The sequence below is a fragment of the Cygnus atratus genome, chromosome 1 (assembly GCF_013377495.2).
Source record: "Cygnus atratus isolate AKBS03 ecotype Queensland, Australia chromosome 1, CAtr_DNAZoo_HiC_assembly, whole genome shotgun sequence".
Lineage (NCBI taxonomy): Eukaryota > Metazoa > Chordata > Aves > Anseriformes > Anatidae > Cygnus > Cygnus atratus.
Window position 1 is genome coordinate 49,501,769 of NC_066362.1, and position 144,179 is coordinate 49,645,947.

The window sequence follows — 144,179 nt, forward strand, 5'->3', positions numbered from 1 at the left end:
GTAAAAGATGGAGATTCTCCTCTTACCGTTAATATATTTGTAAAAACATTTTTAATATTCTTAACTATAGTGGCCAGATTGAGCTCGTGCTGTGCTTTAACCTTCCCGATATTTTCTCTGCATATGCTGGCAAATTCCTTGTACTCTCCCCAAGTTGCCTTCTACCGGACATAGACTCTCTTTTTTCTCCCAGATACTCAGCAAAACATTTTCAGATGTTCAATTGTATTGGGTTTACATGGCAAGTGTTTGGCAGCCGGGGGGCAGCAGGGGTGGCCTCTGTGAGCAGAGCCCAGCAGTTGCCCCATGTCAGATCAGAGCCAGCTCCAAATGGCCTCAAAAGGGACCTGCTGCTGGCCAGAGCTGAACAAGGGAGCAACATAGTTGGGTCTGTGTGAGAAAAGATTTAAGAAAGAGGAGAAAAAAATGCTATGCAATAGCAGCTGGGAGAGTGAGGAGTGAGAAATGTGAGAGAACCAGCCCTGCAGGCCCCACAGTCAATGCAGAAGAGGGGCAGGAGGTGCTCCAGACGCTGTAGCAGAAGTTCCCCTATGGCCTGTGGAGAGGCCCCTAGTGGCACAGGCTGTCCCCCTGCAGCCCATGTGTCCCACATGGAGCAGATCTCCACGCTGCAGCCCATGGAGGAGCCCCGGTGGAGCAGGTGGATGTGGCCTGGAGGAGGCTGCGGCCCATGGAGAGCCCCCTGCAGGAGCAGGCCCCAGGCCGGAGCTGCAGCCTGTGGAGAGGAGCCCACGCAGGAGCAGGGGGTCTGGGGGGAGCTGCTGCCCATGGGGGACCCATGCTGGAGCAGTTTGCTCCTGGGGGATGGACCTCATGGTACGGAGCCATGTTGGAGCAGTTCTTGAAGAGCTGCTGCCTGTGGGAAGCCCATGCAGGATCAGATCGGGAAGGACGGCGGGGACCCCACGTGGAGCAGGGGCAGAGAGTGACCATGAAGGAGACGCAGAGATGAAGCATTAGGGACTGACTGTAGCCTCAGTTCCCCATTCCCCTGCGCCGCTAGTGGGAAGGAGGTAGAAGAGGGTGGATGGAGGGGAAGGTGTTTTTAGTTTGCATTTATTTTCTCACTGTTCTAGTAGGCAAAAAATTATATTAATCTCCCTATGCTGAGTCTGTTTTGCCCGTGATGATAATTACTGAGTGATCTCCCTGTCCTCATCTCAACCCTTAATCCACTGCGTCGTACTTTCTCCCCCTTTTTCTTCGAGGACAGGGAGTGAGGGAGTAGCTGTGGTGGAGGTTGGCTACCCAGCAGGGTAAAACGACTGAAGCTTTAAACTCCAAATTTCTAATTTTTTGTTCACAATAGTAACTGAAGATGAGACCCACACAGCCTAACTTTGGCAACATAAGATTTAGTTGCCTGGGCTACAGTAACTATGCAGGCTCTCTTTCTGGGCAATGGAGACAAATTGACACCTCCTTCCTAACAGTGGTACAAAAACAGATGAGATGTTCTTTTCACTCTCTCTCAGCTGTACTTAGATGAATAGTGCAGATGGGTTGCACTAACTACTTTAGCGAGATGTTGCAGAACACAGCTGATGGCTCTCACCGCAAAAGCTGGTGTCTCTTCACTGGAGCTGCCGTTTTTATCTCAAGAGTGAATCTTCAAACTACATTGAAATCTCAACTGGATAACTCAAAAGTTGAGTGAACATGCCAGTAAAATGGACAGGCTCATGGTAGCTTCACCTATCAGAATTCAAGCACGATAAATGCATTTCTGTTGCTGTATGATATGTCAGTTCTGTAACTAGGTAAAAGATTTGAGTTGTCAAGACTGTTTATTGAGATGAATGAAATATTTCTGTCTTATAACGTCAGTACTGAAGAAGATAATATATTTCAGAAATAGGGAGCTTTAAAAAGGTATTTACAAGTATTGGTCATACAGATGGAATCATGTCACTGGTCAGGTTGGAAAGGACCTCAGGAGTTCTCCATAATATCCTGCTCAAAGTACTAGGTTTAAAAGAGAAAACACAAAGCAAGAGAGAATTTAAATGTTTCTGGAGATAAACCAATATCTGGAAAATATGAGCTAAAAAAAAAAAAAAGTCTCTCCATGGTCAGATAATTCTACAACTACTTTTTCGAGAACATCCATAAATATGGATAAAAACAAACAAATAAACAAAAAAGTCCCCATGGTTTGCACACAAAACTATTTGGAATGCTTTGCAGCTTTGGTATACAAATGGATGCATGTTTATTGAAGACAACATTGTTTAATTGGTTTGAATTTTTAATTTTTAATTGTCTCAGAAATTCTTTTAGTTTAGGGAGTTGCCAAAGAACACTTCAAGCATTTTTTTTTTTTTAAAAAAAAAAAAAGGTTAGTTATTTTTCATACAAAAAGGTTAAAAATCTGAAAACCAAACACAGCATTTGATTTTGCACAGTCTGAAATATTTCAAGAAAAATAAAATTTAATTATACTTGTTTATTCTTCTTCATTGCTTCTTTGTTCTACTTTGACTTTAGATGGCCTGAGTTTTTAACCCTTTATCTTTTTGTGACTCAAGCATGAACCATAACTTCATCGAGTAGTCAGATCTAACTAGTGGTACCAGCTACTGTTGGACAACAATGAGATTAGTGCATAAATCAGGGTTCCAGTCCAAGTGGTGTCAGCTCATCATCAAATTTCACACTTCCAAAAACACTTGTTGACTGCTGGCATTTCTTTACTGGCTCCAGGATTTTTAGGAGAATTCACTTAGTCAAAGTCAATGATAAAGGAGCATTTTCCAGCAGAACACCCTTTTTCTTGAAAGAAGGAATTTCCTGCTCATAATGAGTAGTTATATTAAGTCAAATGAGAATCAACGTTTGTAGGTGTTTTTGCTTTTGTTTTGGTTGGTTGGTGTTTTTTGTTTGTTTGGTTTTGTTGTTGTTGTTTGTTTGCTTGCCAGAAATCGGCTGGATACATCCAAATCTTTATAATCATGTTCCAATACCGAGAATTGCCTATGCATTTAACAAGTTCATTAAAACAAGTCCAGCTATGTCTGCATCATCAGTTCAGTTTTCAGTTCTTTATTGCACAAGGTTATAGTAAACTGTTTCTATATAATTATACTTCTAAATTGTGTATATATATGCATATATATATATGCATAAAAAATATACATACATATTTTACATTTAAGCTGTTTTGTTTTGAACTGAAGACAGGCCTTTATGCTAACAGCATTAGCATGGTACTGCCTATCTGACTCATGCCCAGCAAAATTGGCACCTGTTAGTGGCACAATGCAACTTCTACCTTATAAGGTCAAGTAGCTACTAGGAGGAAAAGAACTTCTATTACATGGGAAGCATGTTGAACAAGTTCTGTTTTCACTGATGTGAATGTAAATTTAACATCTCTGAATAAGAATTACTCTCATTTTATGTTGCTTTGCGTAAGAATTGGATTTTCTTTGTTACTATTAATGCTATAGCACATCTTGTCATGATAGCATTGTGTATATTCTTTCAGAAAAACAAAACTACTAATGCAGTAGTCATCACAAGTAAAAGAAAACAGCAAAATCTTCCTGTCTTTCATCTTGCTTACCAAAAATGAAGTGGGAGAAAGTCATAACTACATTTACTTACAGAAAATAGGAATGTAAGTCATGATTACTCTGAGTAAACAGAAGTCATATACTAGATTAAGTTTCTGAGGATATTTTTTTCTTGGTTTGTATAACTTGGATGATATGCTAGATGGATTTTGTACTACAAAAGAGAAAATATGATTCCTTTCTTTTTAATCCTTCAGACCCGCAAAATGTTGATATAAATTTTCCAAGTTTCTAATTGCAATTTTGCTATTTTCAATAACTGGAAGGAGTCTAGAGAGATAAAATTTTGCTAGGGAAAAAAATATTTCATTTTTAAATTGCTTTTATTATTTTTTTGCTTTGTTTTTGTAATAGGTTCAAAATGAATGGAAAGGGACTTCCCATCTTTATATTAACAGATGTGCAACTTGCAGACTTGAAAGTGAAACACTAAGTCCTGTACATAGGACTGTTCCAACATTGTTTCATTCAATGGACTTCATCCAGGATGATGTTGCAGGTGACTAATTTTATAAATAGCAACAAAATGACTGACTCCTTGATTTACACCAATAGGACCTCCTTGGTTGAAGTGAAACAGATTGTACTGTGCTCCATAGAGATTAATGGGGGCCTATTATGTTATCCAAGTAATTGATTTCAAGAGCAGAAGAAAAAATATCCAATAGGAATCAAATCATCAGAAAAATGTCTCAGCTGAATTGTATTCTATCTGCAATCAGAAAAAAAAAAAAAAAAGGCAGAAGTATTCTAAGGTAAATGTGATTAATTTAAAAAACTACAAGGTCTACAACATTTTCTCATTAGTTATTCCACCATTAATAAAACTCGTAAGTATCTGCCAGCACCCAATTTGAGACAGTAGCTATCATGAGCAGTCCAAAGCTTGATAATAAAGCAGTTCTATCAAAGGCTAGAAAAAAGAGTCCATTTTGAGGTAACAGGGAAATCCATTAATTTCAAAATCTAATTACTTCCCATTGTTGTGAACTGTGTGTTGTTGACTCAGCAGAGAAAATTACTTATAAGTGAACATTTCCCACAGCTCCAAGGATGACCCAACATCACTTCAGAATTTCCCTTACAAAAAGAGAAGGGGTTGGTCACACTAGGTAGATGATCCAAGTACATCAACGTCCCACCACAGGAGAGAAAGGCTGTGCCACTGGTACACCATCCCTTCCTGTTCTGCAGGCTCCATGAGAACATGAGGCCTCAGAAATTTTTAACAGGACCTTTTAAAAGAAGGATTTTTGATCAATTACAGATTTGGGTGAGTTAACTTTCAGAGAGACAAAAAATAAAATAGGAAAATCTTTATACTTTATGGGAAAGTAATCAAAACTCATAACAACCCAAAGCAAAAATAGATAAAAAGCTGAGAATATCAGTTATTTTTTTCTTTCTGTTATCTATCAGCTCTTATTCCTCATCTTGCTATCACGAATCAGAATAGAGGTTAGATTTATTATGATAGCACAAACAGGCAGAAAAGTATCAATACAGTGGCTGAAATAATGTAAATGTAAGATATTTTGAAGCTGTCCACCACATTTCAGCTACATCTCTTACAAGTTTAAGTCTTCTACCTGCTAGATCTGATTACAGTACTTTAACCTCGTTATCTATATAGAAAATTTGATTTATCCCTATAAACCTATCTAAAAAATATCTTTTTAAGGACTTTATTGTTAAACATTAAGTCTTCCATGGGGATCTTTTGTGGGGTCTGGAATGTTAATGTTTTAATCATATCAAATTCAGCTGAACCCTGGAAAAGAATGAGAAACAAGAAGTAGACAAATCCCACAGAATTGGTTAAGAAAAATTGTACATATTCTGGGATAATGTCTTGCTCTTTCTGTGACATCTGAGTTCATCTGCAGGCTATGGAGAAAAGAAGACCACAGTTCATGCTTTTAGACCTTCACTGAAGAAATATTCATAGCTAGTGTTTCACATTGAGTGTATGGGGAAGTATGTATTGAAGTTCCCAATAGACTTTAATGCACTAGCTTAAAAGAGAAGGGGAAGTAGTGGATAACCAGATATACACTCTAGAGATATATCTGAGCAAAGCAGAGCACATCTGCTTTGCCAGCACAGCATTTGGAGGGATCACCATGTCATAATACAAAACACAAGCTGTACATAAGAAAAGTTAGAAAAAAAAAAAGTCTTCATGCACTAGAGAGGGACAAGTTCATAAACTTGTTCAAACTCCACAAATCCTGTGAGCCCAGACGTTGGTTCTCAAGGCTTGCAATACTTTAAATTGCAGGAAATCCATCTGTTCCAACTGATAATAGGAATTCAACAAGTCCATATCTTTTTAACAAGTAGGTTACAGCTCTGATAAAACTGTTAATCCTTTATGGTCTTCACATAACCTTAGGAACACACCAGATACTGCTGTATATATTTCCTTTGACAGATACATATTTTTCCACCCTTTCAGCTTGCTCTCTTTAGAGGTGGGATAGTTCAAAATAGGTGGGATAGATAGTCAATGGCTCAGAGATCATCCTTGGAACATATCTGAATCCACATTAAGTCAGCAGTGATTATAAAATATTATAATTGCTGTTTTAAGTGACCATGAACTCTTCTGAGATAGCTAAACTTGCAAGACTAGCCTCTCAGACTATATTGATTAGCAAAATATCACAGAACAATTATACATTGTGAAGGGTGTTTTGCTTTTGGCATTTGAACTACTTTATCCTTAGGATTTAGACTGAAGTTATTTTTAATTTGCCATCATGATAATAAAGTGAGTTATAATATTTTTTTGAGCTTCTTCATTATTAGGATTTACTGGAATTTCCAACACCAGAGAAAACAAAAGTTTTCAGACTAAAAAGCCAAACATCATTCCAATATTCAGGTAATAGAAATATGTTCACAATGTTACAGAATGCTTATTCTGCTTAATCTTCCAAAGATATTAACCACTCTATGCTACTGTTTTCATGTTACAAGTATAGATTTAAAACTATATGCTGCCGCAATTTAATGTTTTTGAGTATTCTTAAGATATTTTCTTACATTAAAATGTGTTTGTTTTCTTTTGTTGTTTGTTTGCTTGTTTGTTTTATTTTAAATGGACACTAGAAAACCTAATGTATAAAATGACATGACTATGCTGCGACTGTTAAAGTATTTATCAGATCTAAATACATCTAAAATATTTTGTTTCACCTAAAAGTTTTAGATTATCATGTCAATACTGCAGTCATGCTAGAGTATGAGACTAGCTGACACAAAATTCTGAAATATTGCTAAATACAGATGAAGCAAAGAAGGATTAAAGCCAAATACAAGCAGATGTGTCAGGAATGAGTGTTGATTGCTAAGGAATGTCATGCTAGATGGCATTTTATTGAGCCTGAAAAGAAAGGCTGATACATGTGATACATATAGAGCAGGAGAAACAGACACAGAACTACATGGTCTTTTCATTTGTTGTTTAGTCTCTGAAAATGTGTCAGTGGGCAAACAAACTGAAACTGCATCACAGTGTCTTCCTCTCTCATGCAGACATGTTAAAGCTCTCTAACACATATCTAAGCACTGAGGGCCAAAAAGGAATTTAACTTATGCAACAGCTTGCAGGTCTGACACAACAGTAAATGATATGTCATTCTAGTGATGCTTCTAGATGATTTCCAAAAATGTCAGAAAGGCATTGTTTTACTGAAACATCTGAACATGATAAAAGAGAACAATATTTAACTTTTGAGTGAGATTTGATGTGTTGCTTTCATTCTGACCATGATGTTCTGTTTAGCAAAAGCAAAATAAATAAATAAATAAATAAAAGCACTGCATTTCAGAGCTGGTGGATGCATGAGCCTGAAAAAAGCTGGGGATATAACAGTATATCGTGGGTATAAGTATACATGCAAACAGGTGGAGAGAATGACATGGGTCTCCAGTTATGTTTTACTCGTTACTATCTCCAGGCGTGTTGCTCCAACATGAACTTGGCTATCAACCACTCAGTGTGGCAAGGTTATCACAGGATTGTACAGCAGTCAGGGTGGTAAATTGGAGGACAATCTTCACAATCACTTCAATGACCAATAACTAATGTATTAGTCCCCTCAATGAATAAAATGCCTACAGCACCTTGCATGCCACAGCTAGGTTGTCTTGCCCTGGTACATGCAGTGCTCCAGGGCCTGCAGCACTCTCCATAGTCAGGACAAGAACTTGGCACCTCCATACTCCTGAGGGTCCAACATGTTTAAGAAATTTGCTCCAATCAGCAAGAAAAAACATGGATACCTGTAGATGATGATCAGAATGAGATTTCATACCTTGCAAAATGACAAGTCCAGATACATTGGAAAGAAAATCCTACTCTTTTGCAGTTCCAGCCCACAGTGGTATAAATATATACTGGTAAGTGTACATTATATACAATGCATATAAATGCAATTCATATACATGCAAAAAATCTCACGCTATCTAGATAAGATGTTCCTTTTCAAAGGTAACCTGAAGACTAGATTGTGTCTTGTAGGCATGGACCTTCAATGGGGCAGCAGGCACCTTGCCAGCCAAGGAAGAACTTCCAATTTCTGTTAGTACAGGGGGAGCACAAGCCCTGGGTTGAAATGGTGCAGTACATTTCCCTTTTTACAGGCTGCCAATAAAATCTGGGGCTGAGGCCTCATCCTGCTGCTCTCCATTCTCCTCTGCCCCTTTTGAGGTAATAGATGGAGAACAATTCCTGTTCCACTTTTAGCTCAGAGCCTGCAATTCTGCCTGTCCTTCACACAAACCTGGCAAAATGATAAAGCATATAGGACCCCTTGTTCTTGTCTCATTGCTAGAAAGACTCAGTCCACAAAGTAATTTCCTTTTGCCTATCTACAGAGCTTACATTAAAAAGCTTCTATAACACACATCAGAAACAGCTCTACTGTGTATTTACATTAGAACAGATGAGATCTAGAAAAGATATATGCATTTTCAAAAGCAAATGGTGTGGATGCTCTTTAATTCTCAGAAAAAAAAAAATCATTCTAGGATCACTTGAGGTTTTGGGGTCGTGGCAGAGCATGAAACTGAATCCAGATTTTCTGCAATAGATGAGGAATATAATCAATGGCACTTTTCCCTCCATTGCCTGCTTTCAGAAGAATGAAACAAGTTTTCCAAGCCTCCCCTGAAAATCAGCATGTAATTTGCACAGAGGGCAAATTAAGCCTCCATCTTTCCTGTTTCTGCTAATGATTTTTTTTTCATTGTATAAATGGACAGAACATGAATATAAGTTAGTTCTCTAAGCTTTCAAATATAAAGCATGTCACTTTGGTTACCCACGGGGTGTTGGCACAGATATAGAACAAAGTTCTTCAGTAGCCCATCAGTTAGTTGTGGAAACTGATTCTTTTTCTCTTGTTAATGTGATATTGTGGCAGCAAAATACCAACGGTATCATCCCCCAGAGTAATACTAGCAAAAAGAGGAGGACTTGCTGAGGTTTTCTCAGGGTGTCTCTAATTGTGAAAGTTAATACCCCATGTATGCAGAACTTCCAGCAAAGGAACAAGGGAAAAATTGCCTTCAACACAATGGTATCACAGTGTTTGTTTGTGATGTAATGCTGGTACAGTTGAACTTCCGATTGTTATTTAATATAATAAAATGAGGCTCTGGAAAGTAGAAGTTTGAATTACAATTGTTTTATTTAATTACCAGAAAAAGAAATCGAAGAGTATTAAAGGTATTTTACCATAAATGAGGGTGTGCACAGTTACGCCAGCTGAGGATCTCACTTGCATGAAACTTGGAATCACAATGGATTTTGTCGGGTTTTTATATATATATATATATTTTTTTTATATAGCCTTTATATGGACATCCACTACCTCATACAGACAAATCATAGTGCTGTAAGAAGGTTTCATTTGCAAAAATCCCTCCTGCCTAAAGCAAACTTAGGCCACAAATATAACTGCTGAAATTCTCCCTTTGTTTTCTACCGTGTGTGTATCCATTTCATAAATTTATTGCAGTCTGCTACAAAAGCAGCAGCCTTCCTTAGAAGGGAAAAATACCAAAAGTCCCACAGAGAGCTGAGAACAAGAAAATTAAGTGATCAAATTTATGTTTTGTGCAGCAAAACTATGTCTAAAAGTTTACAGATATAACCTAAAAGAGCCACAATTTCACATTTACTGAGTTTCAAATCCATATCTAAAGTATAAAAAAATTAGAATGTTTCAATGGCCTAATTAAATTGTAATACAGCTAATTTTATATGCTTAAGGCAAATCTCTCATTAAAAGTGTTAAAATGCTTCAGCTGTCCAGAATTTGCTATAAAAGTCTTTCTAAACTACACACATTTTTTTCTAATAGAATAAATAGAAACACAGTAATAAATGACCAGACTCTTACATTGGGGAAAGTGATAAATCTGGAGTCTTTTAAGTCAGATTACTTATATTCAGGTTTCACTCCTGTTTATCTTCCAAACAGAATCAAGAGAAGTTATCAAGGCCCTGCAAGCTATGATCTGACATGAGGAAAGGTCCACACAAACAAGAGTTGTGACAATATTTAGCCTATGTTTGAAAATAAGATCTTTTCACAGAAGATTTTCTTAGACGAAAAAAAAAAAAAAAACTGTGGGGAGGAAACCCTGGTCACAAAGATGGGTGCTGTGATGTCATTTCATTCTTTGTTGGTCTGAACATACAGTGGTGGTGAATGAGATACACTGGATAAGAAAAACATCATTCCTCAGGAATCCATTTTTCAAAACACATTACCCCATATCTTGGAACCACTGATGCTCACTGTCTGCATTGACTCAAGATTCTGAACAGGAAACAACTCTTAAAAACAAATTCTACATCATCCTTAAGAAAAAAAGTGCTTCCTTGCTCATCAGTCATATTGCCATAGCTCATCTCTTCATTTTAGCCTGCAATTAGAACTTTGCAGGGTTCAGGCCACAGAAATGAAGGTCAAGAAAGTGCAGAAAAGAAAGTGAATGAACTGACAGAGGAAAGATGATGTTTCTGGAGAAAAGAAGCATTTGCAGTTAGCAGAGGTAATGTTCCTTTCTCTTTTGGGAAGATTATTACTGTTCTCTGTTAGGTGACTTAAAATCTGGAAAATGTCTTCATTTTATTTATTTTATTATTTTTTTTCCTGTTAACAGCTTCTGAAGTACAGGAATGTTTTTTTCATTCATGTGAAATGCACTAGGAGAGAGTGCAAATTTTCCACCCCAGTAAGGATTTCACAATAATTTTCCATGGTTAAACAGTTGTTTTTCAGGGGGAGAAGGAGAAGAGTTGTTTCCCTTCAGCTTGAAATGTAGTATTGTACTTTACAAGCAGGAGGTCTGGAAAGGTTGTTCAGGAAGTGCAAAATATAATACCTTTTTCCTCAATAAGAGGTGGACCTCTACAGCTGCAATCCCTACATTGTGCTTATCACATGCAGAGCTCACTGTCTGATGCCAATGAGGGCAACCACATTTTGGGATCTGCCTCCCCTGAAATCAGTCTCTCCCAACAAATCAGACTGGCAGCTGAGTCAAGCTAGATCAGATCTAAGAAGCCAGCCACAGTGTTCCTTTCTGAAACCTACTTTCTGCTGTTATCAGACAGAGTCACAGTGTCTTGAATGCCAGGATCAAGGCACATACTTTATCCAGTTCTTCTGACTGGGGAGAAGGACATGCACGGTGATCATGCTTTTCTCCTGGGGGATGGGTTAGGAGTTATTTTCAGATCCGGCTTTTCTCAAGTTGTCCTTTTATAACTTGAAACCACCCATGTCCAAAAATGATAAGAAGTGAATGATAAAGAGAAAAGAAAAGAAAAAGGTAAGGCGGGAAGGGAAGGGAAGGGAAGGGAAGGGAAGGGAAGGGAAGGGAAGGGAAGGGAAGGGAAGGGAAGGGAAGGGAAGGGAAGGGAAGGGAAGGGAAGGGAAGGGAAGGGAAGGGAAGGGAAGGGAAGGGAAGGGAAGGGAAGGGAAGGGAAGGGAAGGGAAGGGAAGGGAAGGGAAGGGAAGGGAAGGGGAGGGGAGGGGAGGGGAGGGGAGGGGAGGGGAGGGGAGGGGAAGGGAGGGGAGGGGAGGGGAGGGGAGGGGAGGGGAGGGAGGGGAAGGAGGGGAGGGGAGGGGAGGGAGGGGAGGGGAGGGGAGGGGAGGGGAGGGAAGGGAAGGGAAGGGAAGGGAAGGGAAGGGAAGGGAAGGGAAGGGAAGGGAAGGGAAGGGAAGGGAAGGGAAGGGAAGGGAAGGGAAGGGAAGGAAGGGAAGGGAAGGGAAGGGAAGGGAAGGGAAGGGAAGGGAAGGGAAGGGAAGGGAAGGGAAGGGAAGGGAAGGGAAGGGAAGGGAAGGGAAGGGAAGGGAAGGGAAGGGAAGGGAAGGGAAGGGAAGGGAAGGGAAGGGAAGGGAAGGGAAGGGAAGGGAAGGGAAGGGAAGGGAAGGGAAGGGAAGGGAAGGGAAGGGAAGGGGAAGGGGAGGGGAGGGGAGGGAGGGGAGGGAGGGGAGGGGAGGGGAGGGGAGGGGAGGGGAGGGGAGGGGAGAGGAGAGGAGAGGAGAGGAGAGGAGAGGAGAGGAGAGGAGAGGAGAGGAGAGGAGAGGAGAGGAGAGGAGAGGAGAGGAGAGGAGAGGAGAGGAGAGGAGAGGAGAGGAGAGGAGAGGAGAGGAGAGGAGAGGAGAGGAGAGGAAAGGAAAAAAGAAAAGAAAAGAAAGGAAAAGAAAAAAGAAAAGAAAAGAAAAGAAAAGAAAAGAAAAGAAAAGAAAAGAAAAGAAAAGAAAAGAAAAAAGAAAAGAAAAGAAAAGAAAAGAAAAGAAAAGAAAAGAAAAGAAAAGAAAAGAAAAGAAAAAAGAAAAGAAAAGAAAAGAAAAGAAAAGAAAAGAAAAGAAAAGAAAAGAAAAGAAAAGAAAAGAAAAGAAAAGAAAAGAAAAGAAAAGAAGAAGAAAAAGAAGTAGATAGTAAATTTTGAACACTTGTTATTGGTCCAGTGAACTGAAGAATGAAATGTTAAAGAGAAAGCCTTCTGGGCTATTTCTATGTGTCCTGTCTTCAATGGTTATATCTGCCTTGGTAATGCACTGAAAGTTTTCCAACACTGTTTTTTTTAAGGGACACTGTGTGGTATGTAGGTCAGCCTCTCCAGTGACTTTTTTCTGTGACTTTCTCAGGAGATGATGGATGAAATGTAGTTTTGTTTTGTTTTGTTTTTTTTTCCTTTCACTTTATATCTAAGAGCATGACGTTCTACAGATTCATATTCTGAAAGATGTAGTGATTCACAAATAAACCAACAAAAATGAGAGTTAAAAAAAAATGGTCTCTGAGTTTCAGATATAAAAGCAAGAGAAAAAGCTGGCTTGTCTTTGTTTTAGCAGCACACTGACTACTGTAATAAAAAGAAAAGAAATAATAGTGTCAGGAGGATAAAGAGGCTTTTATGGGACTTCAGGAAAATTAATTGTATCAATTTAGCAATGCTGAATACCTAATAATGGTGAGCAGCTGAGAGTGACTCAGTATCGCATCAAGTATGCCCATTCTCTCAGGAAGTGTTTCAATTCAACATGAGAACCAGACTGTAACTTTTTTTGTGATTGACAATGACTAAGACATGTAAGATGCTAGGGGATTGAGTCATTCTTCTTGTTTTTTCTCAAAGCGATAGAAGAAGAAATAATTCAAGAAAATAACCTACCCAGATTCTCAAACTGAACCCAATCATGCTTAAGACTTCAGGTGGTTTTCTAAGATACTACGCCCCTTTTGCTGCCCTTATAATCTCCAGAAGGCAATTAGGTGTTGCTGGCATCCATCTCCGGAGCTCATTCCACAGATCTGCAAGCTGTTGTTGGCTCCATTGCCTTCAGGAGAATTTGGCCTGGCACACTGTTTCTGTGCACAAGGTGGCCACGATTCCTTGAACTCTGCTAATTCCCAAGGGTTTGTGTTTGTCCTGACAGCTAATATAACCTCTGTGAAAAAGAAGGATGATTTTTTGACCATTTTGAAGCCTCTGCTGTAGCCAGGTGCTGCAGTCTTCCATTTACCAGGAATTGCTCTTGTCTACCGGTGAAACATTCAACAAAAGGAATGAAAAAGAAACAACATCCTGACTCGAAAATCATTGTCATCATCATCAGAAACCATGTTACAAGAAGAGAACAACTTCTGCTTCTCTACAAGCCTGCTCTGCCTGCTGAGTGAAAATCCTCCTGGCATAGTTGGTGGGACATTTCCACTCGAGGAAACTCAGCAATAATTTTTTTTAAAATCACAATTATCTGAGGAAATATTTACATGTACATGGCTCACAAAGAGAAATTGGGAGGGACACACCATTCCCTGCAATTTAATCTGTACCAATGCAGCTCTTGTCTGAAAAGGTTGTCTCAATATCAAACATGTTGATAGGAGTTCTGAGAGCTGTATCCTCATGCAAAAATTAGGAGTGAACAACTGAATGCAACACACCTTATATTCTGCTTTCCAAAAAGAGCATCAATTAGTTATTGAAGTAAATTTAAGGGAAGAAATACATACCCACATACACAATTACTAGATCCAATACAGTCTTGTAACCATTTGAAGGATGGCACTGTATCATGGAGGAAAATTCATAAATGGGAGTCATTTGATTTAAAGTGATGACACAAATACTGCTGCCAACACTTTCAGGCAGATTATAACTTAGAAGATATGTCGACACAAAACCACATAGAACTTAAAACTATTACTACTTATTTGTGTTATCTGTATTGAGCCTTGCAACTACTTTCTTCAAGCCAGATTTAGTAAGCATTTATCACTCTTTTAACCCCCTAGGAATACACATGCTCATCCATTTATATAGCACTCCTAAACAGTGTACAAGCTCAATCCTTAAATTCAGCGTCAAAGTCACCATTCAAATTTGCATCTGTATTATTAGGGTCACGGGTCTCTGGTTTGCAGAGTCCAGCCTATCCTCTGGGTACACAGAGACTGCAGTGAGTTGAGGTTCAGGTGGCAACTCCTTCTCTGCTGCAAATTGCTCTGTTACAACCAATGCAACAAAACATATTAGGATATGTAGAACTTACCAAAATATTTCTAGATTTTCTTCCATGTCCCTCCAACCACTGAGATTTCTTTTTATTGGCCCTTCTCACTTCTAGGGAATTTTCATACTAGGTTTTGATACTCTGCAAAAGAGCAGTCTGTGTTTTTCTGTACCAATAAACTTTTAGATCCATAACAACCACGTTAGATATGTAAAAGAACATTAAAATGAGTATTTTATGATGTTTTTTCCTCTGCTTTTCTCTGTCTGTTTAGCCATATCTATTCTATATCCTGAATGTTCACATCATTATTATCTTTTCAGTATCGATACATTCTTTTTGTCAGAGATGTCCTGACTGTACTTTATCTGCTCTCCCACCTTCTGAAATACTAACTGCCACAGCACTAAGCTACAGAGATCTGGTTAGAAGGAAACGTAGATTCTTGGAGTCCTAAAATAATCCAGTGAAGAAAAACAAAAAGGATGGCAGAAGGCCAACAAGGACTATGTAATGTAACTCTGAGTGTCAGGGTTTTTTTAAGTATGTGTGGCTGCTGTATCTCATACTTGGAGAAGTTGTCACATGCTGTCAGCACCGGCTGATCTCCAGTTGGTGTTTCCAAGAGCAGCCCTTTCAAGTCAGTCCCAAAGAACTCAGAGACATTTTCTGTAGTGGAGCTGCACACTCCTTTGTCATATGTTTCTTTCTGAAGAGGTAAACCAAGTAAAAACTGGTATCCTATACTTAACACCTTCAGACCCACTGAATCCAAAAAGTCTCTTGAAGCACGAGTCACTGCCTAACAATGAAAGTGCTCTGCTACTGCTGCCTGTAAGCTCATTGACAAACAATTCTGATCCTCTTCTATGACGAACTGTTAGTCAGATCACGAATAATAATTCCTGAGCTGCGCTGAACCATATGAGTCATACCTCTGTCAGCAGGGCTACCCTCTAGCAGAGATTGGTGGCCATTCCTGATGCTGTGACTATCCATATTACAGTTGTTTTTCACAACTTTCTCCTGCACGCCTTAGATTTCATAAACCAAATGTCCAGTTTGGTGTTCCATTGGTGCAGCTCCAAGCTGTGACTCATAACGACTGTAGAAGGGCACTGTTCTATATGTACGCCTGTTTGTAGTCAGCAAACACAGGCAACAGGCTCTGTAGCCAGATATCCAGTTCTTTTATCAAATAATTGGTTTAATCTAAATTTGTCATCTTCAAAAACCTTAACCTTTGTTAACCTATTTCTTCAGTTTTTCAGACTCCTGAGAGCATATAGTATGGATTCATCCAATCTCAATTTCCCTGTCATTTATGGTGATCAGTAAATATTGGGCAGCAATTATTTTATTGCACTGTTTACCTCTCAGCACTAGTCTTCACAGTAAAAAAAAAAAAAAAAAAAAAAAAAAAAAAAATTGTATCCTGAAGTTAATTGTGTTGCGATTTTCTAGCCCTCGGTGTCTGCGGATGTGGAGGACATCTCTCTGAAGCACTTCACAGGAATCCAAGATATATTGAGAGTGTCTCATTGCATCAGAAGCTTCCTATTTCCCTGCCACTGGGTCTGCAAATGATCTGATGTTTGTAATAACCATTTCCTCACTTTTGCTCATTTTGCTCATGTGTAACATTAGAATAAAACTGGACCTCTGCCACTCTGTTAGCCATTTCATTAATAATTCTTTCTTGAAGTGGAGCATCTCACATAAAGGAGTCACTCTCAGACTGGACAAAAATAGTGTATATCTTTGAAGGAGCACCACATTTCTACTTCCCTTTTTAACCCTACATAAAAACTGATCCAATTTAGTCTGACCTTTTCCTACATCTGTAGGTTTTGAACCTTCTCCATTCAACTACTTGCCAGTTCATTTCTGGTTTCCTAGAGCAGTCACCTGTTTCTAGATTCAGCATGGCAGGATCTGTTAAAGTCAAGGCATATTTTGGGCCTATCAATAAACATTTGTATCAAAAGTTCTCTTGGTACATACAGAGGGCTGTACAGCAATTCTTCTTTGTACTAATGTTTTGCACCAAGAGGTGCCAGTCTGTTACAATCCTAGTAAGAAAGGCACTCAGACTCTCTAGAGTGTCATGCAAAATTCTCATTATAGCTAACACTATAAGGAAAGAATAGTATAGACAATCTTACAACCCTTTAGATGGTGGGAGCCCCAGATGATGCAGCACAAAACAGACTCTAGTCCATCCATGGTGACACAGGACAGAACCTACCCATAGGACAGATTCCATCCTTTAGTCATTCGAGCTATTACAGGCTTTTCCTACAAGAAAACATCCCTATTCATCATTTTTACTGTCAAACAGAAACAATGGTCTCATGAGAACTTCTTGCAGCACTGTCAGATAAAGGCAAGGCCATGCAAGAGGCATAATCACCAGCACTGAGTGGGAGCTGCCTGCAGCTCCTCCATGACAAGAAGCCATCTGAACTTGCCCTGCAGCCACTAGATTTGTGTAGCACAACACTGGCCTGAAGGCCATACTGTGTGTGCAGCACAGGACAGGTCTGTGCCTACTCAGGAAGACTGTGTTGTGGATCAATCACGCCTTGACGTACAACGGCTTCCCTGTCGGAATCACTGCAGCTACCTTACCAGCATTACCTTTCATTTAGGATTTCAAAAGGGCAAGTTCCTTCTCACAGTAAGCCATATATATGGTTGTATGACTATGACTATATATGGTTGTACAACTGTGCGCAAGAGATAAAAGGTACTCTGAAGATGCACAGATAAAAACTATCTAAAAAGACTGTTAGGTGATATTGGTTCTTTTTTCCCATGTACTCAACTGGAAATATTTGAATTATCCATATGTCCCAGTTTCTGCTGCTTGATCACTAAATTTCTTTCAGAAGAAAAATAAATTATTTTTTTAAAAGTGATTTTAAAACTTATGCAATAATGGCTAAAAAAAAAATCAACTATTTTATTAAGTCTTTGGAAATAACTACTTCCAAAGACAGAAAGAACTTAATTTTCTTCTCCCTGCATCAAAGACAGTAATGTAATGAAGGATTTAACAATTAGGCAAGTTTACAATCTGTAATATCACATTTCACAAAGGTGTCACTCTTCATAGGCTCCAAATTAATTACAAGGCATAGGCAATTTGCTAGCAAACTAGAGAAGATATCTGCTGGTGGTGGTTGCAAGCACAAGCAAAGCCACTCACATGGTCCTCACCCCAAACATGATGTTCTAAAGGCCAGCTGAAGGATTTGTATAACATATGGGCTAGAGTGAATCGGTAGAGGTTGAGATTAGTCAGATAAGTAATCACAGAAAACACATAGCTGAGTCTGGTGTTATGCAGTTGAAAGAGAAAAGAGAAACACATTTTAGAAACAAATTATGTCATTTGAGCAATGACAACACTCATACACAGTGGGAAACGCATACACGTGAGAAAATGTTCAGAAAGAGTTTAATCCAAGTCATTAAAGCCATAAGTAAACTTGAGTCAGCAGCAGCAGGAAGGCGCTGTGTAGTGCAGGGGTGAAATCAGTCACATTGCTGAGCAGCATCTGTAACATCATGTAAGAACAGGCACACTAGCAGAAAATGGCACCCACAGACTACTTGCAGAAAAATAATGAAATGTCCCACACAGTTTTTTCCATACCTACTAAAGATTGGGCAATATCATGGATTAACATCTACCCCCTTTGCTGTAAAAAATAAAATATTTAAATAAAATAAAATAAAATAATAAAATAAGATAAAATAAAATAAAATAAAATAAAATAAAATAATAAATGAAATAATGCATTCACATTCCAAGTAGCAGTTAAAAAAAAAATGCTAATTTCTGTTCACTGATGGATTTGTCAGTGCAAATGACGTTGGAAACCTGAAAAAAAAAAATCATGACTACATGACACCCCTGTGACCCTTGGAGAAGCTCTGCAAAGAACTCAGTCAAGGCATACAAGAAGCACTCACCACAAGCTGACAGAAAGTCATTTGCATGAACAAAATAAGCAGTTATGCCAAGGGCCTTCCCAGAGGCAATGAAACTGCCATAATTGGTAAGAAGAATGAGAAACAATTGAAATATAGTAATGTCTTTTTGATCGGAGATATTAGTAATTCACCCTTCTGTCCTGCCTCCCTATCTTTTTCAGAGAATGTCCCAAGCCACAGCACATCACGCTTTTCTTCTTCACCCATATCTCCCATGTTTTCTCATACTGACCTCACACCTTTCATTCTGACAGAGATACTTTTTGTCCTGCACTCAGTTAATGTACACAAACGAAGCTCAGAGGTCGAAGGCTGTTCTAATGGAAGACTTGCTGGTGCCTCTCCCTAGGCATACCCCCACAGAAAGCAGGTGGATTGTTTAGTCTGACTTTAAAAATTACTTAAAAGCAATTTTGTTTTTCCACTCTCCTCAAATTCAAGGAAAGGAAAGGAAAGAGGAAAGGAAAGGAAAGGAAAGGAAAGGAAAGGAAAGGAAAGGAAAGGAAAGGAAAGGAAAGGAAAGGAAAGGAAAGGAAAGGAAAGGAAAGGAAAGGAAAGGAAAGGAAAGGAAAGGAAAGGAAAGGAAAGGAAAGGAAAGGAAAGGAAAGGAAAGGAAAGGAAAGGAAAGGAAAGGAAAGGAAAAGAGAAGGAAGGAAGGAAGGAAGGAAGGAAGGAAGGGAGGGAGAAAGGGAGAAAGAAAGAAAGGGAGAAAAAAAGAAAGACAGGGAGAAAGAAAGAAAGACAGGGAGAAAGAAAGAAAGAAAGAAAGAAAGAAAGAAAGAAAGAAAGAAAGAAAGAAAGAGAGAAAGGGAGAAAGAAAGAAAGAAAGAAAGAAAGAAAGGGAGAAAGAAAGAAAGAAAGGGGAAAAAAAAGAAAGGGAGAAAGAAAGAAAGAAAGGGAGAAAGAAAGAAAGGGAGAAAGAAATCAGAATCATTCTTGTTCCAGACTTTCCAAATAAAATTACATTTGGAGAGAAACCATGTCTAGAACAGAGAAAAAAAAATCTGAATGTTATTAGCCATTAAAAGCAGGATATTAGAATATAAACATGATGTAACCTCAGCACTGTGACCATAATAAATTATTCTGGCACCCAGAGCAAGATGGCATCAACCTTTTGCATCTTTAAATGTGTGTGCACATATATATACGTGCTTCTCTGTCTTGGCCCACTCTGTCCAGAGTTTTGAGAGATCAGCACTAATCTACCAGTTGCTGTGTATACAATATGTAAGCAAGTACCATGGCAATTTGTTCATCAGACACACACAGGATGATGTATCCCATCTAATTGCCCATGTTTGTCTGTGGCGAAAGGTCTCCCCGGAGATGGGATGGGTGCAGCAAGACATTCATTGTGGGCAAGCTGGGGGAGCATCTGGCAGGACGACTCTGCCTTCACATCCTGGCAGTAGCCTCTTCTTCCTTCCCTCATCCCCTCCTTCCTGCAGGCTGAGGAATAAGAAATGCCTTCCTGTGGTGTTAGACAGCTGGCAAGGCAAAGCCGGCTGCAGGGGAGAAGAGAGAGACTGGCGATATATATCCATGTGTGCGCATCTGCTCTCTGCTTGGGGTCACTGCTGGTAGGCAGCAGACCGTGGAGATCAGAGGGCACTGCAAGATTTATCTTCCCTTTTTGCCATTTTGTGCTACCTTTTCCACTCTTGTCCCTGCAAACTATGAATCTTTCCACCAAAACTGAACTGCAGCTTCTTCTGTGGTAAAGCATGGATGTAGGATAACAGTGGGCAGCAACTAATGTACAGAAAAATCTGAAGAGGCATGAAGAGAATATAATGATGAGCTCTGCAATGGGGGTGGTTCAGTAAAGCTGAGAGCACTTTCTCATGCCTATGTTTTTCATTAGCAATGATATCATCAGATTTGCATTCATTTTTTGGACTTGTGAGAGGGGAGATCTCAAAGGAACTTTTCCAATTCATATTCTTTCTTCTGTCTTCTCAAACAAAATTAAATTTTCACACAGTTGCCACCTTCCTTTTTTTCCCCCCTTTTCTTTTCTTTCTTTTTCCACAGTACAGAATGAATCAATAATGGCATTCAACTCAGTAAAAACACCTTTAAGAGGCCTGCTGAAGAACACTTTCACCAGTTGTGTGTTTTGGCTCCCAAGATAGTTATGCCCTGACTCACTCTTATTCTGAGAACAAACCAGAGAGTTAAATTTCTTATGCAACTCCTTTCTTCTTATACGAGTAATTCTTAAAGGCTTTAATAACAAGCAGTTACGGATCATTTCCCCCTGAATAACTTGTTTTCTTTATCCTTGATAAACCTGTATTTTTTTCACTGCACCAGCTGATTGTGCCTCCTGTTATAATGAGTCACGATGAAGCCTTGTCAGCCCAGCCACATCCTGGCGCACCGTGTGGTGTCACCCAGGAGAGCTGAAGAAGATCAGTTCGTGTGCGGCTTTCCAGTATGTCCGTATGGAAAATGTGCTAACCCATTGTTTTCTGTGCCTCGAGGGTGGTGGCTTGTGTAGAATCAGGAGGTGAGAATAGACAGGGGAAGCCAAAACATCCACTGGAAAACTAAGAGAGAATTATTTCCGATATACTTAAAGATATTTTTAATTGTCCCTATCACCAAAATATAACTAAAATACAATTGAAATTTCAGACTTTCCATGTCAATAATAGGAAGAGCAGCCAGAATTTTAAATAGGCCCTGTGCTCCATTTTTCTGTACAACTTCTTTTCACATGGTATGTAAAACAGAGATTTAAATCAAGGAAATTCTATTAAAGAAAGACTCCTTTTGTTCAACAAACAAAGAAACAAACAAAAACTAGTTACCCTAATGCCAATTGGCTTTCTTGCCGTCTAATGTCCTAATTTTCAATGCATTCATTGTAGGTCTTCTACATATTACAAATTATTGTCACAAAATTTATCTTCTGAAAATCAAAATCACTGGATAAGGGAGAAGTTTATTTGTGAAATACTTACTATTTGGAAGACAAGAAACATAATAAACCTATGTATTTCCCCTGCATCATTATTGATTAGGCTTATGATGACTGATACTCCCAGGGTATTTTTTCAGTGACTGTTTTTTTCAGTCATTCTATTGTAGCCGTAGAGGGAATAGAGGGAATAGAGGGAATCTCAACATCTTAAAAGATAATTTTCTACTACTTTTGTGAAGAAGATGGCTGGCATTTTACATGCAGTTCTAAGTATAGTAGAAGGCAGTGTCAAGAATTTCTGGCTGTACTTTGTTTGACTGTCCTCCACAGACAAGGAGACTCTTAATTCTTAGTAGGCCCGGATGGAGCAGCTGATGGAGCATAGAGTGCTGCAGATAAAGGGAGGATTGCTGGTGGATGAAACACAGAGTCAAGGTGAAATAGAATCTCTTTCTCCTTGCCATCCCAGACATTTGTGATCTGGCTGGCTGCAGCTTCTGTTATGAAATGCTAGAAAGTACCTTGTCTGCCTTTTTTTTTTTTTCCTCTCCTCCCTACCTCTTTAATAAAGGGCTTGCTGAAAACTGTAAAGACAAAGAGAGGCTCCATTTCAGGGTTGGGGGTGGAATCTCCAGGGTTTCTTTCTTTTGCATGTGAGTATGACAGATGGAAAATGTTTCCGAGGGAAGTCTGCACAAGTGGCAGCCAAGAACTCCATGTGTAAATGCACTTGGCAAATGCAAGAGAAAAAAACACCTCTGCCTCCTGCTTAAGACCTGCCTTATTCCATACCTCTCTGAGCACATGACATGTCTTTTTATTTTGACAATGTCTTGTGGCAAGCTCAGGTCTGGCAATTCAATCAGCAGAGGGTACACCTGAGCCCCAGGTGTAGCTCAATGCACACCTCACCTGACTACAAGATTTGATTCCATGCTTCCACCAGCCTAGGAGATGCATTGAAGTATAATAAAGTCATAATTTTTTATTTCATTATTCAGTATTATACCAAGGAAGCGGGATGAGGACCTGAATATATATATGCTGGCATTTTCCAAAGAGTTCAAAACATTTTGTGGAAGTTCTAGTGCCTCAAGTTTTCCTTAATTAAAACATATAATCAAAAGCAGGTCTATCTTCATGATTTTTAAGTTACTGATAAGCACAAAATTGCATTCACCACTGATCAGTCAAGCTTCGGCATAGAGAAGTCATTGTTTTTTTGTTTAAAGGCACCTCATTGATTAGTGTTACAAAGCAAACGTGCCATGTTATGAGACTCATAAGTGATTTTGATGTCTGAATTACTAAAGCATGTGGCCATTCTTTCTCTGGGATATCAGTCACAGAGTAATTAGTGTTTCTCATCTCATAATGGCCATTATGATGGCCAAGCAACGTCATCTTTTTCACCCTTTATTTCCTGTCTTCTTTTTCCTCCTAGACATTGGTTAATGAAAGGAACCTTATCCTTTTCATTCTTGTCTCAGGTATAAAGAAATAAAGAGATCAGATAGATTTCATCTCAGAGTTCCCATTCTGCAACTGGCATCAGAGTTAGAGGTTTCATGTCTTCTAATCTTTCCTCCTTCAGTTTTACCAAGGAAAAATATATATTCATCTCAAATTCACACTTAGAGGCAGTACAGATGTAGTTGTGGGCAATCAAGGATAAAGCCAAAATCAGCCATTACTGGTTGTGGTCATGGAATAATCACACAAAAAGTTGTAGAAAAATCCCAAATTTCTTGTTTTTCATTGTGTACAGAGGTAATTCTTGTATCTGGCTCTAAGCCACAGGTCAGAAATCCAGATTTATTTCAGCAAACTAACTTTTCTTCAAAAAAGTATCTTTTAACTGTTATCTGTGGGATAGGCACACAGAAGTGCTAATAGCTATATCTCACCTCTCTCGTGAATCTTCCACTCAAAATAATTGTATTGGCACCTAACATATCCAAGAGGATATTCTGAAGAATTTGGATGGAACATGAGAAATTAGTATCCTACATCTAATTACCCATAATAGCTCCAAGGGCAGGCAAAGGAGTCATTTAAAAAAAAAAAAAAATGCCATAACTTGCAGAAAGTGCAAGCCATCTTGATAAGAGATGCTCATTTTGGTAATATAAAAGAACAGAAATATTTCAATGGAAAAAAAAATATTTCCCCTATAACATTTCTTCAAGAGAATATAACCTACTTGAACATTCAGAATTTTTTGAAAACCAAGTTTGTTTCTTTGATTTGTTATGATATCCTGATGATGGGACATTTATTTTCAGCTGTTATGTTATCTTACATAGGAACCTATGTATGGTCATTGTGGATAAAACCAAAGATGTATATAGCTCCAGATCTTGTCTTGACAATTGTCAACAGCAGATTTTGAGGAAAGAGTTTAAGAACAGCAAGCAATCAAGGATATGTCTCAAGAATATTCTCCCAATTTTAAACAGTTTGTAACTCAGGGATATCCTGAACTAAAAGTTACGTTTTTGTGTTTAAGACTCCTTTAGGTATTTTTATCCCATGTGTGCATCCAGTTGCTTTTGAAATCCAGCAGGTGATTTTTGAACCCAAGGTTATATCAATGCAGACATAGGAGGAGTGTCAAAACTAACCTATTTGTATAAATGTAACTAAAAAGAGAGTCAAAGAAAGTAAAACATATGAACTACTTCTACAAATTATGTGCATAAACTGAAATTAAAATGCAAAAATGAGTATCTGAGCTGCTGGAACTAAAAATTATACAGGGCAGCCAATGCTAATTATCAGTATAATAGTTCCTTATCCAACCCTGGATACCACTAGCAGACCATGTTCTCTAACAGAGAGACTCTTTTGTAATGTGAAATTGCATGAGAGATGTGTTTTTAATTACCAGGAGACAAAAGGACCTCAGTTTTACATCTTGTCTGAAAAACAGCACACATAATTATGCTGAGATAATTATTCATTATGGACTCAGCGATCTGACACCTACTGATTCACCCACATCATTTTCTTGTAGTGCCCACATTTTCCTTTGAGGTGCCAATCTACAAGCTTGATTTCAACTTCATTAAGGCGATGGGAATGTTTAAGATAACTTTAACGGGAGATACAGCAGGACTAGCATTTTAATCAAGCTCACGGTTTAGTCAGAAACATTCCCAAAATAAGTAAGGATCGGAATTAAGCACTACCTCACTGGAAACACCCATATCTCTGTCTTATTCCACTGTACATAGTTAAAACAAGATACCAAGGTGCAAGAAGATTAACAAGTTTTTTGTGGTCTCCTTCTGAAGCTTTACTTCATTCTGTGTAACTGGTTAGCTTGTTCACATCCTCTGTCCTGCTTATTTGAAAGACATGTCAAGACCAAAGCCCCAGGGGACATGGCTGCAGATCTGGCAATGACCTCTGGAATGACCGCTGGTGCACAAAGGAATGAAAGCAGTGACTGGCCAGGAAATTAGAGTTGTTTTTATTACCACTTTATTCACTCCAATCCACCAAGCTGTTCTTCTCATATTGAATTAATTACAAACTCAAAAGCAGTTGGGGAAAATGTTAGACTTTGTTTCTTTAATTTATACCTGGGAAACAACCAGATACTTCTGAAAAGTTATTTATTATTGGTACTGAGTGTTAGCAGAGTTTTGTCCACATCACCAAAACACCAGATGTGTATAATATTTAAGCAAACAACCTATATGCACATTAGTACACAAGCTTACAGTTCACCTTCTGCAAGCATATTTGGAATTTAACCTCAGCAAATGAAATGTTCATGGAAAACTTATCCTGACATTTAGTAAGCAGATGAACTGCCAGCCACATTTTAAATTAGAATTAGTATTACTGAATTATGTTTGTTTGTACAACTTAGCCAGAAGTTTACCAGGCTCTCTCAGCAGAATAAACAGGGGGCAGAAAAACATAGTGTATTTCTATTCATACTAGGATAGAGATGTATACTAAAAGACATTAAGCCAGATAATCTTTATATATGTTACCTCCACTGGTGACCAAAGTATAAATTGAAGTCATCTTCCTGTAAGTACCAGTATTGAATAGTGTTTTCTATTTCACAGGCAATTCTGTACATTTAAAAAAAAAAAAAAAGTTATTATTAACTCAGCTTTTGTTTTAAATAGCTTTGATACAAAACAACTTTTCTAATTCACACAGATTTCATTATGCTTCTTTTGCAGATCCAGCAATAGACAATACATATTTTTAAAGGCCAGGAATGTTTTCCTTCCACGATCACTGAAATAAAACAACATATTACTGACCTTGTAGAGTATTGCATTCAAGGAAATCTTCATGTCTCCGTTGAAGAGGAAGAAAAAAAATCCGAGATAACCCTGGAATTTAACCATATTACTAGATAAAGAGTGCAATGACTCACAGACCAATACTAGGAAAGCACAAACATCCCTGTATAGATACGAGTGAGCGCTAAACTTAATTTATTGTATCTCAGCTACTCCATTTCCAAAATACATTTCCTTTCACTGAGATAAGAAGAACTTTGCTTTCATCTCTCATTCTCTAATGGTAATGTTTGTCAATACACTGTGCCCTTGTGATTATTCATTATAAGACAAAAAAAAATGGCATGTGTTGGAATGAGAAAATATAGCTTAGTGAAACATTTTCAAGATTAATTTATTATGAAATACAGATACTCCACAAAGCATATGCACATTTGTTCCTGTCATTATGATTGCAAATTAATTTTTACAGTGCATCTCAATTAGCAATTGTTCACACATAAAATGTTTAGGCACAAGCTAATGTCCAAGCTGCAGTAACCCCCATGTGCCGGTATCAGATTTGGCAAGCATAACATCTCATGTCCAGTGACATGGCTGTGGCCACATAGCTACTCAGCCCTCTCCAGAGAAGGCTTAGGTCCATCCATACTCTTTGATTTGCAGAAAAGTTAAAAAATGATATATGAAACTTTTTTCACGTTTGGCAGGTGAATTTGGACACTTGAAACTAGTTAATGCTTTTAGATCTTATGAATAAGATGGAGCTAGAGATAAGGATGGCCTAATTTAACACCTGTTTCTAATTAGATTCTTTCTTCTAGATCAGCGTATGAAATACTAAACAGATATTTTATACAGAAGAAAGTGAGATGTAAATTTAGCACTCATTAATAATAATTATGAGGTCAGTTTTCTAACAGTCACATCCTGAGCAATTCTAAAGTTTTTTGTTGTTGTTGTTTGTTGGTGGTGGGTTTTTTTTGTTTGTTTTTGTATTATTTTCTTGGCTCGATAGAAACACGAAAAACATGAAAAAGAACACTTAGCAGAGATTTCTTCTTTGCTTTTGGTCTCTCTAAACATTTTGACTGTCTTCCTAAATAATTTAATTTCAAAATGCTTATGAAGCCTGTATTCATTGGTTAAAACTTTAGGAACTTATTTCTAATCTACATTGTTTTACTGCCACATTATGATCAGAGTCATAATGGTAGTAAATACTAACTTTGTGAAAAACAACCCCATTCTAGCAATGTCTTATTAAGATTTTTGAAACTAAAATTTCTCTACTATCTAGTATAAACATCTAGTTAAACATTTTAATTGTGACATTTCATGTCCCTGACTTTACATGTCCATAATGTAGAAGCATCTGTCTAAACACATCTTCCTGGGCTCTCCTCAATAGATTAAGGCACTTTTAAGCTGATTCAGGCCATATTATCTAAAGTAAACCCTGTGAATTGTGCTCTAGAAATGTCTGTTTCTCCCAATGAAAATAAAGAAAACTGAGAGTAACCAGCTCACCTGCAAACATTGCAGCACAGACGTCCAAGTGAAATGATCCCACCACAAATCTCTTAATGCAGCCAGGACTGAGTCAGGGCAAGTTGTGAACCCTGTCTGATCCTGTGTCTCTTTTAATCATGACCTTATGACTGTGAGACAACAGAGATGCCACCATTCAGCACATTTGCTCCCTCTTGCCAGGGAAGTGCACCACATAGCCCAAACTCAGAGTGCTGCAAGGCAATGTGATCATTGCTTTGCTAGCTTGGCTAAAATGGTGGTGGCTGAGGTGGCTGAAGGAGGCTGCGGCCTAAAGCATTCCTTGCACAGTACCTTTAAAAACACAACAGCTATGTGAAATCTTGACAAAAATAAAGGCAGAGATACGTGTGTGCTTCACATAGACGATGTGCTTGGTGGTTTTGTTGTTGTTGTTTAGTTTTGTTTTTTAATTTTTGTACCTATGTGTGTAGACAACAGTAAGGAATCTCACTGACAGAAACTTCATATAGCATCAAAGACCTCTCTCCCCTCCCCTCCCCTTCTTTCTGGCTCACTCAGCTGTTGATGAGACAATCCTCAAATGCAAATGGTGTAGAAATACCACTCAGCTTTCCCTCAAGAAATTCTTTCTGTCTAAAGGAGGTATTATAAAGAGGTTCTATATGGATGCCACAACAGATGTGTGGAAGAGGACTGTGCTGGACAGGGGAAAAGGAGCAAAACTTCATTAATCCCCATATAGTGGATGACCATGTAACAGTCTGTTAACACCTGCATTAATATGGGACCAGAGGACTGAGAAACTGTTACGAGAGTCACAGCAGCCTCTTGTTTAGTAAACCAATAAGAAACTCAGGACACCAAAGAAGCCAGCCCATATATCATCCCTATATACAAAACATACGTTTGAGTTTAGTGCTGATGAAAACAAGAATGTGTTTTTAACATGGGTCGCTGTACATCGGATATTTTACAGTACTATAAGTTAATTATGGGGACCTTTCTTGCCTACAGAATTAGTTAAACATCCATAATTACTTTTTAACCAAATAATTGGTCTTAACCAAATAATTGGTCTTATTAACATAAATAGATTTTTTTTATTCTTCATTAACCTTATATTAGTTGTTGGGGTTGCTTGCATTACGTGCTACTAGCTTTTATACGAGGTTTTGCTTAATCTGATGTTTTTAATAGCACTAAATTATGTAACATGCCAGCAAGAGAAGCACCAAAAAATTCAAACCATATTGGAAAGCATTTACCCTAACTTCAGATTCAGCTTTTGCAAAACATCCAGTTCTCAAATAATTGGAGAGAGGGTATAATATTTAACTATATACAAAAATCTTCCAATCTCATCCCTTTTCTGGAAATATCCCAGATGAACACAGAAAAACAAAATCTCCCCAGCAACTCAGGAAGAAATAAAAGATAATAAAATAATAATAATAATAATAATAATAATAATAATAATAATAATAATAATTAATAATAATAATAAAGCAAACAAGTCAATACATACAGGTTATTTTCCTTGCATATTGTGCTGTACTTTATAACTACAGAGAATTGCATTCAATATCCAATAAGCATGTCAAATATTTACCATAACCAGTTCCTAAGAAGTTTGTTTGGGATTCACCATATCTGGCTGTGGGCAGCTTCCTTCAAATTAGATTAGTCCAACCTAATTTTCTATTCATGTCATGTACAGTTAGTTGATGTGGAAGGCTATCATCTCAGGGCAGGAGAACAAGACTCAGAGCTTCAGTCCTCTTGAAGAGCATGTGTAAATTATGTCCTTCCCTGCCCCTCTTCTGCCCCTCCCCCCCCCCTCCCCCCACCCAGCATATAAATATCACTCTGAGTGACGTTAATGAATGTGTAAATGTGCAGTAAGTTTGGGGATATTAAAGCAGCCCCAGCCTACCATACCAGGGAAGTCTGTGCGTCTGTGACTAAATGGGTATTTATCATTTCCTGAGCTCCATGCTGGCAGCCAGCCAGCAGAGTGTGTACATTGAAATTAAAATAGATTGGGAGGCCGGACTTTGTTCCAAATTGATCTGGATGACGATAGCAATTCTGAAAGCAACTCCACTTTTTAAAAGGCTCATTGTGCATTTCTAAAAAGGAGGGGGGAGAAACATTTAGGAAAATAACAGGAAGGAAATCTAAGTCTGGGATATATTCTCTCTCTTTAAAAATAATAATAATAATAATAATTCTCTTACAGCATTGTTTTGTTATCAACAACATAAGAGATAGTGCTTCCTCATGTCAAATTCAGAAATGCATGCAGTAGGAATGAAGGAAATGTATTTCTAGTCATCTACATATTAGTGAGTGATTTTTGCTAGTGCATGTGATTGCACTTTAAAGACCAAAAGTTTTTTTTCAAATCATGTCACTTTTGGCAAGGACAAATATATATATATATATATATATATATATATGAATTACTCTTATTAGGAGCAATCCAGTTTTGTCACGTGGTTGATAGGTTGAGTAAACTTGGTTTTACTCTACCTTAACAAATGTTAAGTGAATATACAGCCACAGCTTGGCTGATTTTATCTGTAAAATTCAGTATCTACAGTACATATCAGGATATTTTAGTAAATGAATACGCTATTTTTTGTTGTTTGCACTCTTCTGTAAAATGATTTTTGAAGTGATAAGTTAAAAACAATAAAGATGTCAAGCACCAGCACTATCATTAGTTTACCAGAAGCAGGCACAGAGTTCACCAGGCATCAGAATATTCATTGTGTAACTGCTTTAAAAAAAAGACCTGATACAATGGAAAAAAGCATAACTCCTGAGACGACAGACTGTTAAGTAATTACGACAGGAATTGGCCTTGTGGCAGTATTTTTTTATTCCTTATGATTCAGTATAGAAGATGCATTAAAATTAACCAGGGTAATTCTATTTTCAGCAAGTGCCAAAACTGTGTTTTTACCATCCTCAGTGTTATTTCCTAACTGTTGTCTTTCCACTCCCTGGGCAATCATCTACCCTGCCCCATGCTGTACGAGATACAATGGCAAAAGGAGGGCTTTTAATCTGAATGTTGAATACAGAGTTACACCCCAGATTTAACCACCAATAAGAATACAGCTAGTAGTATATCAGAACTATTTCCCAAGGACGTCTTGAGAAATAGATTGCCACATATGACCAACTATTTGAACATATTCTTACCAAAAGCAACATACTCAGTTCACTTAGTGACAACTTTGGTGATCCTTCGATATGACTCATGTTGAGTTATATCTTTCTTCAAACATAAGTTACTACCGTAGGCCTGGATTCTTATTTTGGAGTGCATGTTAAGTGTTTTTATTGTAGAGCTTGCAGCCGTGCAATTTACATGCTTTCAGAGAAAAAGAAAAATTGGGGAGAGCTCTATTCTCTTTACATCAATAAAGTTCCTGTTTGATGCCAGAGTAAGCAGCTATTTCCATAATCTTTTGCTGTCATCAGTGAGCACTGAAAAATTTCTCGGGCAAAAGAATTGGGTACTTCACTTCCTTCTCCTTCAGAGCACCTCAGATAAGGGCTTTCACATTTAAAGCCACACTAGACATCCTCTAAAGCTTTGGAACAACAACATTAGGACTTAAGTAATTCAAATAAATAGTTTCCTCAAAACTGGAATCCTCTTTAGCATGGACAGCTGCCTCTCCGTGGAGCATGGTTTTCCATCCTCTCTGCAGCATGCAAATGTTCATTGCCTTTGATCTGGCTTCCCTTGCAGCTGCTCAGCAGCACATCTAGTAGCTTCATAAGGATGTGATACAGCTCTGAGCTGTATTAATGCCTAGCCTGACTTGTCCCAGTTTCCAGGAGTGATCTGGCTAGTCTGAAAGCAATAGTGCAGCAGAGCATAATATCCCCTTTTTTTTCCATCCTTTCTATGTCCATACTAAGCCATAAATCTCAACGGAGCTCTGACTCAACTGAGATCCTCAGAAGCAGAATTTCTCATGATCCAGAAAGAAACAAAAAATGGTGCTGAGGAGACATCACAGTCTCTCCTGAGAGTAGGTGGAGGCTGTACACCATAAAGCTCAAGAGAGCAGTGTAGTGAACAGATGCTTCTTGCAGATTCCCGTGGAGTCAAGAAAGGTAAAATCAAACTGCCTGGCATCTGATGTTCTCTAAAGCTATGCAGTGTTATAGTTGGGACATTTTAAAATAGAGATCTATAGGTAGGGAACTAACTGCATGTTACCAAGTGCCAGCTAGGCTGTTAAAACACCCTCTTCTCACAGATACACAGTTTGCTGCACACTGCAAATGAAGTCCCTTTTCTTCTCCTGTTCCATGACCTTAGGCCAAATTGGTGTAATATCATGCAAAGAGAAGGGGAGAGGAAAAGAGACTTCAGATAGTAAAATGTTTCCTCATGAGCCAGAGTTCTCTTTCCATCCAAATAGCTGAATGGAATATACACAGTATCAGTAATCCATCACTTTTTTTTTTTTTTAAAGAAGTTTTTGTGAGCTTGGTCAACATGAGTAGGGTCAAAACATTCTTTGCACTCAGGAAGATCTTAGCGGGCACCACATTACATTCCTGATGGTGAATAATGAATTATCATACCAAAATGGCAGACCTGTGCTTCCCTGCCTTCTTTGCTAACAAGACAAAAGTATTAACATTAGTCTCTTTAAATTAAAATTACACATTTAGTGCTGATAAAGGAAATATGCAAAAGGCATAACACAACATATAAGCAGTATACTACTGTTCAGTCAGAGCTGAATTAGTCATACTGTCAGTACCCAGCCTAGCAGTCTTCTTTGGTGTTCTGCTCTGGCTTCCTTCTATTCTCTCTGAAGTAAATAGCATCAAGCATATTTCCAGCTTTCTTGAAAATAAAATTTGCATTGCAGTAGCTGCTACACTTTCACTAAGTGTGCTTAAGAACGTCATGGCTGATTTTTAGGAGTGGTCACTGAAGTTTGAAGGACATGATTCTGTTGCAGATAAAAGGAAGAAACCTAGCAAGGGAATTCTTCTGAAGTATATCTTGTTTGGTGGCTGTTATCTCAATGATGGGAAAAAAAATAAAATAAAATAAAAATAAAAATAAAAGAGAAAAAATAGGAAAAAAAAAAAAGAAGAAGATTATACGAAATCAATATTTATTTGTTAGTTCCTTTAATAACTTCTGAACATACTGCTGATTTTTTACCATCTATGGTGGATGGGCTATCCATATCTTGCATTTATTAAATTTCCAGAAAGTTAGTGAAGAGAAAGTTAAAATGAGACTCATACCTCATTTCTCTTCATGGATACTATATATGAGCTCAAATTTACCACACAAATCTGTTGGAAACCAGCTTTGAGCAAGTGCTGCTGCTGCTCACCAGCTTAACTCCAAATGTATAAGAGAAATCTGTATTTTCATGTTCCAAGTAACATCTATAGAAAGGGAAGGATTCTCTCTCACAGCTCTGCATAAGCATTATGCATTTGTCCAAATTTAACAGAACAGCAGGATACAAACTGTGTTATGTAGCTTCTGCATGACTTCAGTTTTCATTAAGAAAATTTAAGCAACCATAAAATAAATTTAAGCCATGTGATTTCTGAGTACCTACATGTATCTTAAGTTGCTGTTCATGACTTTCAATAAAAAATCTATATATAAGTAGTGAAAGAAAGACAAAAATGAAAAATAAAAGATGGCAAATGATTAAACTTGGCAAACAACCCTTTATAAATGATACCTTAAATGAATGTTACCTCTTTTTTATATACTCAGACTCTCCATGGGCACACTGCAGTCTTCATTTACTATTCAAAATTATTTTGTTTATATTTTTCAAATAATATGTGGTATACAATTGTTTGTGAGGTTAAGTGGGTTACATCGTTGGGTAACCGGTTCTCTGGAGAACAACCTCACTACAATCATCACCACAGAACCTCCTGAGTGGATATATGCATTTCTGAAGAAATTTTAAGAATTTTAGGAACTTTTCTAGATCAAGTATCAATATCAAGTATTAATTTAAAAATTGACAATTGAAAGTATCTCTCAACATTTGTTTGAAAGCAACTATGTCCAAGAACTTTCACGAATATTGGTGTGAAGCAAATCTCATACAATGTGCAAGCACAATACAATAATGGAAACTATCACTTTAATGATATATGAATATTTATGTTTTTATGGTAACTATGTCACATGACATGTCTAAACAGTTTCTTAAGGCTGTTCTTCATCTATAACAGTTTAATATGGGGAAACAAAATTTATTCTATCCCTTATTCTTTTTATTTAATCATTGATCTTTTTGATACCTCACTTTTTCTCACTCCCTCCATAGCTTGTGCTGCTGTCCTTGCCAATGGCTTCCCTCAAGTAATAACCCAATTATCCTTTGATCCAAGGTTACACAATGGCAGGAGACACAAAATCTGAAGAGTTATGTGAAGATGTATATTAGTTTTTCATTATAAAGTTTCCTCCCTTTGAAGTTCTAAGGAAACTACAATTTCCTTTCTCCTGCTGTAAGATATATATTCCCTCACAGTTAAATACATCTCCTGTAACAATTCATTTCCCAGGCTTCACCAGAGTACAGTTCAAACAGCATCTTTGATCTGCACAAAGTTCCTCAAAAAAAAAAATCTTTATCCTTCCATTCAGGTGACGAGGAATCCTGTCAGGAAACAGCTTCTTGCATCTAACTAAATGAGCCCACATAATATTTTAAGCACTACCATATTAACATGCATATGGAAAGTTCACATCAGTCATTTATTTGCACAATGAAGAACACTGTGCTTGCTTAGACCAGTAGAGAAAGAAGTATTAAAATCATGAATTCACTCACAATAGTGCACATCAATTAAACCCTTGTTTGCCATTCTGTATCAGATTGTACTCCATAACAGTAGTGACTGCTCTTGGGAGCTAGGTATTTATCATGTTAAAAACAAAGATTTTCAAGGCTAATGTTCTACAGTAGCTCTACATAAAAAGTAGTTGTATTTTTATGCATTTGCTACATTTTTTAGCTAAGTGGCTCACCTCGTAAGCACTACACTATGTAAACCATGCAGAGTGAGTATTTATGCAAAGCATCCTACCGACTTTGGTGAGGCTCTTCGTGTACGCTCTCAAAAGTGCAAGTGCAGTTCATACAGCATAGCCTTCGGCATGTGTCTGAAACTGCACAGAGCTCAAAAAAATGATGGCCCTGCAATTTGCTGGCTGAAGCTTGCGGGGGAGACAAGCAGAGAGCAGTAAATTAGAACTGCAACTCAGAGCTGTGCCATCATCACTTACAAGTACTTATAAGTTGTTTATCCTCCCCCTTCATGTTGTAGCTATAAGCTTTCATGTTCCTGAATCTGCTAAATATGACTGCTGCACTTATTTACCTGTCTCCCAGAAAGGTAGGAAGGCTTCTTGACAGCCTACATTGCATGCTAAGGGGCAAAGCACCAGCTCTGTAGTGAGCATTGTCATCTATCTTAATTTTGATTGATTTTGTTCTGCCTCTATTTGATAAGATTACAGGCAGATATTGGTTAAAAGTAACAGCTAGCATGCTGAGGCTGAATTTTGCTTTTTCTGTGAATGTGGGTCTAAAAAAAAAAGAAAGAGCACACTAGCAGCACAATCCAGTATTAAGTGGCTTGGTTTTCATTTGCATACCTCCTTTGGCTCCTCATCACAGCACACTTCTTTGGCTTGCCACAAGTCACCCCTTTCTGGAAGCAACTACACAGAGCAAGGGCAGATGAGAGCAGGTCCTTGCCATTCACCAAGATACTAGTCAGCTGAAAGGATGTGCTTGGTTTTGTACACCAACCTAATACTTGTTCTGTTTCAATGAATCTTCCTCAGTCACTGTCACCGCAATAACTGGCAGTAACTACTACCCAGGGCAATTCCAGTGTCCCTTCCTCCATGGGAGGTGTGAGCTCCACTGGGGCTCAGACCAATTATGACTGGCAAAATTCTACTACCTGATTAACAGGGGAACAAAAGAAAATAAAAACTTGTACATACAGACTCCCTTTCATCTCATGAGTGCAACACGCTTTGCTGTGCTAGATATCCTCAGCATCTGAATGACAATTTTATCATCTAAGATATGGGCAGAATTGGTTTGTCAGTCCAGCTAAAGGTCTTATGGCAGAATTGAGATCTAAATATCTTCACTCACAGCCCTCTGCTTTAACTACTAAATGATATTGATGAATTGATTCTTTGAAGTATATGAAAGCTTGCTCATACACCTTGGTTTCCAGGCAATAACAGAGAGATATCTTCTTTCTTTAAAATTGACTGTGATTGAAATACTACAATAAACTCCATTTAATATATTACCAATCTGATGTATAGCTTCAAATTCAGGGAGTGAATTCTCTTCTTTTTAAGTACAGAAACTCTTCAGTCACTGAGAAAGACCTGAAAAGCTCCCACAGTCTCAAAGGGAGTATTAACCTCTGATGGGGATCTGTCTTAGGACACCGGAGAACAAGGGTCAATGTACTCACTCAAGAAGCATTGGAGATTAGCAAAAGAAAAAAGCCTTCTAATAGTCTAGTGTATAAACATGATTATAAGGGAAATTTATAATTCCCTAGCAAATTTCAAGTAAACCAGCCAAGCTGCATTAGGATTTTAATGACATTTCTCTTACAACCAAGGACTCTGTGCCAGAAGCCCTCAGGGCTGCCTGCAGTCATATTACTATACTTGCAAAGCATACTGACCCCAAAGACAGTGCAATCTATTTCTGTCACAGATTAAGTGACCTCTGAGCTTTTTGCATCTAGCTGTGGAGAAATCTGCAGGTAGAGGTATGTTCATCCCTCGGTTAAGCTAAACCTTTGTTTTCTGTGTTCTCATGAATAACTTATAGGGCCTTGGCATCATGAACAGTAGCTCTGACACAGTTGACATGACAGCACTATAGACTGAATCCCGATCTGCCCTCCAAGGATAAGATGGGATGTTTGCTCGGTTCACATTTCACCAAGTCGGGCTGTTCAACTATTTATAAGATGAATAGAAATTTCCACTACTTCAGCTGACACACCTGCTTTTACCTAGCAACTGCTCGGAGGGAGCCAGCTGAGACAGAGGAGGCTTTGAGAGGCGCCACTGGCAGGGAGGCTGCTGCCACCAGTCCTGCCACATCTCTTCATACAAGTTGTGTCCTCTCGGCATCATGGTGGCCCCTTCCATTCTCCTCAGCAAGAGCTATTTATAGCCAGCACAGCCCAGGAGAGGAAAGACCTCTCTGCATCACTTGTCCCAGGTGGTGTGAGAGCAGCATGGAGCACTGGAGCCACCTCAGGTCACATGGGGCATGGCATGGGGAGATCGCCCCGTGTCGTTGAGTGACCACCATGATGGCATGGAGTGACCATCATGATGGCATGGGGCTACTGCCCTGGGGGCATCCTGCTGCATCACAGCCCCACATGTTCCCCATGCCCAGGGGTTCCCTCGTGGTGCCTGGGGGTCCCTGCCAGGCACCAAGCCATGCAAAGAGCCAACCCAGCACAGGCACAGGCCATTTTCACCCATATCCAGGAACATGGGAACACACCAGTCACCCATTGGTCTTCAGCTTTTCTTGACAGGAGCAAGGGAGGGTGAGGAGCACCACCCAACTGGAGGGTCTTGACCTGAACTCATTTTCTTGCTGAATTATGACCTGGCACACACATAGTGCCTGCAGACACTGAGATTTCACATTTGTCTCACATATCTGTCAGGTCTGTCAGGCAGCCTATTGCCACCAGGCTCCCACATGCAGAAAAGATGGGGCCCCAAGGCACAAATACATTTTTGTGCAGCATGTCCACTTCCGTGTGATCTTCCAGAGCAGTTTTCTAGGTGGAAAAAGCCATTTTAAAGATGATTAAAATATAGATGAAGTAGTACAATCAGGGAAGAATGCATGAAAAATGACAGTTTCCTACCTTCGTTTTGTAACTGTCAAGAGGGCCTGGCAAAAGTCAATGGTAATAGGTAGAGAGCTGAAGACCTGCTTTTACAGTCATACTGGATCAAATACTAATCAGGACTGAAGTCCCATAGTCCTGGGGGCTCTGGACACACAAACAAACAAAAAAAAAATCATAAAAAAAAAGGGGAGAGAGTCCCTGCACAGGACTCCCTGCTGCAGTCTGATTTAAGGCAGGATTTGACAAGTACATTTAACAGACAAAGAGGGGGTGGCAATGAGAGGAACATGTGCTAGCACAGATTCATCATGTATGCGTTTGCCAAGCTAGTCAAAAAATAATATATTTTTTAAAAGATATCCCAAACCAAATCTGTCTTCATTTACTAGGTGTCCCACCCTTGCCCATTCTCTGCCACAGAAGCAGGGGTCTGGGAGCGGGCCACAGGCTGCAGCAGTGCCCAGGACAGGCTGGGAGCACAGGCCCACGCACCCAGCAGCTGGGGTCTCCCTCAGCAGGAAAGGGGACTCTGGAAAGAGGCCATCTTCTTTACTCTGGTACCATAAATGTTCATCTTGTGGAAGTGTCTGATGTTTCTGTAGAGGAAGGACTGTAAATAAATGTGAGGTACTCTTCTTGTTCATATTATCATACCAGTATAGCACTTCTACAAAATGGATGATATCTCACTGAACAATTTCAGTGGTGAGGATGAAAAGACCATAATTGCTGCAGCACTGTGAATTATGTTTGTAAAGGAAGTGTTACTAAACAGCAGCCAGGGAAGAACATAAAGCAAGGTAGGTTTTACAGTTAAAATTAGATTGACCTGAGTTCAGATTACAAATGTTGGGAATAAAAATATATATATATATATATATATATATATATATAAAGTAAAACTGGTTTGGAAAGGGGATGGAAAAGGTGTTTCCAGGAGACATGTTTCAGTCTCAAAATGTCTTGTATTTTTCACAAAGAAAGAGTCTGTGCCCAAAATATTCAGTTGCTTTTCTCCCTTGTGCTTGACACTCTTAAGTATAGAGCTGAGATCAGAAGTGAGGGAGGGCAGGGGAGAAGGTTCCCAGCAGCAAGTGAAGCTGAATCAACAGAGTCATCCTTCTGTATTTCAGTAAACTCAGCCAGGGACTGATGATAATCTGCAGGCTATTTCTTCCATCCCTCTCTTCTCCCTCCTTCACATTCCCCTCCTCCCAGTTCTAGCACTGCTGTTCAACTTGCTAGTGAGCTGTTCGAGCTGTTTGCTGGAGCTCTGGGTGCTCTCTTTAAAGCTGAAAATCATCCTGCCATCATCCACCTTGCTTTAACACCCACCCACTTAGGAAATCTGAAAGCTGTATATCTCCTCTGAGGCTGCTAATGCTATTAATTCTCCTACCTTAACAGTCTATCCAAACTGTGAAAGCAGGTTTTCTGCAGATTCCTCAGCTATAGCACATTCTGTTGCACTTCCCATACACATTTCAGTGTCTGCTTCCCATGGTTAAAAATAAAAAAGACTGATTCAACACTGACTTCATTTTTACATGACTGAAATACCATTGTTTTTCACCTGCATAGCACAAACTGGCACCACCTAAACCTTATTGTGATTCTTTCCCTGTTTCTTGGCAAACTAAATTACCCGCTCTAACCACAACCAGACCATTTCCCAGACTCAGGCTAGCTGATTTAAAGATGTCTTGCATCTCTTTAGACTACAGTGTAGACATAACTGTGAGGGGCACAGCCACAGTTAAGTGCACCATCCAGTTGCCATGAGTCTCACACAACTGCCTACCTAAGAACTGTTAATGATTTACCTATCAAATGAAGGTAATTGCTGATTGATCAGATGCTTTAATCGCCCACCAGATTTTAACTCATTACTAGACTAGGAAAATGTTCCTAAGGAGCCAGTCCACCACCCCCTCCCCCCCCAGTTATATCAGCGGGAAAATACACGAACACCTACCCCTGCTCCTAGAAGGTTTTGAAGGTTTTCTCTCACAGCTAGATATTTCCTTCCATATACCCTGTCAGCCCAAGGAGATAAAAAAAAAAAAAAAAAAAAAAAAAGCATGTACTAAGGGTGATTTTCCATTATTCAGGAGTCCTGCTATTGAACCCTGGTTTCAAAAGGGAATATTTAAGCTAGGAAAAAGGTGCACATGATTTCTACAAAAGCACTTTCAGCCCTCCTGCATCCTGTACAAGAGCCTTGGATAAGTTTATTTCCCTGTGTAGAGGAATGTGAGAGATCCAAGATGGAACCAGAAAGAGGATGCAGGCAAAGAGCAGGAAGAGTTTTCTCTGCTGGTGACTCTCTACTTCTCTGGAGTGATGGTAACAGTTCAAGCAGACTGTGTTTCAACACAGAGAAACTCAGAATGCTATAGGAACAGATGAAGTAGGCAGACCTTGGCACTGCTTCAAAAAGGCCTTAAAATGCCCTTACAAACCCTGCCTAGCCTATGTCTCTTCCCTGTCCATTCTTGACTCAAAGCAGAATCTTACCTGAGAACCAGAGCATGGGGCCAATATTCAAATGCAGAGACAATGCATTTGTCATGATCAAGGTGCATGATCAAGGTTTCCACCATGTTTATTCTATAGAAAGAGATGAAAATTTTGCAAGGACTTTTTTGAAACACCTTTAGCGGCCCTTATATTATAAATATCCTCAGTCCTAGGAAAACGCTACATTTAATAGTAAGGTAGTGAGACTGCATTGGCAGCCACATGTGTGCTGCTCATGATGTGACCGCTGACCTTACTGAGGTGAGGAATAAGAGAGGAATTTGATTAGGTGAACTGTCTTCATGACTGTTCTGATCCAGGGAGAGAGCTAACAATATTGATCAAAGTTGGTAAAACATAAAATGCTAACAAACAATAAAGTGACCAGATGAAACACAATAGCATGGGAATGGCTTAATCTTTCCAAACGGTTTAGTTAATTCAAAAGGTAACTAAGACTCAAGCGTCCCTTGGGAGCAAACACTGTAATACTCCATTCCACACACTATGACTGAGACAAGATCTAAGGAGGTCATGAGCAGCATAATAGGAAAGATCTTATTTTAAACCTCAGTCACTGGTGAAAATAAAACTCATTCTTCTTTGGGGGAATGTTAAAAAGTAGGTTAGAGATTTGTTTGCAATGAGGGCTTTTTTTGTTTGTTTGTTTTACCCGATTTCCAGTAATATCTCCTTGTTCCATGTTATAATTGCATGGACCATTCTTTCCTTCTGTGGTGACTTCACTTAAACAGCATTATTCTGTTCAGAGTACCATTATGACTATCTTTGATGTGGTAGATCTTCTTTTTCTATACATTAAAAAAGAGGAAGCTGCTGAGTTTACAGACATGGAAACTATACCAGGCCGCAGAGGATCAGCACCGTTCCATGAAGGTGGAAGGAAGCAGAAGGAATATGGGTAGATAGCAAGGCAATGAGTCCCATTTCATTGTTTCTGTCATGCTTAATATGCTGCAGCACACACAAATTCACAGCAGTCCCAGCACTATAATGGGTTCTCAGGAGCAGATATAAATGGTCATGTAAATGAGAGCTAAGGCCCATATTTTCTGACAGTCAGATCAGAGTCCTCCTTCACTTTGTACAGCTAACTTGAGAGGAGCTCTTTCAAAGTTAATAGTGTAAATGAAGCAAAACATAGGCTAAAAGGAAATAAAATAAAATAAAATAAAATAAAATAAAATAAAAGATAAAATAAATAAATAAAAAAGCTTCCTATAAATGCAGGTTTCAAAACCATCCATAAAATCATTGTGAGCTGAAATGCAGCATTTGGAGTATCAGCTGAAGACACACATGAATGAGGAACATAGATTGAATAGCTTACCTTATAGTCTGTATAACATAGGAGTGAGATTTGATAAACTAAGCTAGCAGTGGGGTGACAGCCAAGCTGTATCTGTAACAGTCGTGGTACCCAGCCCTGACTCCAAGGGAACTCCACAGCCACAGAAAATGTGACAGCAACACATCATGTAGCATAGCATAAAGCAACGTTACCTGGAGGGGGAAACTCACTCCTCCTACTTCCCACCTTTAGTTGCCATCTGTGCTTGAATTAGCTGGAAGCAAGATGGTCTCAGGAGGATATTGCCTGTCTTCAGCCTCAAACCAGTTGCTGCTGACTGCGCCATACTGTGTGTGCAGTAGCCAGATTCTGTCTTCAGTCAGGGGGGGTCTCCTTGCTCCATACTTGTAAGTACACCCTACTTACCCTTTACCTTGCACCATCCCTTTAATGCCAATGGAACTACACTCTTAACCTAAGGGCTGAACACAGTGGTCGTGAAAGAATAAGTAATTCCAAATCTGCAGTCAGGTCTAAAGATGTTAAAATAAAAAATCTCTCCAAGATAAATTCTCTGCTTTGCTTTCAGGGTTGCACACTCTCTGCTGAGTGCTGAGGAACAGCACAAGAACTGAGAGGAGATACCTTTAAATGCCATTATAAGAGTCCTAAATGCTGACAAATCAGAAATCCACATAATTATCATTTAAATATTTGATCACTGGCAGAAGAAAACATGCATCCTGGCAAACACTAGTCTGTTGTACAAACAGTCGCTTTAGGTAAGCCCCCCTTATGCACCACGTCCTTATCTACTTTAATAGAGTGCTTAGGAGTGCCGCAGACTCTCCATGCACCAATCCGGAGCCAGGCTGCTGAACCACAATGGTCAATGTACCCATTTTTCTCAATTAAAAGACCTCTAATCATCATCATCATTATCATTGTACTTAGTTTCTGCCTACTCCACAAGGAGGCGATCATTCCACTTTCCCTGTGGGATAGAAGTTGGTTTTCTTTTCCTCCAAGGATTCAACAAATAAACCCACTCAAATGATATGCTGTTATCTCCCCAGAGAAAGCCTATCCATTTTTTTCTTTCTTTTCTGGAGAGCATCCCGTGGTCGTCCAGGTTATCCCCTCCTTACCCTACCCCATTTTACAAATATTTCACCGTTTGTTTTGCCTCCATGCATTTACCTGTAGTGCTCTCCAAGGACAAAAGGATGGCAGCTACTTGAGCATAAAGGTAGTTTAACACTACATGCAAGGGCAAAAATGGAGACGGAAATGAGATCAGTGAAAGCACTGCAGGTCTGTTTCCCTAATGAAGCAGAACTCTCACACCGAGCGGGGCTTACATGCTGTAATCAAGTACACTTCTCACAATGCTGGGGTTATGGAGAGCCCTGCACAGAGCAAGGTAATTATCAGCTGCCATGGCTCAGAAGGGCTCTGCTCCCCTCTACGTATTGCTCAGTTGTCAGCTTGTAATCAGGAAGAAAATAAAGAAATCCTGCCTTTGTGGAAGAGTCTGTAGAAGGAAAAAAGGTGTTCGATGTATATGACCCCCCTCCTTCCCTCACCCCCACCCAAAAAAAAAAAAAAGTGTGTGGGGGGAGGGGGATCAGAATAGGCATTATTGTTGCTCTAGTCACTTTTGTGAAAGATTTTTTTGTAATAACAAGCTAAGCCTAGCTGTCAGTCCCATTTCTGAAGGACTGCATTGTGGAAATGACTTTTTAAGTGATCAATAGCACTGAGTAACTTCAAGTGCTTGAGAATGATTTTCCCAGCACTGACAAGCAGGAGCTGATGGACAGCCAAGAGGAGGATGAAACTGATCAGAAGATAAAGTGCAACAGAGTAAGGTAAAACCATGGACCCCCAGAAGGCTTTGGAAATTTTGCCATTCACCTCACCGTGTTTTTTTCATGTTCTTTAGGAAATCTGTATTTCCACTGATTTTGTTAAGATGTAAAGAAAGACAGCTACGAAGCTCAGCAAAAACCTAGTGAGTCACTTATCCAGTTTAGGGTGAAATTTGTGATGAAAGAAGCAGCTACAACTGCTGCATTCTTCCCTCCTTCAAAGGAGGATCTGAGATTCTCAGTCACCTGCCTAAAAGCTCTTTCTTGTAGGGAGTAAACATTGCTAGAAATACAGGGGTGTGGTTCAGATAACATTTAGGTAGTGCTGGTAATACAGAGGTATTTTTTTCTATCCAAAAGAGCAGAAAGTGCTCCATTAAAAGTTTGTTTGGAAACTGCTGTGGAATTTTAGGACTTGGGACAAAGTAATGCTTTGATATCTGTGGGTATACAACTTTCCAGGCACCACATGCCATAACACCTAACAAGACAACATATACAAGCGAAAGGAAATGTCAGTGAGAAGCAAAGTCAGAAAATTACACTGAGCAATTTTTTTTTCTATAATAATGAGATATATACAGCCCAAGAAAGCACCAGAAAATTTGATCAAAAATATATATTTTTTTATTTAAGAGCATAAGCAGATATGAAAGAAAATCACTAGGCAAACTATTCTTTAGATATAAAGTGTGGCAAAAGAAGACTTGTTCAAAATCACATTGATGTAAGTACCACATGTGAAGTACACACAAATGCTGTTGATATGAAGTGTCTCAAAATAGTATATGATGAGGGTGTGCAAAATGAGAAAAGAATTAGGACCTTATGGGAGTATGGGGAGTATTTCAGAATGGTTGAGATTGGCAGGGATATCTGGAGATGATCTACTCCAAACCTTCCACTCAAGACAGTACCAGCTAAGGCAGGTTGCTCATGGCTACATCCAGCTGGATTTTGAATATCTTCAAGGATGAAGACTCCACAAACTCTTGGAGCAACTTGGTCCAGTGTTCAACCACCCTCAGAGTAAAAAAGTGTTTTCTTATGTTTACACGTTTGTGACCACTGTCCCTTTTCTATTCATTGGATACACATTGAGAAGATCCCACTGAGTCTTCAATTTTCCCAGCCCTCTCAGACTCTCTTCATATGAAAGATGTTTCAGTCCCTTAATAATCTTTGTGGTCTTTTGTTGGACTTAGTCCAGGATGTCCACATCTCTCTTGTACTAGAGAACCCATATCTGGACCCAGCTGTCCCACTGTGGTCTCACTAGGGCTGAGTAGGTGTAGTGGAGGAGCAAGTGTAGTGACTCAAAGGAAAGAAATTATTGACAAACTTTATAACTATGTGATATTAGTGACAAACTAAAAAATATCTGACAGCAGAGTGCTTAGAAAAAAAAAATTGCCCCAAAGACACTGAATCTGGGTGGTGCTTAAACGATTCCAACTATACATCAGTGAGACCAAGAGAAAAACTCAATATCTTTTGCTTATATTTCAAGAAATCAATGAAAAAAAATGAACAGCTCCTGAACATTGTGAATGTGGATGGCTAAAAAAAAAAAAAAAAAAAGTAGAAGAGTATGGAGACACTACAAAGTCAAGATTTTCCCCCTTATAATCAGGTAAAACTTGTCAATGAACAACTCTTCTGGGGCAAGTTGCAAGCCAGAATGTACATGCATATGCAAACATAAGCAAAATATACAAAAACACAGAACAATTTAAATAAAGTAACTCACTACCCAAGCTTCTTAGTGACCTGGAAAGAACATTCTCAAGAAACACTTTGCCTGATGAGAGCATTGCTGTCAGCGTTTACTTCCTCTTTGCCAAAGCAGGATGGGAGACTGAGATTTTTGTTCCACTGAACCATGATACACCTCATGATCAAAGAATTGCTTTCACAACCATATCAGCATGCCTCTCCAAATCCATTCCCACCAGAGTATACAGACAATGTTATGACTTTAGAGTATCTTAAGATTTTAACAAAATATGCAATTAGCTCCATGTGGAAATTCAAACATCTCCATCAAGAATGCAATTGTTAGTCATGGTCCAGATGATATGACATAATTTTTCATATCTGAAAACTGAGCAAAAATGAAAGGACAAAAGGAGAATGGAGGTTGTTTACCTCAGGCTTCCTCTCTTAAGAGGGTAGCTGGAGCTCTGAAATTATAGTGCAGTTCTGTATTACACTCATTACTCTGCAATATGTATATTCACAGTCTGAAACTTTGCCATATATTCTTAGGGCATCCATGCGCTTCTGACCTCCCATGTACTCTCACAGTAGGCTAATTCTACAGGTATTTCATAGAAACATTCTTCCCTTGGCAATTAAGGTAGCTCAGTTTTAGCTCTGAAAAGGAATGTTTCAGTGTTTGGATGGGGGGGGGGGGGGGGGTGGAACCTGGAGAATCTAAACCACTTGACAGGAATGAGAATTTGGTGATGAATGGAGGAAATGAGCAGAGGACTGTGCACACAGGATGCTGGAAGCTTGAGGAAGGAATACTACAGGGAACTGTTTCACCACGCTTTGTTTTGCCAGTCGAAAACAGTTCCAGATCTGAATCATAATTGGAGTCCTGCTGAAAGTTTAACTCTCAGTTTCTGAGTTAGGCAATGAACAAAACCAAATATAAATAATGATTCCTCAATGCATCACTCACCAAAAGCAGTACCAGGTAACCAGTAATACTGAAGGCACAAACATTTAAGTGGGCTCAAATAAGTAACATCAGAATGTGACCTATCAAACCTAGGCTGGTAGCAGCAAGGCCATATCACCCTATAATTTCTTTGATCATCTTGGAAGAATTTATTCTCCAGATGTATATATTCCTCAGGAAAACTATGAGTATTCTATTTTTGTAGAAACAGTTTATGGCAGAAGTCCAACAATATGAATATAAATCTGGGTATCTGCCAAAGAGTGGTTTGGTAAACATTCACTCTTTGTTTCAAGTTTCCAAGAAGCTGTTATATATAATTCAGCAGTTCCCACTAATGATACATCCCAACAAGAAAATTCAGACTTAGCACGGAGTCGGGAGAAGACAAAACTAAGAAACTCTACTTGAGGATCTGAGTCGGTGTAAGTGGGCTGAGAAGGAGCTAGCAGCAGCCCAGGAGAATGGCAGAAGACAGCAAGAAGGTGGGAAGCAAGGAGCCAGAGGCACATTGCTTGGGGGCAGTAGAAACTGGAATCAAAAGGAGAAGAAAGCAGAAAAGAGATGAAGGGGGAAGAAAAGTGACGAGATGAGGAGACAGAAGGTCAAAGGATGGTGGTACACAAAGGAAGAGGAAAAAGCAATGGCAATGACACCCAGCTATAAAAAGACATGGAGTCAATCATATAAGGAACACTGAAAAGAATGGAATGTTGATTTTAAAGCTTTAGAGATTAGAAAATAATAATAATTTTAGCTAAAATAAAACTCTTCAAAACCTCTCCTAAATCTTTAAACTGTGTGAAACCCAAAAGGTGAGCACACTGTTAAATGAATGAAGAATTGCAACAGCAATGGTATTGAAAGTGAATACCAGTTCAGTAAAATGTAACAAGTGGTTATTAAGAGCAGTTGGGGAATGTTTTTGAAATGAAAGGTAAATGCACTTAACATTTTTTCCTGATGAACCATTAATTCTATCCAATCAGGACCTCAAACAACTTTCTTTTTTTTCTTTTTTTTTTTTTAATTTATTTCCTCATAACCACCAGCGGGATGCATTATTTCCAACATGTACGTTATGATATTGAAGGATATGGAATCAGACCTCTGTGGGTTGGGAGAAGTGGTATTTTACTACGATAATAACACCATTTCTGCATAACTAGCCACTGACCTTTGTTCTCCTCATCAGCAAATAGACCATCTTTGTAACAAAAGTAAAGCTGAGGGATTTGAAAATGTCAAAATAGCAGAGCAACAAAGAGCCCTTGGCCCATATAAATATTTACATTTGAAATATCCATTTGCTGAACTGAATATTTCAGCTGTTGAGGGCAGCCTGAATCTCATTACATCAGCTCCACAGGCCTATCGGTTCTCTTACTTTGAACACAGATGAGAGCAGCACTTTCATTGTGTGATAGGCATATTCCAAGCACCCAGCACACTTATAAAGTGGATTGTATTCCAGAAATGCCATGTCTCTACTATTCAGTTTTTCTGATAGCATCCAGACTCCACAGCTGTGTAGCTTTGTAATATTGAATACAGATCCTTCACAAGACAGCTGTCTCATTTTTTGATTTTTTTTTGTTTTATTTTATTTTATTAACAAGGAGGAAAAAAAAATCATCCTAAAACTAGCCTCAGCAACATGTTGCCTAGTGGAAAATCCATTTTAATTCACAAATTATTCTCCTCTAGAGCTGCAGTGAGTAAAATACTGTCCAATCCTTTCAGTTCAGGAAGATTAGCTATGCAGACCTTCATCTAGATCCAGGCAGCTCAGCCCCCCTCGACCCAGCCTTCCTCATACTCGACACATAGAGAGAAGTCTCTGTGTACAGACCTGGTCCTCTGTCTTACCAGAAAAACTTCTGCCCCTGTACCCTTGTGAGGCACCAGGTCTTTGGGATAAGGCTAGAGGAGAAGAGGAAAGAAGGAATATGGAGGTATGTCCTCCCTTTTGACCTTGCCTTGCAAAGAAAAGCCATATAAAAGGCATCCCAGCTCCTTACCAGGAATTTCAATACAAGTGGACTGCAGGGACATCTGCCAGGTTAATAGTCCTTGCAACTACAATTCCATTTAATAGCTGCCTCCAAGAGAAAGACTGTGGGCAATAAGCCACAGGTGAACACTGGGGTCACGAGGTCTCCAGCAGAGTCGTCCTGGCCCCCCATATGTATTGCCACTCTTGCCCCTTCCACTGGAGGCAGTCTGTCCCAGAAAATAAAACAGGAGAAGCCCAGGAGGAAAATGAAGGTTCATTTTTCTCCTTTTTGTGTGTTTACTAGATAGAGAGAGATCCAAACTGGCATTTTTAATGTAATACAGTGGTTGCTCTATAGTTTTTCCAACTTTAGCGTGTAATATGCTTTGAATAAGCCCATCGATATATATATTTACTGATGTAGCTCATTTGGAAGTGTTTCGTATAGGCTGCTCTGTTACTTCTGTAGATCTCAATTGCCAAATAAATAAATTAAGATGCTGCTGTGGACCCCTTTTTAGTATCTGCCTGTCCGTTTCCGTGCACATGTTAAATTTCTTCACTGTCATGCCTTCACTCCAGGAAAGGGTCTAAATCAGGCACTAGTGATTTGAGAAATTTGATTCCTCAAAAGTCCTGCACTTTCACCTAATTCTAGTGAAAAAAAAAATAGATTTTACTCAACACTTCCTGAATATCCTAGTAAAAGGTGGACCTAGAAATGTTTTCAAGTCTTCAAATTTATATACCAGTTTGTTTCTATTTCATCTTACTTTCCAATACTTCTATGACAAATAAATTCTACTACTCTTGTTAATATTTTATAAACCAACAAACAGCTGTAAAATGAATCAAACTCAAGTTTAGTGAGTCTATAAATGGTGAATTGACAATATATGTAAAAGTTGGCATAATAGGGATATTTCCATCTTTTTCTAAAGCTCTTTATAACCAACATTATCACTGAATGCATCTTAAGGGAACTCTGTGATAACATAATGATCCTCAGAGACTTTTGGCTGTGCTGCTGTGCCAGAACATGGAGTACATTAATGGTAAAAGCATCATCCTGGCTTGGAGAATACAACTATTAATGCATTGCTAGTATGCTTTGGTTGGGATGTAATGGAAATAATTGCCTGTAGTGTGCTTCAGTTTTGTCCAGGTTCTGTGAAAACACTATCTTCCTTTAAGTGAACTGTTTTTTTCTCATTACTTTTTTTTTTTTTCTCTATCCACTACCTAACTGATTGAAAGGAAAAATAAACTTTCATATGGAAAAATTGATGGCTGTGATTAAGACTGAAAAGCAATCTAGAGCTCACTTTAGTCACCAATAAATGACATTCATAAGGTTTATCACTATTTCCAAGCATTCTTCTATGAAATCGTTATGTTATTGTCTACATACAAAAATACACAGTTATACAATGGAAAATCTTTCAGTATCGAAGTTCAAGCATAAAAAGTCACCTTTATTGGGGCAATGAAGTAGTTTTTATTACTCATATTAAGTGTATGGAGTGTGAAAGCTAAAGAAGAGCTGGTCATAATAAAAATGTACAGAAGACCGTTGGTGAATGTTATAAATCACTTTTAGCCAAATAAAGGAGCAAGCACCTAAACACACACACACATGGTAGCACACATGGGACTGCTTATGTGCTTTAACACAAAGGACAATTTTGCAATTCAAAGCCTAACATTCATGCATCTACATGCAACTATTTGAAAGGTGTGTCATGTCTGTAAAACTTAGCAGCTGCTTACAGTTCACACCTTTGCAAAGCCAGAGCACAGAGGTGTGCACACCTATTTATGTGCACTTTTACAGTCCTGTACATGGAGGCCTGGCACAGGCCAAGGTGAATTTGCAGGTTCTAATGTGCATCCTAGTCACTACCATAGATTCATGACCCAGAAGCCACAGCTTTTATAGCTCATTGCCAGTAATTGCCCGGGTCATGTTCTTGACCCTTCTCTGTGAGGTGTTCAGGACACAATGAGTTGCTTGTCTTACCCCCTCAGATGCTTTCTCCATGCAGGCTGAGACTTTCTTGTGTTGGTAGATCAGGAGTCCTGCTACCTCCTAGTTTCCAGGTGAGGAACCACAGTGAGTGTTATATCTTCCAACCTTTTTTATCAGCCCAGAGAAGGCTACAGCACTAGTATCTCAAAGCATGTGTTTCCTTTAAAAGAAGGTTGTAATGGAGGAAATGATTCTTTTGAGACCTGACCTGAGGGGAGGTACCCGTACAGTGTCCCTAGCAGCATGCTAGATTCAAGACATCGCTTACCCTGTTCCTTCCTTCCTGTCAAGGCAATGAAAGGTGCCTTCAAGCTAGCTACAGCAGAATATCCCCATGTATCGTCTGGAACCTTCCCCTCACAAGGACTGACCCAACCTCACTGATTAGCCTGAGAGATCTGGTGTCACATGTGTACATGAAAAGCATCTAGACACATTAAATATGCATTCCCCTTCCTACTAACATCGTTCCATCAATATTTTAATGCCATGTTGCCTTTTAGATTGTTCCTTCTGTAACATGAGGTCCCTGCTGGGGAAGACAGACACCACAGAAATGGATGCATTTTTGGATGACATTTCTTTTAGTATGAAGGGTTGTCATCAGTGGTGAGTTTCTGTTGCAAATGCTTACAGTTTTTTCATCAGCAAATACCATCTCTGTTCCCTTCTACAAATAAAGCCAATGGGGCAGAGTGAAGGTGTAAAAGCTAGGACTGAACATGTTCAAGCAAAGATAATTATTTATTGCCAAAGATAGCTAGCCTGTGATTGAGATCATTAAATTAAACCTAATCCAGTGAAAATAGACTGACTTTATTGCCATATATGAGGAGTAAATTTGGATCGCTATTTCTGGGGTGAAATTCACATTTATATGAATTTTGTATGTGTGTTTTATTTCCTGTTTCTTTTACAAACCCTTTATACCTTTTTTTTTCCCCTCTTCTGGTTATAGACTAATCATCTCCAACTTTCAGACATTTGCTTGAAAAACAATAGCTCACAGTCATTGTGTTAAACAGCCCATTTTGTTATCCTTGCCACAATCCACTGTGTTTTCAGTTATTGCTCTTGATAGGCATCATTAAGGTTTCTGTGTTGTTAGTCACTTTCCTGATCTTTCATGTTTCTCCTGCCCAGGAAGCACTTTTGCTGGAAACATTCAAAAAGAATAAAACCTGATCACAGCCAGCACCTTGGGGTAATGGCATCTAAGATCCAAATCCATCCTTTTTTTTTTTTTTTTTTAAGTTAGTAACTCCAATTATAAGTGATAAAAGCTAGATTAAGCCACTTTTGCTTACACTAAGTCATTCCACAGAAGTCTACAGACCCAGTTACGAGAAACATTGTTTAGTGTGAGTAATTTTGGATAGCAGCGTCTAGGAGTTTGTAGCATACTGGATGTAATCACAGGACATTGGACTGGCACAAACCTGCACATTTGAGCAGGTTACTTTACACCACCCACAAAAAATCAGCAAAGGTACTGAGGCTGTCTGAAAGCTTTCTGTCTTTAAAGCTCTGTTTGAGGGATGGGTGTACAGCCACCGCACACGGACGGAGACCTTTCTGTTCACAACATGAAAGTTCTCTCTTTTCCTCTGCTGTCAAGAAGGTCTCTGGCATTCCTTTTGCAAAGCAAGAGAAAGGGTTGAGAGGGCTGAGGTGGTTGATGTGGGTGCAACAGCACCCACATTCCTGTGGTGCCAGCCAGGGCCTGAGCATGCACTGTAGACCACAGGACTATTGTTTCAGCTTGGCCTCTAGACTCCAACCTTGAACATGCGGATGTGCCGAATAAGCTCAAATCTAAACTGCTTAGAGCACACGAGCCAGGATATCCTCCCTTTGGTGTGAAAGTGATAAGGAAAAGGTGATCTGGGTCCTCCAGAAAAAAAGTTTGGGGTCACAGGAAAGAAGATTCAGGTTCATAGCATTTCAGCAAACAACCCCTCTTCAAAATTTGCTACAAGTTTTTAATATCAAAAAAAAAAGGAAACATAGGTCTTGGATTAGTTTATACTGTTTCATCTCAGAGGTTCACACACAGTAAACTAGACCTAGCACAACACATGTTATGGGTTCAAACTAAAATGAATTTGAAATCCTAACATAAGCGATCTATTTCCCAGCAGAAAAAAAAATCAAGAATTTAGTTAGCACCTTTTTGATGATGCAGGCAAATATTGCACTTTGAAAAGAGAAATACCAAACAGCTGAGGTTAATTCTTACCTCATGTATTTCTTCATATATTTTTGTATGGATTTATAGGTCGCAGAAGTGTCTTACAGAAGTGGCAAGTATATGGACAAAACCTTTATCTTTGATAATAAATCTGAACAAATAGGCCATTTTTAGTTAGCAGTTCAATGATGAGATATAAGAATTCACTTCTGTTATAGTTCTTAATCCAAACAACAGTGGGATGTCAAGCCCTGCTTTAGCATGCAACATAAAACAGGTGTACTTGTAATACTTCCAATCCTCTTCTACTGTTAACACTCAAAAAAAGTTTTCATGCTGCTGTAACAATTTTTTTTTTTTATTTTTTTTTTGTGCACAGTTTACTGGGAAAGTGACATTTGAGGAAGAATAAAGGAAAATCCTTGCCACAATTTTTGAATTGGGCAAGACTATGAAAGAAAATTTAAAAAAAATAATAATAATAATAAAAAAATCAGAGTCTCCAGGGTGAAAGAGTAACACCATATCATTCTCCATTGAAGCACAGATTCCTTCAAAAATGACATATCTGTGAAACTGAAAGCTCGGCACAGAAACAGTTCCTGGACACCTCCTGCCTGTGCATATATATAGCACAGACCCAGATAGGGACATACTTACGGGTAACGACACATATGCAGCAGAGTCACCATCAGCTGAGACAGTAATTTCAGAGAAGGTGAAATACTTCTCCAGAAAGGTAATATTTTAAAGGGAATGTGCAGGCTTTCTGTTGGCCTTTTTGGTACAATAAGTCAGTCTGGGGAACTCAACAAAAGAGAGAGAGACCTTGCATTTCACCAGAGAGAGGTGAGTGGTGTGGTGTTGAAGAAATCATAACCTACAAGCTGGGAAATATTCTTCCAGCTCCTCACTGGTTAAGCCTATTTTTGATAGAAGTGTAAATCATCATCTTTTTGTTGGGGGGAGAGAAGGGAGAATTTACACTCAGATTTCTCCTTGAGAATCTGCCAGTGCATTTGCTGTTAGGAAATGACTAAAATAAGCCTCTGCACATATGTCCTTAAAAACACTTTGACTGCATTCCCCTGTAATTATTAAGCTTCTTCAGAGTCTGTAAGCCAGTGAGAAAGGGATTAGAGGGGTTACTTTGTGCCTCTGTGCCCGTAAAAATCCCTCGGCTACTGCAGCACACTGCTCAGAGCATCCTGAAAGCTTTCATATAATCCCCGCCTCCCAGCCACTGCCACTACTGCATTCCCTTTATTTAGACACATCCAAATTTCATGCTGTAATCCAAAAACACTCCAACACAGAAACAAGATCCACATTATAAATCACATTTAAAAACTAACCTGCCAGTTAGAGTGGAGCTGCACGGCAACTACAAGGTAAAGCCACCCTCAGTTTTACACTGAAAGGAAAACCAGATGCAAATTGGCAGTTGGCATCTGCTGGCATTTCCTATTCTCCTGGTCATTGAGGACAGGGATCATTTTCATACCTCTGTTCATAAGAGAGGTCACAATAGGACACCAATCCCTGAGTAGGGTTGCATGTGAATGCACATGATAGCAAAAATAAAGATCTGCTCCCTGTAACCATTCAGGGGTTTTCATGTCAGAAAAGAACTTGTTCTGATCAGTGTTGTTGCACTGAAAATAAGTCATTATCTCATAAGCAGCAGCAACATAGGACTGCAAGCTATCTTCTGGGTCATAGAGTCTGCTTCTAGTACTTGCACAATATTATATAACCTCTTTCCCTAACTCATCCTTAAAAACCCTATTTTATTTTTTAAAGGCGACATTTCCCTGCCATAAATTCAGAGAGGAATTCTCTGCTGTGGAAAGGCTTGAATGAAGTACTGCTGTTAAATGCAACAACAGCTGTAGGTATCTGAAGTGAATAGCCTCCAGATCATGATGGTAAAGCTGAGAAACAACTGTCAAATATTCATTAAAACAACATCTGCAAGGCAGAATCAAAATATCTCTTTTGTGGAGCCAACCAGTCACAAATACTTCCTGGGTAAACGGGAACCTGGTACTGCTGGTCAGCAATCAACTTGGAGTGTAAAACCAGTGCAGCTAGAGAGGAAACTGCTTGTCATGCTCTTGCATCTGCAGGAGAAGGGAAACCCAGTGTCTCTTAGGTTTGCAGCAGCTGCCATAGCAAGAGTGGTCAGAGTGAGGGCAGCCTGGTAACCCAGCATCAGTACCTGTCTCGCTCCCTCCCTGCCCCCTCATGGTTGCCTGTGTCCCCTGGCACATCATATCTGCGCATCTTGGTCACCATCTGTGAAGTGGAGATAATAACACCTCTTGTCTGCATGTCTATTTAGACAGTAAATGTCTTTCAACAAAGACCGTCTCTTACTTTGTTTACCAACAGCGTATAGCACATGGGCTCCAGTCTTGTACACAGATCCTGGTCACTAATAATCATTATTTGAATAGTGGTGCTAAACATAGTAATTAACCAATATGAATATAACAGTGAAGCCACTGAAGCCACTTTTTTTTTTTTTTTAAATCAGAATTGTTATCCTGAGCACAGGAAGTCACAAGAGTCAGAAACGCAGAACAGCTTTGCATGTTGTGGGGTGACCACTGGTGATCTCAGGCTGCATGCAGGATGCACCTGGGAGGGATGTACAGATAGCTATGTATGCAATGGATACATGGGCATTCAAAACTGCTGTCTTCTGTGCACCACCTTCTTGCAGTGTGGCCAGGGAATTTGTTTCATGCGAACCTCAGCAAATAGGAACTCTGAAATATTTTATGATAATCTCACAGGACAAATAAGCAAAGAGTATGTATTAGAAACAGAATAGACTATATCTTTTTCTGATTAATTCACTCACCTCTTTAACAACAGTAAATGACCAGGAATACCAATTCTTCCTTATTCCAAATAAAGGATATGATAGATCCATGGCAGAGAGCAGAATTTAAAATAGTTAAGAATTGCAGCCTGGTACTAAACCCTCTTGAGTTTGAACAAACTCTGCTGACAGTGCTTGATTAATTTTAAGAATTGCTACAATTATTTTTTTTCATAAATTAGCTCCCACAGTGACATATTTCAAACATGAAACCTTAATATTCCTTTCTAGAGAACTATGTGCCATTGTTCATAGGAAAAAAAGAGGAAGTTCTGAGCTAATTTTTAAACACAGGGGAATATCAACAGCCAGCCAGCTGCTGAGGCTTTTTTCTTGATCCCTTGCAAATTCTCTTCAGCTATTCATGGCCAAAACGTGTCATGTGCCAGTCTGAAATCATGTTGGAGGAACTGGTGGAAGGGGTCTCCTTTTCATACTCCCGGCAGGCTTATGTCATAAGGCTGTCAGAGATAACCATCGCTATTTATAAGTAATCCCCCTTTAGAAATGTCACCCTTCATTGTGTGTTTATTTCGATGCCTGTCCATCTAAAAATCATTCTCATGGATTTCATCCCTAATACATATTTTTTATGCAGACAAGAATAAAATAAATCATGCAATAAAGTGGAAGATAGAAGAAGTTTTATAGCTGACAGCCAAAGGAATGCATAGCATTCACATTATCTCCTGTGGTTTTAATTGCAACATAGATGCTTTTTTTTTTTTTTTTACCACCTCGCTATCTTTGCCCAGGAGCAGGCACTTACTTTACATGTTGCATGTTCTTGATAATAGGACATTTGGCCATTGAATCACTTCCCTTATCGTGAGTACCCATGTGCAAACACAGAGCCCTTTATCAGCCCAAACTCCATCTCACAGTGAGACAGAGAGCAGAGTAGCACCTGTTCTGCATTTCTCAGCACTTTTGGTTCTAAGAAAGGGAACAAAATAGTTCTCATATTATGAGACCATTTATGAGGATGTTTCTCTCCTTCCATACATTTGAGTGGTCATCCTGAGCTGAAAGTTGACTGCCTTTCCCACTTTCTGTTGGTGCACAACAATAAACCAGTACAGTACTTTCTGTATTTTGACATAATCAAAGTTCAGTTAATGAAACCACAATGACCACCACAATGGCAAGAGGCTGAGCACGATACAGAGGAGAGGGAACATATGAGAAGAGAGGAGATAAAACAGGGTGAGGTTTTGTTAAAGGAATCTGATGCCACCTAACAAGAAATGGGCAGGGATTTAAGAAGAGAGGACTTAAAAGCTCAGAGATAATGCATAACATTTCTTTCAAATAAACTCTCTCATGCTGGTATCCTGCTTAAAAGAAAGAGGTAAAGGTAATGTTTGAAACCTTCTCATCACACTTCTAAGAGTGGGTAGACAGGGATGTGGGTTGGCTTTCCTCAGGATCGACAGTGCTGCCTTTTGCTGAGCTTTATAATCATGTCAAGCAAAATAGAGTATGCTACTGCAGGGAAGGCAAAATAGCTTCAGGTTATGCAGGGCTGTGCCAGAAGTAGCTCTCAGTACCATTATTGTGACTTCTGTCCTGATTAAATTTTGAGTATAGATGGCAGGGTTTGTTCCATGGAAAATAATGGCTAGACTGCAGAGGTGGACAAGGAAATTGGTGATCTCACCAAGGCCACACAATGAAGCTAATTCTGTAACACACACTGCAGCTTCTTTGTTCTTGATCTTCACTAAGTGGGGCCTGGCTTAGAGGCAGCCTTTACATTTTCAAACTGTTTAAACAATTAAATCATTAATCAAAGCAGCAACTGTGTTAAACGAAATAGAAAGCGATGAAATTGTTCCTCAAAAGAAGTTGAAAGGATTACATTTACTCTCAGAGGTCATGTTTGAACAGGAAACATAGGGCTATAGTTCTTGGACTACTCATGTAAATGACTCATCTGCAGTGGAAAAAAAAAAAATTAAATGTCAGATCACTGGGTGATGATTTTTGCCAGCTTCCATTAGGTAAACTAGTCTTTCCAAAATTTCTCTATGGATCTCCACACCCAAATCCCTTTCTATTCCAATAGGTATGAGGGTTTAACTCCTTTAAGCTAATTGAAAATTTGAGTCACATTTGTGATTTAAAGTGCTCTTCTAGATACTATGTGGATGGAATTTATGTTTAGATAGGATTCACCTCACCTAACTTCAGCCCTGTAAAAATTAAATATCTACTCTGAGATTTTCATCTAGGTAACTTGAACAGACAGTGCAGAGAAAGCCGTCCCTCTAGAGGGTCCATCCCATTTATTCTACACACTTAATTTTTAATGATATGAATCATCCTTTGGAAATGCCTGTACCTCTCAACTGGCTACAGAGGGAACATACAGGGCCCTTTGAGAATAAACACTTGTCTCTTAGATGGATGATGTCCCACCTCCTGAGGACACTATTAAATCAATATGCTCACATCATAGTTGCCTGCATTTTGGATCCAAGAAGAGTGGGGAAAAGGATGCTGCATGCCCAACGTCTCCTATGCCTGAACTGACAAGGAGGAATGAGAAGGGAGGTGAAAAATGCTCCCACTTGCAAACTGCCTGTAGGAGTCAGAGGTCAGCAACATGTGATCTTCTGTACTTGCACCTTATCTTACCCCCTGGAGGTAGGAAGAAGGAGGGGACAAGCTAGAAATTTCTGAACAAAGCATCAATCTTGTTTTCATTTTGTAGTTGAATTAGTCTTGGTTATAGATAGGTCATCACTGTGAAAAACATTCTTCAATGTTAAGGGAAGAGTGCAGTTGGAGAGTGTGTCACAAAATCCATTATCACCCAGTAAGAGCCCATGTGATTAACAACTGGGCCTTGCCTTTCCACTTGCCAGTATAAACCTTGTGGAGCATTTAGTAAGACACTTCAAGAAGTCAAAGTCAGTTAAGTGGCACCCAGTCAAGTTAATGTAGGCATAGTGAAGCTTCTCTTCTCATTAAGCTCGTTGTCTCTAATTCTGGAAGTGGTGGGGTTTTTGTTTGTTTGCATGGTTTGGTTTAGTTTAGTTTTGTGTTTGCTTGTTTTTTTCAAGGATAATGTGAGGTGTTGTTTCAAGAATTATGTCTTCATCTTCCTTTTCCTATCAGGAGTTCTCTGCAGAAAAGGGAACCTTCCTGAGAGTAACTATCTAGTCCCCCAGGATAGGATCACTAGTCTAGCCAGAAATCTACATTACATGTTTTTTCCCATTTTAATGGGTCAGCAGAAGACGTCTTCTTCCACTGGAGTAGTGAAGTAACATTATATAGGTGATGTCTCGGACTCCCAGGAAATTATTCATATATACTCCACTTTTTTTATATCCTCTTCCACCCAACCTTTAATAGCAATAGGGTAGAAAAACCCTTTATTTTAATATTGCTTCCAGTATGTTTGCAGCAACATCACTTAGAATGAGGTTGGACGTTTGTAGGATTTTAGATTGTCTTTGCCTTGTAGAAGAAAGCCAAGTCAGAGACCTGCAGGCAGCATTTGACTTTGAGCTGTTAAGTGCCTGACAGGGAGTCCTTCTCATCAAGAATACAGTTTTGGTTTCCTGGTGTGTTACAGCAAAGCCTGCTTCCACTTCAAAATGAAGTATGTTTTCTCCCTTACTCTAGCAAATGGAGATAAGTTTTTAACTGAGAATGGCACAGTTTCTGAGTAACACATAAATATTTTAAATGGCCCAGAGATCTCCATACAATTGTAGTCCTCAGCAGGCAGCCAAAGCATCTGTCACTCTTCTGTTACTGCCAGTTTAATATAGAATCACCAATGTGCTGCAGGATTTGTCGTAAGTAATACCCAAACACATTAATGGCCACCTAATTGAGAAGGCATTTGTAAAAACTCTCTATTGATTTTGTTAGTATTTTGCAGAAGATAGCTGGGTGGTTTGTTTGTTTCTTTTTCTGTAAGTATTTTAGGCTCCTAGATTCACCTGTTTTGAAATTTTGTACCACCCCCTGGTCAGAGGTATCATGTCTGTCTCCCTTTCCCCAAGCCTGGGTTTCAGGGAAGTGAGTCAGTTGTAGTCTCAAACATGGAGTTTAGTTTCTTAACATATTCTTCAGAGTGAAACTATGGTTCACTCCTTCCTATTCAACAAAACATCAGAGTTTTCCCAAATCTTTGGCCTCTTTAGCCCCTGCTCCTCACATACCTACTGTCATCTGACTTCACATGGGAGGATACATAAGACATGATTTTAAATTAGTTACATTTTTTTTATTTGATATGATTATGCCACAATACAAAGTTGGCTTTGCCTACCAAAATTAGCAGTGGGTGGAGAACTGCTATTGGCAGACTGCTCTTACAGAAACTGCAAATCATTCTTGTTCTATCATGACAAAGATTTCTTATTAAGGAAAGGAAAATCCCAAATCAATTTAATTTCATGAAGCAAGTTTTAATTATTCACTGTGCTGTCCAGTGCTGAAGGAAAAAAAAAAAAAAAAACACCCTGTATCTCTCTCTTCTCTGTAATGCCAACCATTTTCTTTTTTGTTTGTTTGTTTGAATTTTAACAGACAAGGTTATTATTATTATTATTATTGTTATTATTATTAATAATAATAATATCATCATCATCTTTAACCCCACGACAAAACAAAACAAAACTTTCCAAGGTCTACCTGTTCTGTAGCTCATACATGAAGGAGATGTCTTTCTTCTCATTTAATCTTCATCAGTACTCCACAGCATCCTCTACCACAGAAATTTATACCGTTGTTTGTTTCATATTATGTCTCAGAATGCCTTTAGAGTGCTAGAAATGTACTGGCAATTTTTCTAACTCTCTGCAGATCTTCTTGGAGTGCTTTTAGAAAAAAATGCTAGAGCTCAGGGAATGATTCACAGATTTCTGATATTTTCTTTAATACACAGCCACATGCCTGTGCAAGGCTGAACACTGCCCAGGCTTCCTCCAATCTCAACAGCCACAGGCACCACAGAGCAAAACATTAATATCCTGCCTCTCGATAAACAATACTCTCCACCTTCTTATAGGACACTATGAAATGGAGAAAGGAGAAGAGAAAAAGTTCTTACATTTTGTGATGACAAGAGGTACAAACATGCAGAGATTGACTTATATACTGGCCTTAACATTTTGCACAACAGCTATAATTAGAGCTTCCCAGCGGACTTGATTTTAACACCCTGGGTGATTTATTTTTTTTCAGGTTCCCTGCATAACATTAAGCAGATCTGTAATAAAGTTGCAGTGCTTCAAAACAGTGGCTACACTCTGCCTCTGTGCACTGTGGTTGCCAGACATCACGTAAATGTGAGTCTTTTGTGTCTTTCGTAGCTCACACATTTGGAAGAAACACTGAGTTCAACTTTAAACTGACATTATTGAGACTGACGGGTCTCATTTTTACCATCCATCCATTGAGGATGTAATTTTTGTACACTGCCCTATAAAACTAAGATGCCCCCTCTCCTCCTTCTCCCCCACTCCCCAGTGACAATGCTCAGTACTGCTAAAATTCAGCTTTCCACATGGTAATGTGGCTTAAACCCAGAGGAGTAAATGGACTGCTCAAAAACTCTGTGTAGATATAGATATATGCAGGTCACACCACTCTGGCACCCCACTTCTCTCCTCTGCTCCTGTGTGCACGCAAGGCACTGAAGTCTGAAAACATTTCCCTCCCTGGCACCCTTGGGGCACGACTCCCACAGCCTGTACTTCACTGTCTGCCTGCCTAGGAGAACTGGGTGGGCAGCCAGAGTGGAGGGGCAGCATGATGAACATGTATACATTCACAAACAAAAGCCACAACTGATGGGTCTTATCTTATGCTTGCCAGCAATTTCTCTTTATGATAAGATGAACAAAAAGATGTTCAGCAAAACCATAACAGGAATATTAACCGTACTAGGAACACAAGATTTTTTAATAGGCATGGCTCAGGAATAGGGCAAAGAAACTGCTATTTAAAGCCTGATCTTATGAACCACATAAAAGAACCTGTGAGACTTACTAAGTATCTAGCCCAGATCATAAGCACAGTCATCCTGACCCTCCAACGGCTTATATTCACATTAACAACTGTTGTCCTCGTCAGAAACATTTAAAATCCAGTGACTAACCAAAAAAAAAAAAATTTACTGCGGAGAATAAGCTTTAATCAACAGAAGCCATAACATCTGAGGCTACAGATCTACACATGAGCTGAGGAAAATGGGCATTTACATTCTTGCCCGTCAAGAGAGAGCCAACGGCAAATTCATTCATCAAGTCTATTCCAGATATCTGCTCTGGGAAGAGATGAAGTCTAAAACAACCTATGTGCCTCCATTGACCATAAACGCAATGTAGTTACCATCTGACATGCAGCCTCCAGCTCTTGGGAACCAGGGAAATTCCATCCTCTGCATCAAGGGGCAGGTCTTCAAAATGTAATGAACTTTGTCAAAAGGTATATTGGTCCTCAGAGTAAGCTACTACACAGTCAGATAATGAAGGGCAGCAGAAAAGTAAAAAAAAAAATAAAAAAATAATAAAAATATATGTATGCAAGAAGACTGAACAGAAATAAGAACATGAATGAAAATAAACAGGAACATGATTATAAACATGGAAAAACTCTTATCCCACACCACAGCATAATTCTTACTAACTGTGGGCATATAGTATTAGAACTGTATAAACGATGCTTATGAGCTTGTCCTGAAGTCCTTACCAGTTTTTTTTCCTATGAAAGGGGAAAGAAATAGAAGCATCTACACTCTACATGAATCTAAAATCTAACTGGAAACAGAAATGAGTATCCCATTGATTTTGAATAATATTTAGACATGCAAGTGGTTGACAACGTCTACATCATCAGGGGAACTCAGTTGTGATCCCTGGAGTAACTCCATACAGATTGCTACATCTTCACAGAACAGCACATAGCTAGCTAGCTACATGAGGACATTGGCTTAGGTCCCAGATCCCAGACCTAGTGTGTCCCTGCGCAAGATGCCATGGCATGGAATAAGCATGCTCCAGCGCCATTTAAAAATGGGTTATATCATTCCCAAGTATCTGAGGCAGACTTAAAACTGATACCTCTTGTCTTCACACAGCAAATCACGTGAAAACAGAAATGAAATTTTACTCCTTGCTATGGATGTCTAAATGGCTTTAAGGCTTTTTATTATTATTATTTTATTTTTAAATATACCATGTGAGTCATATTGAATGAAATAATAAAAGCTCTCCCAACATATATGGTCTCTTGTTGCTGTCCGAGTGGAAACAGACTCACTCATTTCCTGATACCAACAGTGACAAAACAAGCTAAGTGGTTAATTGCTGCTGTAGACAGATCTAATCACCAGGAGAGAAGCGACAGTAAACTGCATATAGTTGTCACCATTTAAACTGTTCACATTTTGTCAGCAGTACAGAAGTATTTGAGACCCTGCCAACAGAGCCTATTTTTTTGTTTAGGAAAGATAGTGTTACTTTGGATGCTACAGTTGACATGTCTTATTTTTAAAATATTAAATTGTATATATAATACAGATGTAATAATTCTGCAACTTTACAAGCAGAGAGCTTTAACTAGAAATGTTGGCTTTTTCTAAGAATTTGCCTTAATCCATGTTGCTGAACAATACAAAATGTGTGATGTTACAGAAATACAATCTCCAGTCTCTGGAGATCTGGTTGAAATTTTATATGCAGTTTCAATCACGTTAATAAGAAGAGACAAGCCAGGAAAATATTCACTCAGAGCAGACAAAAAAAAAACATGTGGAAGAGAAATTCTGCAAAATATAAGACAGGAGAGGTGGTAGCCACATTATCACTTATCACTTCACCCAACAACTCAATCTCTGTAACACAGAAGCAGCTGTGTCACAGTCATTGCTGTGGTACACTAGATCTGCTGCTTTTGGCTTCAGCTGTATTCAGGATTGCACAACACTGTTTTGTAGCAATATGAGTTTGCTCAGGTGCCTACACTGTGTCCTGCTAGCTCTGTAACTACACTATATGACAATCTGCAGGGAAAAAAAAAAAAAAAGGTAAAAAAATATAAAACATTCATGATTTTTTTTGGTTTTTTGTTTTTGTTTGTTTGTTTTTGTTTTTGTTTTACATCCAACTCGTTACCTAATTTTACAAATGTGTAGGCTCTTTACAAGCTTTGAATCAGACTTGTCACAAAAGAAAGATGTCAGGGACTTGGTCCTGGAGCTGAAAAGCTTTTCTCAATATTTTCTTGTTAACACTTCAGTGGTTCATAGTTGTTAACATTTGACTGAACTTCCAATAGCAAAAAGAAGCTGATTAAAGAAATGCCAAGGTCTAAATACTACACCTTCTCTTTATTTATTGACAGGTTATTAAAGTGATAACCACTGGTGGATATATCATAATGTGTCTGAAAAAAAGGAAAACTCCTGTCCCACTAAAAACCTAGTGTTTGCAGAAAATTTCACCATTCTGTCTTTTCATTCTGTCTTTTCATTCAGTCTTAGAAGCCAAAGGAGGAAAATCAGATCCAATGGGAGTGACTGTAATTGTTGTATGTATTTAGTCCCATGGGCAATGCCATGGTGACTGACACTCTTAAAGTGCAGCTTTTGAACAACATTTCATGTTTCCCACAGATTCCATCATTTCCTCCTGTCCTTTCAGGCACTCGGTGATTTTCAGAATCAGATTTTTACCCATTTTCACACTCTGTGTTATAATAAATTCTCAGTTACAATGTTTTGTTAACTCTCAGGTAAATAAATTGAAGTTTGCTCTCCTTCCTCTGTGAAGTACTTGATGCATTCAATGCACTGTGTTCATATGAATGTATCCCTCCATGTTTATACAGGTGGATGAATTCATGGACCACAATGCTTACACAAAAGTCATTTGAAGTCTGCTTGTAGACCTCAGTGATCCCTGGACTCAGTGATCCTTGTGGGTCCCTTCCAACTTGGGATATTCTATTCTATGGCCTGCAGAAAATGGCAAGATTCACAACTATAGACTTAGAATCCTAAACAGGGACTAGGAAAGACCCAAGGGAGGTTTTGTTAAGTTTTGTGAACTCAAGGTTGCATTTTTCATATACATGGCCCTAGCCATGATATGACATCCTAGTGGCACTACCTTTAACCATTTCCTGTGGTAGGAGTGTACACTTCTTGCCTCCTGTCCCAATTAATTTCCTGTTAACCTTAAACAATACTGTTAAAATAAAATAATAATTCTTTCCAACTGCTCACTTCCAGTTGCCAGTAACCTTTCATGACTAATGCCTTTGCACTAACTTACAAATCTATTAGACCTGGCCCAGTGAAACACAGATGCTATATTAGAAATTATATTGGGGTTGCTCTAAGTGTATAATACAGGGATCACATTTATTAGGACTGATCTCACCTGTCAAAGAGCAGAAGGTCATATCTTTTCTTATCTTTTTTTTTTACCTCTATATTCAGTAAAGAGAGGCACTTCCAGAGCAGTATTCCACCACAATAACTAAGACACATAGTTTAGAATAAGACAAATAGCAAACCAGAATTACTGCCTCCCTTCTTTTGAGAGGGAGCCCACCTGCCCACTTTTTGGTACTACACAGAACTTTATATAGGGTGAAATTAGTTAAGATCACTCATCTTTGGTGAGAAAATGCCTGAGTACAGCAAATTCAAGAGATGCACAGGTCTATCCCAGAAGGCTGGTAAAAAGTATGTATCTACATATTTTACAAGGGTGGGTTTGTTTTCTTGGGGGTACAGGAGGGTGCTGGGAGGCAGTTCCCTAGAGCTTTGGAAATGGCTCTTCAAAGATCAAAGATCTTAAATATATTTTTAACTTGTCCCTGCCATTCTAAAAACACAGATGGTTTGACACTCTCAAATACTGTAATATTCTGTTTGGCCGCAGGGATGGTCTTGCATAACACATTGTAGCAGACATTCAATGCTTTGTACAAACACGTTACTGGAAGATACACAGTGCATGTCAATTTTCTGACATAAAGGTAAGTTTTCTGACTGTCCCGCTTTTGGTAGCTCAATTTATCTGTCTTTTGGGAAAACTCTGGGACAGGATTTGAAAAGTCTCTGATCTTAGTGGATGTCTGTGCCACATTCTGCAGCACAAAGAGCAGGAGGTTTTATGGAAGATCAAAACTGCATTGTGCAACAAAGATTTGGTGATCGTTTCTGTGGTAGCAGAAATATGCTACATAACCCCCTAAATACGCTGTCTGTGGAGTTACAATCTGTGCAGAAAGAAATAAAGAGAAGAGAGGTTAAGAGGGGTATATTTTTAAATTGTGCACGTCAGCATATAATTTCTTATTCACCAATATGGAAACCACTGGGCTAGAGTCTAAAGCTGTGTTGGCAGCTCTGGAGAGTTTTCTCTGTGAAGTCTCAGGCAGCTGTATCTGTTTTAGGAGCATGCTGGCAAGCACGAGGGGGTCACTGAGACCTCATGAGGGGATGGCAGCAGTGCCCTCCTGGGAGCCCATCTAGTCTGGGCAGGTCTTCTGGCTTTGAAACCCCCTTCACCAGGGCCCACAATGGGACCTTCCCTGGCCTGAAATATTGAAGAAGCAAGCCAGCAGGAGGAAAAGACCCTCTCTTCTTTCTCTGTGCTTCTTCCCTGCTGAATTTGCAGGTAGGGCAGATGGCTGTAACACAGGTGACAGACTCTGCTCTGTACTTCATATGTCACCAGTGCCGAGTTAAATTCCAGTGCAAAGAAACAAAAAGAAAGACACCGGTGCTATTCACAACACTAGGAAACATATCTCCAATAACCTGCTATTAATATTTGTGTAAGAATAACTTGTCTGTAAAAAGAAGCAAAGAAAATAGAAATCTCTGTACCAAAGACAGAGTTCTGATATCATCAATTTGGTAATCAGCAAATCACAGGTCAACAGAAACTTTGTGGTCAAAATCTTTGCTTCTGAAGGTATGATTTCAAAACAATGAGCTTTATTTCTAGGAACCAGACAATAAATAACCTCATGGCACCCTGTTTATGAAGACATAAGCTTGGATACAAAGAGTTCTCTGACCATGCTCAGAATAAATTTGCTCTGCCATTTTTAAGCAATGGTCCTGCACTCCTGTATAAATGCATACATAACTACAAGCTATGCAATATTGTTCAAAACACAATTGCTGGGTGAGATGAAAACCTAACAGAGTAACAGAGCTGAGAAACAAGAACTTATATTTCACCACTGAAACTGTCTCAGTAGTCTCTCCTTAGCTTGGTCCCATCTTCACAGTGGGAAATCAACTTGCATGGTTGATTTTATTCAGTAGATATGTGCGAAGACAAGTAATAGAATTTGTCTTTACCATAGTAGATGGAATAAGAAGGTTTATGTCACTGGAGAGGAAGATTCTTGGATTTTCCAACATTTTGGAATTTACAGGCCATTGGGCAGCAGGAGTTCTGAGACTTTATTGAATGAAATATAGAACAAGTACGTGAACTTGAATTTTATGTGATTTCTGATTAGTTGTGCATTCTTACTGTTCTTGGGCTTACGTAGATATATTTCATTTTTCCACCTGTTGCCTTTTGTTTTATTCTCTCCAAATTCTCCATACTTGTTTCTCCATACTTATTCCCAAGACAGAGCAGTCTCTTCTAAACTCCCCTCAGTCCTTTCGATTTTTTTTTTCTCTGACACAATTTCCTTAATTTAGACCTAAGGACAAGAATGCCCAACACCCAACATCTCTGGAGAGATAAAGCTGGCCAGCTCATCCCTACACAACAATGTCACTGTTTCCTATTAGACAATAATCATCTACGTGGGGAAAAGTGCAGAGAGTCAGTAAAGGGAGTCTGGAAAAGTATCACTACTGCACAAAGAAGAGCTCCCCTTCCTAATGAGATCAATGAGCAAAGCAGCTGCCAAAACTGTATTGCACACAACAGGTTTGAACTACGGAGGGAACCCCAGAACTTGTGGAATGCAACCCACTGAGCAACCCTTCAAATCTCTGACCAGATTCAGCTTCTTGAGCTAAACCCTTGAGGGCATGTGCCACGAGGTCATAAGCATCCAACCTACGTCAGCAGAAGTCTATATATTTTACTCATCTGCCACATCCTTACTGTATAAGTCAATGAGTTCTGCAGGTTTCTATACAGCTTTCAACTTGCTTGCCCTCACATTAAATGCAAGATAATGTATCTGACTGCTTAAAGGTTTTGTTGTCAAGACATAAAACTCTTTTTCCAAATTATTATCTTTTATTTTCTAGGTAGTAAAGTGTTCAAATAAGCAAATCTGATTTGATTTTACCTTATTCTATTGCTCCATGACTAATTTACTTTTATTGCTTCATAAATGAACTACGTGGACATTTTACTCTCAGTTCCAAGTGCATTTTTTATGAAAGTACCCTATAAAGTTTTGTTTGTGGAGTGATAATATTGAACATATTGGCATAAACTACAAAGTCCTATATGGTCTTTATCTTGTAAGCCATTGAGTTCACCTGGAGCGTTTCTGTTGTCAGTTCCAGTTTCAGTAATAGACAAAGAAATATTTGCTGTGAAGAACTCTCAGCTCTAGAACTTGTTTCTCAGCTGTACTGCTAGTCCTGCTGGCCTTTAGGGTACAGTGCAAAGCTTATCTGCTTACCTGTGCTTCTTCCTAATAAAATCCATGGGGCTTGTTATCTTAGCAGATGTAGCAGGGAAATTGGTTAGACCTGAAGTTACTACAGGGCTTTTGTGCTCACAGATACTAATTAGCTTGGAGATCCTATTTTCTCTAACAGTTGTTGGTAATACACTGTGAATTATTTATTAGGCTTTTTATGAGTGTGAATCCACCCAGATGATTGGGCAGTGGGCACATGTTTTATAGATATGAATGTCAATCAGTAAATAAATAGATGTGAGCATTTCTCTGTAGAGGAGAATCAAGAAATGATAGAAGAACAGCATTAAAAACCAGAAGAAGTATCCTGACACAGAGAGACATTTTTGATAGTGTCATAGCATTTTTTTCCTCAATATCTATTGACTTTCTGTTGTGGTATTTCCTAAAAAGTTATGCCAGTGCTTTAAGGGGTAGATACCCCAGTGCCACTTGCAGAAGAGCTTCATATGAATTTTGCAAAGTGATATGGACATGCTGGTTACCAGGACACACACAATAAGTCATTTCTGTTCAAAATGTTTTACCTTCAAAGTCAAGGAACAAGGCCTCGAGCTCTATAAATAATATTTTATACTACAGATATAGCTTTCTTTCCTCTGTGCAAATGATCCAAGAGCAGTTATGGGTAGTTTTAGCAATCATTTACAGCTGTCCAACAAATATTCCCTGTGAAATGTACTTCAGACTACAGGTGGCTTATGAACTATTCAACTATTTCTGACTATAGGCTTCTCTCATGACTCTGACTCACATTCACTAAGCAAACAGCTGTGGTGTCTAAGACCTCGCTGCCTCTTCTCCCCCCATCCCAGCTGTTTGTTACTGACCCTTTGCCAGAAATTCTTGCTCCTGTTCCAGATACAGCAAAACCTGCTGCACCTCAGCTGCTCTACTTCATAATCTGGCATCTTACTGTGAAACAACTTCTATTGCTAAGTTAAGCTCATGTCCAGGACTGTAAAATGGAACAGCTGAGGTGCAGTAAAATGCTCTGTTCTGCCAGGTCTGCAACAGGGGCATACCTTGTTGAAAGAAGTGCTTATTTAACTACTTCAGCAAGACCTACCAGAGCTTCTGTCAGTGTTCCCTGATCACATATTGGCAACCACATTACTTTTAGGCATTTCAAAATGTTATAAACAAGGTTGAGAACTTTTCATGCATGTAGTAGTACCAGCTACAGTAACTTCACTATGAAATTGGAATAACTTTTGTCACCTATAAATTGTTACGTATATATTTGCTTTTAAAGCAGGAATTCTCTGTTCTTCAAAGAAACAAACACCTACAATTTATTGAGAAGCAAAGATGTATGAACTTACAAATGTTCATAAGAAACAGAAAAAAATGAATCAGAATGTGCAAAACTTCTCATGTAGTTACAAACCTCTACCTCAGGTTAGCTGAAATATACACCGTTTAAAGCAGGCTGGGGGAAAAGCAGGAAATTAAAAGAATACTGTGGAAATAGAAAGGGCAGTAAGCCTAGCTATACAGTAATAGTAAAGCCAAACTGTGGATCTCTTTTTTGATCAGGTTTCTGAGTATAAAAAAAATAATAAAGTGAACAGAGGGGAAAAAAAAAAAAGAAGAAAGGAAGAAAGAGAAAGGAAGAAAGAGGGAAGGGGGAAGGGGGAAGGGAGGGGAAGGGAGGGGGGGGAAGGGAGGGGGAGGGAGGGAGGGGGGGAAGGGAGGGGGAGGGAGGGAGGGGGGGAGGGAGGAAGGAAGGAAGGAACGAACGAACGAACGAACTACTTTTAGGAGACATTGTTTATACTTTCATTGTAGATGAAAAATATAGAGGATGCTTGTGCAAAAGTAGCTACTCTGACTTAGTTGACTACTAGGTACATATATTTCCTGGGAAATTCCATTTGGGTTCGCCTTGTAACTACAGGTGCACAAGGGAAGGTAATTTGTAACACATATTATGCTGTTCCCTTAAGTGAATTGTACAAGGAACACAGCAGGAAAGAATTTAGTTGAATATGTATGTTTATTTGAGAAGAAAATATCTCTTAATCCAGTTGAAGTCAACCTCTTATCATACTTCAAACTTAGAGAATATCCACAGAAATCTCAGAATAAGAATCAATTGTTATTTATAAAAGAGAGGACATCAAAATGAAGCACTACATTGAATTAAAACTCAGCAGATAAAAAGGATAATCAGTGAAACACAGCCCAACTTGCATTGTTTTGCAAACATAACGTGCTATGAAGTAGACTATAGCAGCTGTTGCTTAGAATCAAACTGACGAGAAATTCAAGTGATTTATACTGTTAGACCTTTCTTCATTACAGCTGCTTCAGACCTTTTACCCTTAGGGGAAATACAGATGAATTTTGCAATACAAAAAGCACAATACATTGGACTTCATTTATTGGAAATAACGAAGTTTTTAACAGGGAAATATTAATACAGATGATGCAGTTTAATAAGATTTTCTTGAAAACAAATTACTTTTTCTAACATGCTCATAGCTTGGGATATCGGCATGTTGGAGATGTAATTACTCTAATTACAGGGAAAATTGAAGGAATTTGACTATAATTGTCTATTATCTAGTTGTTCTGAACATGCCAGTCACCATAACTACTTTTGCAACAGTGGATTTCCAAAGGGCAGTACAACACTGGTGACTATCCATTTCTGTGTATGATTATTGACTGTGCTTACAACTTACAAGAAATAACACTTCCTAGGCATAGACCTATTCTCCAGCACTCACTTCTTCTCATGTTGTATCTTTTTGTTTTTTGCCTTCAGCAAATTTGCTGTCGTGTTTAAAAAAAAAAAAAAAAAAAAAAAAAAAGCTTTTAGTTGTTCCTGGAGAAAGCTTGTGTTTTAAAGCACAGATTTTGGGGAAATGGTTTATTTTATCTTTTGTTAAACTTTTCTTTGGACCCTGAAGATACAGAACTGCTGAATCACAGACTAGCTGAGATTGACAGGGACTGCTGGAGATCATCCAATGCCACTTCTCAGACAGGCTCATCTACATCAGATTGCTCGGGACTGTGACCAGTCAAGTTCTGAATATCTCCAAGAATGGAGACCCCACAGCTCCTCTGGACAACCTCTTCCAGTTCAACCACCTTCACAGTAAAAAGTTTTTTTCTCATGCATACCCACAGTAAATACAGATTCATGAAAACATGTAGGATCCTAAATAACGCTTAATGTAGTAATCTTTCTACTGATCTTTATTTTTGTTTCTACATCGCTTATGGCCTCAACCATTAGTCTTCTGTTGTTAGTCTCATTTATACCACTCAGTGGAGTAAGTTAACCCCATTTAAATTGACAGTCTTGTTTTCTATTCAATGGGAGTGAGATTTTGTACCAGGGAAGTAAGTTTCAAAGGAAATATTCTACTTTTACACTATGTACAAATAGAATTTGGCCTCTGCTATCTAATGTAAACCATGCCTCATTACTATCAGATTCTTAACGCCAAAATATAATGTGATTCATAGAAAAAATATGCAACAAATAGCAAATGTATCTGGCTAGAGTAAGTTATGGGTCCTCCTGAGATCAGTTTTAAAGTGCATATATATTTAATGAATGTCTGTAAGGAATCACCTGATTCCCTGGTTAAATTTTCAAGTCATTGGAACAGTCTCTTAAGGAAATTCTGGCCAATGCAATAACTTTGTGTATGGTGTAGCCTTTGATAACATCAGGCACTGCAGACAGGAAAACAAAATCGGGTCAGTAGAAATGCCAAAAATCCCCCCTCAGTTATAGCAGACTTTGCTTTGAATAAGAGAACTTGGACTCTAAAACTCATTTTTCACCATGAAGCATATACCTTTCAAAACAGCAGGAGGATCACAGGTGAACTGGCCTGTTAAATCCTTCTAGGAGCTCAGAAGATGTGCTATCACGTTTGTTGTTTCTTAGAAGGAGGGGCTGGAGGTCTGAATACACTTGTGCCTTCCTAGAATCAATACACACCATTGTCACTTCCGCATTGTCCAGAAAGGATCCAACATTTTTCATGAAAAACCTGGATCACACTGATTGAACCAACTGACTTTTATTTATTTATTAAACATCTGGAATGAGATTCAGCTCCTTCCAAAGCTCTTCAGTCTATCTCTATGGACTTTTATGGGAGAAGTACAAGATCTCAAATATATATGTTGATGTTATGGACAACATTCCTTTGATAAATTGATAAATATTAAAAATAAAAAAAAAAAAAAGAGAGAGAGAGGGAAAAAACAAAACAAAAAAAAAAAAAGAGAGAGAGAAAGAAACGAAAAAAAAAAATGGGAATACCCATAGTTCTTATTAGATAGCTAGATAGCTACACCTTGTAATACAGTGGCATGGTTCTAGGGCGGGGCTGTTATCATACAGTGGCATGGGTTTGTATGCATCTGTATTACAACTGGTGTTGGCTATATATTTAGAGTCAGCACATTGGGGGCATACAAAGGGCAGAAAAGGGCAGAGGACAAAGTGGCACTTGATGTGTGCTAGGTTGCAGTCAGAGACCCAAGAACTTATATTCTCTGAAAGAAAGGCAACCATATGAAGAGTGTACATATTTATACAGTACATGTAGCTCGGAAAGCCAGCTGGCAGCTCTCTTCGTGTCTGCTCTCTGGGTGAGCATAACCAACAAGGCAGCTGCAGGAGCAGGAGCCTACCACCCCCCCCACCCCCCCCACCTCCCCCCCAATCTACACCATTTGCACAGGAAAGGAGAGGAAAAAAAGGAAAACTGGATGAAAACCTCTCCATACTCTCCATAGAGCTTTTTCCTGAGCAAAAAGAGGGCACCTCTCTTCCCTTTCCCAACCTACTTCTTCTCCCTTGAGGATATTTTTGGGACCAGCAATAGGCTATGCCATCTGCGCTGGCTGGGACAAACAAGATAAAAATCCCATGGGAGCAGACATAAGTCCTATAGGAGGCAAAACTGATATGTACAGGCAAAAGTGCTTGGTGTGAACTCTGTTTTGAGTGATGAGCAGAGGGACAAGGGAGGCCACCACAGGATTAAGGTGGATACACTCCCAGAGAGAAATAGCCAAAATGCCCTTGTTGGTGTCAATTCACATTAACACAGCTGGCCAGGACCCCCAGGCCCCCTTCACAGACAATGCTTACTTTACCCTTTACAAAGCCTGTAAAGTGCCTCTTCTGAGCATTTCTCTCTTAGTTCCCTGAAAGCGTTCCAGACACTGCTCTCAAATGCTCTGCCTTTTTACACTTACTCTCTTCCTTTCACCTTCCACCTCCCCAGCCCATCTTAGGCCTGAAGAGGTATACTTCAGATATTTGTTTAGTGGCTTGGTTTAGGTGTTCTAAACAGACAAGACAGTATACCTGAGCTTTTAGCAGATTGATTCACTTGAAAGCTGCCCAGCACGATGGCTGAAGCCAAGATGCATTGTGCGTATACACTAGGATGGATGGTTCATATACATTGTCTTGTAGGAGGGTGGTAAGGGAGCAGGAAACTACAGCTTGCACATACAGGTTGAAACCTTTTGCTGGAATTTCTATACTCCTGAAGACAGGAATGACCAAGGATTTATAGAAGTCCTCGGTAGAAGAGAGGGCTTGCAAGTATGAAGATATAAGGGCAAATTCTTCTCTTGAACTAATGTGGTGGACTGAAGAGCAGAAATTAGCTGTATGAAATAAAGCCAGGTATTGTGACTCTTTCACATAGGTAAATATTTCTTAAATCTTTTTTTTTTTCTTTTTTTTTTTTCTTTTTCTGAGGGTTATTTTTTGGTATATCCAGCTGTGCCCTGTAGCAGAAAGGAATATCTCATAATGAGCTCTGTTATAAATGGCTCTGAAACACAGAGTGTTGGAATGCCACTAAAAATATTTTGTCTGTGGCTTTTGCTAAGGCTCAGCTCCTCAGGAAATACTTTCATTGTTTAATGCTGTCATTTTGTACATACCCAATATTTTCTTAATCTGTCACTGGGAATAGTTTATTTATAACAAGCTTATTTTCCAATTTCATGCGGTAAATATGTCTTAACAGTCTTGCCAAAAATACTAACTATTCACTACAACTACTCAGTTATAGAGATTTAACCAGTTTATTAGCTTTTAAAAATACCAGAAGTGTGTGTCAAATCCTCCCTCGGCCCCCTCTTTTTCCACTGAAGTAGTGGACGTACAAGTTTGGGTCAGGAGTCACTCTGTTGATTAAACAAAGTTATAAAAATGAAGGATGGATTGTGTCTCTAGATTTAGCCCTGAGTTTGTAATTTACATCTCTCCATAAGTAATTTCAAGGGGCAGTGGGACTTCAAGACACCTACTCCTTGTTTCTTCCTTGCTCCTCAAAAATTTGCCACTGGCCTGGCCTATAATAAAGACAACTTATGGCAACTGTAATACAAGAAGCTCAGATGCTCTTGCTGAGGAATTTTTGGGGAGACTCCAGTGCTGTCATTAGGGCATCTCTTGTTCTCCCCTGGACGATGTGTAAGAAGAGAAAGACGTCTCTGTTTCTTACTTCTTACAGTTATTGCACAGATTACCTGCTGAATTTTATAGCTGGCAACCTGGTAAGGCTTATAAAATGTGTTTCATATGCAGCACATCCCATAACATTTGTTCTGTAATGGGATTCTGTTTGTTTGGGGGAGCTAACTGATCAAAATTAGCTCTCTTAAGAGTCTTGTACTCTTTAAACACTATTAAGTCTATATATGTGTGTGTGTGCATGTGTGTATGAACAAGTGTCTATGTACAGAATAAAAATGAAGCTATGTGGAGTACAGAGAACTTGTTGAAACATTCATACATCTGCCAGCAAGCTTGCTGACAGTTTGGGGTTTTTTAATATATTTACACAGCTGTAATATATATACTTTTATAGGGAACATTTTCCATCATTAGCTTTCCAACAGGTTAAGAGGGTTATTCATAGATATATCTACACACAATGAACCAAATTCTGGTCTCAGCTGTAATAGTGTAAATCCAGAATCACTCCATTAAAACCAATTGCTTTTTTTTTTTTTTGGTGGGGGGTGTGGGGAGGGAGGGTTGTACCTTGTAACAGAAAGGAATTTGTCCTCTGCGTATTCCGAGATCGCAGCACAACTGCTGACCTTCTGTACCCAAGCAGATAATCTGCCATTCATTTCTGTGCCACAGCAGTGGAAACGGCCTGCCTGCTCCCAGCGCACTCCCTGAGCATATACCTCGGTTGATAAGATGATAGGAATCAATCTTCCTGAAAGCAATGTCCAAAGGACTGTCTCTGGGACTGTTTTTAATTCACAAGTGCTGACTTTATCTCACCAGGGTCTAAAAAAAAGTTTCGAATGTCCCCAGATATTTATTCTTCCTGACTAAAAACCATATACATTCTTGAGCCATACCTGGGGGAAGACGTCATTTAAATATGCTTTGTCATATAGGCCCCAAACTGATCTTAACTTTGCAAGTGGAAATCTTTTGTAACTGTGCTGCAGTCAATAGAAAGTAATGCCAAATTTCTGCTGCCTTCACAGAGACTAGAATTTGTTCTTCGTTGGGTAGCTCCTTTTGACTAATATGGTTAGACAAGTTTTTAGAGCAAACATTCTGTTTCAGCAGTGTCAGGAGATTTTTAAAAGCTACCTTGTCGCTTGTCTTGATATAGCAGCGTTATGGCTATGGGAATGCTCTTTCAGCAGCTCCTGCACTGCCATTTCTCTCCACTGCAAGAAGGTTGAGGGATAAAAAGGAGCTGGGAAGAACTAAGTCATATTCAACACAGGGTTTTCCAGGGAGAGTTAGCTGCACTGATTTTTAGGTTCACATTAAGTTAATTATGCAGGAAGGAGTAAGCAAAGTCATCAAAATAACCTGGGACACACTCCTGCAGCATAAGAGCAAATAAGACTGAGGCCTGTATAAAACTTGGATGCTGCCTAAACTGAATGACATCCACATCAAAGCAATATTTTTTTTTGCAAATGTTATTTACAGAACAGTAAGTCCCCACATCACGAAACATTGCCTCTCATTGCAGGACAAGCTGCAAGATAAACACTGAAATCACTGAAATGCATTAGACTGGAAACTACCTTCTACAGGGGCCAAATCTCACATATTTCTGCTCTACCAGACTGAGCTACGCCCTGACACACACTTTGAGCCTCTCACATGGCTGGAGTAAGCCCTCAATAAGTTGCTAGCCAGGGAAAGCTAGGTCTGAGTGGCCTCACTGCCCCCATGGGCCTGTGTGCTGGGCTGCTGCCTACAGCTGGGGCTACCTCAAATCCCAGCTGCTTTCAAGGTCTATTGTATCTTGGCTGAGTGCAAAACCCTGTGCAAAGATGTCCTCATGGCCTGGTTACACATCCATTTCTGCTGCATACTAAGGAAAGGGAGGGATTTCTCAAGGCAAGGTTATTGAAGTTCCTCATAAGGTGCTAAGAAACCCAAACATAAACTCCCTCAAAGATAACAGAAACTGTCTGAGAAATTCTTCAAGTGTTTGTATAGAATAGCCTTATATAATGTTACAGACTGTAGTCCTGTCATAATCTTAATCATACACCAGCAAGTGTTTTCAAATATAATGCTTTTTGATGTCCTGTTTGCTTTGGACTCACTACTGTAGGTCTCTGCAGGATGTTCTGTTTACAGAAGAGATTACCAAAAATAAAAATTACAAAACAAAGTGGTGTAAGTTACAGAAATGAATATAGGAATGCCTCACTACGGAAGTTTTTGCCCCAAGTCCAGATATAAACAAAGCTAAAGGGACTCAGTATAAATCAAGTAATTTTTCTATTACGTAAGACGGGCTCAACAGCTATCCTGGCCTTGTTTTATAAGCCATAACCTGGAACTATTTTAAATCTACTTTCATAGAGTTTGCAGTTCATGAAACAGCTGCATTGAGATGGATTTTTTTTTGAGTTCTTTACCTTCTAAATGTCAAAAAAAAGTCTTATAAAAAGTAGTTCTCACTTATGAATCATTTGTCTCTCCCTTTCTCCAAATCTAACAAGAAAAGGCAGCTTTTGAAAATTTAGCCCCTTTCTATACCTTCAAAGATGCACTGAGCTCTGAATTTTGCACTGACTTACAATTACATATATATTACAAGTGGGGAAAATATTGAGTTTTTCTCCATCTTTCCCGTCTACTTTCTCTCACTTTTTCCCTCTCTCTCCCTCCCCTCTCCCCCAGTTTCCAATTTATTATACTACAGGTTTACAGTAATATATGTGCTGCACTTGCTTTAACTTTTTCTTTAATATCTGTTAATTTACTCCCTCATACTCAAACCCTATTGGGCCATGGAGGATTCATATTTGGCACCAAGAGCACTGCTGAACACTTACTGCTGTTCACCTTATTCCTTATCCCTGTCATAAATAATTTGGACACCATGTGATAATTTTTCTAGTTTATATCATAGTAGTATATAGAAGTCCCAATCAACATCAATGTCCCTGTAGTCCAAATGTTGTTCAACTAAATAGGCTGTAGCAATGTGGCACAATACAACACAAGGAACCTGCAGACAATCTAGCTTTCTCAATATGCTGTTTCCTTAAATAGCCTTGACAACAGTTCTCATGGGTAAACTCTGTGTTGATATGACTATCCTGATTCTGGCTCAGGGCAGGTACGAGCTGGTGATGACCTAGCGCAACGTGTCAGGTGGCATATTGCTGGAAATGGACCCTTCCCCAAAATTGCTTAAAGTCTGAATAGGCAAGACAGACAAATGGTATGTGGAGAACAAAGACACAAAAAGGAGAACATCTATGGCCACAGCCACCAGCCTATTCCTGTGACCAAGCCATTGTGTTCAGCTTGACTACACACCGGTGGCAAGTGGCAGGGGCAAACAGTCTTGAGCACGCATCTGAGTTGTGAAACACAACTCAGTCAAGCATGCTCACACCCTTCCTAATTACTTTGTGCAAATAGTCCCATGAGTGTCGGTGTATTATTCACGTCAGCACTTGAAGGAAACAAATATAAGCCCTTCTTGTTTCAACAGCTCTTGGCTATAAGTCTAATATGAGATAGTTTTGTGCAATAACAGGTCTAGGTTATCTATGTGGTCTCCTGCATTGCTACAGAACCTGACTATAGGGAAGAAATCTGCCAGAGCAAAGATATACCCCTGCAGGCAGCTGATACAGTAGGCTTTATAGGTATAAATTCCTACAGATAGGTGAATTATATTGTCCATCAGCAAGAATACATGCTGACAATGTGTCCTAGCTGGGGTCTACTTTGCTCCTTCCTGATGGCTATAAGGCAGCATATGAAGTGGGTCCTGTGTTGGCTGACAATAGAGCAGCAGCAGATGAGTACTGTGATAATCACAAAATACTGGATAATCACCACTTTGTTGTGTTGCATTACTGCTCAGGAATTACCTCTCCTCTTCAGAATAAGGAGAAAATTTTACTGACTATAATTCATTTTGTAAAAATTAGTCATCAATTGTAGATACTTAGTTCAGCTTCAAGAAATGTGAACCACTGATCAACAGAACCATTATGGTTCTCATTTATTACCCTATAACTATCAGTATTACCTAACATGAGCAATCACATCACTGGGAGCTTTCTATCTGACTGGAGAGAAAAAAAGGAAAAAAAAAAAAAAGGCCTAATCAATAGTTATCCACAGAAATGTATACATTAATTTAAAAAGAGGGAGAGAGAATTTGAGAAAGTAAAATACTTTCTTCTTTCTTTCTCTGTGGGTAAAAAGTGCTTAGTTCAGAATATATACAGTAGAAGAAGAAGAAGAAAAAGCTGTTTACAACAGCACCCAAGTCACAAAAGCCACTAGTGCTCAGCTGAGCATGTGATTTGTGTGTTTGGAGGCATGACCCACTGGGTGCAGTTAAACTGCTAAGGAGAGTATGAAAAATAGCTCAATCCTCCGCGAGTGAATAAGTAGTTTCTCTGAAGATCGAATATGACACATTGCAGAGCTCAACAGAAGCAAAAATCAATTCTCAGATAATTCTTCTTTCTAACTTCAGATGCACTTTAAAGAAAAACTGAAAAAAGCATGTACAGACAGGTCCACAACCTTTCCTGGCCCCTTTGCATTTCCAGGAACAGGCAAAAACAACCAACACAGAAAGATATACTGGCAAACAGAGCCAGTGTTACCTTCATTTTCTTATTCCTCTCACCTAGCTCGAGGGATTGACCCCTGGGAGATGTTACTGCTTCATAAAGCTCCAGCCTGAGTAATTGCCCCCTGGAGAGTATTAACTAGAGATTCCAATGAGAACAGAGACAACATTGCTCTGCTTCCTCTGCCAGCAGCTCCAGGCTCAGAGAAGCATAGAAATGTTTGTTATTCTTCCCCTCTTCAGCTCTCCTCCAGCCAAGACACCTTCCCTCTGCAGCTGACATGTGGGAGCTTGCAAAAGCAAAAACACTTCATTGCTCACCTGGAGAAACCCCTATTAGAGTATGGCCACTTGTTTACTTCTTAAGTAAAACCCTGGGCTGATATCTCAAAGCATTAAATCACATGGCCAGTTTTGCAGCTGGAGCCCGAGGATTTGCTGACACCCCAAGGAGCATGTTGCTGGATAAAGAGCACCACCAGCAATTGCACAGCATCACCTACCTTTGGCCATATAACACTTAGGGCAGGTTCCCCTTCCTGTCCATCCTATGGGCCATATCCAGGAATCATACTTACTCTTCAGACCCAAGTCCTTATAGAAAATGTTCACATGCCTGAAGACTTTGGATGACCGTGGAGCAGTAGTTTTGAATATGAAAAGTTATGCTTTGTGGTAAAAAGAGTTTCAGGGAAAGTTTATTCACCATTATTCATGTTTAAGTGAAAAAGAAATGCATACTGTTGTGTTTTGGCTACCTAAGTGCTGCAGCTGCATTAGGAGAAGAGATTTGTCCACCAACAGGAGGTTTCACAGGCTCTTCCCACCAGTCTGAGTAACATCCAAACTGAATTCAACACTTGTGATCTCTTCTTAGTGTTGTTATGAGGTAATGGTTCTCTTAATCTGTCTTATCTTTCCAGCTGCAGTTTTCATATTTTCTTCTGACTATGCTAGTCACATGAGAACGAAGGACATTAGAATTTAGTAAATCTTTCAGAGTTTAAGAAAGATTACAAAGGGTGGAATTTGTTTAACCAATTGACTTAAGTTATAAATGTTCAGTAGTCTGAACTGAAGTGAGCAGCACTCTAACAACAGAAATAAAATGTGCTGTGAAAAATTCTTGGTTTATGAACATCTTTTAGTTTTCACTTGTAAGAGTTGGGGTGGATAAAATGTACGACAAATAATAAAGTAAAAGAAAGTCTGCCTGTTTATTTCTCTCCTTCTCTATCTTAGCTCCAATTAGATATATTCAGATATTCATTGTGATAAAATTTTGCTTATGATCTATATTCAAGCTGCACTCCAATAAAGGCAGAGTTTTTCTCTGTATAAATCAAATTTAATTGATTTATACAGCTCTACCACTTCTGAGGTGGCATTAGCTGTGGAGTTTATTAGTTCTAAGCTTGATGTCCATCTTTGCAGCACAGGGAACAGTGAGGCCTTGATTGTGTCTGACGCTTCTATGTGTATGTGAATGAATACATGTATGGATGTTTATGGACATGCAAGGGTTCCTATGTAAAACACATCTTGCCAGAAACTTTTCTAAGGATTAGGCAGCTGTCCAACATCTGCAAACCTGCTATCATTTACCCAACCTCTCTCACTGTTGTCCAAAGGGAAATTTTCTTCCCAGGAAATAGAGCACTAATTGATTACCCAGAAAAGAAATTAATGACTCAACAATTGTGACCAACAGGCGCTAGTTTGGAGATAGCCAATCCTGAGAAATGTCATCTTCATCAGGCTATAATTTCCATTCTGCGCTTGAGGGGGGTTTTAAGCTTTGAGGGCTTTTTGGTTTTTTGTTTGTTTGTTTTTGGTGGAAACATACAAAATGTTATGTGACTGTGAAGCTGTATCACAGGTAGCTCTCTGCTCTCCATGGTGGTTTGGATATACTGGAACTGCTCATGCTGGGAGTGAGGTACATGCCCAGAGGCACCTCTCTGATAACTGTGGTCCCAGCCCTGCCTCTGCCCCTTATCGAATTCATGTCAACTCTAATTAGAAGCCAGAGCACAATTTTTGTGCCATGGTATGTCAAAACACTACTCTGCAAAACGTCCCTGCCAAACACAGTTGAGAGGCTTTGATAATACATTATTATGCATGGTTTCAAATCAACATCAAATAAGGAGGCACAAACAGTTTTGCTGTGAGTACAAGGATGAGAATGTAAAAAGGAGAAGGGTTTAATTTCTGACAACTCCTCTGAAATTGGAGAAAGCTACAATGGTAGTTGCTCTCCATCCATGAGAGATGAGTCATTAAACATGAAGGTACACTTATTTCACAGTTTTTGTGTTATATTCAACCAAATGAAACAGCCCATTGTTAAGGGCTCAAATACAATCATGAGTCACAATTTTTTCCAATTCTCATAAAACTGGGGTAAACTCTTCTGTGACAAATTCATTCTATACAGGCAATTTATCCAGGATGGCCAACCGTATCCTGGGGTGCATCAAGCACGGCATTGCTAGTCGGTCGAGGGCAGTGATTGTTCCGCTCTACTCTGCACTGGTGCGGCCTCACCTCGAGTACTGTGTGCAGTTCTGGGCACCACAGTACAAAAAAAGGACATTAAACTGTTGGAGAGTGTCCAGAGGAGGGCGACGAAGATGGTGAAGGGCCTAGAGGGTAAGACGTATGAGGAGCGGCTGAGGTCACTGGGCCTGTTCAGCCTGGAGAAGAGGAGGCTGAGGGGGGACCTCATCGCAGTCTACAACTTACTTGCGAGAGGGAGTGGAGAGGCAGATGACCTATTCTCTGTTATCACCAGTGACAGGACCCGTGGGAACAGTGTGAAGCTGAGGCAGGGGAAGTTTAGGCTGGACATCAAGAAGAGCTTCTTCACCGAGAGGGTGGTCGCACACTGGAACAGGCTCCCCAGTGAAGCAGTCACTGCACCAAGCCTGTCTGAATTTAAGAAGAGATTGGACTGTGCACTTAGTCACATGGTCTAAACTTTTGGGCAGACCTGTGCGGTGCCAGGAGTTGGACTTGATGATCCTTATGGGTCCCTTCCAACTCGGGATATTCTATGATTCTATGATTCTATGAATTTTCTATCAAAGATATTTTGATATTTAATCAATACAGATCCCATTCTACTTATTGTGTCAAATGAACCTGCAGTCTGGAGTTGCAGTGGAGACAAGTGTGTTACCTTTTGCATGATCCTTTCAGTCAAGAGCAGCTCACTCATACATCTCTATTTTCTGAGATCACTAACTGCCTAGAGCTGAAGGGAGGCAAAGCATAATTCTCTGAAATTATGCAGTCTAGAAGGATGACAACATAAAATAATGGATGATGGATCACATTAAATCTCTCTGAAGATAACAGAAGTTGCAAGAGCTGCACTTCCTTCAGGGTAGTGATAAGTAGGTTATAAACAACTTTTTGTATTTTTCAGTGAAGCCAGAGCAAAGGCTTATATGACTATATCCAGCCCATGTGTGCATGACAGAATTTCTCTGATTCTGATTACAGATTATAGAAGAACCAGCAAAATAACTCAGAAGGGAGACAAAGAAAGAAGAGTGCAAGGAAGAATCAGAAACAAAGCCCAAACAAGTTCTGGGAGCTATTCTTCAGAAAGGCCTTAAAAGACCTTTGTGGGATGAGTATTCCGACATAAGAGCTTGGAAATGTCACCAATGAAGATGTTTCTAACAAATTTCTAGTGTGTAAGGGGAAAGAGGACTTTACATATTCCCTTTAAATAAACAGGATAGCCACAAAGATACTCTGTTCCACAGTGACCTAAAATTTATTTTCCTGTTGGATCCTATCCGAAAGCTATTTCATGCCAGGAAAGATTACCAATGATTCCAGTTCTAGTGGATGTTGTCCTTAGGTCCCAGCCAGGGGTTCTCCACTGGAACTTTCTTAATGGAACACTTGCAGAGGAAGATACAGGTTTGACTCTCACTTAACAGCAGCAGAGATATATCAAGGAAACGATGACGTTTCCTAACCAATTTTTACCCATAGAGAGGAATCTAGTTCAAGAATTATTTTCCATACAAACTGTAAAGTATTCTATGACAGAGATTTTGAAATCAACACATCTTTCTGTTTCCGTAGCTATAATTTCGTATTTACAGCTCTATCCAGGGATATCAGAAAGTGAAGTACTTGCACATATGTTTAAGCAGAATAGTAATTCCATGAAATTAAACACATATATAAGTGCTTTTCTGGCTGGTTCCAAAAGGTAGAATATTTAAAGAAACAATATATCTAATATATGTCTATACATCTAATAATATACCTAATACATAAAGAAATCTAATATAAACAACTAATGACAATACTCAAAATATTTAGTCTCCAGCTCAGAAATAAGCAAACTTGGAAATCTATGAGGAAAATAATTCCTGGGCTTGACTCACCTTTCCACTGTGGATTAAAGTCTTAGTAACACACAGAGTAATGTAGAACAAGCAATTTGGTGTCTAATTTAGGAAAAGATGCCAGATATCAGGAAAACGTTTAAATGGTGTTCAAGAAACAAGGGTAATATGACAGATGATTTTGAATCTTTACACTTTTTTTTTTTTAACCTTATGAAGCCAAATCAAATTCACAGCAGTGATCTCTGTTAGCTCTCTGCCCAACAATATAATAATCAGTTGCAGGGACTGAGCAGCACAGATTGAGCTCTGCATACGTCACGAGAGAAGAGCCAGTAGTCTGCACAGCAGACACGTTAGCAGGAGAAAGGCTCTCGCAGCTCCAAAGGAGCAGTTACATACCTCATGCCTGGGAGCTAAGTTGGATTTACATAGTGGGACCTCACAGCTCTGAAGGATACCATGTGTAAAGACAGATCGTTTCAACTCTACACATTATATGTTTGCCAAAGAGGCTGCGAGTTATTAAAAGGAAAGAACTGGGAAGTACTTATTGTTTTGGAGGAGGGAGGATTGTTTCCCAAGCAGCTTTTTTTCAAAATATGAAGGCAGACATGAAAACCTTAAGTATTGCACTAGTCAAAAACAGCTAGGAAATTCAAAGTCAAGGCTGCCACTGTGTCCTTGGTTGACTCTTTCTTTGATGCCCTGGCATTGAAAAAGTTTCATATGCCCTTGGGTATCATGTGTATCACAGGACTTACTAAGAGGGTGCAAATTCTGCCTGCCTGCAACTCTACTGCTTCAGCAGATGCGTATCCAACATGAATTTGGTCCAAGGCACATGTTAATGCCAGAATCCTGGCCTTTGCATTACAGGTTTGCTCTGTCACTAACCCTTGTCATATCAGTAATGCTCAGCCTGAACTGATTCAAACCTTCTTTTATTGTGTGACAAGAGATGCAGAAATGATCTGAGAAACCATAAATCAAGTGCTTACTATGATGCCTGCTGCATCTGACCTACATTCTACCCATCTGTTACAAACCTCATTTATGGAAAAACTGAAATTTAAACACTTCCTGGAAAACTAAGCATTCTTAACTTGGCCATATTTTGTCTAGTCACATATGTTATCTGATACCTATCTGTCTTCTTACTAACCTAAGATACTCTAAGATACTTCCATGGAAGACCTAGAATGAAAATATTCCTAAACCACAACTGATCATCTTCTCTGATGTCCAACACGTAAGACATGTAGCAGCTTAGAATTCAGGGAATGGTGGAGCACCACAAAGTGGGAGAAATCACAGGCTTTGCTGTGTTGTTGCCAACTAGGAGCCTTAACAGGTCAGTAATCTGAGTGATTATTTATTCAGACCAGATCTGCGAGGAACCACACGTCTTCCTGCTAATTTCAGTGTCAGAGCCATATGATGTCCTGTCACATTAGGAAAAGGAGGAGAAGTAGCAAAAGTACAGAAAAGAGCCTGGGAAATGCATCTCTAATAAATTCTGCTGCAGTATGCCATCTGTTCCAATGGGAAATCTATGCTGTCATAAATCTCAATGTTGTGGCTAGAAAGACTGAGGGCATGCAACCCAAATTTTTAGATACTGTGTTGTGAAAACTGCATAATAGAGCTGAGACATTAATTTGATGAAGTCAGATTTTTATTTATTTATTTATTGGTTGGGAATACTTCTTGAGAATATTATTCTCTCCTTTAATTAATTCATTACATAAGCTCTGTAGGTGATGAGGTTTGTTACAACCAGCTACCACAAATATTGACAAAAAAAAAATTTGACCTGCATTTGCTCACTGTGCCTAGTTACTGAGTATAGTAATGTGTTTTTTACTCCTGCTGGTGGGCAGAACTTTTATAATGGGAGGAGACTAAAGAAAATACCAGACTTTGGACCCTCTCTTGGAGAAAAGCCAAGACGGAAGCTGAATCTTTCTTGTACCTTTCAAGTCCTTCCTGACAGAACAAGATTTAACACCTAGATGCAAAATAATATTTACTTTTTACTAATAAACTTCCTGTTGACCACAAATCACAATCATGAACAAGGACTCCTTAAATGTAGCAAAAATAGACTAAAAAATTAGTCTTTGTTCCATGGAATGTCTAAAGTAATCTCTTTATTTCTATTTTCTACTATTCTCATGCACACAAAGTACCTGCTAAATGTTACTTAGAATGGGAATAATCACATCACAGGCAAGCAAATTTGAAAGTGGTTTCTGTCTTTTTTCAGTGTCTAGCAATGCCTTGTCCAATGGAACACAGACCAGTTCTAACACAAATACCAATGGACTGTCAGCTTAACATTTGTTTTTTGTCAGAAACATTGATGTACAGTTCAGCTACGGAAATGTTGTGGAAAATCTTGATATTCCTGCAGGATTTCAGGAAAAAAAAAAAAAAAAAAAAAGTAAGCTATTTTTACAGAACACTATTCAGAAAACATTGTAGCCCACCTAGGACTGGAACAGGAACTAATGAACTAACGACTATAGAGCATGCAGCTACTTTTGGCAGTCCAAATGTGCAAGTTTTCCCAAGCTCTCTTTAAAAAAGGCCTTCCTCTTCACATGGTATCAGTTTTCACAATTTACAGGCCCAGAGTTTGAAAAATCCTTTATTCAGCCATGGAGAATCTTTTATTATTATTATTTTTTATTATTATTATTATTTTGTGTATATACTCACCTATATTTGTTGGGACAGTAAATAGAATAGATAACCCTATCATCCCATTAAAAACTAAAACAACATCTCTAAGTCAGCTAGACTTGAATATATAGACAAAAAGTATGCTCAGAGGTTGTGCATAGCTAGTGAAATAAAGTAATAATGAATTATGTTCATCTTTTTAAAGTCAGATAACTGTGTGCAAATGCTTGAGCATAAAGATCCACTAGTTCTTTCATGTAGGACAATTTTAAAATAAGGAATGTTGAATGGGCTGGAGGTATAAGTCATGTTCTTCAAATATTGATATTAGCAAAATTTTTTTCAAACACTACATTGCTTGTAAAGAATATCCTTTCTAGACGATCCTTATGGCATACACAAAACAGCAAAGTGTGAGTGTGTGAGTGTTACTGGTCAGAAGTGGGTGATTCCCACATACAGTGGTTCTTTTGGATCAAATTCCTGGATATGTATATATATATTTCCTATTCAGTAGCCACCACTTTTGCATTTATTTAACTCAGGAACTCAGTATCATCAGGTTTTACTTACAAGAATGCTCCAGAGACAAAGACGTCCTCTTCCATAGATGGGTTGAGAGACAGGTCACTTACAGAAGTATGGAGGTGTATTTCTAGTTGTGCTGAGGCTGATATGGACTACAGAAGTGTGATCTGCCCGTGTATCTGAAGATCAATGTTGACTTCTATGAGAAGTAGATAAACAATACATTGTTGAAACCAGACATGAGATAAACTTTCTCTGTTTACCTTCCCTACATCTTCGGCCATCAGGTAGAAGAAGAATGGGGAGGACACTGTGAGAGGTGATGGAAGGAGGCTCCAGTAGTGTTCAGAGGAATGCAGGTTGTAGCATCAGGGAAACACTGTGTAAAACATTTGGGGCTGTTCTGCTACAGTGATCATACAAATTTACCATCTCCTCTGAAATGTATTTGCAAACTGCACAACCTGCAGTAGCCCCATGAAGTAGTTAAGAAACAAGTTGAAAATAACCACAGATTATCTGATAGTATCGTACTGAGATGGTCTCACACTGGCAGAAGGCTCTGGCAAGCACATAGTGAGCTATGACAGATGTGTTGCAAGCTTTTCCCTCATCTTGTAGAACCCATGACCTCAAAGAAAAGGCATGCCTTCCTGTAGCAAAGGGAAGGGACTTGTACACATATCCATGTTCCCAATATACATAGGTCAGTGTAAAAATCATAGTAGAGCCACAATAATTTAAAATACCTGACAACATTCATCCAGATATTTCACCTAAAGATATGAAGAAATGTTAAGAGATGCATAAAAGTGTCTTCCAGAAAATTTACAATAAGGTTTACTGTTAAAAAATGAGCCTTCTCTAAGAGTTAGATAACCACACAGTCATACGTCCTTCAAAATCTAAAGCTGGAGAGGATGCTAGCCACTGGGCACTCACTGAATGAATGGAGGCTTTTACCTGCCACCCTGACTCAGGCATCAAAGATCCAAAGTGCACTCTGGCAGCTAAATGGCACCTAAATCTTTGTGCTTGAAGATTTGAATATAAATGAACACTTGAATGTGAATGAATATGAAGGCAATTTGGTATCCCATGTCTAGCAAGTCACTACATAGGAAGCCTAACTGCTACCACACTCAAAGCTGTGCACTGTGTGCACCTCAGCATTGCTTTGCAGGACATGGAAGTCTTTTGTTGGATTTCAATGTCCTGAGCCCTAAACTAATACTTTAAAAACATATTTCTCATAATGAAACCACACACACACACACACACACACACCAAAAAAAAAAAAAAAGACAGAATATTTATTTCTGGTAGGGTTACACTGCTTAACCCACCCTACTTGAACTGCAGGTTTAGGTTCATTTTTGGAAGTCATTATCTGGAACATGGGCACTGTTTGTCAGAAAATTATTTCATTCCACTAGATTATATGATTTGATGAAGTGATGGGACAGTGACTGTCCATAATCTAAGGAATCATTTTGGTCTTTAAGAGAAGAACTCTGAGGACACAAATGATGGCCAAGTTATTTCCACTGTGTGAGAAATGCAGTATTGACTGGAAACACACTTCTTACTGTCTTATTGCTATTATACAAAAGAAATTGTGGGGGGAAGAAAAAGGGGGGGGGGAATATCAAGCTTGTTGAAAGTCAACATGAGAGGCTGACATCAGAAATGTCATCCACCAACTCTCTCTGTAGTCTATATAGAGATTCTCAAAGATATGGTACTTCAAAGAGCTAATCTCTGCCTAAGTAATGAGTTAGTAGATGTACTGTATTCCTAAGAGTCTTTATTCCCAAAGAGCTCAAGAAAGGATCTCACTCCTGTGGGATGTTTTCATGTTCCTATGCTGATGCTGGACTGTTTTTCTCTTGCTCCTACTTTATCCATAGTTAAAGTTGAAAGCCTGCGCATTCCCTCTTAATATCTTGTGCCAAATTTAGTCTACAACACCTACAGAGAAGGTCAAAGGGAGATTGTTACATCTGACTCAGGAAGGAAAGACTGAATCAGCAATGCAAACAAAAAAAAATCTGTATTAGGGGGTAAAGAGATTGACCTTTAGACATAGCAACTGTAGCAGAATGGAATAGTCATAAAGCTGTTCACCAAATGATTTGCTCTGACTCAAAATGAAAGAAACTCAAATCAAAATGAAAGAAATTTTTTCTTTCACTTCTTAAAGTCATTGTTACTGAAATAAAATTAGCTTACTCAGACAAGTTTTAGTTAGGGATCTATACAAAATGAAAAATACCATATTTGTCACATAATAAATACAGACCTGTTTTGGGGTTGGTCTTCTCCTGGACTTTATTTTTTGAATACAAATTTTGACAGTAAATCCTAGAATAAAAGTTTTATAATATTGGGCATTGTGGTAAACGATCACAAGTTTGAAAATGTGAACTTTAAGCTAAAATGAAAAGTTCTCTATATACATCAACAAAAAATGTCCCAGTAGTTGCAAAGCTTGATCTTAAAAACTGAATTCACAAGTTTCTAGATTTTTCAGAGTGTCAACAGTATTTGGACTGCAGTGCCCTTTCCAGGTAGACATATCCAACTTTGTTCCATGGCACTAAAACATTGTACAGAGTCTGCCTTTAACCTATTCCATATAAGTCTCTTAAGATCTGAAAACAGGACCAGATGATCTTGAAGGTCTCTTCCAACTTTAATGATTCTATGAATCTAAGAAAATGAACATGGAGTACAGTCTGAAAATTTTCAGCATTGCACAGACTCTTATTAGGCAACATCTGCTGAAAGTAGTCCACAATACAAATAAACAAGATAGGGAATGACAGAAAGAGATATAGCATTGAGGAAGTGATTTGTCTAGAAAAGCAGGAGCTGACTGCAGTACAGCACTTGGCTCCCCTCACTTCACAAGTTCACAAGTTCAAGAGTCAAGTGTTTTGCTCATTTTAAAGACACATTTTTTGTCCAAACACAATTCTGATGTTAACTTTAAAAACAATACCAAAACATGATGATGTTTACTTTCCAGTGAGGTCAAAACACCTCTAAATTTTTTACATCTCAAATCTTTTCACCTGCCCAGTGAGCAAACTGTTTACAGATGCTCATGCTCCACCACTGGACCACTGGAGTGTCCTGAGTGTCTCTACTTGCAAGTGGCTGAATGATCTATGTAAAGAGGTATGTATCCTGTCACCTGGGAAAGCTGTGTTCTTAAAAGACACATGCCATCCATTCATTTGGATGCTTTTTTATTTGCCAGAATACCAGGGGCCATTCAAACACTGGAGCTTCCTAATATAAAAAGAGTGTGCAGGTAGCACACTGGGCTAAGACAGCTTGTATTCTCTTTCTACCAAGGTACAGTGCAGAATGCTTTCAGGAAAGGTGCCAACCTTCTCATAATGGATAATTATTTTAGACTGTTCTGTTGCCTACCAGTCCTGAATCTCATCTTAATGGCAGCTTGCAAGATCTGTGGTCTGCTACATAATAGGGCATTATCTGAGATGTTCATTCCTCTTTTTGTACTCTCAGTAGGCTTTAGGGAATAACAGATGCAGTCAACTGACAGGCAAACTTTTTACATCCTTTCCCCTCCCTTCCCTCCCACAAGAACTGCTGGGAAGATATCCATTATCTCAGTCAGCAAACACACAAGCTCTTCTGTAACCACAGCAGGAATGGCAAGATGGCCAGCTGAGTGAGACAGAGAAGAAGTGCAAGGGCAGCCCAGGAGTCTGAAACATAAACTGTTCTTTTTATGTCTGGCTACTTGGCAGAGATGAGAAGCTGCCTGTAAGGGACATGGGTGATATCTCAGCACCATGATCTTTCTGATCATTGTCACCTCTCTAATGAATTGTGTGCTGGAAAGCTGCTGTCAATGATTGAACCAGTAGGTCCAGTGCAATGGGGCTATTTCTGAATTACTGGCTCAAATCCAGGAGCCATTTTGTCCTGAACCTCTCTCTCCTTCTTAGTCTCCTGCCTCTGTTCTGCCTTTGATTTTCAAACTCCTTCTGGCAAAGGATATTTCCGACTAAAAAAGCTTATACAGCGCCCAACACAGTCAGGTCTTATTCCTGGTTAAGGCCTCAAGTCTCTAGCTTAATAGAATATCCAACACTGAAAGTACCACCCTAATTTAAAGGGAAGCATTAAATGTTGGTTTATTTTTGAGCATTTTACAACCCTTAAGGAAAGACGTCAGTAAATATTATTGTTATATGATCATTTTTTCTAATACTCTAAGCTTCCAAGTCAGTTAAAGGTGCTGGAAATCACTGTGGGCATGTCTCAAGCAATGCCAGCAGCACCAGAGAAAGAAGCACATGGTCCAAATCAGTAGAGACTATTAACCAAGCCTCGAGGGCTCTTAACTGTGAGGAATAAAAGGCTGGAGGCATGATGTTGGAGGTGAGAAGGCTACTACTGAAGGCATCCTTGGGGATGATCTTTTGTATTCTCTGAGGAAATGAAAGACTTCCAGTGAGAGGAAACAAAAGACCTGAACAGCAGGAATATTTTGGGACTGGAGCCAAGGAAAAGAGTCAGTAACAAAGACTGGTAATTTTATGTGAATTGCTGTTTTGTGTTGTTGAGCACCAGGACACAGCTGGTGTACTGGCGAACCTGAGGATTTGTATTAACTGTATTGAAATGATAATGAAGTTTTTATTTTATGATTGCAGATGTTGGTGGATTATTGTTATTAAGCCTATTAGTGTAATAGTACAAATATGAGTTTCTCTTTGCTTACAGTCTTATTTGTTGTAGCTTTGTGAAATTAAATTTAGATGGCTTTTAAATAATGTAAAATAACATCAAAGGTCAATTGAGGAGGTAGAAGCACAGAGCTGAAGGTAAAGTAGTTCAAATGATTCAAATTCTTGACAACTTGAAAGAAAGTCACTGCTTTCCACGGTTACACTCAGGGCATATGTTTAGCCATTCAGTGATCCTAAGCACAACAGAAGTGAGAGGGAGATCTGGGGATCCAGGGTTATTTTATGAATCTTTGAAAGTAAAAACCATGTTCTGCTTTGAAAAGCAGGTTGTCACTTTGCCTCATCTTAAAAAAAATAAAAAAATAGCTGATAACTTGAGCCATCTAGACTTCTGCTGCTGGACATGGAGCATCTCAAAGCTGTCCAGTCTTCAGAAAAGAGGCTTGAAAGGTTCATGCTTGCAGAGAACTAGGCTTTGTCTGACTATCTCGGCTGAACACCCAACATACTAACCACATTTGAAAGTATTATCTTGCCATACGAGACATTTTTCAGTCTATTCAGTATAGCGACCAAGTTTTGTTGTTTTGTTTGTTTGTTTTTAATATAAAACACATGAAATGAATGTACAATGACACTTGATTTGTTATTACAATTTAAGTGTATATCAAACACATTAAGACAATTCACTGCACTTATGAACTTGCAATCTCTATGACTATTAGACAAAGACCAAGGAAAAGTGATTGCCTTTCTTGCCAAGGCTCATGAAAGTACAATTTTACTTTAGTCTTAAAACCTCACCTTGCTGACTAGCATATATTGCTCTCACAGACACTGAACAGGACAAATGGAAGGCTAAAACATGCACATCTGAAAACATGATTATACTGTGACCAGACACTTACCACTGATTTTATTAATTGTTTAATCTCTTTGTTGCTCAACCTCCAAATGCACGGGGCTTGTCCTTATCCTGGTGGTAAGCAAGACAAAAATTACTCGAAGCTGTGCAAACAGCTCTGCTGCCTTGGCTGACCTGAGGGCACAACAGCAAGCATAGGTCAGAGAAGCACAGAACCTGATGTACAGTAACTCATCCTGAAGAAAGCTAACAGAGTCCTTTCCCAGTGCTGCTGAAGAAAGCCGAGTGTTGTTTCCCATGCTACTAAAGGCCACAGATTTTGGGCTTCTGCTGATGGAAAGGGATCCCGAAGGAGGAGGGGACAGCTGGGGACTTCCCCATCACAGTCCAGTTGTTGCCTCTCCCTAAGCAGTGGAATTTTCTGAGACAACTCTTACTGCCAAGTCATACTTATGACTTTGAAGCTCTAGTTTTTGAGTATACCTCTCCAGGCTTTGGTTAGCAGCCCTTGGCAGCCGCCCAGCCAGTGACAGGTGGTGGGGTGCCAGAAAGCAGTCATGCTGCCAGCAGGGTGAGGGCTGCTCTCTCACATGGAAACCTAACACAGGAGTCCTCAAATGCAGCAAGACTAGAGAAAATCACAGGAGGATAATTCTGATGCTCTAGGTTGGTTGAAGGATCTTGGATATATACTGTAGCTGGGCCAGTATCTGCTGAAAGCCCTGAAGCACTGGCTAAGACACAGCTTTCAGACGTGTTGTGAAAGCCCGTGCCTTTGCTCATGTGCACAACAGCTGGCTCAGCCACCAAATCAAGATAAATGATTTCTCCTAGAGAGTACGAATATTGACACTCTTTATCTGAACTGTGAGTTAAGCCTCTGCTTGAAAAGGAGGAATACACTGGATTTGAAGACCTTGGGAAAGGACTTTAAACTACTATATATCTATGTGCATACTTTGAGATACATAAACAAAACAGACATTGAAAACTCAGTCCTTGTTAACCAGAAAAACAATATTTTCCAATTTCTTTTAAGCATAGTAATTGAAAGATTCTTCAGATGTTCTTCACATACAACCCTATCATGCAGAAACTTCATAATGACAAAAAATCTCGAAAAACATCTGCTCTGACACAAGGTTTTTATTCATTACTTTTTATTTATTCTTTCTAATTTTTATTAATTCTTTCTTCATTTTAGTTGAGTGAAGAAGTTAATTGAAGTGTGATAGCAGTAAGTTGCAGAGAAAGGCCAATGAAATTATGTGTTTGTTTGTTTGTTTGACATATGAATCTCAGCAGTAGCTGAGTCATTTACATGTAGCTTTATATATGTGTTGTGCACATTTATATGTATATGTATATGCATACTATATATATTTGTGCATTTATACAGAGAGGCACACACAGACTTTTAGCCATTCTTCAAGAGGCTGTAGCATAGTCTGCTACTTGAATGTAGTCAGAATAAAATAACCATTAATCTCCCAGCACAACCTAGGCAGTGACAGGGTAAGCTCCCATATTATGCTGCCAACAAGCTTCCTGGGCTGAGAAGTCCGTTCCTTTCTTGGCCTCTTGGCTGAGCCTGCTTACAGACATGCCAACAAGCAGTAAGTTATAGTGTTTTCTGTTATGACACCTGACTCATCAAGGTACTAAACCACCTGCTTGATTTCAAGCATGGGAAATATTTCATTATTCAGACGCATTCTCAACTGCCATAGCTGAACAGGCATTGGATTAGTCAGAAAATGTAACTGGCAGCACTCACTCTCTCATTTCACACAGACTACCAAATTGTGACAGCAAATAGTCACTGCTTTCCTGGCCTCTATCAGAGCCATCAGGCAAAGAAAAAAATATTTTCTATAAGTCCTGTGTTTTCAGACTTTTTACACATTATTTTTAAGTCAGGGGAAAATTCTGCTTCCCATACATACAGGCAAATCCAATTGCTTTATAAAATATAATATTTGGAAATATGGAAGGGCACTATTTGGTCACTGGTACTTTCCCTATCTTCAGCATCAGTGATATTGAAGCCATGTTGTTAGGGTTTCTTAAGATGCGACAATATTCGTTGTATTTCCCAGAAATAGTACTAAAGCTTCTTGCCATTTACCACCATTCTAGATCAAAGCCTAGCAGTGAAATACTGTAATGCTAATGAGAAAGTCATTTTAAAATGCAAGCGGAAATGGGAATGACCCTTTCCTTCAAAATAAAGAAAGCTAAATTCTCTGACTTCTCAAAAAATGTGAACAACCTGCACCTCCTCCTGAAGTATATGGCTGTCAAGAGACAGGTCTGAAAAAGATTGCATCAATTTGCTTCTTTTGCATGACTCAGCACTAAGCAGCAGTACAATGCTCAAAATGGTATCACAATCAACAGAGCAGCTTATACTCTCCAGACACTGCAGAAGGCAAAGATCAAAAAATTTGCAAAATAAACTGTAAGTAGAAAATGAAGTGCTTCTGTTCTGTATTTAAGGTGATCCTGTATTTGTATCAACAGAGTACTGTTGATTTAGTATGATTGTGCTGATGCATAATTTAGTTGATGGTAGCTTGGAGCCAAAAGTACCTCGTGATGTCAGCACATATCAGGGATGTTGAAGTAAGGCCAACAGAAGATTCAGATACTAAGCAGTTCTGAAAGATCAAATTGTATTTGTTCATTTTGGATGCCCCAGTAGACGTTCAGTGAAAGTTTGATGACTACTTTCAGAAGTGGCCCTTACATGAGTAGAAACTCTGTGTCAACCTTAATATCAAGCCCATGTGTAGGTTCACTGGCACCATTTAAAATTATACTGTGAAGTGTAAAAATTGAAATCCAACAAATAAGTTAAAATAAAACTTTAAATAAATATTTAGCTATTGTTCTGTTCAGCTGTTTTGGTTAAAGGTGTTAGAACAACAGCATGAATCTCAGTAGATTGTATGTGCAATTATTCTTATGAAAATACCATATTCACAGACATAGTTCTACAAGATCAACTTGCCTAGATACAATCTTGTCTTGGGCACATGCCCAGTAGTAATTGAACAAGAAAAGGTTCTGTACAAGAAAATAACCTTCATGAAACAACCTCTGAAAGCAGAATTTCCACAGCTTCACACTGTGCCACAGAAATCCATAGACCACCTCTTGGTTACACCTATATTGATAGTTCTGCTCTACCTTCTTTGTTAGCAATTACTTTTGTTCTGTAAGGGGCTTTTGTTAGGTTTTCTGCGTGGTTGCTTCTGACAGAGTTCACTGCATAATTAGCAATATTATCTTCCATAACAGGAATGGTGTATACCAGAGTGTGCATTATTAACTTTGCTCTTATAAGACCTGCTTGAACTTTTCAGATTGATGTTACAGCATTGTCTGAGTCCTACTGATTACCATGGAATGATTTTCTTTACTAACACTGCAAGAAGTAATTCAGTAAATTACAGCAAATTGTATTTTCTGAACAAAGTACTTTAGGGGTCATTAGGCATTAACACTTTATATGTTTATATATATATATATATATGTATTTAAAACAAGTTAAGGCTTTAATCTTAGATAAAAGTCAAGATTAACCTTACTTTTGAAAGAAAAAAAAATATACTGCACATTCAAACACATGCAAAAGGGTGTTCTGTTTCACGTATTACTAACAAATGTACCAAGGCAATAGATGTTAATTGCTTGTTGAAGTTGCTTGAATCATAATCTTAAGAAATACTTAGTAGAAAATTATTGAACATCCACACAAGCAAGGATTGGGAAAAAAAATTAAAAAAAAAAAAAGATGTTTTCTCAAAGTTTACAAGAAAAATATAAAGTAAAAACTGGTTCTGAAAAATGTGCCAAGAAATCTGCATTGTACTGTGTTTTTTCAAGACACAGGGTTTCTCAGAACAGTAGCCAGGCAAACAAGGTGCTATAGTACTCTGTGATCCCAATAAGGTCTATATTGACTCTGTGACTCTGTCTTTTTTTCTGAATAGAAATTTCACACACTGCATACGAGTTGTGCTTTTAGCAAACCTCTTTTTCTCAAATGAAATTCATTTTATGGTTTGTTTGTTTTTATATATATATATTTATAAATTAGTATTTTCCAGCATAAAAGCTTTCCACTCATTTCTCAGCAGTTCAGCTTGTTTTCTTACCAGCTATACCACCACAGTGGCACAAAAACAGCCAGATGGCCACTACATCAACATGGCACCAGATAGATGCTCCTCAGACCAACCTTCAGACAACAGCTGAGCTGAACTCGTTGTGACTTTCAATCTTTATTCTGAAAAACAGGGACCTCGAGGTGCTCAAGGTGCTTGAGAGAGTCCAGAGAAGGGCAACAAGGCTGGTGAGGGGTCTGGAGAACAAGTCTTATGAGGAGCTGCTGAGGGAGCTGGGGTTGTTCAGCCTCGAGAAGGGGAGGCTCAGGGGCGACCTTATCACACTCTACAGGTACCTTAAAGGAGGCTGTAGTGAGGTGGGGGTTGGTCTATTCTCCCACGTGCCTGGTGACAGGACAAGGGGGAATGGGCTAAAGTTGTGCCAGGGGAGGTTTAGGTTGAATATTAGGAAGAACTTCTTTACCGAAAGGGTTGTTAGGCATTGGAATGGGCTGCCCAGGGAAGTGGTTGAGTCACCATCCCTGGAGGTCTTTAAGAGACGTTTAGATGTAGAGCTTAGTGATATGGTTTAGTGGAGGACTTGTTAGTGTTAGGTAAGAGGTTGGACTAGATGATCTTGGAGGTCTCTTCCAACCTAGACGATTCTGTGTTTCTGTGAAAACCATCTTTAGTCGGAAAAAAATCGATAAGATAATGTTCTATCTAATACTCATTAATTTGACAATGACATTGCACCTCAATTTTTAATTCTGAAGTTTTTTGTATAAATATCACCATTGCTTTGGAAAATCTAATTTATTTCCAGGTATCCTATACATTTTTTCATATTATTTTCCTTTCTTCCGGAGACCACATTTACATAGACAACTGGATATGGGCAAATTTGTCCTGTTTTCTTTCAGCAGTTTCTGAAGGTTCAGTTTATTCAGTTGACTGAGAACGTTCAAATGTTCCTGCCCTACATTAGTAGAGGTACTATGTTGTGCAGCTTTGTAGTATTAAGTCTAAATCCACTTGTGTGAAGGATAGATAGAAGACAAAAGAAAATTTAATTCTTTTAATTCAGTGAAGAAAAATTGTTACTGACGTGGAGAAAAATGTAAGAAAAATGAATTCATGGGAAGCCATTTTTGCTTAAGCACCATGTGGGCACTTCTGCTTTCACTACTTCAGAGCCCTGTGAGGAAGTCAACATGCACCAACATTTAATATACAATTTGCGAACTATTAACATTTAATTTAATACTATTCAGTATAAATTTGTTTCATATCAAAAGTAATGAGTGTTTTTTTCAGATTTTGGCAGTATTTGTTCTTCACTGTACACTCACTGTAGACTGATTGACAGTTTCAAACTAAATACCAGTAGCCCAAAATAATGTACTCCTACTCTCAGCTTGTGCTTGAATATTCAAATCTGCAGATGTAGGAGTGAAACAGAAGACATAGAAGTGGGAAGAAAAAAAAAAAAAAAAGATTCCAGGTGTTCAATGTTTGACATTGGCTCACTTCAAAGAACATTTTTTTCTTCAGAAATTGGACCCTGTTACCTTCCCCATAGAAAAGTTTCAGATCTTGCAAAAACTTGTTTAATAATAATTCCCATAGAGTGAAGCAATGAACTACTGAGGTAAGAAGCTTTTCTTACCCATTTCAGCATTGCTGTATTAAATCCTGAATATGCGTTTTGAAAAGATTCATATAAAAAATTAAATTTTTATTCTTAAAATCAGAAAGCTCTGTGAGGCTGGTGTCTTCAATGTGAGCTTTTAGACCACAACTAAATCAGCAAGATTCTTTGTGCATATACCTCCACATGTCCAAATAGTTGCAACCACAGAGTTTAGCCTATGTTAGTATGTTAATACTAGGCACTGTGTATATGTGCAGAATGAGTTTAAGGGCCTATTATCTCACTTGCATAAGCAAACAATTTGCTTGTGAAACAATTTAGCATCTGGCTTTACAGCCAGAACTGTTTATTCATTTTCATTAAGGCATTACTGCTGTTGAAGCAAAAAGAAAAATCTGCTTCAAAATGAAGACAGTTCATAGTTATATCTTAACAGCCTTACACTGTTTTCTTAACACGGAAGAATCTGTGATACTTAACATTTCTGTACTGTAAAATGGAGTGTAATCAGAATGAGAAATGTTCCCCCACCCTCTATATCCAGTCAGGGCTGATACCTGAAGAAATGGCTTAACAGGCTTAAATTCAGTCATTCATGCATGTGCGGCATTAGTGTCCCCCACTGAAAATTAACTGACAGATCTTTTTCACATATTCATGATGTTAGGCTTCACAGAAAAGTCCAGAAAAAGTATCAGATGGCTTTAAAGATTCTGCATACTCCATGGTCATGCAACAAATATGGAAAATTTGGGTCGTTCCAGTCCTTAGTTAATCTTCTCCCCAGGCAATAAATGCCACTCTGTAAAGACAGGATAAGATTCAGAAAATATAGTGAGGTTGTTATGGTTTGCTTCTCTGAATTGTTTTAATCATGTTATGGAGAAAAAGGAAAAAAAAATCTATCAATATATTTTTTTGCTCCCACGAAGTATTGCACATTTATAATTAATCCCTTCACCAGGAAGAAAAAAGATGAAAATGCTGACCTGAAACACACACTTAAGATTTACTGGCTTATTTGACATGTCAGTATGTGAGTAGAATAAGAATAGTTTTACAGAGAAAAAAAAAAAAAGACTATTTTATTATTTCCTTCCCACTTTCATCCTTCATACTAGGTGTAGGAAAATTGAATATTCAGTAGAGAACAAATTGGTTACAGGTCAGATTATCAGTATGTGTAGGCTGGCATAGTTTAGCAAAATCAAGGGAGTTACTCCAGTTTACACTAACTAAAAATCTGTCTCACAAGTAGGACTATGTGAACAATTGATATCTCTGGGTCAGTGGTAGAGAAGAAAACAAGTAACACATGTCAAAAGGACTAAGGCTTTTTCTCTGACTTGAGAGGAAACACGTAAAAATTTAGTGAATTGAAAAGAAAGCTATTTCAGTATAGGGATTTTTTTAATTATATTTCAAGGCATCTTTCATGTAGAACTAAATGAAATTTGGAAACCAGTCTAGAAATATAGGGGAATGAAACAGAAACTCAGAAGAATAGGGAGGGGGCAAAACTATTGATGTGATGACCCATCCTCTGCAGCCATGATGAGACTCTAAAAACCAAACAAGCAAGAAGCAGAAGTGGCCTAAATAGCAGAAAGCCAAGATTTCTGAGTCACCTCATGTAAACAAAGTGACTCTTCTTTTTGTAATAAACAAAACTATAGAGTTTCCGTGCTTCACAGGTATGCCATGATTTTGGGTGATAGAAAAATGGGTAGTCTGTGTAGAAAAACTGGAGAACATCCAGGTTGATTTTTCTCAGGAAAAAGCTATGGGAAACAAGATCTAATAAAAATGTAATGGTGTTGCCATAGAAAAATGCCCAGCTGACAGAAAGTTAAGCATGAGTCACAACACAGCACAGAGTGTTTTATGTTTAAAAAGGGATGTGTTCCAACCCTTGCAGACACACCTAGCATAATTTTAAACTTTATTTCATGTCCTAATCTCAATGGTAGAAGAGGCCACCAAAAGCTTAAAGGAGGCTGTAAAATCTGTCCAAGAAACAAATAAACTTGAAGGCAACTAGCTCAAACTCCCATGACTGTGATGCTAGCAGGTCCCAAATTAGCCATCTTATAGTAAGATCTGTTGTTTGACCACAATGTAAATATATGCACAGTATCTTATAGTGTCTGTGCAGCTGTGACTCAATAGCAATCAGACCACAAAACAGTCCACCTCTCATATAAGTACACTTGTAAAATTTACTCGGCTGTAGGCTCTTCATAATGAAAGGTAGGAGGAAGTTTCCAAAAGGACAAAAATGTCAACTAGGAAACTAACTGGTTAGCAAGGATTACAGACTTGATACTACAAATTCTTCTCTAGGCACACAAGGGGAAGTTCAAGACATTCACATCATTGGATTTCTAGATTTCTATGAGCACTTACTAAGCAGATGAGTTAGCATGTATCTTCACCTTGTGCAGTCCTCTGTATGGGTGTCCCCAGGAGAAACAGTAGAACAATGGCAAAGCAAATGATCTACAAGTAGTCCATGGTTTGTATCAGCATGAGAATCCAATGAAGGATTTAGTTGCAATATCCTGGAACTTGTGTGTCGTTCAAGTCCCACACCAGGTGTGAGCCAGTATGAATTGCAAGGAAAATCAGATGGAGAATGCGTGCTTTCTTAATCTGTGAAGATTATTCTGAAATCTCTTCAACCCACCCCCCCCCTTTTTTTTCCCAAGATGAATGTGTTGAAGAAGTATCCAAAGTGATGAGCTGTAGGAAGATGATCATGCATGTCTCGGGAAAGATCAGTTCACAAACAGGAAGAACGAAGATCCATGGAGGCCTGCATATATAACTTTAACAAACAGATGAGTATTCAATCCTTAAAGTTAGTCTAGATTTTTCAGTGTGCTTTAATTCTTTGGCAGGAGTTTGCATCAACAATTTTATAATACATGACATGACAATGGGTTTGAAAATTAACACTAAAACATTTAGTTATTTTTTTCTCTTCTTAAAAAATAAAAATTTAAATTAAAAAAAAATAAATCAGCCATAGTTCTCTAGGAAATGTGACCAGATGTCTTGAAATAAACATAATTCATCATTATTACACTGATAGGTTGACTTTTTTAATGAGACTGTTAATTCATTTCCATGAGTTTGATGTGCTAAGAGAGGCCACATCTTTTCTTTATTTCATAGAACACGGGTCATCATCCAATCACTGATACGTCCCACACATGGTTAAATTAAACTATCACAGATCTTTCTTCTATAATTATAATGCAAGGTAACTATGGTAACGATAGTTGGCAAATCTTGTCTTTTAAATGGCTTCTGTTGCACAGGTTTTTTAATCTTCTTCCCCCTCCCCCTTCCCACACACATTTCTTCTTATTATAAAAGGAAGATGCGGGTAACTATTACAATATGTATGGATTCCTGTCCTCAGCACTACTGAAGATCATCCCTTCATCAAGAATGGCAATTACTTTTATCCAACATCAACTTAGAATAACTTCATTTTTATGTTCTCAAGACTCATACCAGAGAGTTATGCTTCCTCATAACTTTTCAACATAGAATCACAGAATCGTCTAGGTTGGAAGAGACCTCCAAGATCATCTAGTCCAACCTCTTACCTAACACTAACAAGTCCTCCACTAAACCATATCACTAAGCTCTACATCTAAACGTCTCTTAAAGACCTCCAGGGATGGTGACTCAACCACTTCCCTGGGCAGCCCATTCCAATGCCTAACAACCCTTTCGGTAAAGAAGTTCTTCCTAATATCCAACCTAAACCTCCCCTGGCACAACTTTAGCCCATTCCCCCTTGTCCTGTCACCAGGCACGTGGGAGAATAGACCAACCCCCACCTCACTACAGCCTCCTTTAAGGTACCTGTAGAGTGTGATAAGGTCGCCCCTGAGCCTCCCCTTCTCGAGGCTGAACAACCCCAGCTCCCTCAGCAGCTCCTCATAAGACTTGTTCTCCAGACCCCTCACCAGCCTTGTTGCCCTTCTCAGGACTCACTCGAGCACCTTGATGTCCTTCAGATTTCACTTTTTCAACAAATTCTAGCACTTTCTAGAAAAATTACTGAGCTGAATCAGCTTCAACCAAGGTTAATATCATGACGCTTAATGCGTATTTAGCACCTCCACATCAGAATTAAAGCACATAGATATTCTTCTCTAAACTGTGTATATTTATTTTTACTCATAGTCTATCTGAACTAGGAAATAGGAAGGCTACTCAGTTTCTGTAAAAAGAATATTGTTGTTTACTATTATTTTGACCTAAAAGGAAAAACATGGTAGAAAGCTGCTTGACTCAAAGGTTTGTGTTGTCTGAGAGCTGACTGTCTGTGTCTCTCCTCTTAATGTCTTTTTTTCCATTGACTCACCTTTGATTTTTGGCAGATTCTGAACAACCTGTTCATTATAACATTGGCAATGTGATCATGCTATCTCTGGCACTACTTGCTTTACAGAACAAAACGGTGCTTTATTCCTCTGACTAGTTTAAGATGCATTGTGTTTCTTCCATCTTTCAAATCACTTCATTTTAATTAAGAACAAGACAGCAAAGTATGTTTAAAAACTTGGACTGCACGTTATTTGCAGACAAAAGTACAAAAATTCAAGGGCAGAGTTAAAGGGCTTTCTGTAAGAAAAGAAATATTGGTCTTCTAATTATAATATGCAATGTTATCTTATCAGTTATCAGTAAAATGTTATCAGTTCCTTAACTATTGGAAAAGTACGGTTTTAAAATAGATAAATAGAGCTAGAGTTGCAGTATGCAGAGATATGGCAAAAAATAGGAACACAACTTCATCTGTTATCTTTATATGTTGGTTTTTAAAATGGCTTTAATCACAGTAATAAAGTCCCAGCAGGTTAAAAAACTAAAATCTATGGTCTAAATACAACTCTGATATAAATCTAGAGCAATTCAACTGTAAGCAGTGGTGTTGTTCCAGATTTACACCAGTGTAATTGAGACCAGAATCAGCATCATTTATTAAACTGTAGAGGCCGTGTTCGTCTCTCAGTATGTTTATTTAAGTCTCATTAGCTACTGAGAAGGAACTGTATACCTAATAGACTGCAATGGGTAACAGGAATAAGAGTAAGGAAGGCAAAGGGATTTTTAGGCCTCAGGAAATGAAGATTGTTCCCCAGGAGAGAGACTATTCAATTATCTTATATACAGATCCAAAGAAAATAGCAATGGACGCATATAGGGGGATTATGAAGTCACTATAATTATATTGACATATCCAGCCCATGCATTGCATTAAAGTGTAGCTAAAAGTTCTAGCTTGCTTTGAAAGGACACAATCAGAGACTGGTGGCCTTTTGAGAGGATGCTGGTCTCTCCTCCTATCTATGTCTGATTTTTTCAGGCCAGTGGACAACTATGTTCAGGTGTGTAAGAGCAAGGACTTTAGGGAATGGGACGAGAAATTTAATTTAGCAGCTGCTTGACAGATTCTGTACTCTTGGGTCATACTGCTCTAATCATGTCTTTTAATAAAACAGAAACCATTTTATACCTGTGCTAGATATAAATACAGCTACAGTAAAAAGTAGTCTTCCTTCTGTTGAGAGAACCAAGGGAAATTAATAAACATACATGGTTAAAAAAAGACTCCAATTTATCATGAAAAGCAGTATATCACAAGTCCGGAGGGTCTGATTTCACATAGCATATACACTGAGGCCTTAATTCCTGTATTCATGATATAGGTCTCTATACACTGAAAGTCATTCTCTCTGGACTTGGTATGTACATACATATTTTCTAACACAACTGTAGCACTAAAATTTGGAGAGAAGGAAGTTTTATATACCTGTTTTTTTCTTGATTCTGAGATCATCTAGATATCAGTCTATGGTGAGTTAACCGAATGATTCTCAGATGCTGTTACAGAAGATACTTCAGTCTTGCTCTTTCTATCACACCAACCAAAAGACCACCCTGTGCTGGAAGGTCTGGAAATCTTTAGGGACTATTATTATTATTATTAATAATAATAATCATCATCATCATCATCATCGTCATCATCATCATCATCTGTGTGGTGGTTTTACCTTGCTAGGCAGTTAAACTCCACCACAACTGCTCTCTTAATCCCCCTCCTCAGAAGTGGAGGGGAAGAAGAAAGGAAAAAAAAAATTAATGGGTTGAGATAAGTAATTTAATTAATGGAAAAGTAATTATTGTTAAAATTATTTTTAAGGGAAAATTAAATAATTTAATTTAAATAAAATAAAATAGAAGAAGAAAGAAAAGAAAAAGAAGAAGAAAAGAAAAAAAAAAAAAAAACAAAGAAAAAAAAAGGCCTTGTGGAAGCACAGTGAGAAAGGAAAGAAATTACTCCCTTCTTCCCACCAAGGAGTGATGCTTGACCACATCCCTGAAGAAGGACCTCAATATGCGTAGCCGTTGTTTGGGACCCCTCCCCTCTCCATCCCTTTTTCCACCTTTTATTGTTGAGTGTGACACCACATGGTATGGGATATCCCTTTGGCTGGTTTAGGTTTGTGTCCCCTCTCAACCTCTTGCCCACCCCCAGCCTGCTGACATTTGGCAGGGTTGGAGGGAGTCCTGATGATGTGCCATCACTGCTAAGCAGTAGACAAAACACTGGTGTGATACCAATGCTGTTCTAGCTACAAGTGCAGAGCACAGCACTCTATGCGTTACAGCAGGGAAAGTTAACTCCGTCTCAGCCAGACCCAGTACAATCTGAAACTCCATGTATCACTGGAACAAAAATAGCAAGTTTATTCTTGATTTGTTTATCAACATAATAGATGTGACATGGGAACACGCTTTTCCTTCCTTGGCTTAGATTACTTTCTCTTTCTTAGTATTGGCCACTCAAGCTAAGAATCATGGTCTATTTTATTCTAAGTAACAACTTGCATGACCACAATGAGGATTTAAGTGTATATTCATCGTGCATGAAAATTATATGTAGTCACATAAGCCAAAATGAAGTTTTACAGTTGCAAATTCTTTAAGAATGTTTTTTATACTTCAAGTTTTATACAAGCACCACCACCCTCCCCACAAAATTATTAAATAAATAAATACATAAATAAATAATAAAAAACAATCTGCTCCTTTAAATCACTTACATTGGTAAAAAAAATATTAGCAAGGAAATCTGCAATTACATAAAAGATAAAAGTACATACATCTCTTCCCTCCCACACCCATTATAAACAATGTTCCTGAGCAGTCAAAACCTCTTCACAAGAAGTGGTAGAAAAGCTACACTTTCAATAGTCTTCTAGTAAGATCCAGTAAACAGAGAATTCCTGGAAAGACCATCTTAATCGGTCAGTTCTAAGTCCTGAGCTAGCTGGAGAAAAAAAAAAAAAGGATAACCTTTTTCCTCCTATTCCAAATCCTACAAGTACAATTCAGCTAATATGAGAGCCTGTCCAAACAAGAAAAGTAAAGACAAATGTATTTTTAAATACAATTCTTTTTGACAAACAGACAGAGTTTGTCAGAGAAAATATCTTTTTTGTACAAGACCTTCCTTAATTCAAAATCAGCATCGTGCTTAATGCTTTTTAGACTTTTAAAAACTGAAATGATATATAATAATGAGAAAGACTACAGATCTCTGTGCGACATATAAAAATGTCAAAGCTGATATTTTGGTTTTGAAATAACAACATGGTATCTTAGCATAAAGTTAGTGAGTCATCCACATGCTAAACATTTGGAAAGTCCAGATGCTCTTAGGATATTTGTTTTTAATAACAAGAAAGATTTGTTTTTCTTTAATTTTTGTTAGAAGAGGAGATGAGAATGATTCCTGCAGGTTCTGAACCTTGTCCACTGAGTTGTTAAGTATTTTTGAAGATATCCTGGGCACCTTTCGTCGTGACTTAAGCATGAGCTGAAGTCATGCTGAAGTCTGCATCCCAAGTGGATTTTTTTCACATTTGTTTTGACAGGAATGACATCAGCAGCCAGGTTGAAATAAAACAACATAATTATTTTGCTGTCCTTCCAATAGTATTGTTGCTTAATAATAGGGAGTTGTAACAATACCATTGTCCCTGGGGAGTGAATCTTCCAGTGTTACCTGCTACACTCTCACTTCAGTAGTCTGATTGATGATTTACTGCACACCTTTCATATTGGCAGAAGTGTAATTGGAATATTGCGGGACTCATAGGTGTTAAGTTATACTTATTCAATTCTTGTTTTCACAGTTTACTCAATTAATATCAGAGATGCACAGATAATGGATGGTAAGGAATGAGATAAACTTGTTAACCTCGGTACCCACACTGTACTTCTGTTACATTCATCATTAATTATTTCAGCTTTCATTAATTAGTTACTTGAAGCAGAAACATAACGTACAGTATTTTGGGTGCGCAGACTCAAGTAGGCACGCAGATACAAGTAGGCACAGCCTCATAGGACTGCATGCAAGGCATTACACAACCATTGCATGGCCTCCTCCAGCAACTCCAGGTCTACAGCTAAGAATGTCATTATATTATGTTACATGGCTGGTATGTGACTAGCAATGCCAGGAAGATAAATAAATTTGTAACTGAAAGGATTTTTTTTTGGTATTGTATTTACCATGGAAACTGTATTGCCTGTGTAGTAAACCATTTCTTAGATTACAAGAAAGTAGAAAATAATCCAGGAGGAGGCATATTTTTGGTCGTATGGAAGCAGGACACAAGCTATCTAGCTTAATTATTCAGATGTGTTTTTCTCTCACTCATAGCTAAGCCTTGATTAACATTAACTTTTAAAATGGATGAAGGATGCTTTGTAATCATATCCTGGAGAAACACTTCAAATGGTATTTCAGGATTTACAGGTATTTTATATTATTTGGAGGACAAACTTACAGCACATTATGAGCTTGTTCGAATCCATTTCAAAAAATATAATGTACAAGTCTTTCAAACAACCTTCAGACTTTCTCAGATTACAAACAACTATTTTGGTTAACTCTCCAGGAGTTAACTCAGTCACCTATTTATTAGGAAGCCAAGCCAATGTTTTTTAAACTTACAGCAGATAAATTAACCATTTTTAGAAGCTTATCACCACTCACCTTTTGCATTACCAAATTAACATTTTGGAAAACAATGCAGAAGAGATCACCACTTTTATATAGTATCATTAGACTCGACTCTTTGAATGCCAAAGATGAAATTGAAACCTTATCTGCCAGAATACAGTGTAAGTGATATCAGTATCTCCTCAGTACCCTTAGGATACAGTTAGAGGAAATTGTTTTCTCTGTTAAGTATGAAACACAGTAAAGGTTAAATTGGTTAGTGGCTTGAGGTGACACATTTTTCAGACGTTCTGGATGAGATCGCCCCTGAAATTCTATTCTAGAGGTCAAAGTCCTTCTTTTTTTTCCCTATGGTAAATAGGCAGTGACTAACTGAAGCGCAAGGAGAACATACAGGTTTATTAGGTGTTTCACAACTATTTGGAAAATGTTAACAGTTCTACTTTAAGTGAGTTTGACTGTGGCTGAAGCCCTTGAACAAACAGAGCCTCTAGTAATGCAGAGTGTGCTGTGAATGAATGCACTGAGGGGAGAACAGTGCTGGCTAAAATATAAGTGAACGTTTGTGATTCCAGCAGAGGAACTGCAGTCATCATTTAGTCAATGATGTTTATTATTAACTGCGAAGAATAAGCTTCAGGCAGCAGAGTGGGAAATCACTGTGGGTGCAGTAGAAGTAAATGAAGATTTTTGTCCGCTCAAGAGACCTTCTTATCTATTCAAAATAGATATTGATTTTTATCCTGAGTAGAATAAATTATATTAAATTCACTTTGGTTTCCTATAAACAACATAGCTGCTGTGTAGTTCTATTCCTGTTCCCTATCAGCTTTTTATTACTCACAAACTGATATGCAAAATATCATTGATATAGGAAGTATAGCAATTATGAAAAAAAGAAAAAGAAAAAAAAATCCTGTTACTGCTAACAAAAGAAGATAAAAAATGGCCTGTCTTATGATGACACTGTCAAGAATTAACCACAATAGAAAGAAGTTGTGGGATGGTATCTTTTGGGTTGGTTTTTTTTGCATCTTTGCTATGCCATCTGCAATTTATGTCCAGTCCACTCCACTAAGTCTTGGAGGGCTCCCCAAACAATTCTGTGGAGTAAAAGCAAACCTACAACAGCAATGGTTCACACTTTCCTTTAGTCTCTGTCCTTAGGAAGCATGAAAGTCAACTTGTGCCTGTACCTTGTTCAGAATCATTTTTCTTTTATGCTCCATTGTACTCTGAACAATTTCAGTTATAATATGATACATTTGCTCAAAGTCAAGGTGACATAAAACAGTAAGCTTGTTTCATAACAGATAAATCTTGTCCACTGTAATGTCATATTAAAATTTTGGTCATCTACCTAAAGTTCAGGGACCTATTTAAATTGAAATGAACCACCTAACGAGACATTAATCTGTGGAGAATATCTATCAGGATCAAATATCATTCGAATGATTTTGTTGTTGTTGTTGTTATAGCAGCATTATTATTATAATGCTTTTACTACAACGGTGATAGCATTATAGTTCAGCTTCACATTGACTAAGAGACCAGATATAAAAAAGTTGCACAAAAAAACACAGAAATGCAAAAATGGTAAAGGTCAGTCTTAATTATCTTAAATATCTCAATTATGCATCAGAAACTTAAAGTGACCCGATGTTGTAGGTTTATGTAAACAAATGTTTCACTGACAGGAGCCACAGAGTTTGCCACAGAGCGCATTAAGTGTACCTTAAAGCAGATGGCTTTTCTAACTTGCACCCAGAATCATATGAGTCCTCACGCTGGCATGTGGTTCTCTCACAAAAGAATAAAGCTGGATATTTATACAAAACTTGGGAATTTCTTGCTGCCTACATTCTCAGAACTCACAAGCTTTAGCAAGTCTTAATCTTTATACCAAACACATGATGACAATAAAAATATATCAGATGTTTCTTAAGCACGTGTTTAACAGGCACCATATGGGAAGTGGGCTCACCCATGTTCTCATTAACTTCAATGGGCGTTTTGGCCCTTGATTTCAATTGCAGTAGGACAGCCTGCCCTAACAAACGTGAGGAGCACAGACACAGCACGTCCTTGGGACTTTGCTTGTTGGCGCAGACTGGTGCTAGGAAACAGTGACCTGCAAGTGATGTCAAAAGCAGAAACCGGAGGTTTCTCAGTCACTGCAGCTGCTAATGAAGAACCATTGAGCAGATACCAATGGTAAGCAGTGTTAGCCTTCTGCAGACCCATCACACCTCACACAATGTGCCAGACTGGCAGCCGACTCCTGCCTGGTGATGAAATCTGCTGTGTCCCAGTTATGCAGCACAAAGCCAAGGTCTCCATTCCACTCTGACACACTGTGCCACTGCTGATCAGCTTGGTCTGTGGCTTGCTGACCAGCTGCTGGTTTCACAGAGCAGAAGTATAAAATATGTTAACCAGAAACGTGCCCGTGCACAAGGAATAGTCCTTGGAGTCACATGCAATGTCACATAGACCAAAAAGACCATGTGTACTGCAAATCACACAACCCATTCCTATGTTATCTCCCTCAGATGACAGAAAATTCACGGTCCTTTTCTCTCCTGAAACAAAAGTACAAAAGCTTGAAAAATTAGTATGCATAAAAAAGCATATCCCAGTTGTCTTTTGCCTAAAGGATATGTGGACAAGGATTTCAGTAAGAGAAAGGACAGAGGGCCAGGGGAGCCCTTTTAACTCTGGGAAACCAAGACAGTCAAAACCTAAAGACACTAGAGATGTGTCCAAAAGTCTTCTGAGAGGTATTCCTTCATCCTTAGAATAACAAATTTGTTTCTCAGGCATAGAAAGGTGTCTTGCAATTCAAAGAGGACACTCTACCCTATCTAGTACACACCTGGACACTTGGACAGAGTGCCTGGCAGGCAGGTGGCTGTGTGGATGCCACCTCATCTGGAGCCACCCATTAAATACAACTGAGGTTTTCATGTTATTGAAGCAGAACTTTTTTTCTTTTTTCCTTTTTTTTTTTTTTTTTTTTTCAGGATGCACCAGTGTGCCAAGAACTCTGGATGCAAACATTCAAAATGTGCCTTGAAATGCCAGCTTTCATTCCATCCATCAAAACATTGCATATAAACAACTTCATGTTTTTTCAAGATGTATAGCTGCAGTAAGCAGAACTTATACAGTATGCCAGAAACAGCTCAAAGCAATGAGAACGAATGTGACAAAATATGTTTAGCATGAAAAACAAAGTCAAAGACTAGAGACCCTAACAGACCTACTCCTCTTACTAAGTGATTGTAGAACATAATTGCCTTATTTTATAAATTCTTCCAGGTATCAGAAACCTTCTTCCTTTGCAGGAATAGTGCTGTTGAGCATATAGCTGCTAAGCATGTCTTTGCCTTTAGTTTAGATTCTGAGAATTATTGCTCTAATTATGTTGGCTAAACTAAAAAGACTGTCATTTGTATGGGTACCTAGTGTTTCCTTACAGCTCCTAAAGAACAGTTCATTGAAAATATATTGGGATTCATTTTATCTTGAATTTCATGTGCTTAATCCTTGTGCTTAAACATTGTGTGCATATGATTGTATGGGAAGCTTAGCTTTTACTGAGGTCTGGAACTGGCCATGAAACAGTCATGTTTTGTTGTTGTTGTTTTTTAAAGAAAAAAAAATGAATTTTTCCACTGCTGCTTATGTATTCCTGGGATTATACGAAACAGACAAGTCAACTGTATGGTCTCTAGCCAGTTCTGTGCAGGAAATATATTGGTGCAACAGAGGCAGAAGGGTTAGTAACAAAGGAACAGAATCTATAGCATTTTGAGAGAGCTGAGACAGCCACATTGACTTTCTGATACCTCCACTGGCTAGTTTATTTCCAGCTTCACCAGCTCAGGTTCTTAAAAGTCCTGCTTCTGCAGATAACTCCCCTCAACTTCCTGGCCTGTCCTTCTACAGTCGCCTGTTCTCAGTCCCATGTGAGACTGATAGCTGGTGGGGGAAATTCTGGTCCACGGGTATTCTGGTCCTGCTGTATTGAACTTGCGTGATCCAAGGCACATGGGCCAGATTGGAACCATACTACATTCTAGCCAGGTCTGCATTTTGAACAATCATGGAGTAGCACACTGAGGGCAAGACACAGCAAACACAGCTTTTGCACATGTATGGTTGTCTGTGTCATGTGGCTTCAAGTCTGCAGCAGCAGAAAAGAAGAAAATCTTCAGCCGGATGGCAAACTTAGTGGGTAGCAGACAGGCAGTTACAGTGCAAAGGAGGTTTCTGGAAGGCTGCCAACAAAATAACTCTGAGGCTTCTTCCTGTGCATGTGCTCCGATTCGCTTCCCACAAGGCAGTACAAGCAGGGCTGGATTAAGACTGAGCAACAGTGAGTCACTAATCATTGCCAATTCACTGATAATCATCAGAGCACTACTCCAGGAGGACAACCTGGCACTGCCATTGATGCCTTTCTGTTGATGAGGGGATCCTTCACAGGATTGCAGGCAACTTCACTGCAAAAATCAGGTAGCTTTCCTTCAATGATGAAAGAGAGAAAGAAATAGAAAGAGCAAAAGAAAGAGCAAGAGTGAAAAAGTGGAAGAGGGAGAGAGAAAGAAAAAACAAATTAAGAGAGAAAGAAAGAAAAAGGACTGGAGCTTTTTCTAGCCAAATACAATCCAATTATAATGAGTTCACTTTGTGTACCATCGATAAGGGAAGGAACAGTCTGTAATGTAACACATGCTGTATCTACTACTTAACAGCTCAAGATTTCTGGTTAGAGAGTCTTCTGATTTTTTGGGGGGAGGGGGTTGCTTTTCTTTTACCATAAATGCATGATGAAAATACCTCAATTAAGTACTTTTTAACAGCCCCACAAAGAATTAACCACTCTTTTGAAACTGGTTTCCTGGGATCCTAGCCTTTATCCATGTTGAATTTAACATAAACTCTAGTCTCTCTGATGTCATCTACTAAATAGTGTCAGGCTGGGTCAATGCTTTAGTGAGAAACTTCCAAGAAAAATCTAAGAGCTGCAGTGACTCATTCTCTTCCCTCTGACTCAGTACTAAATTGCTCTCCCAGGATGCTCCTGGATGTGTTATCTTTCAGATGAGATACGAAACTCGGGTCCTGACCACATACAGGAAGAGGAGGAGATGTATGTTGCTTTTTTGCTACATACCCCATAGGCCTTGAACAGATATTCACTTTGGAAGAGGCTGGAGCAGATAAGACATTATCACTTCTACTTCAGCTGTTTGTTCCCACCTCTGCTGGAGGGTTTGCAGACAGAGGGATAGTGCAAATGGTCCTTAATCTACTTCAGCCAGAGTGAGTTAAAAAAAAAAAAAAAAAAAAAAAAAAAAAAAAAAAAAAACAGGAGTAGATGGATCTTAGCTATCCCAGCTGACTTTGGCTGAGTCAGATTGGGAGAGCACTCGCAGTTCCTCCCACCAAGGGAGCCGAGGGCAGGATGACCGCCAGTGCTCCTCGGCTTTGATAACAGTGCAGAGCAGTGAAAGAGATGCTGAGAGGCATGTGTCTCTGGAGTCTCCTGGCTGCATCCCAGGAGAAAGATTCTATCATTTGCATTTATTTGCAATCTGCATCATGCCATTTGTGTCATTCCTTTGTGTGGCCAATCAGTGAGCAAGGAGTTGCCCGATCAACTAAATCAGTCTGTAACTAAATAGATCTCATTTTTGACTTGTCAGCCCATATGCCTTTCTACCCTACCATTTCTAATTTGTTTTTAACCTTTTTGTCTGTTGAGCCCTCACAACAAGTTTTACTACAAACCTGACTTCCAGCTCAGACCTAGTGAGCGGGATCATGGAACAACATGGAGCTGGAGTCCAGTGAAGCTTCCACTTCACGTTTCCATATCTTTTCCTTAGAAACAAATAAGTAAATAAAAGAGCAATTCTTTCTCTCCAATGACCCCAGAGAAACTCAATAAACCTTCGGCCCTCAGAATTATGGAAAAATCCTCAGTCATTTTAGAAGTTACCTGATACCTTTAATTGCTGCTAATTGGCTGGGAAAAAAAAAAAAAGGAATGTACTACCCAAACCATGACAATAAGGTGGTGATGATAACGATGACTTTTCAACCTTTGTTAACTAATCATTGTACAGTGCTGCATATGGGAAAAAGGGAAAAAAATCTAGCACATTCCAGAAGTTTTTTTCCGCTTGGGCAAGAATTATAATTCTTTTTGCCTCCTTAAAGTTTTACCAGGAACAGCAGTGCAAGGGGGACACCTTGGTTCCTAAAGGCTGCAGCGCTCTCCAGAGAAAAATGGATGAGATGAAGAGACACTTTTTCTCAACAGTACCTCTGAGACCAGTCTCTGCCCCACGAAGAAGCCAGAGTATCTGCCTTGTGTGACTCCTCAAGTAGGAAGAAAATAGACAGCAAGCCAATTTTTTGCAGGGTAAAAATGCCTTTTGCACCTCTCCCAGCTCAAGCTTGGTACCTTTGGATGCTGCATTACTGCAGTGTGTAATAAAGACTGTGTACTGCACATGATGATTCATTTCTTAAAGTCTGCCTGGAGCATTGAAATCTTTCATTAACTATGTAATATGCATTCAACAGATTAGCTAAATGATCTAAATATTATGTAATTGATCAGCAGAGTGCAGGATACCCCATTTGACGTTTCACTGGAAGCATTTAGGAGCTTGTACTTCGTGGTCTTCTACAGGCAATCCAAAGCAAATATTCACAAAGTGAATAAAATATCTTGCTTAATTAAAACAGCTCTGATAAAACTCCTCATGTATCACATTACATCGGTTTGATGTCAAACAAAAGGCTGACGTGATATAATGGTATGCCACAGAAAACCATAGGTGCAAAATAATTGATTGTATCCAACGTAGAGTAATAGAAATATGTTTAGTTAAATACAGCTATAGTATGTGGGTAGGCAGAGCCTTACTTCAGCTCAGTATTAAAGTAAGCTAATAGTGGCTTCACTGGTCTCCAAGGAGCTCAGGGGAAAAAAAAAAAAAAAAAAAAAAAAGAGTTTCATCTGTCTCTATTTTTTCTAAGTACAATTTTATGAATAATAGCCATTTAGGTTTGTTGAAAAAGATTGGTTCAGAAACCAAACTTTTTTTTTTTCATTTTATGTTTTGCGAATCTTAAAAAAATAAACACACACACACAAAACCTGCAGACTAAAAATTAGATGTCTTTACATATTGAAAAAAAAATATTTTGGCCCTTTTCATCTAATCTTTTCCTGAGATGATTCAGTGAATTTGACCAATTTTACTCTCACAGAAATTAACATAGATGTTTTCTGTTACACACACACACAAATTAGTAGTACTTCCTCTCCCGTGTTGTTTTGAGTGGTCTACTGCTACTTCAAAAAAAGGATAAAATTCCAAATGGTCATCATTATACAAGATTCAGACACTTTTTTTTTTTTAATAAAAAAAGAGAAAAAACATGAAAGATTTACTTTTCTCAAGGAGCAAGTAGTAGCCAGAATTCGCTGTTCCTATAATCCCCTGAGCCATGACCCACCACTCTGATATTAGTTATTTAAACAGCAGAAAGACCTGTAAATAGATTTTAGTTTCCAAAGGGAAGTAAATTCATTCACAGTATTTTGTCCCCTTCATTACTGAAAGAGGAAGACACTTGCCTGCATTATCTTGTACTGGTGAATACTTATGACAGCTTTTCAAATAACTGGCAACTAAAACTTGCAGCTGGACAGATGACCAAGGAAAGAGGACTTATCCCTGAGAACACCTGAAGTCTTTGAGCCAAAGCCAGCTCACATAAGAGTGACCAGAAGAAGTGATCAGCAAAGGAAGCAGAAAGGCCACAGGCTCCACGCGTCACTTCACTGTGCCAGAGGCCTGAAAGTCATACTGCCTGTGGCAGCCAAAAGAGGTGTCAGAGCCTGTGGTGTGGCAAGGATAGCCAAGAGGAGTGAGGTGGCAAAAGCAATAAGCCCAATTCTCTAGATTTTCCATCCTTGCCTTGCTCCTTCCTCTGCTGAACACCCCAGTCTGATTGTCCTTCCTATTCACAGCATTTTTCAAATTTGCCTCAAACTCAGAAGCCATGACCAAGCCTGGGATGTGCGGTAGGAGCCATGGATGGGCATGTGTTCAGTGAAGCCTTTCTGAAGGTGCATTTTCTTAACGCGTTTACAGAAACGACACCAAGAAAAGGACTCGGTTGCCAAAATGTAGATATCTATACTGTAAACATCCTAAACTGAGCTTTCAGTCTAGATGATCTTTAGAGTCAAGAGGGAGAAACAGGCACTTGCAGAGTGCAATTTATCTCATCTGAGAGGAAATAAGTAAAATAGGACACTTCCTTCCCTTGACTATAAAATGAGTAACATGATTTGTTCAGAGTTGTCTACGATGTGGTTGTTTACAGTTAGGTGAGATGTCTCATATCTCCATTTAAGAAAGGAAGATTGCAGAGTCACATTGATTTCGGTTGTTGCATGTTGTAAAAATCATTGATGCTCATATTCTCTTTCCATCTGAATGACTACAATAGCATTTCTAAATGTTTTCTTGGTCCTGTCCAGTCTAAAACTTTCCACAGACAATTCACAATGGAGAGAACAAGACTGTAACTGCTAACATAGACAGGAAACTTGGCCATCAAACAATCAAAATATTCTCTGACATTTCTCCACCCATTTAAAGAAAAGTTACTTTCTAAATTTTCAGAATTGTTTTGTTTTAAATGTTTCTTAATGTCATACGTCTTTTTAAACTTTAACCTGATTATTCAATATTAGTTTATCACTTGGATCATCAGTCCATTAAGGTCATAACTTACGGCATTAGAATAATTCTTTTCACTCAATTTCATTATATTATTTAAGCTTTTGTTAAACAAGTACACTTTATAAGGAAGAGAATTGGTTGGCAGCTTGCAGGAGGCAATGAAATAGCAGGATTTTGCTGAAATATTATTTATAGTAAGTATTCTGGTGTTCCTTTGCTTTGTTCTTATCAGTAGGAACTACTAAAGACTATCTCTCATTACGAAAAGGCACATCTTTATGATAGTGCACTAAATTTAAATGTTTTTCTTATTGTGATAATGCCTGAGGACAAAATAAGATTGGGTCCCCGTTATTTGTATAGTGTCTAGCTAAATGGAGTGCTCAGAGTTTACAGTCCAAGCAGAAAATACAAAAGAGAGGAAAAGCGTATATTATGCAAGCACAGTCAGCAAACATCATGTTTTTCTTTCCTGCCTTCCTGCCTGCCTGTCTTCCTTCCTTCCTTGCTTCCTTCCATCTGTAGTAATAATAAAAGAAAATAAATGGAAATGCTGAAGGAAAGAAACAAAGGGGATATAGCATGTCAAGAAGGTAAAAGTGAGGTAAGGACTGGGAAGACAATAGAAGGGAAGTATGGATCATGTCACCAATCAGCAGGATGAGGTCTCAGCAAGCATTTAATTTCCTTCTTCAGCTACTCCTAGAGCATGTTGTCGTATCTATGGTCCCCTGCCTTCATATTTCCATCAGAGGCTTTAGTGGGAGGGGAGGTTGTGAAGGCACCCCCCAAAACCCCAGTGCCTGAGGTCCTGAAAGGAGTGCAAGTGGGTAACACTGCTCCTTTCCCACCTAATGGAGCAGTTGCTGATTTAATTGCTTCTGAGCAATTTCAGCAGGTTAAACGTAGGTATTTAACCAGGTGCCCGTTTGCAGGTTTGAGTACTTCAGCAAGCATAAATTAGCATATCTTTACTGACATTAATACTGACATTAACAAGATGGGATTGATTTACAGTCACTAAGCAGCTGCAGCTTTGTCTCCAAGTAGCCAGTAACACTCCCCTTTCCGTAGAATAAGGAAGCTTCTCTGCAAGAACTCATTCCGAGGGCATTTGACAGGAAAGAATTGCTTTGGATGTTAACAGTTCTGGTTTGCATTCAGAGCTGCAGGAGGGCATGATTAAGCAAAGAGATACAGGATTTTTTCTATCTTTGATGTTCTATTGACTCTGTATGAAAAATGTAGGTGATGGGGTTACAATGTCCTCATTGTCATGCTAGTTCAAATTAATGAGATTTCCACTTTTTTCAGAGCATATGTCTCTTTTTTTTTTTTCCCCACACATTATAGAAACAATAGCAATTCTCTTCTTCCACTTACCTCTCACCCTTCTTTTAGCACAGAAGAGTTGCAGCATCTCCCCACCCGCACGCTTATTCCAAAAGGTGAGGTATAATAACTTGCAGATTGCACAGAAAAATTGTCGTTGTCAGAAAAAATGAAATGTTTTCAGAAACATTAGATGGTGAACCCCCAAAAGCAGCGAGCCACTTTTATTACAGTATGAGTGCAGCTTTTAAAAGCACCTCCACGCTAATCTGCAGAGGTTGCTCAACATGGACCATGCAACAATGCCTCTGGAAGGAGGTGAACAATGTTAGGCAAAGATTCTGTTCTTTTTTTATTATTATTATTATTTTATTTTTTATGGTGCAGGTATAAAGGTGTCTTATCTCTATGTTACGGTAAAAACAAGGAAGAATAAAGTTGTCTGGATGTGGAGATAAGACTATTAATATATGTATTACACTAACAGTAGCCCAACATGTTCCAGCAAATAATGATCTTTGTTCTTCCACAGCAGAAAAAAAAAACATGCAGGGTGGTCTCATACAGATATTATATTGCATAGACAAACACGGTAACTTATTAAAAAAGACACTTCACCCATTACTGTTGGTACTACACACACAAAAGCAACATGTGGAGACATTAAAGTTTAAAAACTCAAACACTCAAGGAGTCAGAAGGCAGAATAGTGATCCCTGAGAACCCCATCTCTGGAGGTGTTCAAGACCAGGTTAGATGAGGCCCTGAGCAACCTGATCTAGTGCATAGTGTCCTTGCCTATGGCAGGGGGGATGGAGTTAGATGGTCTTTAAGGTCCCTTTCAAGGGGGATCCTATTTTAAGGTCCCTGTGATTCTATGACAGGGGATCACACAGCATCTCTTCTTCTTCACACCTTGGAAGTATGTATACCACTCAGTACTTTTTGCAAGTCCCGGAGATAAGCTCAGGCCTGGCAGCATTAAAATCTGTGTCACTGTGTTTATTAAGCCACAGCAGTTTCCTCTCTCTCTGTACGTTAACAGTTAGCATTTGGAAAACTTTTGACCACTGAGACTCTGTGTGTGTGAATCTGAAGAGAAATAAACTGAAGACTGCCACTGACAGCCTCTAATTCCTCTTTATTCATGACAATCATTGAGTTGTCATGCTTATGGAGAAGAGAGGTCTAACTATGAGTAAGTCAGAACCCACCTTATACCTTTGTGCTGTCAATTGTCAGTCTAGTCCTTAATCATTTGGCACTTTTATCACAGCAGACATGAGTTCCTCTCACTTTGGAGTCCATTCAAGTTATCCAAGGGGGCTCAGTGCTACGAATGCACATGTGCTTCTCAGTCTCATATTGTTCCAGCTTTATCTCTCATACTTGCAGACACATTCCATATGTGTGCACAAAGCAGGTCAGAGCAGACCTGTAACTGAAAACATTCAGTGTTTCACACATACCTCAAGCAGATCACTGCTTAGAGGTCTTGGCAGCCAGCCTGCTCCTTCCATGTCAGTCACACATCACACAGCTGCCTACGCTGCTGACATCTGCCACTCAGAAGTTGTCTTATCTCACTTCTGTGAGCTTGGCCATTCACTGCAGAGCCTTAGCCAAGAGTGCTGCTTGAGCGAAGGTATTTGTGTTAATAGAAAATTCATGTATGGAGAAGTATTGTTCCCATACGAAGCTTTCGTCATTAACTAGACAACATGACATTTCACAGCCTGTAACAAAATAGGTGCGTAAGCATTTTGTTTTGTGGTCATTTCCTACAGCAATGTTGGAAAGCTCCATCAGTTCATTCAACGGCTTTGCAAAATATTCCCCTACTGATTTAATCACAAAAAGGAAAGAGTTTTCTTTGAACACAAGTACCATTATCATTGCCACTTTTTCAGCTATGATGAGTATTTGCTATTTGTATATATGTGTGCATGTTTATATATATACATATATATATATATATATATATAAATTTGCTCCCTACATTTAGAATAAATCATTCCTGTAAGCTTGCATTCCTAAAAGGCATTTTTGCATATTTTAGGACACTTCTGCAATTAAAACTCCTGAATCATATAGAAATTATTGCTAGGATGCTGAAATTCATCAGTCAGTACTCACTCAACTGCATCCAGCATGCAAAATGTTTGTCTTTTCTTGCTTAAATCATTGCATTATTTGGAATTTTTACAGCCCACATTAATCAAATCAACCTGTGCTCCCACAGAGTTTGAAACTGGACAGGACACTTCTATTAAGGACTGCCATTGCTTTTATCTAATTGGGGTAAACAATGGAAACCTTTTATCACTATATAGTAACGTTCTCAAAGTACAATAAATGGATAGCATTATACAGCCACACCTAATTAGCAAGTACGAGCAGAGAATGAGACTGATGGTTTATAACAGACCACAACATTTTGCTTCATTAGAGGATCCTTGACTACCCAGCCCCAAGTGACAGATGTTGAAGAATTAGTTTGTCCATCTGCACATCATTATTTTTTTAAGTGTTCATTACGGGGAAAAGAGCTTTCAGTGACCTGAAATATTATAAGCAGAGTTCTCAACTATCACTTTGCTAAGAGCAAAGGGAAAATACTTATCTTCCAGGCTATCAGGGTGTGGTGTGATTACAGTTCAGACAATTCCATGGCATTATCAACAATGATGTCTCCTAATCTAGTAGTTTTAAGTCTCTCCCATGTACTTTATCTACCCCAGTGAAAAGTCAATCTGTGATATTCCCTACCAGCCACATCCGTATAGCCTGGCAGAGTGGAAGGATAAGTTGGGAAGTAGCTTCCCATTGGAATGAGACATGGAGGAGTCAGTTCATAGAGCTTCATGGGCAGCCTTTGGAACTTCCTTCATGAAAGTTTACCAACTTTATCTTCAAATAGTATAAAATAATTCTTCCAAACACTAAGTGCAAGTTAAATCCTTTAAAATCCTTTCCATCCATTACTGGATGTGGTGGGGAAAATGACTACTGAGGATAAGGAAAAGGCTCAGATTCTCAATGCATTATTTATGTTTGTTTTTAATAGTCAGACCAGTTATCCTCAGGGCACTAAACCTCCTGAACTGGAAGTCTGGGATAGGGAGCAGAAGAAACCCCCACAGTTCAGGTGGAAACAGTTAGAGACCTGCTGCTCCACCTGGACTGTCACAGGTCCATGGGGCCAGATGGGATCCACCTGAGGGTGCTGAGGGAGCTGGTGGATGTGATTGCTGGGCTGCTTTCCATCATCTATCAGCAGTCATGGTCATCCAGAGAGATCCTGGATGACTGGAGACTTGCTAATGTGACACCCATCTATAAGAAGGGTTGTAAGAAAGACCTGGGGAACTACAGGCCTGTCAGCCTGACCTCTGTGCCAGGGAAGGTTACGGAACAGATCACCTTGAGTGCAACCACACAGCATATGCAAGACAACAAGGCCCAGCCAGCATGGGTTCATGAAAGGCAAGTCCTGCCTGACCAACTTCATCTCCTTCTATGACCAGGTGACCCCGGACTGGTGAATGAGGGAAAGGCTGTTGACGTAGTCTACCTAGACTTCAGCAAAGTCTTTGACAACGTTTCCCATAGTATTCTCCTGGAGAAGCTGGCAGCCCGTGGCTTGGACAGGTACACCCTTTGCTGGGTTAAAAACTGTCTGGACGGCTGCACCCAGAGAGTGGTGGTGAATGGAGTGAAATCCAGCTGGCGACCGGTCAGCAGTGGTGTTCCCCAGAGGTTGGTGTTGGGGCCCATCCTCTTTAATATCTTTATTGATGATTTGGATGAGTGAATTGAGTGCACCCTCAGTAAGTTTGCAGATGACACCAAGCTGGGGGGAAGTGTTGATCTGCCAGAAGGTAGGAAGGCCCTGCAGAGGAACCTGGACAGTTTGGATCGATGGGCAGAGGCCAATGGGATGAGGTTCAACGTGGCTAAGTGCCAGGTCCTGCACTTTGTCCACAACAACCCCATGCAACACTACAGGCTTGGGGCAGAGTGGCTGAAAAGCTGTGAAGAGGAAAAGGATCTGGGGGTGCTGATTGATGGCACACAATAGTGTAGCCAGCAGGACCAGGGAGGCGATCGTTCTCCTGTTTTCTGCTCTGGTGAGGCCACACCTCAAGTACTGTGTTCAGGTTTGGTCCCCTCAGTACAAGAAAGACATCAAGGCCCTCGAGTGTGTCCAGAGAAGTGCTACAAAGCTGGTGAAGGGCTTGGAATACAAGTCCTATGAGGATCGGCTGAGGTTGTTTAGTCTGGAGAAAAGGAGGCTCAGCGTAGGCCTCATTGCTCTCTACAACTACCTCAAAGAAAGGTGTGGGGAGCTGAGAGTTGGCCTCTTCTTACAGATAACTAGTGATAGGACAAGAAAGAATGGCCTCAAGTTGCACCAGGAGACGTTCAGGTCGGAAATTGGGAGAAATTTCTTCTCAGAAAGAGTGGTTAGGCATTGGAATGGGTTGCCCAGGTGGAGTCACCATCCCTGGGGATGTTTAATGAAAGGTTGGAAGTGGTACTCAGAGACATGGTTTAGTGGGTAATATTGGTGGTAGGGGTATGGTTGGGCCATAAGATCTTGGAGGTCTTTTCCAACCTTAATCATTCTATGCCAAATGATTCCTGCTTTTTAGATCTATTTTAGATTCACTTACGGGACAAGACATAAAGCTAATGAATACCAGGCTGCTCTAGATCAGGACAGATGTGGAAATCCTGGGATGTCATCCAACCTCCCACTAGATCAGGTTGCCCAAAACCCCATCCAGCCTGGCCTTGAACACTTCCAAGGATAGGGCATCCAAAGCTTCTCTGGGCAACCTGCTCCAATGCTTCACCACCCTCTTAGTAAAGAATTTCTTATTTTCTAATCTAAATCTACCCTCTTTTAGTTTCAAATCATTCCTCCTTGTCCTATCACTACACTCCCTGACAAAGACTCCCTCCCCAGTTTTCCCATAGGCCCCCTTTAGGTACTGGAATACCGCTGTAAGGTCTCCCCTAAGCCTTCTCTTCTCCAGGCTGAACAACACCAGCTCCCTTAGTTTCTCTTTATAGGAGAGGTGCTCCATGCCTCTGATCATCTTTGTGGCCCTCCTCTGGACTCGTTCTAACAGGTCCGTGTACTTCTTGGGATCGGGGCCCCAGGGCTGAACACAATACTCCAGGTAGAGTTTCATGAGAGCAGAGTAGATGGGGAGAATCTCCTCCCTCAACCTGTTGACCATGTTTCTTTTGATGCAGCCCAGGACGCAGCTGGCTTTCTGGTCTGCCAGTGCACATTGCTGGCTCATGTTGAGCTTCTTGTCAACCAAGACCCCCAGGTCCTTCTCCTCAGGGCTGCTCTCAATCCATTCACCCCCCAGCCTGTATTTGTGCTTGGGACTGTCCTGACCCTGATGTAAGACCTTGCACTTGGCCTTGTTGAACCTCATGAGGTTCGCACAGGCCCACCTCTCAAGCCTGTCTAGGTCCGTCTGGATGACATCCCTTCCCTCCAGCGTGTCGACCACACCACACAGCTTGGTGTCATCGGCAAACTTGCTGAGGCTGCACTCAATCTCACTGTCCATGTAACCAACAAAGATGTTAAACAGCACTGATCGCTGAGGAACACCACACATTATTGATCTCCACCTGGACATTGAGCCGTTGACTTCAACACTTTGAGTGCTATCATCCAGCCAATTCCTTACCCACTGAGCAGTCCATCCACCAAATCCATGTCTCTCCAATTTGGAAACAAGGGTATCATGTGGGACAGAGTCATATGCTTTGAGGATAGCTTTATATAAGTACCAGGTATTATGCTTTTAGTTAATAGACAACTTGTATAACAGGTAACTGTGTTAAGCAAAAGAAACAAAATAAATTATTCTTTTTATTAAACCACCTTACTGAAAAACTTGACAAACCACATTTTATTAATATGACTATGAGAAATCTAAAATTCAACTGCAAAAATAATTGCTTTAGTGATATCAGCCATCTCAAAAACACAGGGCTATTTAAGTCATCTAATCATCTTGTCATACTTTTCAAACTGGAGCATTAGTAGCTTGATCAAGAGTTTGAATGCAGCTGAGACCTTCAGCCCTGATTTAATCTGACTCCCTGATGACATTGAATGGAAACACATAAATCTTATTAGGCTTACAGTGATTTCCTTCAGTCATGAATTTAATAAAGCTGGTTGGTTTCTTTCAGTGTGCCAAAACCTGTAAAGTTCTAAAAGCTAAATAGCTTTCTATTAAGTAAACAGAAAGTCAGTATGAAGGAGTATTAAAGTACATTAAACAACACCAAGACTGGAACTTGAGGGATCATTTGCAAAACCCTGAACCCATTATGAAGTTCACTTTTTTGAAGGGAAATACTTATGTGTTGGCAATAATGTCCTGTTATCATAACTGAAAAGATATTTTTTATTAACTGTGCAAAGTTTAAGATTAGACTGTAGACCAACCAACACAATTGTGCACACCATTAGGAGAACAGACACACATATTATGTAGCCATCTGTGTTGCAGAAAATAGAAGAGGTAGTGCATTCAGTGATCCTGATTCATTCCAGTATAACGTGGGATGAGGTTTCCTTAGCTCCAGGTCCCTAGTGTCCATGTCTGCATAACTTAGAAGGCCTTGCAGAGATGCAAAATGCTAGCTCCAGCTGAGCTGAAATTTCATCATCTAAGGAAAACCATAGCCACCCTTTATGCAAGCATAGCAGTTAGGAGACAGAGAAGCTACATTTAAAATTATTTTCCCCTTAACCTCAGCAGAGAGTTGCTATGCATGTATCTGTGACCACTATATCAAGTAACAAAAGAAACTGATGCCTTTCTGCTGCTTTATCTGCTACTATCAAGGGTTCTGCTCTGGGACTTTCAACTGCAACTTAGGATTACAGTTGAGGTTACTTTCTGGAAAAAAAAATAAAAAAAATACAGCAGCACAGGTTAAAGTTAAGGTTAAAGTTAATCTAAAATTCCTCACAAGAAATTATTGGAGGACTCATTTAATCCTCAGGTACCTCTTTGGAAGCTCCACTGAAATCAGTCAAAGTGGTATGTCTGTCCTAGAGTAGAGCTATATTCTTAGCTAAATACTGCTTTTATTTCCCAGCCACAGGGAAAAAATCCTTCAAAGTTCATGACCTCAGAAAAAAATGCCCTAGTCTGATAGATTTGCCATGGAAACATCTGACTCATTTGAATGGATGTTTTAGAGGAAGTTTTATCAAATCAGACATAAGATGCCCTGTGCAGTTTTCTCCACCACAAGTTGCTGGAGCCACTGTGGATCTAAGTGGGTAAATCCTATGATGTCTGTGATATTAGTCATACTAGAACATCCCTTCTGGACTTGGAATCTAGGAATTTCTTGTACTGCCATATGCCATATCCTACATTTTTTATACATACACATGTAAATCTTTAATCAGATACCAGTTCTATCCCTTTTCATGAAATGATAAAGAAGACACTGGAAAAATATAAGAGATGGTGTGCAACTTGCAAAGATGGACAAGAACCTGTCCCAGCCTAAAGCTATTTGAGCAGCAAATTTGTTTGCATTCTCACAGAAGGAAACAGAGCAAGTAGGAAATGAGGAGATGAAAGATAAGAATGTAAACAGACAGATCCATCCTAAACATTCAAGATTTTCTTATCAACTATCTTAGAAGACAATTTCATTAGCAAACATAAGTGAAAATATTCCTGTTATGAACAAAGCACTGCAAAAAATCCCTATACTCTTAAGGAAGAAGATAAATTTGTGGGTGATAGAGATTTGAATTCAGTAAAGAGCGCATTATATATGAATTTAAAATGGTTGCTTATTTTGGAACATGGTTTATGAAATGTTGCAGACACCGAAGTGTATATAAAAGCATGGCTTCATTGGGGATACGTTTTTGATGAATATACTTTTTTTTTTTTTTTAAGTGAGGAAAAAAGACATGGCAAAAGCTGTCTACAAATATGGGTAAGATCTGATGAAAAATGTTGGCTGAAAAAATAAACGGAATTTTTTGAATGTCTAAACATTTTTAAAATTTTCATTCTGGTAAGTCTAAAATCTTTAATTTCTAGAATTTCAAAATAAAAAGAAAAATCGCATTAGATTAAAATAAGGAAAGAAATGTTAAAAGCCTTAAATAGCCTACAACTAAATGTCATTTTATTTCAGATTAAGCAATTTTTTTTCTTGGACTGATATGAAAATGAAGCAGCATAAGATTTTTTATTTATTTATTTATTTAATTCTGCAGAAATAAGAATTTCTCTCCTCATGCAAAATTTCACTCTTCTCAGGCAAAATTTGTTTTGATTTGAACTGGCCTATTTTTATTTTTCAGTTATGGGGGTTCAATGTCTATAATTATTCATGACAGTAAGTCTTCTCACAAAATTTGCATTACAAGACAACAATAATTGAATAGCAAATTCAATATCTTTGAGAGTCTAAAGATTTAGGAAACTATATATTTTGTTCTCTCTTTCCTACTAAATGTTTTTCATGAAATGTAGAGATTTATTTGTTTTATTTACTGTTGTATAACATAAATTGGAAATGAGTAGCTCAGAAAGTTCTTCAGACTCTTATCCTTTTTTAAAATATATATATGTATTAGTTTTCATGATGTGTTAAGCCCACTGCAGTCATCCAGAACTAGTTGAATACTATTCCAAGATGCTCACAGTATAACTGCCAAGAAGATAAGAATGAAAGGGAGGTAGAAAGAAGTGTGGCTTTAAAGGGAAATTTAGTGATCATATAAAAATGAAAATATGTTTAAGTTACAGCAATATTGCATAGCCTACTTCACCACGTATATGTGTCTCAACATCTAGAATCAGTAAACAAGCATCACTGACACACAGACATCAAAGAATGAAAGATGATATATAGGCAAATGTGTCTTCAAGTTAGTGCAAAGGAAATAAGAAAAATCTCATTTACTTATCTGGTGTGAGGATTATATGAGTTGTGCTGTTATATTAGAGAGCTATAGCCAGACTCAGGCCCACAGCTTCTCTGACACAGGTACGGTTTGACATACTGAGAAAAAAAAATAACCAGCAACTTAAATGGGAGATGCAGTTTGGAACATGAACAGATACAGTGTCTCAGTGATTAACAGTTTACACCATATGCACATTACACACACACACACCATGTAAGCCTAAGGCCAAATCCTACTGCAGCAGCGGTGTGCATACCATCAGTCACTACACCATTTTATTCCCAAAGCATTTCACAAACTGTGTCCATCAGATCTGTGTGGGTAGTCCATGTGGAGGTGGTTCTTTTTCTTCCTAGTTATTGGTATGGCAACAGTTAGTTACATCTTAGTTGCATTCAGAAAAAAAATGATAGAAATTCTTTGGCTGCATCACAAACAGGCAAAAATGTAACAAATGTTAAAAAGTGTTTTTATCAGACCATTTTTAATTGGATAATAGCCTACTGCATTATGGCAGAGAACTATGTTTTTTCTTCTCAAATGGGTTTAACTGCTTGTTGACTATTGCCATCCATGCGACAGCAAAACAAATGTCAGCTTTGTACTACTGGATTTAGAGCTCCTGTTTGATAGATGAGGTTTACTTCACATGGATTGTTTCTTTAAGATTTATAGAAAAAGAAAATTAGAAAACTTCTCCCCCTTGAACTTTGACTCTTCTTGGAAACCATGGAAGAGAGCACCCAAGTCAAGTAAAAGCCAAATTTTTGTTTCCTTCCCTCTTCAAGCACTGGTGATGGTGTATTAGGGCACATCGAAGAATTCCAATGGTATAAGAGGCAGAACACTTTCTGTTGGCCAGCAGTATCATAAAATCCTCACAAAGTCATAGCAGATATATGGTTCATTAGTAAGGTCTCAGAAAGAAGTGTGTTGTATGTCTCATTTCCTGTGCTCCTCAGAGATCTGTTCTCAAGCAGTCTTCTGGCTGTCCCAGTCTGAGACAGCAAATTTAAACACAAGACCGCCATTAATTGTGATGGGACTGAAACAAACATCTGCAAACTCAGTAGAGCATTATACCTCTGTGGAGATACAAATGCTATTATTGAGAGACAGCAATACTAATTGTTTTCCAGTTATGCACTGATATCCACATGTTTACTTTCCTTTCCTCGCCCAACTGGGTTTATCTACTTCCATCGAATAACACTTAGGAAAAACTGACTGTTTTCCATTGATTACATCCTGAATCTTGAGATATATCTAAGAAGCATAAGCATGTATGTGTGTGTAAGACATTTAATTTAAGTCCCACAAGCTGTTCTCAGTCCTTTCTTAAGAGCATTTCTATCTGCAAGTAACTGCCTTACTCTCTGATTCATTCTGTTAAACACATGTTGGCTAATCAAACTGTTGACTTTTATGATATGATTAAGGAAGCAGTTCCTTGTTATTTATGCCTAATAGCAATCTTTTTAGATGATACTGTAAAGTCTCCCCTCAGAATGAATCAGGATAGAGTGAGAAAAACACATATCTTCTGCAATGAAAATTCTTGTTCTGGAACAAGCTGTTTATAGTGCTATACTTCTTTTTAACTGTATGGCCTCCAGAAACAAAGACAAATTTATTGTCTTCTTCAGTAACATCCAATACTCCACATCACTGGGTATATTCCAGGCTAACTGATACTGTTCCTAGCATGACTTCTGTGTTGGAAAAGATATTTGATAGATGTTATTTCCTTGGAATGGTGCCAATCTGTTGCAGTCAAAATCATAATCAATAACATAATTAGTGTAATTCCCACATTTTTCTAGCTAATCTTTCCAACCTATGTGAGAAAAATAATAATTTTTAGAGATATGTTCTTCAGCAGATCTGGAGTCTCAGAGCATAAAAGCTCAAGTAAAGAATAATCTCGTATTTTTGTAAGGTGGGTATTGAAGCCTAGATAGGAGCAAACAGACTAAATACAGACTGAATAAAGCTATGTTCAGAGAACACTTTATTTCTTACAGAACTCTTGATAATCTGTAGTTATAATAATAATTTCACTGATCATCTGTGGTGTTCTTCAAGCATGGTTTATATCATATTTGTTGAATATATCGTTGTTAATAGAAGACAGCAAAGAGAGTGGTTGGGTAGTGAACCAAAGAAGGCACTTTCTCAGATGAGTGGAAATCAATGGGGAGATGATACTTCAGGTACGATTTTTCAGATTGTTAGATCCTTGACTACACATGGTAACATGCATATAATTTCATGGAATAAGAAAAAGCAACTGGGCCAAAAGGCATTGGTCATACAGGATGATGTCCTTTGGGAAAAGTAAAGTGTTGGTAAGGTCTTTACATCCTTTTCACTCAGAAAAAAATGTCCCCTGTTTTCATGAACTTTAGTGACAAACCTGAGGAAGGTTTCTAAAGTGATTCAGAAAAGATGGTTGCTGAAATTCTTGTTTATGCAACCCAAAGGAAAATCTAAAACAGATTCACGTCTTATGTTGTTTATAAAGGTACTCTGAGGAGCTCTACATCTGATAATGGTATCATTTTCTTATGAGCTGTTTGAAAACAGCTTGAGATATTAGACGTGAATCTGTTTTAGATATACATAGATTTATAAAATATTACTCCCTTATTCCTATTGAAACTATTCACTGATTGGTTTCTTGTAGATCTAGTTGGGAAGCAAAATTTTGTTCCATGCAAAATTAATTTCTACTTCAAAGCAGGATGAAAAATTGGAGTATCAAAAAAAGTAGGACAAAAAACAATGGGAAGTGTCAAAATAAAATTGTCACAGTGAAAAATCACCACACCTGTGATTGGAACAAGAGTTCCTGGGTAATTTGAGTTCTTTCTTGCTTGCCTTTTTTTTTTCCCTTGCTTGCTTTCTTTTTTAATTCAAATAATTATTTGGAACTGAAAAGTATCTTTATTTCAAACTGTCACCTTGACATGAAGGGGGCTTTGTTTTGATTACCCCAACTGAAAAGTAAAAAGTACACATTAAAATTGACATTTTCTCACAGACGGTTCTTATTTCAGCAAAACCACATTTTCCAAGAGGAAAATTGTTCATGTAAAAATATTTCAACCTGCTTTACTTACTTGCCAGGAAATATGAAGCTGTCTATAACCAGCATCTTACTAAATTTTTTCCAACATTAAAGTTATTACAGTTTTTCAGTCAAAGCTTTTAAATATTCTATTGACAAAGAGAATTTGGCCACAGAGCAGAGCAGTGCTTATTATAACACCAATGCACAGAAGTCAGTTAGCACACTCCATGGCTATTACATGTTCAATTACAGTGGCAAGTTCTAAGCATGGGTCAAACACAAATAAACCCAAGAGTTTAAATTTCTGCTTCTTTAAACATTCCAGATGTAAAAGCGTAATTTTCCATTTACTTCACCTCAGTCAACTGAGTTGAATGTGGTGGGATAATTAATCCACTCAAGGGTTTTACAAATATTTCAGTTGAGATATGGCTTTACTTCTTTGTGAATGCTGACTTACTTTCTAAAAAAGATACAAGGAAAAAAGCAATTATAATTCAGTTGGCAGATGAGAATTAATATTTTTTAACAAAAATAAATAAACTAAAAATCAGAATGTAAATAACATACTTTACAAATGTTTAGTGTTACTTTATCAAGAAATGATACATGAACAACATGAACAAGATTGTTAAACAGTCTTATTTGCAATAATTTTCTGGACACTTATTCTAACTGAGCAGAAATTGATGCTTTGGAATAGCTTGATATCCACACCGAGAAATTTTACAGATGTTAGTTTTTCATAAAGTGAAGTGAAGATCTTCTCTCTCTCCTTCTCTCCATCCCTCTTTCCCTCCCTCCCTCTCTCTTTCTCTCTCAAAACTCACCAATCTTTTCTAACCTGTACAGGATAGAAATACACATTTCAAAACCAAACTCTGAATTTTCTGGATAGAAATTCAAGTGTATTCTAGATTAAAAAGCTGCCCTTATGCCATTTTTATATTTACATACAAAGTACATTTATATATGTTACTTACATACAACATACATTTATATTTACATACAACATTAAACAAGGGCATCTCTCATAGTCCTTTTACATGTTTCATGCAGTCAGCATAATCACAATTAATGGGTCAATCATTTATTCCTAGGAACAATATGTATGATGAAGTGAGGTCCTGCCTCAGGGAACATCTTAAAACATGTATTTTATGCGGAATAGGATATGAGGAAACGTTTTTCTCTCCAGACAAAGTAACTCTGAACCAATTCTTCCCACACAGCTACCTAAATTCTCTCTCTGCTATGAAGTTATTAGTCTAACCTTTACAATGTGAATAGAGGAAGAGGTGATCTTTGTTGGACACCAATAATCAGCACAGACCTTTAATTTAAATTATGTGGAGACAGGCATAGAAATGGAGGTGTGAAGCAACATTAGAGGGTTAAGGTCAGTTAGTATCAACAGCATTCAATTTCTGCTTTTTATGAACTTCAAAAAATTATGAACTTCACCAGTAAAAGGCTGGAAAAGCAATAGCAAGAAGTAAAGCATACTGGGGGGGGGGGGGGGGGGGGGGGGTTGTTGACTGGTTTCTTAAATGGCCTAGAAATGCTTAGAACACCCCAGTCTGGATCTTCAGTGGCACAACAACCAACATAAATTTTAGATACAGGTGAAAGAATAAGTTGTCCATTATAATAGAGTCAGGCACAGTAAAATTGTTATTCAAGTTGTAGAAAGTCAGGTCTGCAGCTGCTACTAACAAGGAAGAGTCAGAGCATGATCATCAACTGTGGCTGCAAACTTGAAAGAGTAGGAGAACCAGCAATAAGAAGTAGAAGTATTAATGGCATCTTTTCCAGAGAAAGCCAGACACCAGCAGAATAGACACTTTTTAACACTCCTTGTATTACAAAAGGCACACTGACTTCTCCAGAGCTCTCCCCTGGCACCTTGCCTTCACTGCTTCACTGAGAAGAAATGTCCATGTTTGGACATTCCCAAGGGCCACAACTCAGATTTTTGGCTTACACAGGAATGGCCTCTAAATATCCTTTTTGGTCTCCCTCAGTCTCAGACCATTTGGGGATTAACATATCCGAAATAAGTGTTTGCCCAAGGCTCCATAGGCTCTCAGAGGCAACAGACCCAGAAAGACACCTCTGCCTGTCTAGAATCAGAAGAGTCCATAAGGCTGTGTGTCAGGTTTCTTCATAACCCAACTCTCCAATTAAAATAGTTTCCTTAGGCAGAATCATGGGAACAAGTGCTGTAGAAGCTGTCTATTCCTAATTTAACATTGCTTGGATGTAAGGGGAATGGATTATAAATCTCTAATAACAGAGATTTGATTGTACTAAGAGCAGATTCCTAGTTGCCTTGCACTGCTTGCGGAGTTTGGTGTGATTGGACATGAGGCCAGGGACCTGATCTTGGAGCAAACTGGAATGTCATATAATCACCGCTCTGTGTAGGTCCACTGCTTCTCTTCTGCCAGCTGTTTCACAAGCTTGACTGACTAAGGAGGTACTTTGTGATATAATATATTTTAAGGATATTATACTCTGTCTTTCAAAGAATTTCATTGAATCACGTAGACTAACTCATATTTATATTACATATTTACAGGTCCCAGGCTATCATCTATCTGCCAACCAGTCTTCTTTTTAGAGATCACACATTTCCTGTTGGAGTATAAACTGGTTTGCAGTTAATAAATAATGATTATTTTATAATAGAATTATATAAATAGTTGTACAAAATAATTTTTTTAATTACTCAGACTTTCTTAGCTTTGAGCAACTAACTGAATATACCAAACTAGAGTTTATCCACAACAAAAAGACAATCCTGAAAAAAAAAAATTACTCCAAAAAGCACACATGAACAACTCCAAAACATTCAGAAATATATTCAGAAATTAACAGCTTACAAAATTAACAGCTTAACAAAGTAGAATCAAATTAAATTTGCATTTCTTCCTACAATAAATAGATAAATTTTATTTTTTTAACTTCAAATTTAAATTTTAATATTCAAAGGTAATAAAGAAAAAGAAAAAAAATAATATCAACTGAGATTATTATTAAGAATCATGCAGCATCAAAATTCAGTGTATTGCCACCTCAATGGTTTATGATGAGTATTTTCTCTAGCAGCAATAGCAAAGGACCAAATAAAGTACTTGTAGTTTGGATCTCATCATTAATTCCTCTGATTGTTAATTAAGTGTGCATAGACCATTTAGGTCTCTAGAAATCCCGCTCATCTGAGGAGATGAAAGGACTTTATTGGACTTTATGAAAAGCTCACTTTCCTAACAACTGACTTGTTGCAAAATTACTAAATATTGTTATGAAGCCCTTGCTTTAATTTATGAGCCCTTTATGCAAGCCCTTGCTTTAATTTATGAGCCTAAGTTGAAGCACAAGAAGCAAACAGACAATGAACAATTGTGGACCTAGTCAAACTTAATGAACGTTGCAAGTCCTAGTTAAAATCATCAGTATTAAGGACAGGATGTAGTGGAAGGAAATAAGGAGTGCATAAACTGAAGGAATCTCATTCTTCTATTAGCATTCATCATTTTCCTCCCGCTATTATCAGCTACTTGTAGCCTCAAAATGGTTTATTATTATTATTGTTGTTATTATTATTATTATTGGCAATTTAATGCCCTTCCCCAGGCACTAAAAAGAAATCAGAAATCTTAAGTGATTTCAGGACTAAACACTATGTGTTGAGCCACAGAAATGTCCTCCTCATGCGATCTGAGCTGTGTCACCTCTGCTGTTTTCCATATTCTCCAAAAGTGAAGCACAGATAGTAATGCCTGGAGTACCTGGGTCAATGTATTTCTTAAGGGTGTTGTTGACAGCCTCACACACGAAATTTATGAATCAGTTCTCTCTCCAAAAATCATGCTGTATTATTTTTTAATTACATATTTGCATTCTTCTTTCCCTCTCTTTCTGAGCCTTCAGGGTGAAACCATGGCTTGTTTTCAAATTTATTTTTGAAAGAAGGAAGATTTGTTGTTCTTGTTGTTCTAAGAAAAGTTGAATATCCCAGTCATTCATTTTCAAGAATGACACTTCTAAGAAAACACATCCAATGTCACTCAGACCCATGATGAAATATTTACAATTGTCTTTGCTTTTACAGTAACACTAATTAGCTTCTGATGTCTCTTCTCACTTAGTCTTCCATTTCATTACTCCTGTGAGCTGAGATAGAGCTAGGAATAGGATTAAAATCCCTCTCTGTCCCCACATATCTCCTTTGTATAATTAGAAGGTATGCAGAGTAGAAATGACACATCAGTCAGCTAACTAATGACTGATATCTCTGATCACCAGTAGGCTACTGGACTTTCCCCAAATGATTCCTACTTGAATTACAGTATGTTGTTTCAAAAATGAAAAATATTTTAAAAATCTATAGAATATTTAAACATTTCTGATGAAGAATCCACCTTGATAAATTATTCTCATATCTAATTACCTTTACTGAAAAAATAAAATAAAATAAAATAAAATAAAATAAAAAATTCAAGATTGAATTTGTTCTACTTTAAATGTAGACAATGCATCTGCTAGACTGAAGACTGTTTTATTACCATATTTCTCTTTCTTCTAATCCTTTCACCCATTCTCAGTTTTCAGTACTTTTATTGAACTCTTAACACATGAAATAGACACACTATTCCAGTAGAGGTTGCCTTCACAAACACAGAGATGATAGAGCCTTCATGCTCATAAGCTTTATTTCTACAGTTAAGACCTGTATCAGTGCTTTTATCTACTCTGTCACATTGGGAGTTCATCTTCGATGTATACTTTTCCACTCAAGCAAAGGCTCCCCAAGGAGATCAAAGTCATCTCCAGTCATTCTAATCATTTCTGCTACTTTCAGTGCTCTTAAACACAATATGTTTCTACTAGAAATTATCTTTACTTTGAACAAAAGAATCAAAAGCAACAAAATCATGACAACAAAAGGTATCCTGTGGTGAAAAAGTGCATATACATAAAAAAAGCTTCTAAATTGTAAGTGTTATTTTGTCCAAACACTCATCTGCATAAGTGGTTAATCTAATCAATCAGTTTGTACATGCAATTGTAACCATGAACTTAGGTTGCACTGAATGCACATTTAAAAGGACATGGTGAAAATCTTCTGCATAGTTCTCCATAACGACTTTATTCATTTTTAAGGAAGAAGCCACAAAATGTTGTAACAAATGCAATTTTGTTACATTTCTATTTGGTTTGGGTAGCAGTCATTCTTCAAGCTGGGAAAGAAAAGATCACATTTGGTGTTTTGAATATTGAATGACATGACATAGATCAGTAGAGAAACTCTACTGCACTGTAAAAACATATTAAGTAAGCATTTACCTACTACCTTGCTTAGATGCCAGTAGTCACATCAGTAGAGTAGCACAGAGCTCAAGAAGTGACTCTTGACAAGATAATTAGATTATTCTGAGCTGTGCTTTAATGATTGGTTTTAAAAGAATAGGAGCAGATACTTCATGAGGCAAATAGAAGAAAACCCATTCCATGACAATGTGGCAATTCACAGGACAACAAAATCGAAGGTGTTATAGATCAGCAGTAATGAGAAGTAGAAACTCAACTACAAACTAGGGTTTACTTAATCTCAGCAGGCCAACTGTTTGGGAGGAAGAGGATCTCCATATTACAGGTGGAAAAGAAATGGTCAACATGCATACTATCTTCTGTTTCCTTGATGAAAGTATGATGGACAGAAATGCAGAAAACTTGTCAGGTTATCAACCCCTAACATGTGGACAGCTGAAAGAGGAATTAAACAACTCCATGCTACAATGGGTAAATTCTTTTAGATATAGCTTTAAGAGGGTGAGAGGTGAAAAGGTTTTTTTTTCAATGACTTTTGAAACCAGAAGTTAGCATGTATGAACCCAAAGTACTCTAATATAAATCCACATCTAAGGAATGGATTAAAAACCCTAAATTCAACTCTAGATATCATGTGTGTCTATGATAAATAGACATCTAGTTAATCATGAAAACTCTTTATAGGCAAAACAATCATTTCTATGTGTTTCTATATAGAATGAGGCACCATTTCATAATATTGTAATACTAATATTAATATTGTAATACATAATATTGTAATACTAAGCATAAATAGATATGATTCTCATCCAGAACTAGAGTAATTTAAAAGCAATGTTTTGGTGATAGGGCTATAACAAATGAAAACCTACGAATGATTAGCACAAGCTCTAAAAACGAATATGGTTTGATCAGCAAGGAAATTTCTATTGCAGATTCAATCTATGCATTTTGACTTTATAAAATAATGGAATTGAAACCTTTGCTATGAAAACAACAGATTTAGTTAAAGATTTTTTTTTATAGTATAGAAACAGAGAATTCACAGCCTGTGAGTCCAGAGTCTTCACAGCTAAACTGAAAACAGACTTTGGGGCCAAGAGGTCTGAACTATCTCACTCTGCCATGAGTTCATTGTGCAACCTTGAGTGCTTACTCTTTACGTTATTCTTAATGTTACTCTTACTTTTCTCAGTAGTGCAACTACCACATAAATATAGATGCTTGATCAGAGAGAAATTTCCTCCAAGAGAAAAAATAAAAAAGGTACAAATGAGTAAGGTTAGTTTTTGGTTTGGTTGTTGTTTTTTTCCTAAGAAAATTAGGGCATTCCACATGCTTATATGCCTTACATTTCTCAGTTGACAGAGCGATCTGTGATCGAAGTGGTAACACAAGTAAATCAGAAGGACTCTTAGAAAGTTTTGGAGTCTGGGAGCCATGAAGAAGGTCATGAGCAAATGAAAATTAAGCAAAGTTGAATATCTTCTGTGCATTCATTGATTCCAGAATATCACTCTTCAAGACACCTTGTTTTATTCCAAAATTACACGTCCAGATTGGTATAATTCTTCTGCTATGAACAGGGAGCTCCAGACCAGCTCCAGTGAAATACAAATAAATAAATAAATAAATAAAAAGTTCATGTTTGGTAAAGAGAACAGTAACTTTGCTGTTTTCCTTCTGTTAAGTTATTTTTATTTATATTATGATATTGATTATTGACACAGTTCTTTTTTAAAATATAAGAAACATGAGGTGCTTATGAAATAATGAAGATACAAGTCTTGAACATCATTTTGCCTGGAGTGAGGCAAAATACAGCTTGTGACCACATTTTCATTCCTCAGGGAGAAAAATAGACAAGGCAAAGCTGACCTAGACATTACCAGTTGTACTGGGTCTGGCTGAGACGGAGTTAACTTTCCCTGCTGCAATCCATACAGTGCTGCGCTCTGCACTTGTAGCTAGAACAGCATAAGTATCATACAAGTGTTTTGTCTACTGCTGAGCAGTGATGGCACAGCATCAGGACTCCCTCCAACCCTGCCAAAAGTCAGCAGGCTGGGGGTGGGCAAGAGGTTTGAGAGGGGACACAAACCTAAACCAGCCAAAGGGATATCCCATACCATGTGGTGTCACACTCAACAATAAAAGGTATTAAAAGGGAAGGAGCAGGGAGGGCTGGGTTCTCAGTATGAAAACCTCTGTCCTCCCAAACAACAGCTATGTGTATTGAGGTCCTGCTTCAGACCTGTGAGATCAGAGATGTGGTCAAGCATCACTTCTTGGTGGGAAGAAGGGAGTAATTTCTTTCCTCTCTGTCTGTGCTTCCACACAGCTTTTGCTTGGTACCACCCTCCTCTTTTTCTTTTCACTTTAGTTAAATTATTTAATTTTCCCTTAATAATAATTTTACCTCAATAATTATTTATCCTTTAATTAAATTATCCTTATCTAACCTGTGAATTGTTTTTTTCTTTCTTCTTCCCCTCCTCTTCTGAGGAAGGGGAGTGAGAGAGTGGTTGTGGTGGAGTTCAGCTGCCTAGCAAGGTAAAACAACCACACCAGTCTTTGCCTCTCTAATTTTACGTTTCCCAACTACTAGTAAATATCAGGAAATTTAACACATCACATATAATATTCATGAAAGTTCTCTGTGCATACTTATGCAATTAGTCTGTTCTGATACAAAGTCTTTTATGCACATGCAGTAAATGTGCATTTGCTCAATATCACATCTGCTGAACTCTCAAGAAATCCTTAAGAAAATGGGATCTGGTTTGTAAGGATGAGATTTTCCAAAATTAACTTTAATTGAAATGCACTTTTTTTTTTAGCTTCATAATCACAGCTATAGCACAAATAATAGCAGAAGTCTCCCATTTTTCTTTTGCTTAAATAGGCCTGAATTTAAAGCTCAAGACAGTATGTGTGTTCATCCACAGAGAGTCATAGAATCACAAAATCACAGAACAATTCAAGTTGGAAAGGACCTCAGGAAGTCTTTAGTCCAATTTCTCTCTTAAACCAGAGACAGCTTTAAGATCAGACCAGATTGCTCAGAGCCTTATCCACCTGGGTCTTGGAAAGCTCTAAGCATGGAAACTACAACTTCTCTGGCCAGCCACTGCTTGACTGTCCTTATGGTATGGTATATGGAGAAAGTATTTATCAGGTAGGAGCCCCTCTTGTTTCAGTTTGTCCCCACGGTTTCTTGTCTACCCTTCTTCATCCCTTATAGGTACTGGGCAGCATGAGGGTGGAGGGCAGCTATTAGGTCCCCCTGAAACCTTCTTTTTCCCAGGCTGAAGCAGACTCAGTCTCTCAGTCTCCTCTCACAAGACAAGTGTACCAGCCCCAAATAACTTGGCATTGCTCTGCTGTTCTTGCTTAATTCACTGATGTTTTTCTTGTACTGGGAGGCCCCAAACTGGATGCAATATCTAGACGTGGTCTCATGAGTCTCAAGTGAAGGGGGATAATCAGTCTATTGATCTACTGCCCATGCTTCTGTTAGCACAACCCGGGATGCTGCTGGTCCTCCTTGCAGCCAGGGCACACTGTTAGCTCATGTTCAGCCCTCAATGGATTGAAGTTGCTGCATACATTTTAATCTGTCAGCCTGATATGTCTTCTTATATATGCCAAAATATATATGTAACTATGAAAATAAGTATGCATGCATAAGGTTTAAGGCACAGTTTTCCACCTTTCTGGTACTTGCAATATTCCTGCTCTTACCAGCATGAGCAGAGACAGTCCAGGTTCATGTAAAGCTAGGGACACACATGTAATAGGAAAGAGTTTCTGGTTGCATATCTTAACTAGCTGATATGAAACAGGATGGAGTTAGTAAATAAAATCAACTGTTCTTAGGCATGGGTAAGGAAGAAGGTAATTTCATCAGTAATAGGATTTTATTATTCCATTGGCTAGCAACAGATATTATCAACCAAGCTGGAAGCGATGAAAGCAAACATGATTTGGTGAAACCAGTGTCCATCTACCCCCTGTAGACACAGACACAGACACAGATTTCTAGGTTGGAAGAGACCTCAAGATCATCGAGTCCAACCTCCGACCTAACACTAAGTACTCCACTAAACCATATCGCTAAGCTCTACATCTAAACGTCTTTTAAAGACCTCCAGGGATGGCGACTCCACCACCTCCCTGGGCAGCCCGTTCCAATGCTTAATAACCCTTTCGGTAAAGAAGTACTTCCTAACATCCAACCTAAAACTCCCCTGTCGCAACTTTCGCCCATTCCCCCTCATCCTGTCACCAGGCATGTGGGAGAACAGACCAACCCCCACCTCACTACAGCTTCCTTTAAGGTAACTGTAGAGAGCGATAAGGTCGCCCCTGAGCCTCCTCTTCTCCAGGCTGAACAAGCCCAGCTCCCTCAGCCGCTCCTCGTAAGACTTGTTCTCCAGACCCATCACCAGCTTGGTCTCCCTTCTCTGGACTCGCTTGAGCATGTCCATGTCCTTCCTGTAGCGAGGGGCCCAAAACTGAACACAGTACTCGAGGTGCGGCCTCACCAGAGCCGAGTACAGGGGGACAATCACCTCCCTAGACCTGCTGGCCACACTGCTTCTTATACAGGCCAGGATGCTGTTGGCCTTCTTGGCCACCTGAGCACACTGCTGGCTCATATTCAGCCGACTATCAACCAATACTCCCAGGTCCTTCTCGGCCAGGCAGCTTTCCAACCACTCATCTCCCAGCCTGTAGCTCTGCTTGGGGTTGTTGCGCCCCAGGTGCAGGACCCGGCACTTGGCCTTGTTGAACTTCATACAGTTGACCTCAGCCCATCGCTCCAGCCTATCCAGATCCTCCTGCAGAGCCTTCCTGCCCTCGAGCAGATCGACACACGCACTTAGCTTGGTGTCATCTGCAAACTTACTGAGGGTGCACTGGACGCCCTCATCCAGATCATCGATAAAGATATTAAAGAGGACCGGCCCCAGTACCGAGCCCTGGGGGACACCACTTGTGACCAGCCTCCAACCAGATTTGACTCCATTCACCACAACTCTCTGGGCCCGGCTATCCAGCCAGTTTCTAACCCAGCGAAGCGTACGCCAGTCCAAGCCCCGAGCAGCCAGTTTCTTGAGGAGAATGTTGTGGGGAACGGTGTCAAAAGCCTTACTGAGGTCAAGGTAAACCACATCCACAGCCCTTCCCTCATCCACCAAGCGCGTCACTTTGTCATAGAAGGAGATCAGGTTCGTCAAGCAGGACCTGCCTTTCATAAACCCATGCTGACTGGGCCTGATCGCCTGCTCGCCCTGCAAGTGCCGCGTGATGACCCTCAAGATAATCTGCTCCATGAGCTTTCCTGGCACTGAGGTCAAACTGACAGGCCTATAGTTACCCGGGTCTGCCCTCCGGCCCTTCTTATAGATGGGCGTCACATTGGCTAGCCGCCAGTCAACTGGGACCTCCCCCGATAGCCAGGACTGCCGATAAATGATGGAAAGCGGCTCGGCCAGCTCCTCCGCCAGTTCTTTCAGTACCCTCGGGTGCATCCCATCCGGCCCCATCGACTTGCGCACATCCAAGCTCCTTAGCAGGTCGCCAACCATTTCCTCATGAAAAGCAAAGGCCACATCCTGCTCCCCATCCCCTTCCGCCAGCTCAGGGCACTGGGTATCCAGAGAACAACCGCTATTGCCGCTAAAGACTGAGGCAAAGGCGGCATTAAGCACCTCAGCCTTTTCTTCATCCTTAGTAACTAGGTTTCCCCTCGCATCCAGTAAAGGATGGAGATTCTCCTTAGTCCTCCGTTTCGCATTGATATATTTGTAAAAGGATTTTTTGTTGTCTTTAACGGCAGTAGCCAGGTTGAGCTCCAGATGAGCTTTGGCCTTTCTAATTTTCTCCCTGCACAGCCTCGCTACATCCTTGTAGTTACAGTGTCAATCAGAGAATGGTTTTGTTGACCTTTCCTGTTGACCACTTAACATCCAATCACTCGCTGTTAACCCAGCCAAGTGATAACCTATCACAACATTTCTTTGTTCCTCTGGACTTGTACTTTAAGCAGGAGTGGTCAGATTCCCTTTTGGCACAGTTCCAATGAAATCAGCTATTAAGTGGGCTGAGGAATTTTTGTTTGCGTATTTAAGAGTAGTCGACATTTCTTAATAGCTCAAAATGCCGATCACTAGAAAAAGAAAGAAGAAAATCAGAAATGGGAATTATAGCTTTATATGAAACTCTAGTGCTCACACCTGTCTAGCACCGACAATATTAATGATGTTAACAGAAAAAAATAAACAAGGAAATCAGCATGAGAATCAGAGAAGAGAATGCTGGCTAAGAACAAGACAAGTATTGAACTACTGTTTATACATAGGCCATATGGTGTGGACATAAACAGTGCAAGCTTACTTTACTAGCATTATGCAGTCTGCAACCTCTCTTTCAGATAACTCCTGTCTACAAAATGTGTTTCTTGTCTTTAGTACTGTACATTCTATAGACATGAAGCCTGCATGCTTATATATACCAGAGTGAGATTCAGTAGACAGACTTTTAACCATGCCATATACCAGAGTGAGATTCAGTAGACAGACTTCTCTTAACCATGCCCATTTCATGTGAGGAGTATCAGGAATATCTGAATTGTCTTAAAACAAAAACAAAAAACTCTTTCCACTTTTTTTTTTTTTTTAATAAAAAATATACTTTTACTGAACTGTAATGTGTAATGTGTATTAAAGGCATAGATTTTATTCAGAAAAAAACAAACAAACAAACAAATAAGCCAAACAAACAAACAAAAAAAGCCCTGCAATTACAATGTAATCATTGCCAGACCTGATGCTTGCCATGGAATACAACTGCAGGGACACATTAAGATTTTTATCTGGTATTACTATACCTATGGATTTGAAAGTCTATGCCCAGCTATTTGGCAGCCTATCTTTGATCTCTAGACTTTTGTTGCTAATTGGTTTCAATGGCTTCAGAAGACTCAAGGACTGCAGAATACTTTCAGGAGCAAATTATATGCCATCTCAGTCAAAATGTTGATAAATGTATAGATGATGATGAAATATCAATTGTTCTTAATGTAGCAAGCACCTGGCTTTAATTCTGCCATCTAATATATCTTTTTTGTCATTAGCCCATCTTTTACAGCTCATTTTAACAGCATATTGATACTTTGTAAAATTAACATAATTTTAAGATGTTATTTTTTTCATTGGGCTGCTTGTACTATTTTCCAAGAGCTCTAGAAGCAGTGCAGATTTCTGCAAGAAGCCTTTTTTTTTTTTTTCAAATGACAACTCCTCTATAAATTCAACCTATTTCTATTTCAGTCAATGAGTGTTATGCAAAGTTGCACGGTTAAGGCCCTGTTGCAAAAATATGCTTTTAAATATGCTTTTTAGGCTGTCAGAGAGAGGTCCTACCCTCTGTTTACTGTGCTGGTCCCCATTAAGAATGAGAGGATAGTTCTAGCAGAGTGCCATATTATTACTCTCCCCATGGACAGGTTGACTAGATGCCTTCATCCCTGCTCTAGTAGCTGTACACTTGAAGATGCCATGACAATCGGGTTTTCTCTGCTAGCAAGCAAATATTGAGGATCTAGTGAGGTTTTGTCCAGGCCAAACCCCCATAAATCAAAGCCAGTGTAGAAATACAGTTCTGTGAGATGAGCCCAGTACATACACACCCAAACCACTGCTATTCAGCCTTCTGGGAACAACCAACAAAGTTGTTAGTGACTTCAATGAGCATAAGAACAATCTGTGAATACTATTAGGATTTCCACAACAGCCTGTGACATTTTGTCCTGTTTCCTCATTTCCATTCCAGCTCCTGCCCCATTTGTTTCTAAATCACTAGCACATTGTTTGAAGAATTGTTATATCATCTGTTTCCAGGAAACTTTCTGAATTTTACATTACTTTTTACTCCTGTAATACACCATGGAGGGAGCTGAAATTCCTCCTTACAAGATACAGCCTTAACCACTAAACAGATGGTGAGGCACTTGTGCCAGAAAACTTAGGTTCCTCATAGTTTGAGGACCTCATCCACGTTATCCAGGTATACTCTTATATTACTTATTTTATTTCATTCTGCTTTAAAGAATGCATGCCTTAGTATAGAGATCTAAGTCTACACTACGTTTTAAGAGAGAAATTTCAAGATACATTTCTATTTCTTATATTGCTCCTTGTCCCCGTTATTTAAAGGTGTTGTCTTTATTTTCAGGTAGAGAAATGCTTGTAAGCAGCTGTATTATACTTACTGCCTAAAAGTACAAGTATGCTCTAAAGATGTAGTGACTCTTCCTGGTAAATAAGCTCCCAGATACTAACAGTATTCAGGGACAATTCTATACAGTTTACATTCTGTGATTGCAATTGTAAAGCAATTGTAAAGTTTAAAAATGCAGGGCCAAATCCTATTAATTCTCCAATAAAAGTACAGTAAGATGTAAGCGTTATTCTCACTTTCAGCATGTAGAACTCTACTTGTTATTATTCCAGTAGTTTAATCTCCTTTTTGACCAAAATCAGCAGTTATTCATTAAAACATTGGTTGTTTATGTCTCTGTTGATCTATACAACAGTTTCTGGTGCTGTACATAGAAACAACCTCACAAAACATTTGAGTTGATAATAACATAAATCCATATGCCCTAACAGATATTATATACTTGCAGCCTGTAACCAACACAACAAAGTAAGTGCTGTCAGTTTCTAACCACAAGTCTTCATTTATATTTTTAGCTTTTTTTAAAAGACAGGAAAGGTGTGGCCAAAACTGATCAAACAGCATTTTATAGAAAAGAGTTCACACATCTGCAAAATGAATTCTCCGTCAGTGTGTGTTTTCTCTATTTTCTCCAGCACCAGAGCTCAAGAGTAAAGAAGCTGTTAAAACTCCTGCGTTCTCTGTATCTTGATTTTTTTTTTCTTATCAGGATGCAATGCAGCCTTGTTTTCACAGTGTTCCTCCCACATAGAAACTCAGTTTCCTCTCCCCTCCTCCATTCTGCCCTGGTGAAGGCCATAACTCGTTGAATTTGTGGCTGATGTTAGACATCACAGATCTCATTAAAATCAAGAAACTGTCCTAGGTTAAATATGACTTATTGTATACTGTTGTAGACAAAGGCATATTGGACTTTAAGAGGCCACTCAAACTCACTAATCCATATTAGATCTAGTCTCATTGCTTTCTTCATAGCTTTTAAGATGACAAGTAAATCATGCCAGAGAAGACAGCAATGCTCCCCCCAGTACAGATCAATTAGAAAGAGTTTATGCCATTGAAATGTAACTGCTATAAATATAGTTTTCACATTCTTTTGACTCCAGCACTTCTTTCTGACCACTCTTTCCTCTGATGTCTCAACAAAATGATATGATCTCTTCAGAAATGCACACAGTAATCAGAATTCCCCTTGCCATCACAATACATGGCTTACGGTGTAATTACGGTGTAAAAGCAATTAATAAGATATTAGATCCCCAGGACTAACATGGAATAATGTGTGCTGGCTACAGCATTTGAAAGATTCTCTGATTTATTTGTTTTCACCAAACCTATCATTATTTAATTTGGCAATATGAGACAGTGTAAATCCAGTTTAATCAGCCAGTTTCCTATTGCTGAAAAGTAGCAGTTGGGCTGCTACATTAATTCCCATACCTTACTGCAGTCAGGGTGGTACAATTCACCTGCACACACAGAAAAATGTTTTAACTCACCATTAATACTGGGGGGAAGGTGTGTGTGTGTGTGGGGGGGGGGGAGTCTTTTTTTTTTTTTTTCCCCAATCAGCTGAAGAGAAACTAGAACTTCTTCAATACTGAAACACTATTTTCAGGAGTATTCTTACCCTGTCATTGCAGAGGTATGAGTGCTGCTGTCAGACATTTCAGGAAAGCATGAAAGGAAGAAAAGCTGAGCTGCTGAGTCTGCATGTTACAGGCAGTCAGAGAGGGTTAGCTCACCATGAAACTGCTCATTTTAAGAAACAGGCACAAGATATCTCCCAGAAG

The 144,179-nt window shown here is 38.8% G+C and overlaps 1 long non-coding RNA gene across 1 annotated transcript; it reads left to right on the forward strand.

Moving 5' to 3' along the window:
* Positions 1-10,424: 10,424 nt before the first annotated feature.
* Positions 10,425-13,035, forward strand: LOC118250499 (uncharacterized). Its single transcript, XR_004779468.2, has 3 exons — positions 10,425-10,667; positions 11,343-11,450; positions 12,717-13,035. It is a non-coding gene; the product is annotated as an uncharacterized LOC118250499 (long non-coding RNA).
* The last annotated feature ends 131,144 nt before the right edge of the window (positions 13,036-144,179 follow it).